This window comes from Cyprinodon tularosa, unplaced genomic scaffold (genome assembly GCF_016077235.1).
Source record: "Cyprinodon tularosa strain WSP-4 unplaced genomic scaffold, ASM1607723v1 ctg24, whole genome shotgun sequence".
Taxonomy (NCBI): Eukaryota; Metazoa; Chordata; class Actinopteri; order Cyprinodontiformes; family Cyprinodontidae; genus Cyprinodon; species Cyprinodon tularosa.
This window is the reverse complement of record NW_024038896.1, coordinates 65,737-201,818: the sequence shown is the minus strand read 5'-3', so window position 1 is coordinate 201,818 and position 136,082 is coordinate 65,737. Positions and strand designations below refer to the sequence as shown.

Below are 136,082 nucleotides of genomic sequence, written 5' to 3'. Positions count from 1 at the left end.
TAACATTTGCATTTACTTTTCTAAATGTTTCCCTAGTGAGAGAAAAAAAAACAAAGGAAGCAATGATGGGAATGCAAGGACAGCAGAAAAACCTTGCCACAGCAAAACACCACCAGGCTTGTTCCTTTCCACACCACAGTTAAAAGAGCCATTTTATCAGACATGTTTTCCTTGGTCAGAAGGACAATCCCAGATCCTAATCATTTATAACAAGCATGTCTTCACTATTTTCACTATTAATTACCAGGCGTGTCAGGAATCCAAAGCACTGCAAACAGTGGGTGTGTTATTTCACGTATCACCAGTGAGTGAGTTGGTAAGCCACTCTGCACATAAAAGAAGGAAGAAGTTTCTAGTTTGCTGAATAATGGAGAAATTCTTGCCTTTATCACAAAAAGCAGTTCAGTAAAATATGCTGTGCTCACTAACGGACAGCAGGGGGCGGTGTTGAGCGCGCTGGATTCATACAAGTTAACAAAAAATGAAAACACAACCTCAGCATAGATGGAGTTCAGCCCCACTAGTTTTTATTGTTGCTTTTTTTTTTGTTTTTTCTTTTTTGCTGAAAAGCTATATTGATTTTTAATTATGTGCCAGGAATATTCATTATGACATCACCTTTATAGGTTTTCCGTTACCTCATAAGGTTGTTTTTTTCTGATTTAAATATATTTGCAACCTTTGGTTAAATGCAACATTTGGACATTAGAGATTTTGAAGATAACAATATCCAAATTATTTAAGATACATATTAAAACATGAGGTAGAAAATAGGTAAGTTAGTTGGAGAATATTTAGCATTTATTAGTATTTTTAAATTCATATATATAGTAATATACAACATGTTTAAAGTAGAGGTTGGTTTGTTCACTTAGATCATTTTTGGACAGATTTACCGATGGTTATTTGTGGTTTACCACTAAATTCTCTGATATTTTAACCAATAATCCATTAGTTTTGTTATGTTATTCATATCTAATACCCATTCATGATCTGCTGTGTGCAAGTGTTTGGGATAATGCTTAAAAAAATAAGAAAAAATAAGAGTTATAAATGGGTCAAACAACTTGTTTCCAAACAACAAAATTATAATGAAATATTATGCCCTAAATGCTTCTTTTTTGAATGACTCAGAACTGGCAAAGCACAGTTAATGTTCTTTCAAACTTTAACATAGATTTTGTTTGAGATCTAATAGAGCTAGTATGAACTTAAAGTTACATGCACGGTGTGTTTATTCCTTTAGAACATCTGTTTTAGGGGGCTATGAAGCGATCTGCAAGTACACTATAAAGATTGAGGGGGAATAATGGTCTGGAATATCTGTGTTAAAGCAACACATGTATTCGTTGTACTAAACTTCTCTTAGGTATGGCTGTGTCTGTATTTTCAAGGTCAGGGAACCGTATCTCTAGCCCAATGATTGCTAGAGATAAACATTGACCCTCCCATGACCCTGTAAGGATGAGTAGTTAGAGACAATGGATGAATGGATTGACTGATCACTGTTACTGTTTTATAGCTTTTGTCCCAGTTTAATCTGGATTTTAGTTCTACGTGTCAGCTGTTGTTTGTAGCATTAAAAAGAAGTTTGATTTAGCTTTTTATGTTAAAAGGGGGTGAAAGAAGTTTTTCTGAAAACCTTCTGAAGAAAATAATAAGAAATAGACAATAATAAAAGGAGCGCTACTACAGGTCATACATCCTGTAGGTCATACAAAACAACAATACAACGCCAATAACATGTGCAATGTATAATGTGCAGTTTGCCATTTGACACCCAGTGCAACAACTATATATATAAAACTATATAAATATCCACCCTGTGCAATAAGCCGGTATAATGATCCTACTACAGAAGAAAAAAAAGAAGCTGTCATATGTGGATGCACTGTATATACTGTATATATCCCATGCACCCTTTTCTTCCTTTGGCACATTCTCCTTTTTTTGACTATTTGAGCCGATGTAACAATTAAATTCTCCAAAATCTCAAAATCGCCCCACTGTGACGTCAATAAAGTCAATAAATCAATAATATCATTATAGTTATTATTATTATTCATGTTATTTTACAATGGTTAATAGAATGCTAATCAAAAATAAACACCATAGCCTCTTATGATATAAAGATGAAAATACAGATACTTGTGTTAAAATGTATGAGTACAAGTCAAAAGTAGGAAGAAAAATAAGTAATGGAGTAAAGTATAGATCCCTAAAAAGTGTACTCAAGTACAGTAACAAAGTATTTGTACTTTGTTACTTAACACCTCTGCTCAGTTTCTATAACTGTTAAAGTAAACTGGTCCAAAGAAACAGTAAATTTCCCTTCTGTCAGCTCAGTGGCGTAGCGACACAAAAGGCCCGTAAGCAGCATTATCTGGGTGGCCCCCATGTGAAGTACAACATATGATAAAGGTTCAGGATACGGCGACAGTTCTAGAGTAGTATATGATCACACATCACACACGGAAAAATAGTGACTGCACACTTTGAATGGAACCATTGGTGACAGCGCACCACTACGTTACAGAATTCCATGTTCCAAAAACTCATTTCAGGGAGTTCTTCCAGCGGCTCTTCTTTGCTTTTTCTTTTCTGGAATCCGCTTAAGTACCTTTTTTGGGTATTCATCTTTGCTAACACATTGTACGTAACATTTATGGTTTTAATGTACACTCTGGATTACCCATAATTCCAAGTCATAGTGTAAAAAAAATAAAATATTCAAATACATTGTTCTTTAAAGATCTTTATTGCGGTTTGAAACATAATATATGAGTGTATTTTTTACCAACCGTCTAGTTATTAACATAGTAATTAAAAGTACCACTGTTTTCACTATTGGTGTCGCGTTTAAACGGCTCACCATCATGTTGAAATCTGGCATGTGTTGGGGTATAAATAAGGTCCGGTGCGATTAGATACTTCAGTATTAGATGAGTTAAATAGGAATTTTTTGCACCATGTCATCTGCAAAGAGACTCCCTAGTCTACAATTGCGTTGGGGCGACAGTGGCGTTGGATGTAGGAGTTTGCCCTGAAATCGAAGGGTTGACTTTGACTTTCATTGTCGTTGTGTCCTTGGGCAAGACACTTCACCTGCATTGTCTACTGATGGTGGTCAGAGGGCCCGCAGGCGCCAGTGTACGGCAGCCCCGCTTCTGTCTGTAGCTTGCCACCATCAGTGTGTGAGTGTGTGTGTGAATGGGTGAATGAATGTAGTGTAAAGCGCTTTGGTCAAGTCTCCTAACTTGAATAAAGGCGCTATATAAGTACATGCCATTTACCATTTACCATTTAGGGGCCCCTAAAAGGCCAGGGGCCCTTCTGTCTCTGTTTACCAATATTGACGCCATTGTGTCAGCTTATATAATAAGAACTTGATGTAGTATTATATTTTGATTAAAGGGGCTACAACCCATGGGCATAGGTTTGCATAGAGACCATAGGGACATTTCCCTACCAAAATTTTGGACTGACCTACTTGTCCCTACCAACAATTAGATGTGAATAACAAGTTTATAATTTACAATACAGCGTTGTTGCAGCAGTAGAGGGGATGGAGAATATTGACAGACGAAAACATTTTTTTATCTAAAATGCAAATGCTTTTATATATATATATATATATTTTTTTTTACAATTTTGGTATAATTCCTTCTCTAAGTGGGACGCACTGTGAGTTAAAGACGAATGATTTAGAGTCTCTGTACTCCAGTTAACGATTAATCGATTACTAAATTTGTTGTCAATATTTCAATAATAGATTAATCTGATGAATTGTTTCAGCCCTAAATAAAATACACGAAATGGGTTAAACAGAGTAAATATAGCCTAGATGTACAACTTTTAGAGTGAATGTTCTAAATGCACAGTGTTAGTTCTTCTTCTAGTTCCCGTGCTCATGTAAATAAAATGAAATCATTTGGCGTCCCTTGAATCTATCATTTTGCTTTGTTTCATGATACAAAGAGAACATTTAAAAGATAAGAGTGGGTTTTGCCTCTGTTTACCATTATCAGTGTAGCTGTCTGTTTATATATCTTCAAAAAAACTTTTCAAAGGAGAAAATAGTCCTAATTCCATAATCATTAGAGCCAGTGATGCTTCAAACATTGACAAACAGCATCTAGTGTGTGTAGTCTTGCATTAAGAAATGTTGCTTTTGTCTTTAAATTAAATACGCCCCATTTTTACGTCAAGCATAAAAAAATTAGCATGCATATTTTTGCATAGGACCAATGACATCAGACCAATAGTGTCCATACCAAAGTTGAAATCAAACCTACGCCCTTGCTATAACCAGTTCTACAGGGGTACTGGCCCCTGTTAGCCCCTGTCTAGAAACGCCTTGTCGTTTCCACAGCAACAATGTTTTTGAGTTTCCTTTCTTTCCGTCAGATTCGTCGCCCTCCCTTCCGCTCCGCTTCTGAGGAAATCCGCTCCGGTCTTTCGTGTGAGCCGCTGACTCCGCAGGTAAACAGTCCCGCTCCGGATCCTACAGGTGGCCCAAGTATTCTCCGGGTTTTAGTTGAGACCTTTCCCCACTTTTCCTTGCTGTTTTTTTTTTCGTCCTCCAGCTTTGCACAGCGTCTGGCTGGATTTGAATAGACTTTGAGAGGCAACGTCTCCGGTACACAGCAGCAGGACAAAGTGCCATGCTTTGAAAAAAAAAAAAGTAAATATGGCGGGATTGAGGGATTTTACAGCCATGGGAATAATTCTTCCCCCCTTCATTTAGTTTTTATTTGTTTTAAAGCGTTTTTAATTCCTCCATATGCAGTTTTTCTGTCTCGCGGAGGTTATTGCTATGATTTGAATATGCCCTTTCATCAGAGGACCGTAGAGCCGCGCCGCGTGAGTCGCTTATCGGCCTGGAAACCGAGGGAAGGGAACGGGAGACGCAAACTCAGAAGACCTGTTTTATACTCTTCCCTGGATGAGGTCGGCTGTCACACGCTGACCAGCATTATCCAGCAGCTCTCGGACCTTTCCCGGCATGCCTGCGACATCTTCCTGGGGATCGAGGTGGAGGCTGGGACGGTGTTCAGGAGGTCCTGCAGGATTCAGGGGCGCGTGCTCAACCTGCAGAACCAGGTCCTCAAGCTGGACCCCAAGAAAGTTAAAATCCGTAAGTTCTGCCAAGTTACTTAAGGTTGTTCTTTAACGTTTAGAGCTATTAAGATGGAATCTATCAAGCAGGTGTTTCTATTCTCTTAGAATATCAGAGTCTGGTCCAAGGTGACTGTCAGACAAATAGGACTGACCTGTGGCCCCCACACACATGGCCCCCTTTGTCCCCTTCAGATTTATGCTGGTGGGGTCCCAGTGAAATGACTGATGTCCTCTCAGCTTATTGACTATCTGTGTTTAGGTCTTTTTAAAGACATGAGAGCAGAGAGAAGATCGCAAACAGTCCTTCCTCTGCTTCCTAATGCAGTTTAAAGGATGTAAACAAAGTTGGTCAACAGGAGGATAAATGGAAAATCAATTTCCTGACTCTTAGATTTGAATTTGTTTTGCTTGTCACCTTAAAGCTACTTGTTGTCACACACAGTGATTATATATTAACTCAGACATTGACTCATGATTGTGGTGCCTGAACCCTTCTATGGAGTGCCAACAGTGCCACACTGCAGACAAGAATACATTCTTTTAATATATATATATGACATAAAAAAATGCTAATGTAAATGTATATATTATTTATATGTGTTAATTATTGATTATTTAGATAAAAAGAAAAATTGACTATTTCTCAGTTCCTGACCTTAAAGTTAATTAACACATTCTTTTTTTGTTAACACTTTGTTGGCAACAGTCAAAACAACTGAATCGCCGAGCGGCTGATTAGGGGAATCCTTGTTTACACGCTCAAAAGTTCAGTCCAAGATGCAGTTCAGATCCTTTTGTTTTATTGATCTTCAAAACATGCATGCAGCATACAAGAAAAAAACGAATCCACAAGTTCGAGCCGTGATCAAGCGCAAAAAAATATCCAAAGCTTAAAGCAGTCAGCAACAAGTAGATGTCCCACATTACCCGCTCACTGAAACGCACCAGGTGAGCTAAACAGGCAATCTTACTAATCACTGCTGACACCATGTGATCAAAACTAGGCCTATTCACCACACCCTTCATAGTTACCGTTTCTGATCACTTGCAAAAAACTGCAAAAAAACCCCCTTACAAATGGAGTCCACCCCCGTCCCTCAGTGAGGTCTAGAAGCACAAGATCTATGTCCAGCCATTCAGTAAAGACACTGCTACATGGCTGTACATCTTATTTTATTGACCAATTAGATGAGCCCTTGTATGATATATTACCTACCGTAAATTAAGTTGGAAAAAAAGTTAACAAGTCAAGAAAAAAGGTAAAAAGCTGATTGAAACGTTTAAAAGTAAAGTTCAAAAGTTAATAAGCCTCGTTAAAAATTATATTTAGGTTAACAAACTAAAAAAATTTAAGTGCCAGTATCAGCATTAATGCATCTAAGGTTATGTTGAACCAAAAAAGAGTGTTTTTTTTAACTCTCAGAGTGTTTTTTTCATGAATTTCTTACAAAAGCACTTTTTTTATTTTTCTTAATATATTCTAACAAGTTGGGGTTTCTTGTTATTACATTGACATTCATTCTTGCCATCAAAATATACATTTTTTTCATGTTACAAAGGTAATAAGGTCTTGTCCAGGATTCCAATAACAGTATTGGCATGAAATTTTTATTAACCCTGAGTGACCTATATAGGGTTTAAAATAAATTCAAATCAGTAAACTGATCATTAGTTATTCATATGACAATTCAACAGGTCTATTTATATATTACCGTAACAATTTCTATAGAGTATCAAAAGTGCAAACATTTAAGTGGTTTATTATTAAAAGAAATATCAATTTGATTTGTTAATATAAAAAGATAAATACATAAAATAAAAACATGTTTTACAATTTATTGAAAATGTTTATTATTTGAAATGCTTTGAACATGATTACTCATTAAAATAAATGTAGAAATGAATTATTTAAATATTGATATATTAAGCTAGTGTGTTAGGTCATGTATAATTATTTTAACAGAGAACAATGCGACTTCTGGATTCATCAATCTGCAGAGCAAATCAAAATGGAGTGCCAAGTGGGCCACAATGTTATTTGAATCTTTAATCTTCTTAAAACAAATTCGGGAAACTAATAGAAGGTATTAAATTACTTGTAAATTCCAATATTACCATCTGTGTTTTTTTTACAATGTAAAACATATCTAATATGTTAGTACTTAACTATTACAGGGGCACTATGGTACGATGCAACCCAAACCACCTAAGATAAACTGTATTAATGTGAGGTTAAAGTAAACCTGTAATGATTTCACGGCTGTTTATTTGTGTTACCTTCAACATTCCATACTGAGCAACATCAAGAAGCTCTGATCTAGATCTGCTTTGTGTCTCTGGCTTTTATCTTAACCCTCTGTCATTCTCTAACTTTCATAAACCCAGTGGTTACATGATCATTTTACCTACTGATTTCCGGTTTGGCTCCTTTGTGTGTCTAATTTGCCTCTAAAACTATGTTGTAAAGTAGGGTTCAAAGGACCAGCCCAGATTCCTCTAAGCACCAGTTCTAGATCTGAATGGTTTCAGTTCTGACTCACAGGTTTTTTGTTTTCCTTGTGATAATGGTTGGTTCATCCCTTCTTGGGTCAGACCGTGACTCACTGTCAGAGAGTGTATTAGTTGTGGGAAATATGATGGATCTCAGACATAAGCGAGAGTGTTGCATGATGAGCAATGCGTGATCAGGGAGTAAACTCCTCATGCAAAACACACCGTGATTCCTCTGTTATCTGCACCTCTTGAGGTTTTTATACTCAACCCATTGAGACTCCTCTATGCTCCTTCATTGCAGCTGGAGATAAGCTGATGAAGCTCAGGGAGGGATGCAGTGTGTTGAGAATCTGCTATCTGCACATACCAGAGTGCACAGAAGCTCTGATTTCCAGTGTATTACAGCAAATATAGAAAGAATGAACAAAGCTCCGCCTCCAGCATTACTCCAGGAAACGACCCCAATTAAATATGTCTGATCCGCTGGGGATGTTTTCAATGAAAGTTGCTCCTAACTTTGTTTGACTTCATGATCTAAAGGCAGGTGGTGGGATTTCTATGATTAATTCATTAATTCATAATGAACTAAGCTTAAGTTGTTGTTCTTTTCATTGTAAAGCTTGATAAGATTTAAATTAGCTGATATATCTTCAAGTTTGCGTGTAAATATTTACCATTGGCAAGTCTCTCTGCAGGTCTCTATTGGTTTTACCTCAGTTCAGAGGTGGATCATATTACTGGTGAGGGGCCTCTTTATACTGGTAGGCCACTGTTTGGAGTTGGAGTGGTGTAGGGGGGGTGGCAGTAGGAGGCAATATTTAGGTTTGGTCTTTTTGCAGCGCCTAAATCAAAACGGCTGAACTGCTTTCGTAGAGAATGAGCTTCATATTCTATACATATGTGTAGAAGCAGACCGTGGCTCAAGAAGTGAGGTTTTACACCTGTGACCTAAAGTAATCATGCTTGGATTGGATAGATCAGATTGGATATCTGCTCTGGTGCAATTTGCCGTCATTGATCCATTAGTGCTGAAACGGATTGCCATCAGGGCAGAGTTCGGAGGTCGTTCTGTCGAAGCCTCAGTGGGGGCGACACCTGACTCACAGAGACAAAAGTTAGAGAAAGCTGGATGTCTGGCCAGAAGCGCCAAGTCATGTGTGGTTAGATAAACAGCCTTTCCTGTTGAGCCCTTATGAAATGAGGTGATTATTTTGTTTAGGAACTAAATGTAGCTTGAGATGTCTGCATGGGCGTAGGTTTGCATAGGGACCATAGGGACATGTCCCTACCAAAATTTTGGAACAACCTACTTATCCCTACCAACAATTCCATGTCAATAACATGTTTATAATTTACAATACAGCGTTGTTGCAGCAGTAGAGGGGATGGAGAATATTGACAGATGAAAACATTTTTGTTTATATGTTTTTTTTGCAATGGTATTGTAATGGAATTGGTATAATTCCTACTCCAAGTGGGTCGCTCTGTGAGCTAAAGACATGTTTCAGAGTCTCTATTATAAACCAGTTAACGATTAATCGATTACTAAATTTGTTGAAATTTCAATAATCAATTATTCCGATGAATTGTTTCAGCCCAAGATAAAATACATGATATGGGTTAAATAGAGTAACTATTTGAATCTATTATTTTGCTTTGTTTCATGATACAGAGAGAATATTTAAAAGATAAGAGTGGCTTTTACCTCTGCACAATTGTATATCTTCTAAAGAAAAAACAGGATAAATCCACATATAACAGACATATTTAGACTATATTTTGTTAAATAGGCACAAATTTACTTTCTTTGACGCTGGTAATTTCAAATGCAAACCTTTTCAAAGTGGAAAAAAGTCATAATTCCTCATTCATTAGAGCCGATGATGCTTTAAACATTGATAAACAGCATCTAGCTTATACATTTTTTTTTACAAATGTAGCAAGAAATGCTTTTCCCTTTAAACAAAATATGCCCTCATTTTCACGTCAGCATAAAAAACAGAGCATGCATAATTTTGCATACAACCAATGACATCAGACCAATATTGTCCCTACCAAAGTTGAATTTAAACCTACGCCCTCGGATTTCTGGGGTGATATCTAAGGTTAGAAGAGATGCAGGGTATAAGGCGCTTCAGTGATATTTATAACAGAATGTTTTACACCCTAATTCCTCACCTAATTGAAGTAAGGGTATTTAATTTTTAATGATGAAGCTAGGTCAAACTGCTGAAGGTTAATGGGGAAGGATGAATCTCAGGGCTTTCCTGTCAGATGTCTTAATGCCCACCAGCTGCATCTTAGAAAACACACTCACACACTCACTCAGGGATAAAAAGAGGGAGTTGTTTCCAGCTGACCCACTAATACCAGTAGTTCATCTGGTCGTTCCCTCACACTCTGACACACTAAGCACTGAACATTCCTCCTTTATCCCTCAGATATTTATAGACGCATGTCTTTGCCTGATCTTTCATCTGCTCAAAGCTGTCATGCTGAGGGTGTGTTGCTATGTCCAAGTGTTTCTCTGAGATCCCTGTGTGTCTGTGGGAACTTCCACTAGTGTGTGTTGATGGACAGTTGTTACTCAGGCTGGGACCGCTCTGCTCGAGTTGCTTAAACTTGCTGGACTGAGATCCATGTTTGTTTCTCTTTTAAATCACTTTCATGCCTGGATGAACTAACTTGTTTTTCTTCATTTCTTTTCCGTTTTTGCCAGGAAAAAACGTTCATGCCAGCTGGGTTTATTCAATTCTCCTTGCTCACTGTTCACTCTGTCTCACCCGTGGTCCCCCGGGCCTTTCATCGATGGAAGAGAGCTGCAGTCATTACGCTGATAGAATCCACAAGTCAGTTCTCACAGAACTAGCCTCAGAGAGGGGAGATCGACCTGGTTCTAGGGGTCGACCCGCTCCCATGGGGAACAAAAGATTCGGGTCCAGTTGAACAGAGGAATCGAGGGGGGGCATTGGGGGGAATTACTGGGAAAGAGCTGCAGCATTAGGAGAATCAGGGCTGAGCTGCATCTGAAGGGACTGAATGACTGGATTCCTCTGCAGCCTGGAACTATGTTAGTGTTTTCCAGGTCGATAATTATGGAAACAATTACAGAAATATGGACACATGTCAAAGTCTATGTCCTTCCTTCCTTCCTTCCTTCCTTCCTTCCTTCCTTCCTTCCTTCCTTCCTTCCTTCCTTCCTTCCTTCCTTCCTTCCTTCCTTCCTTCCTTCCTTCCTTCCTTCCTTCCTTCCTTCCTTCCTTCCTTCCTTCCTTCCTTCCTTCCTTCCTTTAATTACAGAAATAACGACATATGTCAAACTCTATGTCCTTCCTTCCTTCCTTCCTTCCTTCCTTCCTTCCTTCCTTCCTTCCTTCCTTCCTTCCTTCCTTCCTTCCTTCCTTCCTTCCTTCCTTCCTTCCTTCCTTCCTTCCTTCCTTTAATTACAGAAATAACGACATATGTCAAACTCTATGTCCTTCCTTCCTTCCTTCCTTCCTTCCTTCCTTCCTTCCTTCCTTCCTTCCTTCCTTCCTTCCTTCCTTCCTTCCTTCCTTCCTTCCTTCCTTCCTTCCTTCCTTCCTTCCTTCCTTCCTTCCTTCCTTCCTTTAATTACAGAAATATCGACATATGTCCAACTCTATGTCCTTCCTTCCTTCCTTCCTTCCTTCCTTCCTTCCTTCCTTCCTTCCTTCCTTCCTTCCTTCCTTCCTTCCTTCCTTCCTTCCTTCCTTCCTTCCTTCCTTCCTTCCTTTAATTACAGAAATATCGAAATATGTCAAATTCTGTATCCTTCCTTCCTTCCTTCCTTCCTTCCTTGAACTGTTGTCTCTTACATGTTAAAGTATCTCTATAGGACTCAAAACGTTGCGTGGAGACGGATGTTTTACAGTAAAACTGTTTAGGAGTCCTGGTATAATTCCTGTTTCTGGATATGAAGTTCACAGTAGCCCTCTTTTAATGCTTCTGTTCAGACTTCCTTAAATTCGGATAGACTCCTGTAAAAGGCTCAGAGGAATCCTGGTACGACATGCTTATTTGTCCGATGTTCTGTCTACTTTAGATGCAAAACAAACTTAATGATGCTTTGATGAACCTCATGTTATAAAATGTCTCTATCAGTTCAGACTGGTCTCACTGCGACACTGACTTATATTATTGACTTCTACATGTCTGTAGTTTCCTCTGCACATTCACAGAGCCACATGTGGGACTTGCGTGCTAGCTAGATGGTAGTTGAGGTTATTGTGGGGCAATAAGCAGCCAATAAGGCAACGGCTGAAATCCCACTGTGGTGATGGTTTTCCTGGAGAGTCCACAGCTATACTGGATCTGGCTTGTTTTGCGGTTCTTCTTTAAATCTCAGCTTCCATTTTTTCATCGATTTACATGCATACAGTAGATTTGTACAGTTAGCAGTACCTTGGTCCAAGATGCTCAGTATAGGTAATCCTCACAGTCTGAAAACAGATTTACTGCTCTTTAAAGGCAAATTTCAGGCTCTTTTCAAATTTATTCCAGAAGAGCAAAAAATAATCAAATAAATAGATAGAAATGGGTTTCTTGAACCCCTTTATAACTAATACATCAGACCAGCATTCTGCTCAGTTGAAGTCTTCTAAGGTTTGCATCAAATAATAACCTTTAGTTTGTTATTTCCTGTTAGGCATAGGCCTATATTATAATGCATCATGTTGTTATGCATCTGGTGTAGGTTTTATACTCTAGCAGGGGCTTGACAGGCTAATATTTGCAGGTTAATTAGTCAAAAAGTGATGAACTGAGAGGTTGGTATTTGTCTGAAAACTAAGTTTAATAAAAGTAGCTCTTCTTATTTCATTTCTTAGTTATTTATTGTATCGTTGTTACACTTTTTTTCTTTATATATGCATTCCTTGCCTACTTCCTTGAGTCTCCTTTTTTCTTTTCTTCCTTCCTATTGGGGTATCTTCTTTCCATCTTAACTATTTTCTTTGGTTCCTTCCTGCCTTTCTTTGTGCATTTCCTTCCCTCTGTCTGTCATTTTATTCCATGTAAAGCTTTGAATTGTGCTTTCTTCGTCCCTCCTACATTCTGTCCCTCCTAGCATCCTCCCTCTCTCATTTGTTATGCCTGTCTCTCTTATTTTGCAGGTTCTGAATGAATTGAGAAAGTATTGTTGAAAACTGGCATCTCAAAAGTCTGGGATTTTTAAATAAAAATGTGTCTTAAAGAGGCTTCTGCTCGTTCTAGTAGCTCTCGCTCAACAAGTTATTATTTTTTAAAACTTTTTTCACCTAACGTGGAGTCACGATTGGTGTCTGAATTGAGCTGGATGGCGTTCGTTTCCTCCATCTTGAATATAACGGTTTGGTTGTTTGCTAGGTCGGACCCATTTAACATGGACGCACTTGATGTCACATCCACAGGAACCTCCGACCCTGAAATACATTCAGGGTAAATAGGCTACAGGCTTCTAGATGCATCATCAGCTCTGATCTACTGAGGTTTCAGTCTGCTCATCAAACAATGTTTTGTCAAATAAAAATAGTATTTTAAAGATATTTTTCAGTAAAAACTAAATATCTCTCTAGCATCAATCTGCTGAACATAACTACCATTTCCAATAGTAGGAAGTGCAGTAAATGAAGCATATTGTGAGCATTGTAAGATAAAGAGTTAATTCCTTGTATTTGCAAACAAAGCAGATTCTGATTGAAATAAAAATGATTAGGAAAGTTTGTGGTTTTATAGAGCTCAACAAGAATGCTAACAAAAAACAAAACAACAAAAAAAACCCCACCAGATTTTGATCAAGTTTTATCATATATTCTCTAACTTAGTGTAACTAGTTGGGATCATAGGCGTCTGGTACCAGATTGCTTTGTTGTTACATGTATTCCAAACAATAATTGAGGTTTTGGATGAATTTGCACTGCAAAAGATTTCATTTAGATTTCAGCTGAAGAGCTCAAGATTGAGGTCAGGCTGCAGATTTTTTACACAGCTATTGTTGTGGAGAAGTATCACACACAACCAGATGTTTGGGTCGAAATGTGTTTCCTCGAGAGACAAACGGGAGCGGAGCTGCCAGGAAATCTCTGGTGAAAACTTCTCATGACAGATGAGGCTGCTTGATACCCCCCCACCCCCAGCTCCCACATGGCAAATTAAAGGCAAGACATTTTGCCCAGGAGACTGAAATGGGACTGGAGACGTTAGTTAACCCTTTAAAACCAATTGTATCATATTTGATACATGAGCTTTTGAGGACTTTGCATCATCAGTTTGATGTTGCTTATCTTAAAAACGCTGACTTACACAATCAGACACATTTAATGAACATTAAACGTCTATAATATTCTACAGAAATGCCTAATGTATCAAAATTGATTCAAATAAATGATCTAATTTAACTTATACTATATATATATTCTTTTCTTTCATTTTTCAGAGAGTTCAATGACAACTCTAAATAAAACTAGAAAATTTCTTAGCAAAAATCGTATGAGTTATTCAAAAAATTTCTTCACCGTGAGCGTCAGCGATCCTTCGACTCCAACTATGCCAACTTTGGTGTATGTGTGTCATTCAGAAAAATATTTATGACGAGTTTAAAACACATAATGTCATTCGTTTTTCTCCCCTCTTCTGCTCCAAAACCAATGGAAAAATGCTCTGATTTTGATCGACTTTAGGTCGGTCTGGAGAGTTTTTAAGGAAAAGTATTAATCCTACCGTAATTCCGAAGACATTGTGTGGGTCCAGAGGTTTCAGCCTACAAACTGACCAAAAATGGTGACTGTAGCTCCAAATATGTGGCCGTGAGGCAAGAACAAAATGTTTTATCTTAAAAAAACGACAGCCTGCTTCACTGCAGCAGGCTGCTGCAGAAGCTAACTGTCAGCTAGCTTCCAGGTTCTTACCCTCCAAACAAACGACTGCTGAGCAAAAACCATAAAAGGTATCTGAAAAATTCTTTCAGTGAAAGCAACATCTATCCTTTGTCTCAGACTGGGGTAACTTTCATGTCTGTAGGTCTTTCACAACCCAAAACGAAGCACAAACAAAATGGCTAATCCCACCTGCTCCTCCCTTTGTTTTAACTGCAGCACCACACTCTCACTCACCTTTAAGCTGCTAAAGCACCCCTCCGAACAAACGACTGCTGAGTAAAAACCGTAAAAGGTATCTGAAAAATTATTTTTATCTAAGCTACAGCTATATCTTGTCTTCAATTGGAGTAACTTTCATGGCTGTAGGTCATCTACAACCTGAATGGGAAGAGAAAGAAAAAGAAAAAACGTTTTCTCACACCTGATCTTTTAATTGGGCTAGCTGCAGCAGGTCCCTCTCACCCAGCTTTCTGGTGCTTAAAATGTCCTCCGAACAAACGACTGCTGAGCAAAAACCGTATGAGTTATTCAAAAAATTCTTTCACCGTGAGCGTCAGCCATCCTTCGACTCCAACTATGCCAACTTTGGTGTATGTGTGTCTTTCAGAAAAATATTTATGACGAGTTGAAAACACATAATGTCATTCGTTTTTCTCCCCACTGCTGCTCCAAAACCAATGAAAAACGGCTCTGATTTTGATCGACTTTAGGTCGGTCTGGAGGCTTTTTAAGGAAAAGTATTAATCCTACCGTAATTCTGAAGACATTGTGTGGGTCCAGAGATTTCAGTCTACAAACTGACCAAAAATGGTGACTCTAGCTATAAATATGTGGCCGTGAGGGCGAGTTTAAAATGTTTTTTGGTCTTAAAAAAACGGCTGCCTCACACTCTAGCTTTTCAGTCTCTCCATCTAGGATTTATCTACAAACTGAGCTTTAAACTGTTTTTCTACGTGAATGTATGCCGACACAGTGAAGCGCTGTTTTTTATGCTTTTTTTTCCTCTCCCCATTCATTTCCTATGGGATTTTTTTTGCGACGTTTTCGCTAATAATTCGCGAACCTTCGGACTAATGAGAAAGTTTTATACAAGCACGCATCGCACCATTGGTCCCGACGCGTGTGCCAACTTTGGGCCCGATCCGACGAATGGTGCGTGACTAGTTACGCGCCGAAGTTTTTGGTGGCGAGGAGAACTATAAGCTATAATAATAACTAGAAAATTTCTAAAGAAATTTTGAGGGGGGCCACCTACTGCCCGTCTGGGTAACTGGGCCAATACGGCCCTGGCAAGTGACGTCGGGGCTCCCCAGACCAACTGCTTACGCCTTTGAGGGCTGCTGAGGGAAGGAAAGAGGGCTAGGTCATGGGCAAAGAGAGCTGTGTGCCACTTGTGCTGAAATCTGGGAAATAGACGTGCACAGCATATGATGCACAAGGGTAATATGGTTTGTCCATATTGAACCGCAGTGGGTAAAGCGCAGTTGGCGGGCTCCGCCCGCCTGCTAGGAGCCCTTGCAGCGATGAAAAAAATCACCAATGGCGGGCTCCGCCCGCCTGCTAAGAGCCATTGCAGTGATGAAATCACCATTGGCGGGCTTCGCCCGCCTTCTAAGAGCCATTGCAGTGATGAAATCACCAATGGCGGGCTCCGCCCGCATGCTCAGAGCCATTGCAGTGATGAAATTACAAATGGCTATGAGCAATATGCCAGAATGTATGAGTGTGTATAAGGAAGAGGCTTTTATTCTGTAGAGTCCCTGTAGTCTTATTTTGAAAGTCTATCATGGATGTGCATCAAAAGATGGGTCATGCCCAGCAGTGATATAGAATCCATTTCCAAATGTTAAATCACTGGTTTTCCATGTTATTAGGTGAATAGCTGCTGTATTACAGAGTAAATGGGAGACTTTTATTGTGAAATTTGCTCTGGGGTGTGTTTTGAAAAGGTCACTAGAGTCTAATAAAAACAACCTGGAAGAGTTTGGGTCATAATGTTGAGCCATTTGCATCAATTATTGCATTAGTATAATCTAGAGGCTTTTATTTTGTAGGGTCCCTGGAGTCTTATTTTGAAAGTCCAACAGAGTTGTGTTTAGAGAAAATGTTCAGACCCAGCAATCATAGTTGATGACTTTCCAATCGTTAAATCACTCTTTTTCCATGTTATTAGGGCAGTAGATGAAGCGGAAATGGGAGGCTTTTATTTTGAAATTTGCCATAGGGTGTGTTTTAAACAGTCTCCTAGAGTCTATTCTCTAAAATGGGGTTGAGTTTGGGTCATAATGTTGAGCCATATAGGGCAATAAATATATGTAAAAAATATAGAGGCTTTTATTTTGTAGGGTCCCTGGAGTCTTATTTTGAAAGTCTATCAGTGTTGAGTGGCAAGGGAAGTGTCATGGACAGCAGTCATATAGTGTCCATTTTCCAATGTTAAATCAGTGCTTTCACCCTCCATTGGATTAATATGTGCTGTTTAAAACAGCAGAGGTAAAATCTCTTTGAAGCACGGTTACCTTGACAACGCTTAACGAGCCTGTCAGTGACAGAGAGAAAAGCGCAGCACTATCGTTCCTTAGCTCTCAGGCTTTTTTGAATGGGAGGAACAGCTGCTGAACAAACGACTGCTGAGCAAAAACCGTAAAAGGTATTTGAAAAATTCTTTCAGTGAAAGAAACATCTATCCTTTGTCTCAGACTGGGGTAACTTTCATGTCTGTAGGTCTTTCACAACCCAAAACGAAGCACAAACAAAATGGTTGATCCCACCTGCTCCTCCCTTTGTTTTAACTGCAGGACCTCACTCTCACTAACCTTTAAGCTGCTAAAGCACCCCTCCGAACAAACGACTGCTGAGTAAAAACCGTAAAAGGTATCTGAAAAATTATTTTTATCTAAGCGACAGCTATATCTTGTCTTCAATTGGAGTAACTTTCATGGCTGTAGGTCATCTACAACCTGAATGGGAAGAGAAAGAATAAGAAAAAACGGATCCTCAGTCCTTAGATTCTAACTGCTAGCTGCAGCAGCTCACTGTCCCCTAGCTTTAAGGTGCTTAGAACACCCTCCGAACAAACGACTGCTGAGCAAAAACCGTATGAGTTATTCAAAAAAAATTTTCACCGTGAGCGTCAGCCATCCTTCGACTCCAACTGTGCCAACTTTGGTGTATGTGTGTCTTTCAGAACAATATTTATGACGATTTGAAAACACATAGTGTTGTTCGTTTTTCTCCCCTCTTCTGCTCCAAAACCAATGAAAAACGGCTCTGATTTTCATCGACTTTAGGTCGGTCTGGAGGGTTTTTAAGGAAAAGTATTAATCCTACCGTAATTCCGAAGACATTGTGTGGGTCCAGACGTTTCAGCCTACAAACTGACCAAAAATGGTGACTGTAGCTCCAAATATGTGGCCGTGAGGCAAGAACAAAATGTTTTATCTTAAAAAAACGGCCGCCTCACACTAAGATGTCAGCAGCTGCACTGAGGCAGGCTGCTGCAGAAGCTAACTGTCAGCTAGCTTCCAGGTGCTTAGCCTCCGAACAAACGACTGCTGAGCAAAAACCGTAAAAGGTATTTGAAAAATTCTTTCAGTGAAAGAAACATCTATCCTTTGTCTCAGACTGGGGTAACTTTCATGTCTGTAGGTCTTTCACAACCCAAAACGAAGCACAAACAAAATGGTTGATCCCACCTGCTCCTCCCTTTGTTTTAACTGCAGGACCTCACTCTCACTAACCTTTAAGCTGCTAAAGCACCCCTCCGAACAAACGACTGCTGAGTAAAAACCGTAAAAGGTATCTGAAAAATTATTTTTATCTAAGCGACAGCTATATCTTGTCTTCAATTGGAGTAACTTTCATGGCTGTAGGTCATCTACAACCTGAATGGGAAGAGAAAGAATAAGAAAAAACGGATCCTCAGTCCTTAGATTCTAACTGCTAGCTGCAGCAGCTCACTGTCCCCTAGCTTTAAGGTGCTTAGAACACCCTCCGAACAAACGACTGCTGAGCAAAAACCGTATGAGTTATTCAAAAAAATTTTTCACCGTGAGCGTCAGCCATCCTTCGACTCCAACTGTGCCAACTTTGGTGTATGTGTGTCTTTCAGAACAATATTTATGACGATTTGAAAACACATAGTGTTGTTCGTTTTTCTCCCCTCTTCTGCTCCAAAACCAATGAAAAACGGCTCTGATTTTCATCGACTTTAGGTCGGTCTGGAGGGTTTTTAAGGAAAAGTATTAATCCTACCGTAATTCCGAAGACATTGTGTGGGTCCAGAGGTTTCAGTCTACAAACTGACCAAAAATGGTGACTCTAGCTATAAAAATGTGGCCGTGAGGGCGAGTTTAAAATGTTTTTGGGTCTTAAAAAAACGGCTGCCTCACACTCTAAATTTTCAGTTGCTCCACTCTAGGAGGCTGGATTTTGCTAAAACTTTGTGGCGCTTGAGGTCTGATTATACAAAAACCGTAGCAGTTATCAACATACCGTCTTCAGTTTTAAATAGACGAAGGATTTATCTACAAACTGAGCTTTAAACTGTTTTTCTACATGAATGTATGCCGACACAGTGAAGTGCTGTTTTTTATGCTTTTTTTTCCTCTCCCCATTCATTTCCTATGGGATTTTTTTTGCGACGTTTTCGCTAATAATTCGCGAACCTTCGGACTAATGAGAAAGTTTTATACAAGCACGCATCGCACCATTGGTCCCGACGCGTGTGCCAACTTTGGACCCGATCCGACGAATGGTGCGTGACTAGTTACGCGCCGAAGTTTTTGGTGGCGAGGAGAACTATAAGCTATAATAAAAATAATACGCGGAATAAATATGTGAGATAGTAGTAGGTGGGCCATGCCTTCGGCATGTGGCCCCCCTAACTAGAAAATTTCTAAAGAAATTTTGAGGGGGGCCACCTACTGCCCGTCTGGGTAACTGGGCCAATACGGCCCTGGCAAGTGACATTGGGGCTCCCCAGACCAACTGCTTACGCCTTTGAGGGCTGCTGAGGGAAGGAAAGAGGGCTAGGTCATGGGCAAAGAGAGCTGTGTGCCACTTGTGCTGAAATCTGGGAAATAGACGTGCACAGCATATGATGCACAAGGGTAATATGGGTTGTCCATATTGAACCGCAGTGGGTAAAGCGCAGTTGGCGGGCGCTGCCCGCCTGCTAGGAGCCCTTGCAGCGATGAAAAGAAGCACCAATGGCGGGCTACGCCCGCCTGCTAAGAGCCATTGCAGTGATGAAATCACCATTGGCGGGCTTCGCCCGCCTTCTAAGAGCCATTGCAGTGATGAAATTACAAATGGCTATGAGCAATATGCCAGAATGTATGAGTGTGTATAAGGAAGAGGCTTTTATTCTGTAGAGTCCCTGTAGTGTTATTTTGAAAGTCTATCATGGATGTGCATCAAAAGATGGGTCATGCCCAGCAGTGATATAGAATCCATTTCCAAATGTTAAATCACTGGTTTTTCATGTTATTAGGTGAATAGCTGCTGTATTACAGAGTAAATGGGAGACTTTTATTGTGAAATTTGCTCTGGGGTGTGTTTTGAAAAGGTCACTAGAGTCTAATAAAAACAACCTGGAAGAGTTTGGTTGGTAATGTTGAGCCATTTGCATCAATTATTGCATTAGTATAATCTAGAGGCTTTTATTTTGTAGGGTCCCTGGAGTCTTATTTTGAAAGTCCAACAGAGTTGTGTTTAGAGAAAATGTTCAGACCCAGCAATGATAGTTGATGACTTTCCAATCGTTAAATCACTCTTTTTTCCATGTTATTAGGGCAGTAGATGAAGATGAAATGGGAGGCTTTTATTTTGAAATTTGCCATAGGGTGTGTTTTAAACAGTCTCCTAGAGTCTATTCTCTAAAATGGGGTTGAGTTTGGGTCATAATGTTGAGCCATATAGGGCAATAAATATATGTAAAAAATATAGAGGCTTTTATTTTGTAGGGTCCCTGGAGTCTTATTTTGAAAGTCTATCAGTGTTGAGTGGCAAGGGAAGTGTCATGGACAGCAGTCATATAGTATCCATTTCCCAACGTTAAATCAGTGCTTTCACCCTCCATTAGATTAATATGTGCTGTTTAAAACAGCAGAGGTAAAATCTGTTTGAAGCACGGTTACCTTGACAACGCTTAACGAGCCTGTCTGTGACAGAGAGAAAAGCGCAGCACTATGGTTCCTTCGCTCTCAGGCTTTTTTGAATGTGAGGAACAGCTCCGAACAAACGACTGCTTAGCAAAAACCGTATGAGTTATTCAAAAAATTTCTTCACCGTGAGCATCAGCAATACTTCGACTCCAACTATGCCAACTTTGGTGTATGTGTGTCATTCAGAACAATATTTATGACGAGTTAAATACACATAATGTCATTCGTTTTTCTCCCCAATGCTGCTCCAAAACCAATGGAAAAATGCTCTGATTGTCATCGACTTTAGGTCGGTCTGGAGGGTTTTTAAGGAAAAGTATTAATGGTGACTCTAGCTATAAAAATGTGGCCGTGAGGGCGAGTTTAAAATGTTTTTGGGTCTTAAAAAAACGGCTGCCTCACACTCTAAATTTTCAGTTGCTCCACTCTAGGAGGCTGGATTTTGCTAAAACTTTGTGGCGCTTGAGGTCTGATTATACAAAAACCGTAGCAGTTATCAACATACCGTCTTCAGTTTTAAATAGACGAAGGATTTATCTACAAACTGAGCTTTAAACTGTTTTTCTACGTGAATGTATGCCAACACAGTGAAGCGCTGTTTTTTATGCTGTTTTTTTCCTCTCCCCATTCATTTCCTATGGGAATTTTTTGCGACGTTTTCGCTAATAATTCGCAAACCTTCGGACTAATGAGAAAGTTTTATACAAGCACGCATCGCCCCATTGGTCTCTACGCGTGTGCCAACTTTGGGCCCGATCCGACGAATGGTGCGTGACTAGTTACGCGCCGAAGTTTTTGGTGGCGAGGAGAACTATAAGCTATAATAAAAATAATACGCGGAATAAATATGTGAGATAGTAGTAGGTGGGCCATGCCTTCGGCATGTGGCCCCCCTAATAATACGCGGAATAAATATGTGCAATAGTAATAGGTGGGCCATGCCTTCGGCATGTGGCCCCCCTAATAAATATGTGCAATAGTAATAGGTGGGCCATGCCTTCGGCATATGGCCCCCCTAATTAAGTGACCTCAGCTAATTAATGTTTGCATCAGTAACCATCTTTCACAATCAGTCATTACTTAAACTGAAATTATAAGGGACAAAATGAATTAAGTATGATGATAATCAGTAACAGTGGTTTGAGAGTCTTGGTATCTCTAACTGGTTAATATTAGAAAACATTACCAGATATTTAATCTGTTGTATGAAATATTTTAAAACAAATTCTAACTAAACAGATGTCCGTTTAGCAGATTAGGAAGCATAGATTTAGTCTATTCTGATTTTTAATAGAAGTTTCTCTTTCTCACTTTCTCACATTCTTTTGCTAAAAAGGTGGATTACACTTGATTTAGTTAAAACATAGATTTATTAAATTACTCTAAAATTATGGCATTGGACAAAACTCTGATATGTATATCTAAATTTTGGGTGACTTTTGAAAGAAACCAAATATTACCTTATTAGCAATATTTAACTAAGAAGAGACTCAAATCCTTTCAAAGTCATTTATTTGACTTTAATTCTAATTTCAAAGTTTTTATCAACACCTAGGATTTGATGGCAGTGATGCACTAGATTGCATTTTCCGCTTACAGTTCAGTGGAATAACTAGAAATATACGAACTGATACGAACAGAGAGAAAATAGGACCAATTGATAACGACGTGTGACTTTTTCCACTACAATGTTTTTGGGATGCGAAAATATCACTCTTTTGGACACATAATGTTTTGGGAAGAGAAAAGTTTTATTTCGCTGGCTCTAAAAACCTGTCGGACTACTTTCGGCTTGACCAAAACTGGACGATAACTCTGCTCACAGGACGTTGCCAGGGGTAAGTCAGTGTGATTGCATGCCGCTGGTGATCGGGATGCCATACAGATTCATGTCAAAAATACCGAACTATCCCTTTAAATCGATGTCAGGCTCCAGCATCAGATTCACACTGGAAAATCCACAACTCAGGAAGGCCAAGATTCACCAGATTGGAAAAAACATTTTCAGCAGAGAAACCCAGAGTTTTCTGGTACATGATGTTTTTTATCGTCCAACAATTTTCAATGAATCAGATTTGACACAACTAGAAAGTCAAGTTTTAAATCAGCGTTTGATTCCAGTGCAGCTTCCACTGGTTTTGATGCTCTATATCAATCAAAATACTGGCCAGTCAACAGATCAGACAGGGATTTGTTATCTAATCCCTCATTCAAGGAATCAAACCCTTCAATAACAAGAAAACATGTGGCTTTTATTGTGTTGTGTAGCATGACCACTGTTTATGTCAATGGAAAATGCTTACAAGTCATAGAAAATTGTAAGAATTCATTTTTGTCTATATTTAACTTTTAAGGACGAAAGAAAATTTCCAAAATTGTTAAATGTAACTTATAAAATTTGAAATTCATAAGGCCATTGATATAGATTCAGCAAAGTTGTCACGGTTTGTTTGGGTGTTTTTATGAGGACCCAAATGCAGAGGCTGACAGGCAGGGGTGAGTTCTTAAAAGGTTTAATGGAGATCATGCAGCAAAAACAGGAATCTAAAAATCCAACTTAAAAATGTTAAACAAAAACAGGAATCCAAAAAATTCTACATAAAAATCAAAAACAAACCAGAACCATGGAGACATCAGGGGAAAACCATCAAGGGGCCAGGGTCAGAAAAGGTAAGACGCAGAACCAGCAAAGAGGGACTGCAGAGGGAGTGTATTTATGGCTGACTGAACAAAGGTAGGACTAATGAGCTGATAGGGAGCAGGTGTGACTAGAGCTGACGAGGAAGCCAAGGGAAAAAGAACACAAGGGGGCAACAGAGGACAGACAGAAAAACCTAAGGAACTTAAAGCTACAGTGTGTAATAATTACAGGGATATACAGTCAGAAATGTAATATATTATACATAACTATGTTATTTATCATCATCTACGAGCTCAGCCTCTTAACCCTAATATTTGCGTTGCCTTAGAATTCGTTATTTATAATTACATAGGAGCGGGTCTCGCAGCCATGGAGGCAGACATCTTTGCGTTACGGCAGCGCAGAAGCAACAAACTAGCAATTGCGAGATCGCCCATTACAATAACATGCTGCGTGATGATGCTGTTACTCTTCAGTATACTTATTCAGCAACGTCCCTGACGTTTCACAGGTAATGATTCAGTAATTTTCTGTAAAATAATTTTCTGGATATATACCTCGGTTACTTCTCTCCGGCTCCTTTGGAGATCTTCAAGCCTTTCCTCCTCTGCTCTAGTCACCCCGCTGGCACCTCTCCCTCTCCTGGCCCTGGCTGCACGCCCACCCCGGCCTCTCTGCCCTCTTCCTCGCCCTCTTCCTCTCCCTCTTCCTCGCCTTGTAACCCCCGTGCCACAAACAAGATTTGGACTCTGTAAACAGGGAATATATATTCTTCCAGCGAACACAATCTCTGACTACAATTACTTCGTCTGTTTATATCACCATGCAAAGCAGCTCACCAAAACGTCACAACGATGTAGAAAAAATAACGGGTATATTTATTATCTTAAGTCTACATGAAATCTATACCCTACACAGACTAATGAAATACTATCTGTAAAATTATCTATGTAAACAAACCTCATCACTTGAGAAGGTAGGTGATGCGGACGTCGTGGAAGACATTTTGTCCCGTAACGCGGGGGGGAGATGTTCATCTTGCTGCGGTCTGCAGTCTGGACGTTAGATGTCGCTGAAAATTACACACTGTAGCTTTAAATGAAACCAGACACACCAATAAAGCTAGAAAACCAGGAAAAACCTTTTCATTCTGTATTTAAAAAAAAGTTAAAAAACAGTCCAATGAACTTTTTGTTTCCAAGGTTGAAGATGTTTCGCTTCCCATCCAGGAAGCTTTTTCAATTTTAAATGTCAGGAATAGCGTTTAGTTCGAGGATTTATACAGTAGCTCATCAAAACCTTGGTTTTTGTTTTGAAAACAAAATTGCAAATTAACACTGACGAATGGGTCCACCCCTTTGGAATGGGGGTTGTCTCCTCAGTGTGAGCGGCCATCTGCAGAGTCAGATGTGACTAAAGAACCATAACTACAGAGATAGTTCAGGGTAACTTGAGCCACCATAACTAACTATAAGCTTTATCAAAATGGAAAGTTGTAAGCCTAACTTTAAAAGTAGATTTAGAGATGCAAATCTTTAAGCAGCTTTAAGAGCTGACACACTAACAAATATTTACAGGGATGCACTTATATGTTAGATTATTCTGGGGCTTTTACTGACCCAGCTGAATAGTATTTATTTTCTATTGGTGATGTGATTACACAACATTGAATTTAGATTTTTTTACTGTTTCTCTAATACTCAGTCTCATAAAGGCTGAATATATAAATTTACCCTTTAATTTTTAGCAAATATTTTTAAGTAGTTACAGAAAAACCTCACTCTGTGTGTTTGCATCAAAGATTTCCAGGCTTCAGCACCCGACACCTCAGATTATCAAAATGGGAGTCTCCTTTGTTTCGATTGTGAGAGCTGTTTCTGTCAATCTCCCTCCTATCCCAAATAGATATATTTTCTTTCTTGATCTCTTCTTGCACAATTATTGTTGTTGAAGTCATCTCCACATGTGCTGCCTTTGTGTCTTTTAACCTCGTGTTGTGAAAGTTGGATGAGGTGAATGAATAAAACATGCAGGCTGTGCTGCTGTAGAGTCAGCCACATCATGCAGATATAACGCAATGCTGTAATGCCTTCAATTATTCACCAGCTGGATCCCTGACAAAGACCCTGCGACTCCACAGGAAAGATTCCTCACTGTCTGGGTAAACAGGAAATACCCCAGTACCTGCAGTCTCCCCAGTATGCAGTGCCATGTTAGGAAAATATCCATTCAGAAAAAAAAGAAACATGTTTTGCCAAAGAGTAAATTCATTCACAAAAAATTGTGTGGGACTTTAACATAGTGTTGGATTAAATGCAGCATACAGAGATAACAAGAGTTTAACTTTTAATGATTTGATCCTGTTTTCCAGTGACTCTTAGAATTGAAAATGCTCTTTTAAACTTTATCTCAATTATTTTAAAAACCAGTCGCTTTTTTTAACAGCAACAGGCTAATATCAATAAAGTCAAACTCACTTCCACTTAAAAACATAACACATGGAGTATAAAATGCTTCAAATGATATGTCTGCAATATTCAAAATGTCTCAATTTTGCTCAGAACATAGATGGGTAAAGTAAAACCAGCCTTTAGTTGACCTATGAACAAAAGTCAAGTCAGCAGCATTCCTCATGTAGCAGCCATAACACAACACAACCAAATAGTTTTCCAAGTTTTCCTGTTTTTTAATGGAATTATTTATTATTAAAATTGACATTTTAAAATAATCCATAATAAGTTAAATAATAGGATCAATGCTTTTATTATTCAGTTTTTTTTTTTCAATCTATGTTAGTTAGATTTTTTTCCAGAATGCCAGGTTTTGTTACACCTGCTCCACTGCTTTGACCCACACACCTGGGATTCATCATCAGCTGCAGCAATTCAAGGATGGATCGGTGTCCGATTGTTGTCTAACTCCAGTGGCAACATATTCAGTTCATTTGCTTAATCTGACCAAGTCAGGCAGAATCTAACCTGCTTGTTTTCCCTCTTTTTGTCCAGTTATTCTACCTTCCTGAACCTGTCCCCCAGCCTTAGATTCCCTGGCTTTGACCTAATGCTTGTCTGACCCCGATTATCTGGATTGTCCCATCTATTGTGCTCTGGTCCAACCTCTGTCTGGTAGTCCTGGAAAAACCCCAAATTAAACCCTCCAAGCTTTTCCAAGTGCTCAGCCCTGATCTCAATCTGTACCTGAAGCATGAGAGCTTTAATCTCAGAATAGATATCTCACTATAGTACACTATTTAATGTATAATTTTCATTTATTTTGAATTTCATTACATTTATTTATAAGTAGATATTTTTGTAGGGTCACTATGTGATGCATTTATTGAATCATTTATCTCTTTATCATCTGGGTATGTTGTTGTTTTTAATTGGCAGATCGTGTTGATAGTGTTGAAAATTTGTTAGTTGTTTAATCTTTCACTAAACATTAACATATTGCTTGTTCTTAAACTAACCGTTTCTTGGCAAAATATGTACAGCTCACTAAAAAAAGAAAGGTGGAAAAGAAAAGTGATCTTCAAGTATTTTTGAAAGTCAGGCTTTACCATGCTGGGAACACAGTGTGACATCATCAGGGAGGATCCTGCCGGTCCACTTTCGAACCCTCAAAGGACTCAAAACACTTCTGTCATTCTGATGTTCAGCTCAGACTCAAGGTCTTCATCACTCAGCCGTAAAAGTTTCAGGAAAGGAAGCAGAATAAAACATTAAAAACCCTCCTGGCTCACCTGAAAGTCGATAAGTAAAGAATAGCAGAGGTAAAATCTGGAAAAACCCTGAGAAACACTGGAAACACATTTTACATCCGGCTGGTTATAAGAAAAAAAATTCAGAAACATTTTCCACAAAAAAATAAAAAAGTAAATATTGTTGTATTTTCATTGAATACAAAATACAATTAAAGTTGCCAGTGAAAACATATGTTTTTGTTGGATGATTCTTGAAAAAAACATGGCAGCAGAAGATATGAACACATGAGATACTTCCAGACTGGCCATGGCTCTAATGAGCACCATCATGCTCAAAGTAATTCTTTGTTCTCGGCCCGTTGCGAAGCATTTAGGTTCAGTTGCAGATCACATAACAGGTGTAATGCGTGTAAGAATTTCAATATGATCAAAAAAACCATCAAATGTGATTTTTTTTTCTTGAAGATCCTGTGTGTTTCTATTTAGCAAATCTATGTTTGGAATTTGACTTTGTGCATTTCAAAGTTAAATGGAAACACATCTACAGATAATTTTTTTGGATCAGAGCCGCTGCAGCAGGTTTCCTGGGAGCAGTTTGCTCCATACTACGCTGAGCAAGATAAGCAAGAAGCTGAAGAGAGAAAGTTGGTCCAAACAATTGCTCAGAACTAAAGACTGTCATTATTCTGGCCTTTGTGGACTTTTTGGTTCTTCTTAAGTTTCTTTTTGAGTTTTCAGTTACAATTTGATTAATGTTATTCCGTATTTTCCTGGTCATTGGTTTATTTTCCATTTATACTTACGTATTGTACTGCAGTGTTGTATTTTTTGATGGTGACTTAAAAACAGTCCACTGGACTTTATTTGCAAGTTTGAAGACGTTTCCCTTCCCATCCAGGAAGGGACATTTTGAATTGAAAAAGCTTCCCGGATGGGAAGTAAAACGTCTTGAAACTTTGAAACTAAGTCCAATGGATTGTTTTTTTTAAACTTTTTTTGGAATGTATTTTTTGAGTTTCCCTCTGTTGCCTCCTTGTACCAGTCTCCTTTCCAGTAGCTCCCTTCTAGTTGCCTCTATCCACCACTGCTACCTATCAGCTGATTAGCGCATCCTTTGTTCTGTCTTATATATACACACCTCCTGTGCAGTTCCTCATTGCTGGATTATCTTCATTACGTCACTATATATATGCTTCTTCCTGCCGTCTCCTAGTTTTGCTTATGTGTTCATTATTTCTGGATTTGTGCTTCTGTTAATTGCATTTGGGTCCCCAACTCCAAATAAACCTGATGAAGGCAAAGCATCTAGCCACTTCCACCAACCTGCTCCCTGCAAACACTTTGTATTGTATTGTTCCACTGACCTACTCTATCAGCCCATCATCTTCTCGCTAAATATTTTAACACATAAGTGTTCTTGACTTTTTGTAGACTAGTTACAATATAGAATCTGTCCAAATACATAAATTTGTAGCTCATATCTTCTGTTCTATCAATTTCTTGCCTTTAGGCTGTGCTGATTCTGGACAGCCTTCCACCAATCAATCAATCCTGATTGATTCATTTATTTGACTTCTTTTTTTACTGCTGTTGGCCTAGCAAAGGGTGCTTAGTTGCATTTATTTTGCTTTACATAATTTAAATCAGGGGGGGCTAAAACTAAATCCACCTGAGAAACATATTCACAAAGATAGTTTTTCCGTAAAAATTCAAAAAATATCCACTGGACTTGGTTTTCAAGATTTGAAGACGTTTCGCCACCTCTCCAGGAAGCTTTCTCAATTCAAAAGATAGTTCAAACTTAGATCAAGAATTTATATATTCTTTGTGCAGTTTTGGCTTAATTCCTCCTCTAAGTAGGTTATTCTTGATGCAAATGACATGTCTTAGAGTCTATATTCTCCAGTTAATGATTTGATACAATTTATAGTTTAAAAATATCCTAATAATCGATTAATCACGATTGATCCAATTAATCTTTTCAGCCCTTTCTGAGCCTTGTCACTGTCTTTAAATCAGGTCTTAAGGAGCCAGAGGTAAGTAAATCACCTGATTGGGCCGGGGGTCCTTTGCTAACCCATGGATCATTGTAATATGAGGCGGAACATTTACTACAATAAAAAACAAAACAAAACACTGCCCAGATAATTTCTAATTCTCTGATTCAACTTTGTTATATAAAACCACTTCCACCCAGAAAATATGAAACAAGTTTAGAAATATTATAACTTTTTACAGCTTAGGAAAATGGCCTCTCGCTAAATGATTTCATAGCTTTAGTTTAGGGAATACTGGATAATGTCTACATTGAAAGAGAACAATAACCCGCTACCTTCTGAAAACAAGCAATTAAGATAACCAGGGAAAACAAACTAAGAAAACAGCTATAACTTTGCTCATATGCTTTTTCTCTCTCCCTTTCTTATGTGTTTGGTTGCTATAAGCAAGTTTAAAGAGATTATTCTGTTCCAACAAATGGAAAAGGTATAGGATTTAATAAGGTTTACTTCTGCCTTAACCTTTTTGGTCATTGTCCATAATTAAAAATGGCCTGCAATCTACTGCTGAGACATGTTTTTTTATTTGTTTTGAGGACTAAAATAAAATGGAACTGAAATGCATCCTTAGCTTAGCAGAAGGGTCACTACTTTAGCTTGAACTCTGTTTAGCAGTTATCCCTTAAATTAGATATAGTTACAGCCGACCTTCAAACCAATGACATCATAGTTTCTTGATCTTTAGTTTTACAGAAAACACTGTTAAGACTTAAAACCAATTTTGAGGTTCAAACACATAAAACATTGGGACAGATCCAGGTTGTCTCTTTCACAGCATATAAATATAACCATATAGCTTCTTGTTTACTGGGTGTGCGAGCACAAACAAATACATTTTCATTTGCTATTAATACAATCTATACCAACTGTCTTGGACAGAAAAAACATAAACAGCCTTTCCTTTTTACACTGTGGGAAAGAATCCCTCAGAATCTATTGTATTATAGCACTGAAATGCACAAAATAATTAAATTCCTAAAGTCTCTTATTATATTGTAAGGACAGAAAATTTTTATTTTTTCTACTGTATATTCAATAAAATTATAACTCTATCCTAAGAAAACACTGCCCTGACTCTGTTCCTGTTTACTTCACAGGCTGAAGGTCTCTAGTTTATCTCTGCATAACTCAGCCAGTGTGGAAAATTGCACACAATAAATCAAATGCAATCCATTGATTCAAGTATTGATCAGAATGTCATTAATTATCAATTTGTGATTGCAATGCAGCATTGACTTAACCACAGCTATGAAAAGCTTTTGTTATCCGATTATGTTTAAATTAGCATTCTAGAGTTCAAAGAGAGCAACAAGACATAACTTCAAGGACATGATTAACAAGTATGAAGAGAGCAGAATCTGCTGCAGTAAATGCTAAAAAAAGAAAGCACCAGCAGGAGGATTGATTTCTATGAGAAGCTATAAGAAGCAGCTCGGACTCTGAATCCCATCTGTCCCTGGGAGGTGATTCGGAGCAGTCGTGACTCACCAGATCGTCCTGTGCAGCAGGATCTGCAGACAGCCAGAGTCAAATTATTGCTTTTTCAATTACAGAACTGTTCAGCCGTTTTTCATCCAGATAATTAGTCAAATCCACCGACCGGCAGCGTTTAAGTAGAAATACTAAAGGCCAACCAAACGACAAATCAATCTATTTTAAGATTTCTCTGTTCTGTTCTTCTGGGTAAATCCTATTACTGCACTGATGAAGATAACTTTTTTCCTGAAAGACAGAGACCTGATTCAGCTTTTTCATTGTATCTAATTTGGTTTTCTAAATCCTCATTTGAAATCTGCCTAATAAATATTTGGATGTATTTGCATATTAAACAAAAGAATATCATTACATTGATTTAAAAAAAAAATCCTAAATAATAATTCAAAATGGCAGATATCAAACTATAGGAAGAAAACACCTGGAAACTATGCATAACAGGTTTTAATGGGTGTAAGTTGTGAATGTTTAGTGCTCATGTACTACTGTAGTTTGCGGTAGGCAACTTTAAGCTGCCCGTGAGCTGCCTTTGTAGAAAAGAAGAAGTGGAAGATGCAGAGCAGGAGCGATGATTAGCAGACTATATGAGAGATTGTCATTCTTCTGACGAAGTAACTGGTTTGTTTGAAACCAGCTCTGCTCCTGCCACCATTATCAATCATTATTCCCACCTGTGCAGCTCCTCCCTTTCCAAACAGTGCTCCTGCTTACCACCTGCTCTCCAGCCTATTTAACCAGCCCTCATACCAATTACTGTTGCCAGATTATGTGTTTGTTTATTCATTCATTCGTATGTTTACTCCTTTGTTTGGTCATTCCTTCATTCATTTGTTTGTTCCTTCCTTCCCTTAGTTCGTTCATTCCTTTGTTCATTCATTAGTTCGTTCCTTGCTTCCTTAGTTTGTTTACTCCTTAGCTCATTCATTCCTTTGTTCGTTCCTTTGTTCCTTAGTTCGTTCCTTCATTCGTTCTTTCCTTAGTTTGTTCCTTTGTTCGTTCCTTCTTTGTTCCTTCCTTCCTTAGTTCGTTCATTCCTTTGTTCATTCATTCGTTTGTTCCTTGCTTCTTAGTTTGTTTACTCCTTAGCTCGTTCATTCCTTTGTTCGTTAGTTCGTTCCTTCGTTCGTTCTTTCCTTAGTTCGTTTCTTCGTTCGTTCTTTCCTTAGTTCGTTTCTTCGTTCGTTCTTTCCTTAGTTCGTTCCTTTGTTCTTTCCTTCTTTGTTGCTTCCTTCCTTAGTTTGTTCATTCCTTAGTTTGTTCCTTCCTTCGTTTGTTCATTCCTTCCTTGGTTTTTTCATTCCTTAGTTCGTTCCTTAGTTCGTCCCTTCGTTGGTTTGTTCGTTCCTTTGTTTTTTCTTTCCTTAGTTTGTTCATTCCTTAGTTTGTTGTTTAATTTGTCCCTTCGTTCGTTTGTTCGTTCCTGACTACGTTCCTTAGTTTGTCCCTTCGTTCCTTCATTCGTTCCTTCGTTCGTTCCTTCCTTCCTTAGTTTGTTCATTCCTTAGTTCGTTCCTTAGTTCATCCCTTCATTCTTTGTTCATTCCTTAGTTCGTTCGTTCCTTTGTTCCTTAGTTCTTTCCTTCCTTTGTTCATTCCCTCTTTCCTCAGTTAGTTCATTTCTTAGTTTGTTCATTCCTTAGTTTGTTGTTTAAGTTGTCCCTTCGTACGTTTGTTCGTTCCTTTGTTCGTTCCTTCCTTAGTTTGTTCATTCCTTAGTTTGTTGTTTAATTTGTCCCTTCGTTCGTTTGTTTGTTCCTTAGTTTGTTCGTTCCTGACTACGTTCCTTAGTTTGTCCCTTCGTTCCTTTGTTCCTTCATTCGTTCCTTCATTCGTTCCTTCATTCGTTCCTTCGTTCGTTCCTTCCTTCCTTAGTTCGTTCCTTAGTTCATCCCTTCATTCTTTGTTCATTCCTTAGTTCGTTCGTTCCTTTGTTCCTTAGTTCGTTCCTTCCTTTGTTCATTCCCTCTTTCCTCAGTTTGTTCATTCCTTAGTTTGTCCCTTCGTTCATTTGTTCGTTCCTTCCTTTGTTCCTTCCTTAGTTCGTTCCTTTATTCCTTAGTTGTGCGTTCCTTTGTTTGTTCGTTCGTTCGTTCCTTTGTTCGTTCGTTCCTTCCTTCCTTCCTGTGCCTGCTATTTGATCACAACCTCTTTTCTGACAAGCAGTCACTACAGTCATAATGCAATCACAAAAAGGAAGCTTTAATGATACGCATTAATAGATGGACTGGTTGACATTAAAATTATAATTAATTTATCAATTAAAGCTTGTTTTATGATCTTGCAGACTGACCACTGTCAGGCATGAAAATGACAAAAAGAAGCAAATTTAACATAAAATGGGACACTATGGCAGAAAACTGTTGAAACCTCCTGCCATAATGCTTACCCCGCCAAAGAAAGGGGCCTAATTACATCCACAAAACAGATTGGAGCTTTTACACTCTGATAGTTTTATTTCCTCTCAGTGGGGAGGCACATTTGAAATGAGTTACACTTTCATTAGATTTAACTATTACAGTCTGCTTGTTTTCTGCAGCAATGGAGATGTTGGATGATGATGATGTGTCTGGGAGTTCTGAGGGTCACAGATTTAACGGCCTTTTTTTCTCATTAAATAAACAAAAAGGCGCAGCGCTGCTACAGATGTTTACATCAGAGCGCGCACTCACGTGAACGTGCCTTTAAAGCCTTGGTGAGCGCGCCTCCATACATCTGTCTTCGCTGACGCACCGTTTTTTGTTCTCGCTCTCTCTCTCTTGTTCCCGCAGCTATCAAGGTGTGCGCGTGTTGCGGGCGCACGCACGTCACGTCGGAGCCGGTGCTGATGAAGGCTGGTCTCCGCCACCTCATCTTCATCAGTTTCACTATCGAGCTCCTTCAGGCAGCATCTCCGCTCTGCATCCTCCGATCTCCCCTCCTCCTCGGTTCCTCTGCAGGTGGATGGAGGCTGGCAGCCCGGGAGACGCGCACCATGGACGGACTCGGCAGCTGGTGGGGTTCGGTGATTTCTCTGTTCGTGTTGCTTTGTGTGCTGTGGGAAGGGATGGGTGGAGAAGGCTGGATGGAAACTGGAGGGTTTATTTTGATTTCTTTACAGGGTTCAGATGAGCTTCATATCAGATGTTTAAGTAAACAGCGGTGATTGATAGGCGTATTTCCCAGATGTGGAAGCTCTGAGTTCTTGGAGTTTATCGCAGCTTTTACGACAACCAGGGCGTGTTTTACGCACAGCTCGGATCTGATTGCTGCTGGCTGCAGATTCCGATGCTTTCTGAAATCGCTGTTTGTTCTCTATCATCCCTCCTTTTCCTCATCACTCCTCCATCCTTCTCTCTTCCAGGCTCATCGCTGAGGACCTCCCCGCTCCTTGGAGACCTCATCCCGGAATGACCCGCGGCTAAACACAGGGTGTGTGGTCCGGATCATGGCATGCTGCCCACACCGGCCCTCCAGCACTGACCATGGGGCTCCGGTCCAGGACCGTCGCTAGCGGCTCTGAGGAGCAGAAGAAGACCTCCGGCGCTCCTCCTTCTGGAGACTTACTGGACCAAAGCGGCGCTGGAGGAGTGGACAAGGATGGGGCCCTGCTGCTTATGGGCCGGGAGGACTTCAAGCGGGGCACTCAGGGCATCACCATCGGGCTGCTGGCCAAAACCCCCCTGAACTACACCCGGCCCGTGAAGAGGAATAACATCCGCAAGAGGAAGATCCAGAACCTGATCTACGATACGCTGGAGAGGCCGAGAGGATGGGCGCTGCTCTACCACGCGTTCGTGTGAGTACCAGCTGCAGGTTCCTGCAACATGTGCGCAGCAGCAGCAGCGAGGCCTCCCGGGGCGCTGCTGGAATCCAGTTAGGCTGTAACCCAATACTGCTGCTGGAAAATGAATTGTTGCCTACGCAACTGCACAGCTCGCAGGTGTTTGCTGAAATTTCTCTCATCTGCTGGGGAGAAGTGAAGCTGTGCATCCTTGAAGAGGTCTCGCGTGGATTCTGTAAAACTTCTGAGCCACTTTAAACCAACTAACCAGTCTGAGTTTATTCCTGAAGTCTGATGATTTGAACAGTTGTATCATCTCTGATTAAAATATTTAGGGGTTTAGGAGTCAGAAAAAAAGGTTGGATATGAGGAAAGGATGCGTATTATAGGAAAGCATGAAAGTAGGATGTTGATGTTGGTTATATCGCCATAGAAACTGTACTTTGCATCATCTTTCCAGGCTTCACCTCTCCACTTTAGCTTCAGCATCACATTAGTTTCTGTAAAGGCCTGTCAGATGTATCAGCAGCAGCTACAGTTTAAATGCTGGCAGCTTGACATATAAATATATTGGATCCAAGCAAATATTTTCAACTTAAATACTGTAAAGGCTGAAACTAAAATGATTGCAAAACATGATATGATGAGCTTTTGTTTTATAATTGACACAAATTTGTTTTGCTGCAAAGGAACATGTTTATTTTTGATGACGCTGACACTAACAATCTTTTAATCATTTGCCAGGTCAGTTTTTTAGGTAATGTTTCCCAGATTTCCATTCAAAAGCATAAACCCTCTACCTCTCAGTGATGAGCTGCGTCGGTCCATCCCATATAATCATAATGACAAGCACTGAAGTTTAGTTGATGAATGAATTATTTAGCAAGGATCTGAAACAGTTGTTGATGTTACAAGAAATCCTATAGAGCTTTTTTTTTCACATTGTTTTATTTGCTTTAAAAGTCGTGAATTATTTATTTTGTAAATGAATAATGGAGCATAATCCTGAAGGTTCAGTAGTGAAGGTCTCTGTGTTGAATCCAATCTGCACCTGATCATCTGTGGGATTGCATTTGACCCAACCATCCATCTGTCTGAGGTTGTCAGTGATTAATATTCTCAGAGCTGTTGACCTTTGACTCCTTTTGGAGCTTGTTGGACTGGCTTTTGGACTCTGATCTCAAACGCAGTGATATTTATATATGTTTGTCTATGGTGGGAAAGGCAGTTATTTTCATTTATTTGGTCGTCTTGCTCACTCGTTTTTATTTGATCTCTTATCTGTGTGTGATAGAGCTGGAAAGTAATCAGCTGAAACCAGAACTAACAGAACCTGCAAATTATCTTGGCATCATCAACATTTGGCCCCTGGAACAGACAGGAATGTCATTAAAGATTTAATTTCAGCTTTATTTTAAAGAAACTGCCCAGTAATCTGTGAGAAACACAAATTTAGTTTTTGTTCTCATAAACTGAACTTCATAAAGGAATGCGTTCCTCCCTACTGAACCGTTTGTTTGTGCATTAGCCAAATAATCATCTTCTTTTTATTCATTCTTTTGCCCATACAGATTTTTGTCATGACTATTTTGGCTCCTGCTAACCTTGAGTGCAAACATTGTGCATGTGCTCTGTTATTCACGTGCCTTTCTCCTGCTTAACGAAAAACGCAGCAGCCAGTTTTTCCTTCTGCTGATGGCAGGTCAGAGCTCTCATGAAAGTGACCTCATGTGTTGGCTCTGGTGTGAAATCTTTTCGTCTCCACAGGAGGTAACAGCTGCATGCCTCCATGTTTCCTCTGTGACTTAATCAGCGACATGTGGAGGACACTTCTTTTTTTTTGTTAACAGAAAAACAAAAATGCTTCCAAATAAGCAAGTAAGGTATTTACTAAGTTTGTTTCCCCGTTTGCACATTAAAGCATTAAAAAAGGAAATGACTCAGAAGGGAGTCGACACATTGTCCCTTTTCCATCCTGCTGGGATTCCAGCTCCATCTGCACCATCATGGTGGATTTGCTTGATTGGGGATTACTCGGACTCCTTGTGGGTGGAGATGTCGTCAGAAAGCTCCTCCAGGTCCAGTCGGACACGGTTATTTACCATTCTGAGGCTTACCGGCTGTAGCTGTATGGAGGCATAAAGCTTAGTGAGCTCAGGCGATGTCTGTGAAAGGATTTAAAGCTTCCATGTGTTACAATAAGCAAACTCAGATTAGGCTAAAATTATCTGCAGAAAATTTAACCTGTAGATCAAAATAAACCTCTTTGGTGTTCTATGTTTGCATTTTTAAGACTGGCCTTTATTTAAAGTTGTGTTAAAGATTATGACTGATTTTAAGATTAAAGTTTACAGCAACACCAATTAATAAAGCTGCAGAGAAAAGTGTCTTCAGTTGACAGCAGGCAGGTATTTTAAGCGGGTAGATGTCAGCTCATCAGGCTGTAGGTTTATTCTTTTTTAGAATATTGTCTTGTTTTACTGGAACTTTGTGTACTTAAACTTTGGCAGCCCTGTACTGCAGCCATGTCAGCAAAGCAAATTGTGCTGAAAAGTGTTTTAAAGTGCATCTGGATGCTGGAAGCTTTCAGCAGAAGACAAACAACTAAATATTTATCTCGTAAATGTGTAGAGACTTCAATTACAGCAGGCTCATGGTTTTTCACTCCAAAAGAGAGCGTTCATTTTTTAGAGGTTGCAGAGTCAATGCCGTGTGAGTAGGCACAGAAAGACAAGAAAAACACCCAACTCTGAATCGGTTCTCTAACCTGGCATAAGCCAGATTGATACATGTAGTCCATTTTGAATTCAACACAGTATCCATCTGAAAAAGGCTGCTGTGGAAAGAGTTTACAATTTTATAAATGATATAGATTAAATGTCCTGACGATCTCAAAGAGCAATAGCTTAAGTTCATGTATTTGTATCTTATTCTTTTGGCATGTGATAAAAGTAAAGATGTCACGGATTCCTCACAAACGTTGGCTTTCATTCAGGGATTAGGTGAAAATATAGAAAGTATGCAGGGACTGGCCAGACTTGTTACACAACAACAAAAGTGAGCATATGTTTGTGGCAATAAGTGGGATAAAATGTACAGAGTATCTGGCATGGCAGGAAGGAAAGCAGTAGTTTCTTACAAGGTTGCCCAATGCGGCAGTAAGGTGGCAAAATACAACCGCATTCTTCAGCAAAAGAACTGTGGTGCCAAATGAACTGGTTTTAAGGATGTAGTGCTAGAAGTTATTGCAATTATAAAATTGTGCTCTCACACTGATGGTGCAGGGCCCTTCTGGAGGAGATTGGTAGAGAATATAAATATGTGCTTTACATCCAAGATAAGGTGTTCCTCGTCATCATGTAGCTTCTACCAAACAAGAACAGTGACAGTCAAGTCTGTTCAGATGACTAATGGATATCTTTCGGGACTTTATGGTGGACATTACTGACCTTTTCAACATCCTGAGTACTTAGCTTCAAGGGAAGGAACAGATCATCACTCAGCTGCTTGACCACATAAAAGCCTTCAGGTCAAAGTGACAGCCATTCTGTCAACATCTGCCTGCAGGTTGGTTAGTACACACCTGCAAACACACATACATGTAATATCCTACCCACATGTATGAAGTGAGACCATGTGGCGACAGTAACCCTGAACCTAACCAGTACCAGTTCCTTCCTAGTCCTAACTATAGGCTAAGCTCAATTCAAACCTCTGTCCTAAATCTAAAAGTAAGCAAAGAAGGAAAGAAGGACCAACAAGATGTCCTAACTCTGGTACATGTGGTCCTCTATGATAGTGAAATCCAAAAAAATGTCCCATGATGCAAACGTAAGCACACAGACGGCAAGTGAGTTAACCATGGTGGTTTATGTGCCTTGTTTTACAGAATTACCAAGCACAGCACTGTCCATGGTACTGAAACTTAATTGTTACCAGTTGAGCAGTTTAAATATTTAGGTCTTTGGCGTGACTCCTCGCTACTCTTATACTCATTCTGTTATGATTAAAATGATGTATCATTTGAAACTAATTTATCAGTCAGTTATTTGTTTCGCTCTCTCTCAGTAAGGAAAATAATTATTACCTCTTCTTGATTATTTATCAAACTGATAAACACTTATGAATCTGATAAATAGAAAAATACTATGTCTTCTAATCTCCAACCACTTCATGCTGTATATAACTGTCTGTGTGGGTTTATTCTCCATTGTCCTGTCAGACCTCACCATTGTCTGCTGTACCAGCAGCTGTCTTGGTTCACTCCATCTTCCAGATGACAATTTCACAGGTTATTATTTATGCTTAAGTATATCAGTCTTAGTTGCCCTGAATATAAAAAAAAATTATTAAAAAAATTATTTAAATGTTTACTCAACATATAGTCATGGCATTCTATTTAAATTTTTTTGTTGTTTCACGATTCAGCAAGGAAAATTCTGTGTAAAATATAAAAAGCACCCTTTGACTGGAACAACCTCCCATCCTCACTCCGCTCCATAACCTCTGTTTATTTGAGGTTTGTTTTAAAATACCCCTTTCCATCATTTACAAAGTATATGTAATTGTGCTGATGAAGATTCTCAGTCATCCAGATCATAGTAATTCCTTAAAAAAACAGGCTAACAATGGAACCAAACGACCTGTTTGGTTCCATTGTTAGCTTGCATGTTTCCAAGCAATACAAGGCCTTGTCTATATAAAGACTCAAACCCACTGCAGATCCAGACATTTGAATTGAGAAAGCTTCCTGGAGAGGTAGCGAAACGTCTTCAAATCTTGGAAACCAAGTCCAGTGGATTTTTTAAACTTTTACGGAATATATGTAATTGTTTTTTGACTCCTCATTGTTTTTTTTTTAAATTAATATTACCCTAAGCTTAACTGTTGCAGTATGAGACTTGTGTCTATTAGAAAGTGTTGGTGATCCTTTGAAATATTCCATGAATTTTTCATCACGCGTAACCCAAGCGGGGTTGCTAGGGGTGCTGGTGCCTACCTCCAGCTGTCTATGGGAGAGAGGCGGGGTACACCCTGGACAGGTCACCAGTCTATCACGGGGCAACACAGAGAAAAACAACCATTGACACACACACTCACACTCACAAGGACAATTAGAGAAGCCAATTAACCTATAATAATAATTAGATGATATTCACACTTTTTCTCTTTATTCTTGCCACTTCCTGTAGTAGAAATTATGTTTATGATTCAATCAAGGAATAGAAACAAAAGCTGACAGCTTGTACAACATCATAAATGTGCAGTAATTGAGTTCTGATTTGTGGAATATGCTTATAGTAAGTGCATAAGTTGAACTACTTCAACGATGGTTGGTAGTTTAATTGTGTTGCTGTGGTTTAGGGTATATTGCTAGGAAAAGGAAAACTCTTTCAAGGACATCAAAATAATATTTTAAATCCAATATTTGTTTTACATTTTGTGGTGTTGCTTTAAGTCCTTGCAAACTTTCTTAGTTTGGGAGAAATCAAATTGTAGAAGCAGAAACTCCCTGATTGTGCAGCACTTCTCCAGGACCTGGAAGAGCTCGAAGACTTTTTGAAGAGTTGCAGGTGACATGGAACTGCTTTCCCAGCTCTTCAACATAAGTGTTGACTCACATCCAGAGGGAACTAATTGAGTTTCAACGTGACTCTGAGCTGAGGAAAAAAAAAAAAATGTCATTACATCTTAAAGATTTCCACACACAATTCCTATTGTAGGTACACATGCATTAAGAAACATGCATGGGTTTTGTTATCTGTGTTTGGCAGCACTTAGAGTGTAATGAATCTTAACAAGTCCAGGCTCAGAAGCACTCTGACTGACCCCCACCTACAGGACATACTCACCCTCTCAGTGAGTCAGCTGCAGCCTGATAATGAGAGACTTATAAAAGCCAAAGACCAGCTTCATTGTTCGCCTAGTGCTGTTTGTTCAGCTGTATTATTGTTGGAAATGTTGTTTGATATTTGATTGCTATGTAATTGTAGTGATATATTGAGATATTTGTTTTAAAATCCCTGTTTAACTTATTTGTTATATGTTCTAGAATGATATTTGCACTAGAAGTTTAAATTGTATCAGGATCTGAATCAGAATCCTGCAACCGTGAAATAATATAGTTTTTTTCTACCCATAGATGTACGTTTTATATGGGTACATGACCCGGTGCAGGACTCTGGGTTGAATTATGGTTTGGTTCATCTTTTAAGCCTCTGTGTGTCTGTTAGTCATGTCTTCCCATATTCTGATATTTTTGCCCTTTAGGGTTTGCCATATTAGTCCTGTTTACTTACTTTTCCAGTATGTTTTTATTAGTTAGTTTTTAATTTCTTGTTTAGGTCTTAATATATTAGTACATTTTTGATGACTCTCTGTCATTCTCTCTGTAATTTTTGTTGCACATTTTTAGTGTGATTGTTCCAAAAATTTACTACAGCCAGACTCATCTCACCTGACATAAGCCAGGTCGATCTGTTTAGTTCAGTTTGAATCCTACACAGTATCCATCTAGGATGCCTCCTGTAAAGTGTTTGCAAAAGGGAGGGGCATGCAGAACAATTCTTTAAGCTGATTAGTTATCTGCTTACCATCAAATCATGTCTTTTCGCACAGTTTTCAAAAAGAAATAGTGGGTATTCCAGTTGAAACTGACGCAGCCATATTTGTTTTGCTTCAGTTTTTCACCTCTGGTTGAAGGATTGACTTCATACACCTCACAGCATTTCATCAGCCTAAAACATTTCTGTATCGAGGTGTTAATTGTTAATCTGCTCTGGTTTGTCTGTTTTCATAATAACTAAAACAAGTTATGGATTGATTTTAAAGAATTTTTTATCAGAGGTTCGCCCGAATGTGTAAAATTTTAGTAATGATCCAGATCATGATCTGGATATGGGAATTTTTAAAAAGATTGTCTATCATTGTGAGATAGGGATATCCGGTGAAACAAGCAGTTCCCCACTAAACAGCCTCAGCGTCAGATTTTAAAAAAGACTGAAGACAAAAACACAAAAAAGGGAAAGTTGTTGATTTGTCAGCAGGATTATTTAAAAACTAATAAATCAATTTATAGCAAATTTTTTTTTCTTTTTTTTTTTTTTGTAACCAAAGTCCAGATGATGTGCTAGTTTTACCTATTGGTGTAAATCACAATTTCTGGCAAAGATTGCTGCTTGGTGGAGCTCTGCGGTCTCTGAGTGCTTTTCTAGTTTCCTGCTGTTGGCCCCTGTTTTAGCTCTCTTCTTAAGCCTTCAGTTTATTATCATTTGTTTTTAGATTCTCTGTCTAGTTTCACCTCTCCATCATTATGGTTTCAATTGTTATTTTATTTAACCATTAAAAACTCTCCAAGTGGTCTCCCAAGTCTCCCAAATTCCTGGTTGCATTTCCGGAATTCTAGATTCTAACAAACAAAAGCTTGAAGTTTAGGAAGCATTTCATTTGTTGGGTGTATTATTGCTTTTAGCCTCCTAGAATTAAATTTAGACCCTCTAAGGAAAAAAATGGACACCCTTGTTCGAGAAGATCATCAGCCCAATCTAAAATAAATTAAGACTACCTTTTAAAAACCTCATAAATGTTCTTTTTTCCAGATCTTTATTAATTTTTATTATGTTTTTACACCAAGAGCATAATAAAAATAACTGTTTTTTCAATATATAGTTGTCAAATGAGAACAATTATGGGCTCTAAATAGTTTTAATGTCTGCCATAACTGCATTGCTGTTAAGCAGAGCTACTCTAATTACTATTGTAGCACTGTGTGCAGGTCTGTTCTTGCTGAGGCACTTTTTTTCCCGTCACTTGGCTTTACAATAGTAAACGTTTAATTTATATGGAGGAAAATAACATAAAATACTAATTTCTAGAAGTATATTTTTTATTGTGGAACTCTGTTTTTTCAGTCTAAAATAACAAAATCAGGGATGCGTGGTTAAAAACAAAACCTATTTATCTGATACGCTGAGTCAGAACATGATTTACTACACCACAGTAAATGATTATGACAAAAAATGTTACTGACAGAAATTGTTACAGAATTTGCAGGTTTAAACTGCTGCTCACTGAATGACTTGCCCAAGGGCACTTCAGTTGCTCATTTTTGACAGCAGAAGAAAACATTACTCACTCCCAGCACCCACAGATTTTGATGCACACGCAGCACTTTAACATGACGTGTATAAAAATCGAGAGCGAGGTGGGATGAAGATTAAAGAGAAAGGGTTCAATGAGCTGCGATAAGGAAAGTCGACACGAAACATGAGGAGGTGGATGGAAAACGAATGTGTTTCACTTCAGTTTGAAAAAAAAAAAATTAATGACCAAAATCCAACAAAACATTCTGCTTATTTACTCATAGGTTGTTTTTATTTCATTATTTTATTTTTATTTTATATGATCAATAGAGACCAGAACTCTTTGGGATATTAAGCTAGTCTGTAAATACCTGTAACTAAACATTATCCAGTGCATGCTAAAATTTAGGCCTTGGAGAAAAACCAAGTGTTAGCACACTAGTATTAGCATTGTAGCATTGTAATATGAAAAAGAATTATACTAACAAGTAGGGTGGCCAACTCCCTGTAAAAAAGGGAGACCTCATGTACACGATGATTGATTGTGTGTGAAATTATTGTTCTAGCTATTTTACTCAAATCTGCATTGAATTAGATAGATAGATAGATAGATAGATAGATAGATGATAGATAGATAGATAGATAGATAGATTCTTCATTTTCCATTAGCTTTTTACTGACTATTTATTTACTCTCACAGTAATACGGAACAAAGTGCTTTCCTTTTACACTAAACACGGGACAGGTGCCTTGAGATGAAAACAGTAAGCATGTTGTGTCATGCTCAAATGACATAATATTAGCTTTAACGTCACTTCACGTCACCTGAATCTTCCACATCACGCACAAAGGAAAAGTCTTATAAGCCAGATAAAAATAATAAAGTAGTTCTTAAACAAATTTCATGTGTGAATCTTTGAAAATACGTTAGTCTTAAACCAGGTTCTAGTCCATTTAAAATGAACCAAATTTGGACCAGTTTTTAACTGGGTCAGGATTTTCTTTCAGGGCAATGTGTCGGTGTAAAGAAGAGGTTCTGTTTAAGAATACTAAAGAACTTTATTGTCATTCCACTGTCACAAGTTAGGGTTGTCAAAAGTATCGATACTCAAAAAAGTATCGATACTGAAATGTTGTATCCGGATACAATACTCGTTTTAAAAAGTATCGATACAGTGCCACCACCAGTGGCACCTACGCAGTCATTCATCTAAAGGGCAGAATAGAGGACAATGCACTTTCAGAACACTGTGTGATTGAATAATTCTACGCACTTTTCAGTTTCAGACTTTTTTTTTTGTAAGAGGTGCAGCTGCTGAGAATTATTTTTGTTTCTTAACCGGTTTGGCTAGTGTCATTATTATGTGTGCAAAGCATAGCCAAGGAAGGAAAACTTAATTTTATATGTTTTTTATCAAGTTTGCTTAATATTGTGCACAGCATACAACCTCAAAATATTGTTCTTATTGTTTATTGTATTTATTGTATTTTATTTATTAATGAAAATATTTTTGTAGAATTTTGGAGTCTTTGTTTTTATCCTTGTGGTATCGAAAATGGTATCGAGTATCGAATATTTTCCTTAGTATCGGTATTGAGTTGAAAAGTTTAGTATCGTGACAACCCTACCACAAGTACAGAGCAACGAAATGAATTCTCTGCATTTAACCCATCCCCTTGGGGAGCAGTGGTCTGCCATTGTTTGGCACCCAGGGAGCAGTGTGGAGTTAAGGGTTTTGAACAGGGACCCAGCGTGGCAGTCTGTGGGAGTGGGGGATTGAACTCACAACCTCAAGATTCAAACCTATGCTTTGACACCTGGGCCGCCAATTTAAACACAAATTTCTACTTTCTTGTGTTATTTTCTTGCAACTTTTTATAACATGTTATCTTTAAAGTCTGTGCTTATCTGCATTGATTTAGGTCAGGCTTAAAAGCTAGATTTAATTTTTCAACAGCAGCGTGATGCAAAGAAGCTGCAGGAGGCAAAACTACGAGGGTATTTCAGGTCAGAGTATAACTCTTGACTGTGGTACCCAAATACTGGTTTCCATGGCAACGCAGCGATGAGAGAGCAGAATCGAAACAGTAAGGAGGCTGAGAGTCGGGTAGAGCGAGCATGTGTGAAAGCTGAGGAAGCGACGGAGTGAGTGATGGGGAAGCTGAAGATCTGGGGCGTCAGCAGTTTCGGTGGCAGATCGCTGCTGATCTTTGGCCTCCTCCAGTCATCCAGACACAAGGCTGACAGCAGAGCCACTTCCCAGAATAAAACACTAGATAAATCACATCCCTGCCTCTTAGATAACCGTCCACAGCAGAGCTGCTTAACTCGACCCCGGTGCTTTTTCTTTACTCAGAAAACATACTTCTTACTGTACATCAGCAATTATGTGAAGAGTCCGGACTGTTGAGATAAAACAAACTTAAAGTTTCACTCTTCCGCAGTTTAGTCCTGTGTAAAGAATAGATTAATAAAAAAAAGAATCTGTTGAATCTGTTTACATGGAAATAATCTGTCTTTCTTTATGGGAAGGAACGTGTTTAGAAATGGACTTGCAGTCCTTCCCAGGCTGATGCTAAGCTCATTGCTGATGTCTTTCTGACTTGGCAATGATTTAATTAACACACCTGTATGCTCTGGAGAATGAAAGCTGGAATTAAGTTTTAAATAAAGACTGAATCTAGTTCATATTCGACCACATTGGTCGTTTTCTAGACAAACTCAGTCTGCGTGATGAAAATGGAGCATCAGGAAATTGTGTGTAGCTCGTTAGCGGTTAAACAGCAGGCGTAGAGAGCTCTGTCAGCTTCAGCTACATGACGGGACAGACGAAGGCTGACACATTTCAGAGGAAAAAAAATCTCCTGCTCTCATTATGTAAATGCTGATTCAGTAGAATGGTTTCATTTCACGATGAACTGAAAGTTTGTTTTGCATCAGCTGAAGAGTTTGATCCTGAAGCTGCAGACAAAGCAGGCTGTTCTCTATGTAAACATAAGGTTGTGATTCTAAGCAGGCTTCAGAGGCTCCGGTTCCAGCAATGCCGGGAAGCTTTAGTTCAACATCATTTAATCCTTCTTCTGGTTAAATGTATTTCATACTTCTACAAGTGAAACAGGCTCAATTTGTCCAGAAAAGACTTGATTTTCTCCTTTTTACTTATTTACATTCATGAGTTCTTTCTAAGCCGCTTCCTATGTATTTAGCTGCAGTTTTTTAAGTTTAAAAAAAATGAAGACAGAAAAGTGCTACATGTATTTTGAACTGAACTAAAAGTCAAATTTAAAGATTTAAAAAACAAATCTGTGCTGATGGTTTATGCAAAGGGAAGGATCAGGATGATCCAGGCTCTTAGTGACACATTAGAGCTGTTTGATGTTAAACTAATTTATCATGTCAATGTGCTGCAGTGTCATGTTTAACCCAGTTCCAATGGTCAGGTTTTCAAAGTGGTTCTGTTTTGGATCCAGTCTGCCTCTTCAGCTTTGTTAGAGCGTGGATGAGACGGCTGTGGAAGAGTTTGATGATCTGAGCCTGTTTATACTTGCCAGATGTGGGTCAGGTTCAGGACTCCCTAATGGACTCTGTGGTCGTGTCCGTTTAGACTAATCACATTCATCCTCCACAAACATCTCTCCGCTGGGAGACTCGTCTGTTTGAGACAGCAAAAAAATGACATCAGAGAAACGAGTCGCATCTCCTGTGTTAATCAGAGTGACAGATGGAAATGAGCAGATCCTATATTTTGGTACTGATAACTATTTAGGGGAAAATCTCAAAGATTACAGTAGCTCCTTTAAAGTTTATGCTCTTTTTTATCATCTACTGGAATGTCATTGTAAAATAAATACTGACATTTTCTGTTTTTCAAAAGTTCTTGTGTTCTGCTGGGATTTCTTCATGTCCTGATGAGAGGACGGCATATGTAACAAAGCAGGGAGGATCCACTGTCACTTGTTTTTAATCATCACTGCCGTTAGAAGCTCTGATAGGGTGGTGCTATCATCTGGGTGGCTAATCTCAACCAGGTTCTGATCCAATATCAGCAGCTTCAGCTACAGGATCTCTTATTTAAATGTCCGGACCTTTTTGGTCCACGTTGTTGGAGCCTCTGGGACATTTCCTCTGGGAGTCTCTGTGTTTTACTTACCCTGGCTGTGATTACACCAAACAGCAGAGAGAATCCAATTGTCCTGCTCTTATCAGTGGGTGTGGATTCGCTCCTCCCTGTTCTACCAGCCGTTATCTGGTTCCTCGTTTAATCCAGACAGCTGTAGGCTCTTATTCCTCCTCCTCCGAGGCTGTTTCCTCAGGCTGAAGCTACTAAAGCACGATGCCATGCAGGTCAGGATTATATCCGGTTCTACAGAACCTCTCTGTGTTCAGACTGTATGAACTGAAGTGGATTTCATCTGTAAAAGGAGATCTGAGTAGTTTCATGATGAAATCAGATCAATTTCTGCTCCTGCATCTGGAAACCCTGAAGCTTTAAACCCTGCTGTAGCCGAGCGCTGTCCATCCTTCAGAGTTGGTGCTGGTCAGTGTCAAACCATCAGTCTGTCCCAGTTAATATTATGATCTCTGTCCAACCGCCTGCATCAGTTCTGTCCGTCTGATCGAGCTAATCTGCAGCAGCCAGTATGATGCTTAACGGAGACCAATCTAGATTTTTACACTTCTGATCCAATTCCAATACTTGATTTGTGCGTAGGTCCTGATACCTTTCTGATACCCGAACTCTGTTTGCTTTAATTTCATCATCCTTACTGTTGTGTTTTTACTGGGCTATTATAAAATCCAGGGGATGATTCAGATCTATTGTTATAAGGGACCTAAGCATTAACCTCATTACTGTGTTGGATAAACTTCCTGTAAACAGGGAGAATATGCTTTGAATAAGTGAGAACCTAAAGCCATAAGAGGCTGGAACAGGTTTGGTTCTTCATTTGTTCTTCCTGCAGAAGCACAGCTGGACTGTAAAAGGTGGATCATGATGATGATGATGTTTGTTTCTATGCTCACTCGTCTCTGAGGAGATGGACATGGTTTATGACTGCAGTGATGCATGCTGGGTAATGGTAACAGTGGATTTTACCAGCATTACTCAGTTTTATTCTGCTTTGACCTCAGTGGAGGATTTTTATGATGTAATTAACACATAATGGATGAAGGATGAAGGTCTGCTTCTGGCTAAAAACATGACAAACCCCAGTGAAGTTACGTGGGAATACATGAACTCTTTGTACCTAAAGGGTGTTACCTTCACACAGAGATGCATTAAAGCTAAATTAAATGTTTCTCTGCAAGATTTTATGGGAACATTTCTGTTAGGATATCCGACTCTGATAAAGTATGGATGGTGGAGGTTTTAATTCAACTGGTTTTTCATGCATATCCTCCATCTTTCTTTCCTCTCAACCATTTAGTCCATTTTCAGCCATCTTACATCAAGGTTTTTTTTAACTATTAAAGCCTATATCTGCAGAGTGTCGCCTCATCTCATGCTTGAGCTGGTTTCTAGCTCACAGTTGTTTTTGCTGTTAATGGTCATTTTCAGTCTTAATTTGTTTTCCTAGTTAGAAAGGGTTTTTTTTGGGACTGGGGTCGCTTATTTTGTTGTTCATTTTTGAAGGTCATTCATTTTTTTCTTTTTCTTATTCATGATCAGGTCTGGCAGATTTTAGTTGAAAGCAATCTTTTAGATTTTACATGTTTCTTCTCTAAAGGAACAAAAGTTTTGAAACCACCACAGTCCTGATTTGAATGTAATGTAGTCTGTGGAGGCAGCTTTAGGCAGCACTGTGTGAATCTTGACACAAGTGTTTGCTTAATTTGTGATATAATAAATTATTTGTTAGCTTGATATTAAACACTTACTACGTATCAATCCTCTATGAAGACTGCCCTTCCCAAAAATGTGTCTATAACTTTAGATCAGGGGTAACCAATTACCAACAAGTAAAGGTCCGGAGAAATGTTTTATTATAATCTGTTAGTTTAAACAGCATTTAACACTGAAATAAAATACAGGTGCATTTATGCATCCATGTTATACATAGAATTTTTAAATGTATAACATTTTTCAAAATAAATGTAGTAGAGAACAACAGTCTTTCAGTTTGGTATAAGGATTTCATGACTCACTTTTTTTATAGAACACCTGAACTGAACTGCAAGGCTTTAAACCTGGGTTTGAATGGAGACAAAGCCATTCTCAAGCACATATCAAGGTGTTCATTTTGGGTCTGGATCGATATTTATTTTTGATTATGTTCAAGGTGGAGAATCCTGCTTCACAGCACTAGGTTGAGCCAAACATAGTCAAAATGTGCGGGGTCATCTTTGAGCACGCCATTTCACTTTTCTATCACCAGTTCACCGCAGTTCTTGACACGTAGCCTGCTTCCGGACGCTCCGGATGGCTTTACCATGTTAACAGGAGAAGCGGAGCAAGTGACGTTTAGACAATGTTGTCGCACAACATACAGTAATTTTTAAAATCAGGTTGGGTCCGGATTAGCCTACCGGTGGGTCCGGATCCAGACCCCGGTCCACTAATCTGTGACCTCTGCTTTAGAGGGTTGGATTCGCCACTGAATGGGTCATGTGACCCAAAGCACCTCTTAAAGACAGTCTGAGCTTCTCTTAAACACCAGAGCTAGCTTATTTAAAGTTGTTGGAGAACAACACAGGCATTTCACTCACCTGATTTGACATATTTTGTGTTGTTTTATGTAGGATTTAATCTAGAGGGATGAAGGTTTCCTTTATCTTTACAATAACTCCTGGTGTTACACTTTAAGATTAGGGTGATGGGAAGGAGGTCTTCCAACCTCAGGCTCTAAAGTAAAGTTGCCAGATTTTCAGCTGTAATATGCAGTGAAAGTCTAGAAACCATAATAATAAAAGATCTCATTGCAACATCAAAATAAGGATATTTTTTTCATTGATTATTGGGAGATTTTTTAAAGTGTATTATCATTTTTTTAGTTTAAAAAAGAAACTTTTTGTAAAAGTGTTTTGTTTCTTAGATCAATCTTCTTCTATATTTATGTTTCAGAAGAGACTTTATGGTTGAATGTTTATCATTTTAAATCTGAATCGTCAAAGTTTATAGATATTTTTGTCATCAAGGACAAACTAACTTATTTCTTTACCTACTGCTATATTTTGATATTTCTTTCTTTTTTTAGAGTAAATATATTTTAAACTCTGTCATTTTAGACCCTTTGCTGCCGTTTTCCTTCATTAAAGAGTGTTGTGTATTAAAAAGCTATAATAGTAGAGTCTAACTGGTGTAACTGAGAAGATCTACTGTAGATTTTTAAAAGTGTTTCAGCATTTCTGGGTCAGTCCTGAAAGCTTATGGCTGCAGGCTGGTTATCCAGATCCATGGATCGATGGGTCAAGTTGGAGGAGCTGGACCCTGAGGAGGATGCTCTTACCAGGAGGGGAAACCAGATCGGGCCTGTGTAAAGGGAAACCCCCCTTTCTCCAATCCCACAATCCCTTTTTATTCCCCACTGCGGCGACTAAACTGCCAACCTCTGCAGGGCTCTGATCCTGCACATGTGTGTGTATCTGTAAAGGGTCCTCATGGTGTGGGGGTCTGTTGGTGAGGGGGTGGAGTTACCTCCCGGCAGCAAAATCATTAGGGTCTGTAATTTCAGTCTCACCTGAATCTGCCGTGTTAGTGATTTTCTAAACACGCCATCACTTTGCATCCTGTAAAAACATGCTGACATTCATTCTGGTTTATGTGATCAGTCCGAGAAATTTCATTTAGTTTTCCGATTGATGAAAGCAATGATTCTGTTCGTTTCAAAACCAGTTACATTATATTTTCAGCAAATGTCTGGCAGGTTTTTAAGGAGATTGAGAAAATTCTGTATTTATCTCCTTTGATGGTTTCATTTAGATCTGTTTTAAGCAAGATATTCCTAGACGGTCTTTCCTTGTTGGCATTTTTTGTTTCACATTTCCAGAAGCCTTACATCTGAGAGTTGTGTTTGCGTGGGGGCTTGGGCCATGTCGCAGGTTGGTGGGAGCCTGCCTGAGGGCTTTAAGGCTCTTTGATGTGTGAGGCCATATTCGGCCCTCGTGGAATAAAGCTGGGCACTGTATTTGGCCCTTCCTGTCCCACTAGGCCATGGCACTGTGTCCTCCATCCATCAGTCCATCTGAGCTGTATCTGCTACCACAGGGCTCTGGGAGGTGGTTGATTTCTCCTCCATGTGCAGACTCCTGGTACCTGGGATGACTGGTGGGAGGGGGGGATTTTTGTCTCTCCCTATCACTTATGGAGCCTGAAGACTGCAGCTCTAGTGACTGGTTGTCGATCTTCCTCTGTGTTGGGCTTTTCTGCGGCGGTGCTTATGCTCTCCTTATTCTTGTTGTGGGGAGTAATCCTGAGGTTCTGAGTTCAAGCCCCACTCCCACAGACTGCCACTCTGGCCCACAATGGCAGCCCACTGCTCCCCAAGGGGATAGGTTAAATGCTGAGGTAAATTTCTCCAATGTTAGATCAATAAAGTTCAATTGTTACAACTGTTTACCTGCAGGTTAGAAAACCAGGTACAAACCAGGTACAAACTGTAATATTAATGCACGGCTGAGATAATCTGTGCAACTAAACTCTGAACTTATAACATTTAAAGCAAATGTATTTATTGAAGCTGTTCAAACACACATAAAAGCTGTAAAGAAAGAAAAAAAATTCAATGTGTGAATGTATCCGATCCACCACTGTCTCATAAGAAAATGTGTTACCCTCGCATTACTGCTACTATTTTTTTAATCAGGACTTCCTTTTCCTGTTTCTGTTATTGGGGTTCCAGTGGCAGTCCAAAGGGCCTCTTATGAGGCAGGTCTTTTTTGGTAAACTGTCTGACGGCTGCAGAGGGCTGAGTCAGATAGCTGCTGCTGATTTAACTCTCTCTGTTTACATCCTCACCACAAATCAGCTGTCAGCTTTTAAAACACCAGAACCAGCAGGGCAGAGAGGACAGGTTTGGACCGATATCAGCAAATTATTTATTGGGGCTGCTGCTACTGTAGATTAATTACCATTTCTATGGGTAATAAATCAACTTAATGATTCTCATTTATTTGGCTACAGTAAGTAAGTAGTAGCAGTTTGAGGTCTCAGTGCTGGACTTGAACAAAGTTGTTATGGTTGGAGATAAAACCTCTAAGGTTTGTTCCAGTGCCACTGTTTCATGTTTAATATTAACCTGATTCATGTTTGGTTCTGCTCAGGTCTGCTCAGGTCAGACAACCCAGCAGTAAAAATCGAACTTATTACCTCATTAAAGTCAGTCTGGTGTAGCTCTGGATTAGATCATCGCCCTTTTTAAACGTCTGAGTCATGTCTGTACAGACTGGAACGGGAACTGTCCTGATTTTGCAGCCATTGGATGTGGATTTTATCCAATCAGGACGCTTGCAGCATTACCCCAGCCTTAATGAGCTGCTGAGGGGGCTGTAAGGAAGGAAGCTTGCTTTGTTTGTGTGGGCGCCTCTGATACAGTCTGTGTGCTAACAATGAATTTGCACTTAATTATGTGGTGTAGCTGTTTTCTCCGATTGCAAGGCTTGTGTGTGTTGGTGCACATTAGTGGAGTAATTTCCCAGTTATGTTGGGAGGTGAGTGTGGTGAGGGGGGGGATGGGGGGTGTTGGAGGGGATCTTTATCTGCTGCTATTAATTAAACATACATAATTGTCCTTCTAACAAAAAAAATGATGTCATGCAGCTCTGCTGGTTAATCTATTGCATTGTTGTTTTGGTGTTGATGGTTGTAGTGAACTGTATTTTTTTGTTATACCCCTCTGGAATAATACACATTTTCTGATTTAATAGTAAAGAAACAGGGTATTTATCAGGCAGTATTGATGGCACAAAATACCCAAACTTTTTCCCTTCAACACAGATTTTTGTCTTTTTTTTTTTTCATGGGAGCTTCCTCCTGGCCTGCTTTTCCCCCATAATTTTCTCTGATTCGTTTCCATAGCAGCAGATCGGAGCCCTGAAATCTAACATTGTGCACAGATAATGTTTATTGTCTCCTGAAAGCAGTCTGGTCAAACAAATGGGACAGATTTATATCAACACATCAGCAGAACCTCTCAGTTAGCAGCTAGTTTAAGAACCGACCATCTGGATACCCAGAGCTGGTATAGAACATCCTTTATCAGGGTACAAGAAGACGTCTGATGCAAATGTCGTGAAACTCATGTGATATTCCTGATGGACATTTTATGATGTCACTATAAAGATCCAGTTCCATGACCATTGAAAGGACTAAGCATTGATGAAACTGTCTGTGACATTATATGGAGATTGGGTACAAATATAGCCTGGACTGAACCTGTTATAATAAACAAAAAGATAAATAAAATGCACCGACCAATCATACCTGAACTGGATAATTGTACAATTTCAGATTAGTCCAATTTGTATACTATTTTTTTTGTGTTAGGGTGTTAAGACCAGTGGGGGCTGGCTAAAAAGGGGTGCTAGGGTGTCACCCCACCCACCCAATGACCTTGATTAAGACAAAAAAAAAAATTAAAATAAAATTCTAAAATTGAAATAGTTAGAAATTTAATTTTTTGGATGTGCAAGATAAATATTCAATATTTAATGATGAGTAAATCTGTTTTCATTTTTTGTAGGATAGGTGATGTATCTCCACCCTGAGGCGCAAAAATGTTTGCCCACTGACTCTCGTTAAAAGCTTTACATGCGCAGTAGCTCCTCTGCAATACAGAAGTATAGGAGAGGTGCGCTCTGAGTTGGCAGGAGCTGTCGTTACAGTTGTAGTGCAGCTGATTGACAGGTCTTGTTGTGGAAGTAAAACCCCTTAGAGCAAACTTACCAAGGGAGGCTGGGGGTGAAACTGTTTGTACCTGATTCATCAAAATGAATCAGCAGTCCAAAGCATAGATGGAGATGGTACACTGTCTTTTTCCAGGACTTGGTTTAGCAAGAAGGCTTGGCTAACTGCATGCAGCGAGGATAACGTTTTATTCTGCTTTCCCTGACTGCTTTTTTAAACGTCAGGATCTGACCCAGCATGGATAAAGACAAGTAGGACTGATTAAAAGAACAAACAATCTGGGATTCACATGGAAAATAATATAATTTAGTTTACTTTTTCTAGATGTTTGTTAGTTTGCATAGTTGCTCTTAAATAAACTCATTCTCATAAAATTAGTTTTACATATTAAAAGAATATAAAGTTGACTAATAGCTTCTCCATTATTAAACTGGTACATTTGTTTTTCTTGGTTTGTGACACCATGTTGGACCATGCGAAACACAGATTTGCCTTCACAAAGCCTCAGAAGGACAACATTTATGTACAAAAAGTAAACCTGTACATGGAATCATGTTTTGTTTCTATAAAGTGTATACCGGTTTGATAACTTAGTATACCTTTGAATGTTTTTTGGTATACGTCTATTTTGAATCCATAGCCCCCTGCAGAAATCTCCAGCAGCCGCCACTGTTTAGGACTACATTGGGTCAAGACCAGCTTCAAAACCTGTACATGTAGAGATGAGTTAAACTGGTTCATTTATAACCCAACCTAGAAGCACCCAGGGTTCGAAATTAACACTTGCCAAATGCAATAAAATTTTTCCATTTTGCAAGCTGATGCCAGAGCACCATACGCTGCAAAGAGAGTAAATGTTTGGAACACATTTGTGCTTCAGGTACTTTCTTTTCATCTTTTGTTTTGGCAAGTCTCCCCTCCAACACCCTGTCTGTTAAAAACAACAACTGAAAATACAAACCAGCACAGGGTCTGCTACAAAAGGAGGTTATATATTTGCAAATTGTTTTGTTGTTGGTTTCCACAATCAAAGAGTACAGATATTCAGAAGTTTTATGCCATACCTGCTGCCACTGCCAATATCGTTAAGAGCAGAGTCCTACAGTAGATGACCCTGGTTAAAAGCTATAAAACAAGGCAAGTTAAAAGAATCGATTATCCAACATGCTCTTGTATGCAAAGAACATTTCTTACCAGGTAATTTAAGGTAAATAAAATATTGGTATGGATTAGGTTTGCTTAAGTAACATTGCTTACCCATTTCTGTTAATGTAGTTTGTTGTCAATATATAGCTGTTTTTTCTGTTTACAATGACCAAAGCCAGTTAAACTAACTTTTTTTGGCTTTGGCACTGCTAGGTAGGACTGTGGACTGCCCTCTGTTTTACAGTTGGCTAGATGTAGATGTCTTGCTGCTCAGCCAGAGGTAAAAAAATACATACGAAACAATACAATTAGATTTTATACAGCTGCATTTTTTTCTTTTTTTTTTTTTAAAAGCAGATAAAACTTGCTAGTTGAGGTGGCTTTTCTCCTTCAGGTTGAAAGAGAGTTCCTGCCTCCAGTGGAGGAGTTCAAGTACATTGAAGTCCTGTTCATGAGTGAGGGAAGAGTAGATTGTGAGTCAGATAGACGGAGCGGACCGGCTCCTGCTATAATGCAGACACTGCACTGGTCTGTTGTGGTAAAGACAGAGCTGAGTGGCAAAGCTCTGGATTTACCAATCGCTCTACGTTCCCACATCCAGATACAAGCGGACATTCCAACCTCCTCTTGTGTCTTGAATGAGATACCCAAGCTACAAAGGTCTGAAATTAGCTTTCTCCGTAGGGTGGCTGACTCCCTTAAGTCCTGCATACACTGAGTGATTTTTTTAATCATTGCAAGCAGCTACAGCGCAAACTGTACAACCAAACCGCAGTGTTTAAAAGTTCGCAGCCCATGATGCATGTTCTCACACTGTTTGGCCCGACACTGATGCGTTTTTACAACAGCCGACTCAATTTCAAACATGTTTGATTTTCTCCTGACCATACGATTCATGATCGGGAGGTTGTTGTGTGAAGGTAATCACCCCTCCTTACCCACCTGTCTACTACACGACACAAGATGAGGCTGAAACACAATCAGATCGAAAAATTCTTGCAAGACTGGAGAATCGGCTCGAAAAGGGCAAAAAATCATACAGTGTATGCCTGGCTTTAGAGGTAGGGTGAGGAGCTTTGTCATTTGGGAGAGGGCCGGAGTAGAGCTGCTTCTCCTCCACATTAAGAGGAGTCAACTGAGGTAGTGCAGACATCTTTTTCAGATGCTCCCCTGTGAGGAAGCCCAAGGGACGAACCAGGAGGGACTATGTCTCTTGGCTGGCCTTGGAGGAGGGGTCTGCATAGAGGGAAATCTGTGAGTCTCTGCTGATACTGCTGCCCATGCGACCCGGTCTTGGATGAAGCAGAAGATGATGACAACTTGCTAGTTGCTAGTGGCACCCATGGAAGTACTTCATAATGATTAGCAAACGAAAAAGGGTCTATAGTGTTGGAACAACATAGTTTTCTAGAAGACAACATGCTACCGAGGATTAGGGAGAGCAAGGATCTTACCCCTCAAGGGCGAAGAGAAAGTTTGAAAATCTTTCTAACTTATGAAACTGATGCTACGTTAAGAGCTGCTCTATGTGCAAAACAATGGCAAAAGAAAAGGGACGCAACTCATTAGATATTAATAAACCATGTATTTGCTGTTTTTGAGAAAGTTGAAGTAGAGAAGCGATACAAGGACTGTCATCTGTCTTTCATTATACCAATATATGATACTATTAAATATTAGTTAACAGCCATTAGAAAGATATTAATATTGCATATTGTCCCAGATTTTTGTATTAATTTATCCCTGGCAACAACACTATCTAGCTGCGTTCTGTGTTGCCTTTTCCTATAATTAAAGTCGCTGAATATAAAACATTAAAACTGGACTACATGTCTGTTGTCCTCTGCTACAGTTTAGTGTTTCTTTGAGCTAACTCTTGGTTCAGGCACTTATTTTTCAGTTTAGTTAGCAGCAGCGAGTGTTTGTGGCTGCAGCATCGGATTGCAGAGCTTGTCCACAGCTCTCCCCCCTGCAGCGGACAGAGCACTTAGCTTCACTATGAACTCTGCTCTCATAATTTATTAATGCAAGATTTAGCACCAGGAACCATTAGTTCTACCCTTTCTCCTCCACACTCCGGACCCTCTTCTTTCTATGTGCCATAATGGAACATCACTTCCAATCCACCAGAGACCGGTCTTTGGAGGTGTCTTTCTTTATGATGCTGCTTGTTCCCTTAATGTCAACGATTGAGCCCTGGATGATTGACAGTGCCAGAGAGCCCGTTTCTTTTTCCTCTTTCATTTTTCTGGAAGTTTTATTTCTGGGAAAAACCCAACAGAGAGAAGCTTTTTCTGTGTGGAGAGGCTTATATTGTTTTTCACAGAGGCTTTGGAAAGATTGGAGTCCACAGAAGGAGCTTCTATTCTTTGTCTGAGCTAAGAAGGAAAACAGAGACTGATGCAGTTTCGTAACATTAACAAAAAACAGACACAGAATCAGCTATTTTACCTTTGGAGGTATAGGAATCAAACAAGCCGCTGTTCTCTCTGTAAATAGTGACTAACATTTGTATTGACATTAGATTCATGATTTTTTCTGTTTTTAAATAATATTTTAAAGAAAAGTAGTAAACTTCAGGTTTAAAAGGATTAACTAAGCAATTTCTATTGAATAAATGCCAAAAGATACATTTTTAAAGGGAATATTTTGTTAGTTTCTGAATTCAGTTCAGAAACTGACAAATGCTTTCAGTTTCTGAATGCATTAGGTAACATTTTCAATCATTTTGGCCCAGTCCACATACACCAGAACTGCTGTTACAGGGTCTTGTTTGTTCCCTGTCATGGACCTGCTCTGCACTGACCACAAATTTCAAAAAAGATCATTTTTCATTTTTCCAACTCCAGAACTCTGACTTTGGAGTCGCTACAACCAAGAACTAACTCTGTTGTCCTTAAACATTCTTGAAACACCAATATATGATTGGTTTCATTGTCCATCTAGACCCATCTTTAACTTCCTTACTTCCTGAGAAGTTGATTCAATCATTCTGCACAATATTTGTTCCACCTGCTCCTATTTGCAGCAGTACACCCACACATGCTGCCGCCGACACCGTACTCCACAGTTGGGACAGTCTTTTCAGGCTAACAAGCTTCTACCTTTTATCCTTAAATATAGTAATGCACATCAAGGCCAGACTACAGGATGTGTCTCCTCTGATAGCAGCTGAATCTGTTTGATGCTGTTTTTTTTTTTACATTCTTACTCTTGTGGACCTGAGTACGGCCTTCGACACAATTTCACACTCCATCCTTCTCGATAGACTATCTTCAATCAGCATTACTCACACAGCATCAAATGATTCCATTTCTACCTCTCTAGCTGCACTCAGTTATTCAAAATCCAGTCCTTCAGCTTTGTCACAAATGGTGTGCCTCAAGGCGTTGCCCTGAGCCTCCTACATTTTATCATCTACCTTTTGTCCCTTGGTAACTTTGGAAAATGTTATATCCATGTTCATTGTTGTGTGGATGACTCCCATCTCTACTTATCTGGTAAAGCTAACTCTAAACTTCTGCCATCGTCCTTTACCTTGTGCCTTGCTGAGATAAAAGCCTGGCTAACCCCTTAGCTACTTCAAGCAGTTTCAGTTTCTCTCTTCCAATTGACATTATTGACATCAATGAAACATTCATCGTCTTTGTCCTTCTCTTTCCCTCCGCTGTGCTTCTGTTGTTGTCAGTAGCCACGTCACCATTGATGAGTACAATTTTCTTCTTTTTGGTCTCCCACAGAAATCTTTTTTCCCGATTTAATCTAACACCCATACCTGGGCTGAGCGTAACGGCCAATGTCGGATACCAATTCAAGTGTTGAAAGAATGAACCATATATCTTGCTCTGTGAGTCAAGGCTTTAGCCTTAGAATAGGCTAGAATAGAATAGAATAGAATAGAGTAGAAAATCAATTTATTGTCCTACAATGGGGAAATTCTGGTGTTTACAGCAGCAAAAAAATTATAGAAAAAATCGTCACGCAAATATGGACCTTAGAAAAATGTATAAGCCTCGATATAAACATTGGTTAAAAAACAGGTAACAAAATAACACAGATATGTGTACTTTATATTATTTATTGACAAATAAGTTTCATGTAAAGTGTGCTGGATTATATATCCAATATCAAACTGCCAATATCTGATCCAACTAATAAATCAATATTGGAGACGATATCCGATCCAGGTATCGGATCGGTGCATCTCTTTTAATTACAGAAACCCCCTCATTCCATCACAACACCTCAGTCCTACAGGAGCTTCTCTGGCTCACTGTCATCTTCAATATTCAGATCAAAATCCTGCAGGCCAGGAAAGAAACACCGGGCAACTGCTGCTGTAACCTGCATTTTTTTCTTCCAGTTTTGGAGTAATTGCATCTTCCTCTCTGAGATGTCTTTTAGTTCTTTGCACGATTTAGACGGAATCGTCCAACCAGCTTTTATCCATTGTCTTCACAACATCTCTTGCTTTAGTTCTGCTAGTGATTTCTCACCTCAAACCTGTTAATCTCTGAAGCATATAACCTGTTTCCTTCCTGCTGGGTTCACTGGCTGAACATCCTCATGCTTTGATATAATAATTTTTTTAACAATTGGATCTAAAACTTTAAGGCATCTGGAAGTGGTATCCAGTGAAAAACCTTTTTATGTTTTTTGCATATTTTCTGTAACCACCACGACTTGTTACGTGGGGGAGGGAATATGAAGGGTGATGATGTGTTTATATTAGCTTTTATTTGGCCTTTTTCATTATATTTGCAATAATTCGTAAGGATTGTGAAACATTTACAGCCTAAAGTATTTCACTGCAAACTAGTTACTGTTAAACATCTAATTATAAGAAGGAAATTTGCGGTAAGATTAATTTTCCTGCAACAGAAGGACGTTAAATAAATGTCTGTTGCCTCTGTTTGGAGTTGGAGCTTCTTGGTGTAAAAATCCACACTGATGCGTTCAGATGTCCCTGTAAACTGGATCGTTTTAACAGCTGAATGCTTGCCTATAAATGCTGATTAAATAGATTTTTGTGGCTTTTCTGACTCTGCCGCCTCATTATAGTTTCACTGATGTGTGTCTTGGCAGCAGTTTAAATACCAGGAGCTTATTAGGGCCATTGGACTTTTTCTGGGAAAGGTTAAAAAACCCCACTAATTACTTTAATGACTCTTCAGTTTCCGAAAGAGAAGGTTAAGATCACTTTTTAAACTTATCATCTGTTGTATATCAACTCAGTTTATATCTAAAGTCACCTATAATGTTGCCAAAGACCTTATATTCAACTTCTTTAGGAGTCATATCATCTAAATCTCTTAATAACAAAGAACAAAACTGACAAATCTGGGGGTGACGGTTCATTTTTTGTCCAGAGATTATCAGCTTTAAGGAATTTAGTGTCTCTCTAACCGTGAAGGTGAGTTGTTGGCTTAGCCGGGCTGAGGTTCAGAAGGTGGTCTGATATTATAGCTAGGTAATAATAGGATCAGCAGATGCAGAGATGGTACATCCGGTAATATTCCCCTCAAACTGAAACCAAATCAGTTGCAGAGATTCAGATCCATACGTGGTGTTTAAAGGACGGGGAAGGACACAGCTGGAGACCAAGCCGCAGATGTTAGAGGAAGCTGATTTGACCAAGTGGCTTTTTCCTCTTCATAAAGGACGGGAGAAACTCTCAAGAGAAAAGCATTCAATTATATTGTCTAGGTTTGTAGAAAAAACTTTTCTCTAGAACAAACATCAAATGAAGGTTTCATACTTGAAAGTTTGGGCCTCGCCCTGTTTGAGAGTTTATCAACACAAGCTTCGCATCATCATTTATCCAAACATCCTCATACTGATTCATAAGAGCTGATCTTTGATCTGATCACCAGCAGCAGTGACTTAAACTCATTTACAGTCTGACATATTAATGCTTCATGTAGATATTATAATTGTTACTGATGCTATAGTGGAAAATATCAGCTTACACTGAAACAGTCTCAAAACTCAATAATGAAACTGGCTCTGATAAAACCAAATAAAGAACCTCCAGCATGATGGTCATAATGTTTTGACAGTTCCAGATGGGAGGGGTTTCATGCTCTGCTTTATTTCCACGTATGTGTGGTGTTGAGATACACCCGGATCGCATCAGAAGTTGAACCAGTAAAAGGTCTGAGGTTATGGCGGAATTAGAGTCTTGATATGTTGTTTGGTGATTAGACGGAGCAGCAGATGGAGGGGTGGGTAAGAGCTCAGTCTGCCCTGTAGAGTGTATAGAGGTGACCAGTAATTCCATTTACCTGAGCGACCTTTTAGCAAATGTGGAAAACTTTAAGAGTTGTCCTAATTTTTAATTTAGCAAAATCCTTATAAAGCATTACTACTGTTGACGAAAGTTTTTGCATTTTCTGTCCACCTCTGCAACTAGTGAAGCAGCTGAGCTTGAAGCTCAAGCTCAGTTTAATCTCTAACTAAAAGATATAGTGGAGGATTTTCGCACATTTTTTAAGAGACCTGACCTCTGAACTTTAAAAAGAATGCCAGTTCTAGATTATGCACGAGGAGAAATACAAGCTTACTGTGTCCAAACATTCACTCTAACCCCTAAATCCCTAAATCACTAGAAAGGGGACTTTCATTGTGGACTTTATAGCAAACTCAGTTAACTTAAAGTTCAAACGACAGCGGGCCACTGTGACAGCAAATCCCATAATGCTTTGCACAAAGCATTCCGGGATATATCTTCATCTTCTGATGCCTTTCTTTTCTTCTCATACACTTTTTCTCTTACGATCCTCTGCCCTTTTCAAAGAAGTGCAGTGAGAAAGGTGAGCTTCAATGACTAAAACCGTAGCTCACCACAGATATACGCCCTGAAAGTGCGCATGCGCAGAAAAAGATAGCTAACTGAATGAGCACATAGGACAGCCTTACGTAAACATATCACCAGATTGAATGACAATTAGGAGGACCTCTTATTTAGATGATCCACCCGGAAATAAAAGATTGTCCTCTATACCTTTAGTGTCATTATGGACTAAAATAGAAAGTTTTCCTTACAGAGGAATGAAAGGATCTTCCTTCCTGCAGCTGGAGGTGCTTACTGTTAGAAGACAGCTAAGTTGGTTTGGGAGTTTGATCCGGATTCCTGTAAGCTTCCATTTAGAGGTTCCTCTGGTGTATCCAACTAGAAGGTGACCCGCATCTGACTGGGGAATGCTGTGGTTTCCCGCAGGATGAGTTGTGAAATGTTGCAAGTGAGAGTGAATGACTGGATCTCCCTCCTGGACTCATCTCCTTTGCAACCTGATCTCAGGTCAGCTAAACATCATGGGTGAGTATTTGGCAGTCCCTCTTGTTTGGCTGCGAAATAAATAATCTTTCCATTGGACTACTTTGTAGTACTATATTGTTTCCAAAAGAAGGTAAGCTCATCTCTAAATAAGGATCTTAAATACATCCCGAGACTTGAAATCAATCTTCCCTTTGATGAAAATAAATGTGATTTAACAGCAAGGTTTCCTTTTAAAAGGAAAAAAATAAACATAATTAAAAGAAAACCCATCAGCAAGGGTAACTCCTACCTCCTCTGGACCTCCTTCCTCCTCCTGATGGATTCTGATGTTCACTACCATAAGAGATGATGGATGAGCAGCTCTGAAAAGATGAGGCTGATAACTCCTGCTGCGCTGCGAGCCTTAAAGGGATTATTTAAAGCCTAATTAGATCTGGAAAACATTACGGGTTCTGGAACGTGCAGATGTTTTTCTTAGTCACATATTGGACCCTGCAGCACAGCATTAAGAAACGCATAAAAAGAGGACCACACCCATACAAAGACCTCCTGTGGGATAGGGGATTTGGACAGATAGTGGAAATGTTTCGTTTCTTAGCAGTAAAACAACTTTCTTTAGTTTTCAGTAATGAAGTTAAGTGCTCTAAAATCATCCAGGCACTAATTGAATAAGGCAAAATTACATCTACAGACATATTTAGCTTGAGGATAAAAAATAATTAAATGCTTTTAGGATGTAATGACCAAAGCAATAATGGTTAGAGTTTCATTTATTTTCAAGTTTACCCACATTTGTCATGTTCTTGTGTTCAGGACAAAATGAGACCTTCATTTTGTCCTGATTTATAAAACCTTGTGCATGCACCACACCAAGCCGTTTTCCTTTATAAATCACTATTAAGCCCACTTCATGCCCACATTCAACCATAAATGGTCCATGAAATGCACAACTTGGATGTCATTGTTTATTTAAATGAGCCAGCCAATCAATGGTGTTCAATTATCATATCAACCGTAGGCAGGAACCACAGAGTGGTTAAACAGAAAAAAAATATATATATATAAACAAAAAGTATTGCCGCTATGGATAAGATTTAATAAGGGCAGAAATGTGGCAAAAATGTGGCTACATTATCTGATTTTATTTTGAGGCTTCCTAATTTTTCTGTGATTAATTTGGAACTTCAATAAACTGATTGTTACATTAAGGCCTTATTCATTGTTTACCAAAATTAACTATGTCAAATATTTACAACTATTATGTATGTATTTTGAATTCTACATGTATTATGGATTATTTATTCGATCCTGCACCCAGCTACCCTTTTTTCTACATTGGAATACTGACCTCTCTTTGTTTAATGCCTCAAAAGAAGATGAAGTGGGAATGGTGGGTCTTGTAGGTCATTCTGTCCAATACCGGACTTTGTTCATCATATATATCAAAGAGCAATGCTCTGAGGAGTTTGATGAGCTGATAAACCAGCGGTGATCCCTAAAAAAGGCTTTTACTCCTAATTGTCCCATTTACAAAGTGTGCAGCATATTTACCGCATCCATTGCTTACCTTTACACACGATTTGGCGATAATTAAATGTTTACAGTGATTATAGTTGTTGTGTTCTCATCAACAAAATAGACGGGGAAAGCAGCGTGCCATTTAGGGAACTTTTTAATGGCTACTTGAAAAGATTCACAACTGATACAGCCTTCATTCCTAACTATACATTGTATCAATACGCGCAGTGCGCGACTAATTACTGCCGTATTACTACACAGAAAATAGTTCCTTTTAAACACAACAACTCCTCCCTTCTAGCTTTGAAGTACACTAGAAAAGCTATAATCTATGCTACATATTCTTTTTCTGTGTTCCTCTTTACTTAATAAAACTAAGTTTCAAATTACAGTCTCTTTGAGATAACTCTAAATCAACACTATCAATTAACTCACTTATCCTTCAAGTACTTAACCTAAGCTGTATCTTTTCAACTATCTAAACTAGGCTATGACTCTAATCTCTGTGGAGGATGTCGCTCTCGTTCAGGATATCGCCTTTCTGGTACATCCGGAACAGGTCTAGAAGAAGCAGCTGGGCTATCCGTTGCTGGAGCAGTCTCTGCATTCGGTTCATCTGGTGGTTCTTCCAGGGGTTCGTCCGGTGGGTCACCAGGTGTGAAGTCCTCAGAACTGTCTGCACAGTCTGCATCACGGCATTGATCATTACTGGTGGAGTGACGGGTTCTAGCGTCCAGTAACTGATCCACATGTCTGCGCCAGATCAGTCCAGGTGGTACTCTCACCGTGTAAGTAAGTGGGCCCGTTTTGGAAACTATCTCACCAGTTTGCCACTTCTGATTCCCATGACGATAATCTCTGGCAAGCACAGGCTGGCCCTCATGGAAGGTTCTCAAGGGAAATTGCTTTTTCATCAGACTGCTTTGTTTCTTTGACACGTCCCGGTGCAGGTCTGGCTTTAGGAGGTCCAGACGGGATCTTAAGGATCTTCCCATGAACAGCACAGACGGTGTCTGACCTGTGGTGGAATGTTCTGTGTTGCGGTACGACAACAGGAAGTTGGCCAGTTTCTCGGATATGGACAATTTGGTGTTCGCCATGGCTTTCATGGATTGTTTGAAGGTCTGGACGAATCTCTCTGCAAGTCCATTTGTTGCAGGGTGAAATGGCACGGTGGTAATGTGCTTAATTCCATTTCCCTTCATGAACATCTGAAATTCCTCTGAAGTAAACTGGCTACCGTTGTCACTAACTAGCTGCTGTGGCAGTCCAGCACGAGCAAACAGAGTCCGAAGAGCTTCAATCGTCACTGCTGATGTGGCATTCTTCACAGGGAACACTTCAGGCCATTTAGAGTATGCATCGACGACCACTAGAAACATTCTGTCCAGAAAGGGGCCTGCGTAGTCGATGTGAACTCTCTGCCACACAGTTGAAGGCCACTCCCAGGTGTGTGGTGGAGCTACCTGCGGTTGACGCTGAGTTTGCAGGCATCCCGAGCATGACTTTGTGATGTCTTCAATCTCGTGGTCAATGCCAGGCCACCAGACATGGCTTCTGGCCAGGCTTTTCATTTTAACCACACCTTGATGTCCATCGTGAAGAGACTCTAGCACTCTGTTTCGAAGCTTTGGTGGTATGATAACTCTGGTGCCCCACATCACACAGCCTTGGCATACGGACAACTGTTCACGTCGGTTTGCGTACTCAGGTAGGTTGGCATTACCCTTCCGGGGCCACCCCTTCACCGTCAAGTCGTAAACTCTCACCATTGTAGGGTCACGACCCGTTTCCCTCTTCACCTCCAGAAAAGTGACAGGTAAATTGTCCATCTGCGTCGTGTGAAAAAGGTCAGCTGGATCTGAAAACACAGACGTGCCACCTGACTCGAGGGGAAGACGAGAAAGGCCATCTGCATTTCCATGAAGCTTGGTGCCTTTGAACTCAATCGTGTAATCATGAGCTCCTAGAAACAATGACCATCTCTGCAGACGTGCCGCCATCATAATAGGAACGGACTTGCTGGGATTGAAAATAGCCACTAGAGGCTGATGGTCAGTGATCAGTGTGAAGTGTTTACCATACAGGTATTGGTTAAACTTCTTAACCCCCCAGACTAAGCTCAAACCCTCACGGTCAATTTGGGCATAGTTCTGCTCAGCTTTGTTCAAAGACCTGGAGGCGAAGGCAATAGGCCGTTCAGAGCCGTCCTTCATCTTGTGGGAAAGCACAGCGCCAATCCCGTATGGTGATGCGTCACAGGCTAAACGCAGTGGCAAATTAGGGTTGTAGTGCGTCAGCACTTTCTCTGACGTTATCAGTTGCTTTGCTGCCATGAACGCCTGTTCGCAGGACTTCGACCATCTCCATACAGTTTTCACTTGTAACAGACTGTTCAATGGATGTAACACCGTCGCGATGTTTGGCAAAAATTTGCCGTAATAATTGACAAGGCCCAAAAAGGAGCGTAACTGACTAACATTCTCGGGCCTGGGTGCCTTCAAGACTGCATCCACCTTATCTTGTGCCTTGTGAAGACCATCTTTGTCGATCTTGTGACCGCAGTACTCAATTGAGTCCTTGAAAAACTCACATTTTTCTTTGTTCACTCTGAGTCCAAAGTCTGATAGCCTCTTTAAGACTGTCTCAAGGTTGGTCAGATGTGTGTTTTCATCACTGCCTGTCACAAGAATATCGTCTAAATAGCACTGAGTGCCAGGGATGTCTTGAAGAACTTGGTCTATAGCTCTTTGCCATACAGCAGGGGCTGACGCTATCCCAAAAACCAGACGGTTATATTGAAACAACCCCTTATGGGTGTTAATGGTTAGATATTTCTTTGATGAGTCTTCCAACTCCATTTGGAGGTAGGCCTGCGCTAAGTCAATCTTAGAGAAATGCTGGCCACCGGCCAATGAGGCAAAGATATCCTCTATCCGGGGGTAGCGGATACTGGTCTGCTTGGAGCACTGGATTTATGCTGACTTTAAAGTCGCCACAGATGCGTAAAGCACCACTCTTCTTTACGACCGGCACAATGGGTGTGGCCCACTCTGACCACTCCACCTTTGACAAGATACCTTGGTCCTCAAGGCGCTTGAGCTCTGCTTCCACCTTTGGGCGTAATGCATAAGGCAGGTTACGGGCTTTGTGGAATTTTGGTTGAGCATTTTCAGTTAAAACTATTTTGGCTTTGATCTGTGCCAGCGTTCCAATTCCATCTTGAAAAACTGGGGCGTAGCGATCCAGTACGTTCCTCAGTCGTTCTGGGGTAGACTGAGTGCTTTCGCTGGACATCTCCATCACTTTGATTGATTTCCAGTTAAGCTGGATGCTACGCAGCCACTCTCGTCCAAATAATGGCACATTGTCACTTTGCACCACATACAGATCCAGTACTCGCTTTGTTTTCTCATATTTGACTTTCACCTTTAATTTCCCCATTGGGGAGACTTTTTCTCCTGTATAAGTCTTCAGTGTGACTGGGGTATGTTTCAGTTTCAATTTGCCAAATTTGTTCTTGTAATCTTTGTAGGATATGATTGACAAGGCTGACCCAGTGTCTAACTCCATTTTGAGTTTCTGTCCCTCAATTTCAGGTGTCACCCAAAAAACATTTTGTCTGTTTCCTTTTACTGAGTGAAGCTCGAGGCAAGCCAATTCCTGCTCATACTCATCTGAATTAGACTCATTCAATTCATTGACACTTTTATTTCTCCATTTTACATTTGTTTTTCTCTCTTTTTGTTTCGTTTTGCACACTTTTTGGATATGCCCCCTTCTGTTGCACTGGTTACAGTCTTTGTCTTTGAACCAACATTCATCGGGGCTGTGAGATTTCTTTCCACATCGGAAACAAGCTGTCATCTTTTCAGCACGTTTTGTTGTTATTTTGTTTACTGTACATTCGCTAGACGAAGCTGTCTTCTTTTGTAATTCAACTGCATCCTTAGCAGCGGTCTCCACTGAGATGGCTATCTCCAGAGCGCGCGCAAGCGTCAGATCCTTCTCCGTAAGGAGCCGCTTCTGTGTGCCCTCGTGCACGAGACCACACACCAAACGATCACGCAGCGCGTCTGACAGTCCCTCCTTGAACTCGCAATGCTCTGATAGCCTGCGTAATTCAGCCATATGTAGTCCGTGACTGACTCATTTTTCTTTTGATTTCTATTGTGAAATCTAAATCTTTCTGCAATGATCAGCGGTTTGGGGTTTAAATGCTCTTGCAGCACTTTCACAATTTCTTCGTATGATTTACTTGCTGGCTTATTTGATGACATCAAATTCCGAAGTAAATTGTAGGTCTTTGGACCCATTACGCTGAGAAGCACGGCCACTTTCCGATCATTTTCGATTTTATTAGCCACAATGTACTGTTCCACTCTTTCAATGTATGTAGCCCAATCTTCCACTGTACTATCAAACGCACCAATCTGTCCCACAAATCCGGCCATTTTCTTTGAATCCTGACGGTTTCACTAGTTAACACAGTCCTCTTTTATTTCGTGTAAAGTTACTTCCGTTTTTTTTTCAGGTTACTCACGACCTCGGATCCTTTTGTTGTCCTCCTCCCTTCTTTGCGAGCTGGACGCTGTTTCTTTTTTTTTCCTTGCGTCGCTTGGGGGTAGGCAAAAACAGCCGTGGAAGGTTGAAAGGAGACAATTTTCACTTCCAGTTAACATCCACTTCACGTTAGGTTCGAGACTCGTCGCCAATTGTTGTGTTCTCATCAACAAAATAGACGGGGAAAGCAGCGTGCCATTTAGGGAACTTTTTAATGGCTACTTGAAAAGATTCACAACTGATACAGCCTTCATTCCTAACTATACATTGTATCAATACGCGCAGTGCGCGACTAATTACTGCCGTATTACTACACAGAAAATAGTTCCTTTTAAACACAACAATAGTAAATTCCAATATGTGTTTGGCAGGTTAAATATAGAAAAATCCCATTTCATTTTTAATCCAATTCATCAAATATAAAATGTCCTTCCTAGTTTTCTTCCTGATACAAGTTGGGAAATCAGTACAGTTATGCAACTGACTTGCTAAGGTACCAGGCTAACTACTGTGAGCAACTTTTAGCTATGCTTTTTATGTATTACAATCTGATTTGACAATTCAGATCTTCTTTCTTAGGATTATATCACATAAATACTAATTTATTTCATTTTTTTAAAAAGTTTTATAATAACAGTGGCAAACATTTGGTAGGGCGCTCACGCTGATTGTATAGTAGCCTGGCTTTTATCAATCTGCCTGAGTGCAGCTGTGGCTGCAGGGTAGCCTATGTATTAATCTTTGTGTGAATGTTTGAATGGAGCATAAAGCACCTTTATGGTCCCCCACACTTGACAGAGGGCTGTATAACTTCTATTTTACATTTCCGACAGGACACTCTGAAATTAAAACACTTCCACACACCATTGTGTAGATTAGAGATTAAATTAGACAATAAGTAGTGCATTTAAAGATTGTAAGACAACAATTCGCCCCACTATGCCCCAGTAATAAACAGGTATTGACATTCAGAAGAAGCTAACATTCTCTAGTATGAATGTTGCTGAAGGTTTTCTCCAGGACAGAGAGAACAGAGGCCTTCTTCCTTTCAGTCTGGAGAAACTGCAGACTGTGTGTTCAGTGATGTGGCACGAAGAAGCAGAGCAAGCTGACATTTTCCAGCCGGCCCCGGCTTCTGAATTATTGATCACAGGCTTCACATCTCTGTCTGTGTTTGTCCTGCTCAAACGCTCCATCGGTTGTCCACCCAGCTGCTCCTGCAAGCCTGCCAATCATCCTCTGCTCTCCTTTTATGTGAATCTACAGAAATACCAAGTGTAGAGTCCTCCACTTTCAAACCATGTGTACTATTTGGATTTAAGGGTGAAGTTGTTTTCTATAACGGTTTCAAATAAAGGCCTTTGTTATTGTTGGTGTTCTCGAGAACCAGCGTTTGAACTATTTTCTCAGGTAGTGGTCGGCTCTCTGCTGCTTTATCAGCTCACCCTCCGCTCCCTGCCACCAGCTGTCAGTTATTTCGGCTTCTCAGTTCCTTTCTCGTCTTCTCCTCCTTTTATTTCCGCCTTTCTCCCCACTTCTGTTTGTTTATTCTCATCCAGAGCTGCCACCTCACCCACGTCTACTGCTGGTAGCTTTTTTCCGACTGTAAAAAAAAGAGTCTCACTTATTTCTTTTATCTATTCTTTAGATGATGCTATAGGCTAAGTTTACTTGCTACAGAAAAAGTATATGACAAACTTTAACCAAAGTCCAACATCTTTTTTTTTTCCTTTTAAACTTCATTAACAATGAACTTTAGCATTAACAATAAACATAATTTCCAACTGAGCACCTTTTCCAGAATAACTTGCTTCCTGTTTTTTTGGTTTAGTTTGTCATATTTATAATTAATTAACAGTTGAATTCTTGCAACTTTTCTTGCAAGCGGCTTCACCTAAAGTATGTTAAATGATTTTGACCATTTGGCTTAACAAATAGAACGCTAAAGTGTCAACATGACTGAAAATTCAAAACGCTTCAGTATCTTTTATGTGTAGAGCCCTGTTCAGTCAACAACTGTGCTCTGTGAGGAAGGGAAGCAGCTTTATAAAGGTCATGGTTGGAATGCTCTCATAAGTTTGCCAATCATTTTTGGCTCAACTTCTTGTGACCACAAACGGGGATCTGAAGAGAGCCCCAGCAGAGGAAGAACAGCTCAGACAGCCCTTTAGATCCTATCCTTTTTTTAGGTGGGTGGAAGATTACTTACCTTGCAAGGAAGATGGATTGTTGTGACATTTCCGAATTCACATACTCCCTGAAATACACCTTACCATAAGCCTCCAGATGCATTTGCCTCGATATAGAAATGATTTGGACCAATGAAATGCTGTGATGTGTGTGACGTCAACACATCAACCAGAGGCTGAAAACTGAAGCAAAACAAACATTGCTGCGCCCTTTTAGATAGAATACCTTCTAATTCATTTTTGTTTTTGCCTTTGTGGATAGGAAAGGTGTTTGCATGTTCCTCCTGCCCAGATTTGGTAAGAGTTTGATTTGTCACTCAACTGCGCTGGTTGTAAAACAAATGAAGGGTGTGATATGGAAAAACTGCTACTGCCGCCGTGATTGGCTAAAAGCTTGACAGGAGGCATGTGTCACCATGTGTGCCTCTTGATTTACCCAATCAGCTTCAGGAATTGTACTGAATGTCCCTCCCTTTTGCGGAAACTTTCAACAGGAGGCTTCCCATATGGATATGTGTACTTCAATTTGAACTCTAATGGTCTCCATGTAGATTATGACAGGTTAGAAGATTACAGATCATTCAAAGGTTGTTTAGACAAAACTAATTTACATTAAAAAGCTACAAACCTCCTTTAAAGGTACAGTGGAGGACCTTTGCAAATTTTTAAAAGAAACGCACTCTGAACTTTTAAAAAAATCCATTCCAGAGAGGGAATGCCTATTAACCGCGTGCACAAGCCCATTTCTCCTCGTGCACGCTCTGTTTAAAAGTTGCCGTTTTCATCACTCATACAAGCTTTCTTTACAAAAGAAGATTTGCAAATTTTTTACTATGTCAGACTCACCACCGGTAAGTGAAAATGGGGCCAAGCACATAGGAGTGCCTTATATAAACATAAAACCAGAATGATTGAAAATTAGGAGGACCACTTATTTTGATGATCCACCCAGAAAAAGAACGTCCTCCACTATAGCTTTAAGTGGAATAGAGTTGTTGCTTGGCGAGAGGCCCACCTCTGGTAAAAAGTCATTAAAATCTGTTTCTAACTTTTTAGAATCAATCCTGACAGGCAAACATACACAACTAACACATAACCTCCTTGGCAGAGGAAAGAAAACCAAGTCAATAGACAGTGATTGTGTTTTTAGTCTCCTCCTCCCAGAGCAGAAGCGCCTGTGAACGCCTGATAAGGCCATCTCCATCCTCAGGAACCTTTCCTGCCCTGCTGTTTCACCATCCATCCTACTGTTAGCTGATGTGACTCATTTCACCCTAATATTGGTGATGTTTGGTCTGCAGAGCGATCAAACCACCTTGTTTCTTTAAACAGTAAAAGTGAAGAATCAGCAACGGGCTCAAACAATAAACAGAACCTGTGACCCGTTGTTTTCCCCTCATGTTTTCCCGTGACACCGGTTTGCTGACTGCATCAATGCCTGCCTATATTTAGCCGGTCGGTGGGAGTGAGGGCTCTGATCGAGATGTGTGTGTTTGTCTGTAATGAGTGTGTTTTGTGCTTCGGCAACAACAAGATGACACAGCCGTGTTTAACAAAGAGTCCCAGTTCCTAGGCAACCCTAGCTAAAAACACTGGGTAACGTGTGCTGGAGTGCTGCAGACGATCACTTTAAATCCTGACAGCAGGTCCTCACAATCACAGCTCTGAAAACATGTGAGTTCCACTCTCATATTATCCTAATATCTATTCGTCAGGTTGCGATTTAATTACCCAGCATGACTCTGCAGATTCACCGCAGAGGGAATTCTTCATCTTAGAAAACACCACCTGTTCTCATGGGAAAACTCCTCCAGTACAAAGAAGCAAATGAACCTGAGGCAGAAATTCAGAGAAGGAAATTAGACATAAAGCATTTAAAGATCTAAATGGTGAAAATATAGTTTCTTTTAATGACATGATACCTGTGCTATGAAACATCTTGAGTCATAAAAACGAGCAAAAACGGCAAAATCAAACCATGGTTATTGAGCAAAAATGGAGGCACTAAGAGGAGGGAGCTAACATCTGTAGCAGTCTGATCTGCCGTCGAGCATTTAGCCAATCAGCTTTTACAATAAAACACCAAAAGCTACTGTGTGAACTCTCTGTTTTAGCACTAGGATTTAGCAAACATTCATCTCTGTTGTAGATCTGCTGCTGTGTTTTGACCAAGGTGCAAAGTTTTGAATTCTAAATGCTTGGTTTACAAAGAAAATTGACCTCAAATTAATGAATGGATTGTTACCAGGCAAACCTAATGCTGTTCTGGGAAGATAATTAATCATTTGCAGGCCAGTGTATCTTGAGGACTGGAGTTGCAGATCCTCTAAACCTTTAATTATCCTTTAACATTTTAGAGTTTTATTATGGGAACTTCTAATCTAAGGCCTTTCTGTGTAATACATTGGAATGTGACAGATTTAAACACAGTTTTCAGTTTTTTATCGTTGCTTATCATTATTATCGTCTGAAAAAATTTGACATTAAGACATTTTTTAGAAGTTTTCCCAGTAAAGTTTTCCCACTATGGAATCTAAGCTCGGCTGCTTAGATTGTGCATTTTTAAGCATTATTAAAGCTTCATCATAATAGATTATTTTTCTCTCTCCTGTGTGGTGTCCCTCTGAGTTAACATTGCCCCTCGATGACCCGCCGAGGTCAGTGGCAGCATTTCAAGTCGATCTTTGACCCTGAAAACCTTCCAGATTTCCTCTGCACTGCGGCTGAAGCCCTGCTGAGTAATTAGTTGGAAGCCAACAACCTTGGTTAATTAAAAGCAGCTCAGAAAGTCTCTGTCCACAACTTTAGAGAGCTGATGTGGCGTCAGAACACGATAAAAATGGCTCCGAGCAGGACTTTGATCATCGTCTAAATATTGACTAGTCACTGATTTACATTTTAAAGAGGCTTTAAAGATGCAAAGGACACATTAATGGTCCGACCCCAGTTGAAAAAGTTAAAACCTGATCAAATCATTGTTTTAGATAAAAGCAGGTAGTGAATGAGATGTTAGAAAAGTGTCTCAAAGTCAGCATGTGAAACAGAACCGACTTTGAAAGGAAAAAGGCGTACAGGATTTCCAGGAGAGCAGGACTTCTGGCGAGGAGACGAGGACTGTGAGCCAGCAGAAGGATCTCTGGATTAATTAAAACTCAGGCGGAATCAGAGCCAGAGCTTCTGGTTCTGGAACTCAGCTGTTTGATCCAAATATTGAGTCGCTTTTGGCTACTTTTGCTGCCCACTCGCCTGCTTGTAGAGTAAAGTGGCTTTTCAACAAAAGGACTAAAAAAGCTGTGCAAGGATCAAATAAAAGGAAATAAACCACCTTTGGTGTTTTCCTAAACCCTAACACAGCATTAAATGTAACTTTCTGGTTTTCCAGAACACATTTCCGAAGCATTTGAATATTCTGATTTCTGGAGTTTTATAAAATTCTAAATTATTTAATTAAAAACTAGTATTTATGGGGTAATGTTTATTTTTGTATAACAAATCATGAAATGACTTAGGAAGGACAGTTATATTTGGTAGAGACGACCGTGATAGAGAGGAGGTTGCTTCACAGGCTTCAGTCCATCTCGGACAATGTCTCACACCCTCTGTACGACACGCTGGCCCAGCAGAGGAGTTACTTTGGCAGAAGACTCCTCTTACCCTGATGCACCACAGAGCACAACAGGAAATAATTCCTGACTGACTGTGGACATCAATTTCTACACCGCCTCCCTCAGAAAGTCATACATCCCTCCTCTGTAATTCGGACTCAGATTATCGAAATATTGACAATTACTGATATTTATCATTTCATTCTTTAACTCTTTTTTGCACATTGCTATTATAACTTCATTTAAGATCTGTAAATCTATCATTCTGTCTATCAAAAAAGAAAAAAATAATAATATATATATATATTTATATATATATATATATATATATATATATATATATATATATATATATATATATATATATATATATATATATATATAGTTACATTTGTATAAATATTTCTATTTTTAGTGTGGAAAGTTGTATTTCTTTGTGTTGAATTGTTTTTCTTTAGATGATGAATGTTTATAATATATTGTTTGCATACCTGGAGCATGTAACGAAGATAATTTTCCCCTGGAATCATTAAAGTATTTCAGATTTTGATACTGGTTTTCCTTTTTAATTGCAGATCAATTATTGGTTTCATGCTGCTTCTTGTTTATCTACTGTACTTCAGTTGCTCTGGTTCAAATATGCCAATTTCAAATTTTACTTGATTAATGAATAAAAATAACTAAATAATTATTAAAGATTACAACATTTTTTACTTTCTCAGTTTATTCAGGCAGATCAGTTAAAAAGCTGGATTATTTTGTTATAAAAACAGGAGCTCCCTCAGGCACCAACTTTGGTTTCCAATCCCCAGAACTCCCTCCCTGTCTCCCCTCCTGCTCCGCCTCAGAGCCGCCTGGACCAGCTCAGCATGTCGCATCGATAACTGCGGAAGCACTTTCCCTGGATGGAAGAAAAAGCAGCAGAAGCTGCCGGTGGCGTCACGCTGACTGTCCCTCTGAGGCGTCAAGCTGCCAAAATCAGGCCCAAATAATGAGCGTTTTTTATCCCAAACTGTTCTGAAACCTTGGCTTTAAGCAGCTAATAAAATGTGAAGAGTGAGCCGGAAACCTTAAAACAAACCAGGAAGAGACATAAAAAAACATTTATATGCAGAAGTTTGGAGCAGAAAACAGTTTTATCTCTAAAACAACAATGCTCATACTCTGTCTTAAACTTTTCATAGAAATACACTGATAATGTTTCTGTTTTCGGAGTAGCTCAGCACTGAGTGTTATTAAAGTGATTACTGTTTACAGGCACATCTTCATCAGACCTCCTCTAACGTTTTGATCTGCAGCTGTGTTTACCTGCAGAGACAAAATATATCTATAGGGATTAAATTACATTTATTTTGTTATTAAACCTGGAAAACACAAATCAAAAATAGGATATGTGTTTTTTTTTTATATTTGCTTTTCATATTCGAAACATGGTTCTGATTTAGGAGCATCATTAGCTCAAGAGTCGATAACCGTAAAACTTGCATCTGGTACTGGTGCCTGGTGATTTAGACCCAGTCCAATTATTTCATATTTTTGGCTGTCCAGGTTATAAAACAAGTTAAACCTGTTCAGCCGTTGAGGTTAACATTTTTTTGGGTTTAAAGAGATCAGTTGATAGTTGATTTTTTGTTTTTTGGATTTTTAAGCTTTATGCTTGTCAAATATATTTTGGTTCATTTTCAGTTTCTTCAGGAGTTTATCAGCTTCCTATGCATCCTGAATGAACCAGAATTCAGTCCTCCATCTCTGCAGAGGTCTAGTGTCAAGCCATTGTTTTTAATCAGGATGTTGGTAGGTGTGAAGGAATTACCAAAAATCTAAATTGTGTTTATTTTCAGGCATGATTGCAATTGTGTGTTTATTTTATTTTCGATTTTCCTCATCAGCTGGTCATGAAGATTTTTTACTCTGGGGTTTTAGTTTTTTCATTACCTTAAAAGCTTTTTTGTCCAGAGTCCATAGTTGCAGGACTTTATTGTAACCTTTGTGTGAAATATTGTTTACTTTGACTTGCATACATGAATCTGTGTGACGGCAACAACTCTTTCTTCCATTCTGTGTGAGATCCACTTTAAGCATCCTACCATTACCTAAAGCTCTGGAAGGAAAAATTTGTGTCTTACCCCTTTTAAACATAATGTGATCAACATTTATGGCATTGGTATTTTGAAAATAGATTTTTGTTTAAGAGCAATTATATGAAAATGCATCAATTCCCCTAGCTGTTGGAGAACAGATGCATCTAATATAGTAGCTCTTCAGGAGCGGACCAGGCCTCCCCCAGACACTTTAAAAAAAAAGCATGTCCTGTCTGCTTCTCTCGCCTTCAGACAGACAGTTTTCTGGGTCAGACCCAAACAGAGCAGCGTGCTGCTAGAACATTGCTCATTAACTATGATATGCTTCCATCTGGAGAAAAACATGAACTGAATTAGTAGAATAACAGTTGCTACAAAAATACAGCATGAATGGAGAAAAATTTAAATATCTCAAAAACAACTGAAAAAACAGAGTCAGCTGAAGGAAACTTGATGATATGAGATAAAACAAAAGATGAACTGTAGATTGAAATGTTTTAATAGAAAAACTTGATAGATGACCTTTACCAAAGTAAAAACTCTTTAACTTGAAAGTTTGTGAGACCCAGTAGATATTAAAAGACTGGATCATTTGTAAATAGTCAAAAACCTTGACACCCATCTACTGTTTGTATGGTGGGGCTATCAGTCATTTATGAAAAAAGTAATAATAAGATCAGCATCCTAATAGTGATTGTTTTTGAGGGTTTTAACCCAACAATGGCTCTAATATGGGTCTGAAAGCTAACATCCCTTTTACTGCTTTAGAACTGAAGAGCACCCTCAGGTGGAAGGAAGGCGGCTGTCTAAGGCAGATCAGTCAGTTGCAGCAGAAATGAAGCAAAGTGGGTTAAAATCCCCCAAAGAGGCGCCACCTCACGCAGTATGAGCTCTATGATCTCAGCACCAAGGCCAGAGACACTCATTGGGCTCCAACCTGGAGATCCGACCAACAGCATCAGCTGGAGGCGATCAATTCAGGTGACAGGAAGTCAATTTAACAAGCTCCACTGCTAAGACCTCCGTCTGCTCCGCTGCGGCTCATTTACAACAGAAATAATGATCCAGCATTGCTGTGTGTAGAAATCTAGAGGTTGGATCTCTGGGCCATAATGAGTTCCACTGCTGTAGCCTCCACTGTACTGCAGACGCAATAATGTCAGCTTACTGTGTGAAATACCGCCTGCAGCAGAAGGTAGAAGAACAGCAGCACCTTAAATAGTTCAATGATTCAGTCTGTGACAGGTTTAAAAGCTTTCAGATGTGACGACGAGTTCCAGGCTGCTTCACAGTGAATGTTCAGTCTGACCTGGGAACAGAAACACAGTGCTGCTGAGAGGTTTCTGTCTCTGCAGGTACAGTATGTAAGAGCAGCTGCTCTGAGGATCCAAGCGTTCAGAGGACTCATGAAGGTGGAAAAAGGAAAACCAAAATCCTGCTGCTTTTTCCACTTTTATTTTGCATATAAGAGAAATTTCAAATCTCCAAAAATAAAAATAAAAAATACATTTTAAATCTCTGATAATTAACATCTTATTCAACATAAACAAGTTCATTTTCAAGCATTAAGTGCTGTGTCTGTGTTGCCTCTGATCATAGACCTTACATAATAGTTTTCGCTAGAAATGATAAAGATCTAGCTCATAGTTTTACATAGAGTACAGTATAAATATTTACAAAAATACTTTTTTATGTAATCTTTCAAACATAACATCTTAAAGAATAAGATATAATCATCCTCTTTATGCAAAAGTGCAGTTAGTCTTTTTTTTGGAAGCCTAAAAATTGTAGCTACAAAGAGACAAATCTTTAAAAAATAAGACATCCACAGAAGGCCTGGGGTGTTGCAGCTAGTATATAGATCCATGCATGTAAGTTTACTATGCAACAGTAAAGTCCTATGAGAACCTTTAGGAGAAACAAAACCATGGAGCCAAACATGATTATGTTTGTTGGTCAATGCAGAGAAAAGTAGAAATAAAATCTCAAACAAAAATAAAGCACACTTTTGATTCTTCGTAAAATAACAAAGCCCTCTTGTATCTAGAAGTGCAAATATGGGTCAAACATGTTGTTGTTTTTAAGGCTTTGAAATCCCTCAAAGATTGATTGTGTGTTTGATTATTGTTGTGAGAGTAGAAAATGTGGTCAGTGCTGGTAAAAAACAGGAAGTCATGCACCTATGAGTTGCCACGTAGCAACAATTCTACATTACTTTCTTTTGATCTGCACTTTCAGTCACTTTTTTGATCCTGGTTAGAACCTGGCAGCTCTTTTCTGGTGGTGGGGTAAGGATTTTCATCCCTCTAGACTTACAGTGATCTATTCAGATTTGGATTCCTTCATCAAAGTAAATAAATCCACTGATCACAGGAATCATCCATCTTTAACTTTGACCAGCTAAAGCAACAAGTTTGAATTTAAAATGGGCCACAGCAGGCCAGCAGTGTCTGTATGTGGGTGGTTATCAGATCAGACAGAAAAATAGAACCCTGAAGCCGAATCAGTCCAATCAAAAACACAGAAATAAGCCGTTTGCTGCAGCTTTCAGTCCATGAGCTTCACCTTTGGAATGGACGTAGAAGTGTGTTCTACTGTCCCCTTTATGCCCTTGATGCATTTGCCATTTTTGCCAGTGGAGAAAGGGAAGCTTTTCATCAGTCCAGGTCAGCTAAGATCTCAGTATCCAGATTTAGTGGCTGTGCACCTTGAGGTCTAAAAGGCCTAACAGCCGTAACCTGAATCAGATGTGGTTTCTCGGGAGGATTCATGGTCATAAACCGGTGCAGACATTTGGGCAAAAGCTGCTGCCTGCCTGCTTCCAGTTCCCTGATTACAATATTTACTCCCTGCATGGTGAGCAGATCCAAAAATGACTATATGGCAGGAGGGAGGATGACTAAAAGGTTTTCCAGTTGCCATGGAAACTAAAATGCCAAACGCAGCGGTGCTTCGCTTTGAGGGCAACGCAAACACATGAGGAATGGAGAGAAAAAAAATGGATAAGATGTTTGATGATGCAGACTCAGAGTCATGTGTCAGCAAAATGGCAACACAGTAGTGTTAAATGGCATCTTTAGGGAGGTTTTAGTTAGGATGCAGAAAGTTATCAAGCTAAAGGCTGAGTAACAGGTGAACACAATGAGAGCGAGGGAAGAAACGGTCCTGTGTTCCTCCAGCAATGGAGGCATGATGGTTCTGAGGAGAAACATCAAGTGAAAAGATGATAATGGACAACTTTAAGTAGAGAACTGATTTGATTTCAGCATAGTAGTTCACATTGACGTATAGGTCCCCAGCAAATCCACATAAAAGGATAAATAAGTCAGTTTGAGGAGTAATTCATATTTTACTGTGAACCAGGCTTGGATCCAGTTAAAGGACGGACCAACATATATTCTAACATAGGGAGAGGAGTTTGTGGCCATCTCCATGACAGCAGGACATGGAGGGCCAAGGTCTAGCCTAGTCCCACATCATTAGCCCTCCTCCACCATGTTTCACTGCTGCTTTGTATTTTTTACATTTATATGCTGTTTGTTTTTGCCTAATGAACCATAATTTGGTATGGTTGCTGTCATCATCCTCTTTTTTCCTCTTTTAGATGGCCTCTTTAGATTTATTGTTACTCTAAGTATTGCACGTTCTGACATTTAGTTAAATTAGCTAGACCTCCCTGTTCAGAAGAGACAGGAAGCTTCCCCATGCACTGAAAAAATTTAATTCATTCATCTTTTGCATCTGCTTAATCATATTTAGTTACTTTAACACAATGACTTCATGTTATCAGGGAAGGACATGTAAGACTCGTATTAAATTACCTAAATAGGCTTGAATTAATTCAAAAGATGCATGAATTATTTTTTTTATTTATGAATAACCATTCTCCCTGTAGAATGATGAACTTCAGCTCTAAGTTTAGTCTAGAAATGTCCTCCCTTCCCAGATTGGTTGGCAGTTGCTTTGCTAAGGCGTTTGCTGTTTCTACCCTTGCATCTTTATTTTACACATACCTGCATGTTTTAGAGCTGCTAACTGTCAAAAACCTGCTTTTAACGAATTATTGGAGACCGTGGGGATTATTTATTTAGAATAAATCAGTGAGGACATTAAATCCAAAGAGACATCATATCCATAAGTGCTGTCAAAGTATTGCTGGAGTCTTCCTGTTGATCGATCATATAACCTAGGGACCTCCTAACAATCCTATCTGCTACTTATGAGCAATACCGTTTCCCACAATCCTTTGAATTTCAGGACACATAGGCACAACATACCTAATAGAGTTTGACAAAAATGCATTACTTATTCTGTGTGCCAATCATAAATACTAGTAGCTGATTTACCTCTCCGCTCTGTAAAAAAATGGATCTTGTTCACCTGCTCCATCTGCTATATGTAAGGTTCAGCCCAGCTACCGGGGCCAGATCGTTATTCGTTTGTATTCGTGTTACTAATTTGTGTATTCTTAGTTAATTCGTGTTATGTTTTCATGTCAGTTATTCATGTTTGTTTCATTAGTTTTAGTGAAGTCCCTGGTTCACGTTTCCACCCCCTGAGGCCAATTGATTTAGAGGGTTTACTGTTTGTCTCCTGTCTTCTTATCGTGTCCCGGCTCTTCCCTGCTGAGCCCTCAGGGTTTTTGGCTTGCTGTGCAGAGGAGCTCGGGTTCTGGCCCTTCTCCACACAGCCCTCAGGGTTTTGGCTCGGAACCCGAGGGATGTCAGTTTAAGTCCCGTAAGCCTGGCTCCTAGTAGGAGACCAGTTTAAAGTTTGGCATTTATCCTGGAACCATGTCTTGTCCATGTTCCTCTTTACAACTGGGCCTGCCTTTGTCCATGCACAGCAAAATGTCCATCCTGTCTGGACATTTTGCTGTAAAATGTCCATCCTGTCTGGACATTTTGCTGTACTCAGAACTCTAAACCTGCCTGGACGCTCTGAGGATTCCTGGATCGTCTATAACAAATGGAGAGCTTCCTCCTTTAGCTACATTTGTGTAACTTTAGTTTTTTGTAGTTTTTTTCAGGAAAGTTGTAGTACCCATTTGACAATCATCATTCACATGTGTCTCCAGCACTTTATTTTCTTTTAAACAAGGAAAATCCTGAAAGAGTAAATGTCAGTTAGAGATAAAATTTGTTTTAAGATCTTCATCTAGTTGTAAATAGATTAAAAGCTGGAGGTGTAAGAACATCTGAGCAGCATGCAGATGATCCACATGACAAACTTTGAGAATATAATATTCACCTTTAGCTCATCTTATGTTTCCATACTCATTGTCTGCTGTGGTTCTGCATATATGTAACAGGTTAAAGATTCAGTTCCTCTCTTGAGAATACCCTATTATGACAGGGAACACAACCAAATGGTACCTCTTTCATTTAAGGGACAAAAAATAGGATGGATGGATGGATGGATGGATGGATGGATGGATGGATGGATGGATGGATGGATGGATGGATGGATGGATGGATGGATGGATGGATGGATGGATGTCAGTTTTTAACTGTCTCTGTTGTTTCTCAGGTTCTCCTTAGTTTATTCTAACTGCCTCAGTTTTTTGGTCTTCTGTTATTTGTTTATTGCTCTTCTTCACCTCTAACTTGAAAACATCCGGACAGTATCCTCTTTCTTTCCACCTGGGATCTCGCTTCACAGCAGAAAATAAATCTAACAAGGAGGAGTAGGAGGTGATGAATTGCTTCAGCTGCTGAAGCAGAACGAGTAGCCGCTGCAGACACCTGCTGGGACCTGCTGATTCCCACACACAGGTCATTCAGCGTTTAGAAAAATGCTCATTAATCTTGATTAAACTTATGAATATCTAAATATTATATAAATTGGGCTGTCCGGCTGGACAGGGATCCCAAACACACATCCCCATAGGTTGTTGAAACAATAGATTAGATCTACCTGTAGCTTAAAAAACACTCCAATCTTATCCAAACTGGAAAATATATAAATGTATAAACTATACTTCAGAGACCATTTCAGGGAACCCAATATTTTCATTAAATACTGGTGGCTAGTTGAGCAGGCTGGAAAGGTGGTTGACGGCCAAAAGAGGAGTGAAAGAAGCCATCTTTGTTAAAATAGAAAAGATTGCTATTTCATCCTCCATGAGTGAACAATTAGGTCCTGGAACTAAATAAATTACATACACACACTACTCATGATTCAGATACCCAGATTAGCCTGTTCTGTGGCTGCCACAACCGAGGATTTAACTTAACTGTTGTGACATCATCTGTCCATATAAGTTAACAGTGTCAATTTTAAAGACCTGCTTGGCTCCAAATTCAGCAGCTGTTTTAAGGATTCATCTGCTTTTGAAATGAGTTTTCAGCTTGACCGTGAACAATTTAACTCAAGTTATAGATTTTAAGTAAGCAGAGAATAAAAAAAAAATGTTTAAAAGTATATTTTAGGACTGATGTAGGTGAGAAATTCTTTTGCTTTATAAAAATCAGAACCCACCCCATAACATTCAGCTGAGGAGGTGTTAGGTGTCACAGCAGTCAACATGTGTTATTACTTGGTTTGTTCCATCCTCCTACTCTTATTGTGTGCTGCTTTATAAAAGCCAAGCGTGTAAATCTTTAAACCCCCGGATGTTCTTTAAGAGAACAGAGAGATGCCAGCCGAGCTGAGATTAGTCATCTTGACTCTGCAGACTGTTGCTTTGTTTTTTCACAGCAGAGCAGGGAGAAGATCTCAAATTTAATTTGACTTCTCTGTTTTCATTTCTCTGCACTGTCGCTTTGTCATCATGTGAAGCCTTGGAGGTGCATGTGCTGACGTCACCGCTGGCAATCCCCGTGGAGAACAAGACTCCTGCATTAGGAAGCCAAGCTCACTCAGATGTGTCTGATCCGAGATAACGGCTCTGGGAGCTGCGTCGTTAATGGACCACATGACTAATCTTTATACTTTGCAGCAGATATAAGCCTCATTTTAAAGAACGCAAAGGGATCTAAGTAGATAAGTGATGGAAAAGCTCTCAGATATGGAGTGTTTGGAGTCAGCTGAAACATCACCTCAGTCTGTTGAAAAAGTGCTTTGTGAATAATTAAGCAAAATAATAGAATTTTCAACACTGTAGCTCAAAGTTGTAAACAAGCACAGTCAAGGATGAAGATCTCATACAGTTCAGGTAAAGGTCAAGATTAGCCTTGTGAAGATGTTTGTCGGCCGGCAAGGCTGACCTTTCAGAAGACATACACGGGAAAAGCCTTTTAGGAAAGTTTAGTAACCCTTGTTGGCATAAAAGCCTGTTCAAAGTCATCATGTGGTCATTCAGAAGAGGGAAATCAAGCTGCTATTAAAAGAGGCTCTTAGGTTCTATTCATTCAGAAAAGTACATTAAAGGAACCAAGACCCATGATCTATGGAACATCCTGGCTCAAAAGCTTCTGGATCTATGGGTTAATTAAATAAATAATTCATTCTTTTGTTCTGCTGAGTCAACAGGTCATCTCTATGTCAGGTACTTATTCTACCCAGCAACTAAAGCAGGTGAGTCCTATCTGCAAAGGGAATTAACCTGTGCAGATCTGACTCACCTGGTTCAATAGCTGGGCAGAACAAATACCTGACATAGAGATGACTTTTTCTCTGTCTGGCATCCCACAACCTCCATCCGTCTCCCCTTTTTGTTTTTTGTTTTTCTCACAGTCTTCTCTTGCCTTATTTTTTATTTTTTTATTGTAGTCTTTAAATATTGTTTTTTTTATTTTATTTTTTGGTTTGTTTGTCCTAGTTACTTTAGTTTGTTAGTTAATGATTTTTGTGTTTTTGGTCTTGCCTGTAATTTTTTTAGTTAATGTCATATAAAATTTTCTACAATATTTTGCTCTAGATTAATAATATAATGTTATTTTTCTTTTCTCATCTGGCATAATCAGCCAGATATTCTGACTTTGCTAATGCCGCCACTTAATCATGTAGTTCAGTTCACCTTCTACCAGGTTCTCATTTTCCCTTCTATGACTTACTGTACAAACCTAACAGTGTTCTTTTAGAGTTCAAGGGTAAATACTGGTTCATTGCTCAGCAGTCTCTGCTATGCCTGTGTTTTCCACCTCTAGATGCACATTAATTAATTTGAACAAATACCTCAAGTCGCCCTTCTGCCTCAGTCTGCCTGTCTGCAGTTCATCAGTTGGCCTTAACATCATCCCATTTAACAGTGGGGGTGGAGAGCTTTTGCATGTGGTCCTTCTTTCAGAGCAGACCCACCTGAAGTTTTTGTTTATAAAACGCTCAGTCTCATCTAACTAAAGCTTCTAGTTCTAGTTACAATCTGACAAGAGTTTAACATATCCACATGTTTACAATTGTGATAGATGGAGTGAGGCTTTTGCCCAATGTGACTCCTAAACAACCAGTCGGCAAGGCCATGTGGTATTTGTTTAGTCATGTAACGATGATATTCAGGACTAAAATATGGATGTTTACCTAAAGCAGAGGTTTGTTTGATATTGGAAAATATAAAAAGCATATATGTATGATGTCGTAGTGATTGGTCATTACAAAAACACTGATTTGATTTAATTCACATGTCATTTTAAGATATTTTACAGAGACAATTCAACCAGATCTTACAGACACACTGTTTCTAAGTTTCTATCAAGGAAAAACAGCTGATTGCATCAAGTCTCTAAATCGCAAATCTTGCTTCTTTTGGATGAGCTTGTAGTTACAGTGTTTGTTTGCCTTGTGTCATTGACTTTTTAGCGAACCCTTACACAGAGCATGCATGCAGCAACAGTGGAGAGGAAAAACTAAACAGGAAAAAACCTCCAGCAGAACCAGGCTCAGTGTGTGGCCATCTGCCGAGGCCGACTGGGGTTCAAAAAGACAGAAGCAGACATACAGAAAGAAGCAAAAAGAAGCTGTCAACCAGCTCCACAATTGGTTCTGTCCAGGAAAGAAACAAACAAGCAGAAAAGGTCTGAGCCAGTTTTCATGTCATGGGAGGAAAGAGAGAACATACAGTATTTCATAGTTGAAGCTGAGCCCATAGCTAAGTCTAGGAGAGGAACAGGATTATACACTGAAAAACAGGCATAGCTCTATCATCTGTATTCAAACGTGTTTTTGGCAGCAGCACAGCTGATATATCTATTTAGGATGATATTAAAGCCAAACAGGAACAGACCAGATGAATATACTAGGTATAAACACATAGCAACATGAAAATAGAAAATAGCTCAGGATAACCTTAAATCAGATATTTGCCAAAATTAGTATATGAGAGCATCGCTTGTATAAAGGTTTCTATGGAGACCCTACGATGCTGCTCTCTGCTATTTTTCTCCAACAGTGAGCTTTAGAGACTCTTGAACCTTTCTGACTATCCTACTCAGAGGGCCTGGGGCAAATCTAAACCTCATTTGTTGGTTTCAGTTGTTAAAATCTTTATACGTTTCTGTGAAAAATTATAATAGGGTTTTCAATTACTTGAATTCTCTTTCTCAGATGTGACAGCCTGTTTCTTTTATAATCAAGACGAGTCCTTCCAACATCCCATTTTCCTCACATAAAGTCATAGCAGGTTATTTCATTTTTTAAAAATTAATTTTCAGTGTTTTTTAAAACACAGTGAGGTGAACATGATTCTGACTGGTTAAACTGGATCGGAATCAGTCAATGACAATGCAAAAGAGAAAAAAATAAAATCAATGTGGAAAAACGGGGAAATTTTCCAGCAGTGCTGATGTTGTTTTCTGCAGGTTCTAACTAGCTAGGCTCGGCCAGCCTTCCCCGCACCTGGAAGATTTTATTTGGACTACATTCTGTTTTCTAACTGCTCTGGTAAATGTTTTTCTTTGTTGTTTTTGTGGTCGAACACATTGAAACTGCACATGTTTGTTGTCTTTAGGAAATCGAAGGCTTGTGTTTGTTAGCTATCACAAAGTCAGTTATCACAAAGTCATGTGAAGGAGAAGACTAATTTCAGACCTGGATTATAAAACTTCCTTTGCTGCTGATGCAGCACTTTGTTGCATATTTTATTTTATATTTATTGCTACTGTTTTACTTTAGTATCTTGCTTTTTTCTGTTCACCATCTAAACATCCCTCAGCTTGAACCTTGTTGTTAGTATTTGCAGCTTAGCCACCCGCATAAAGTAATGTGCTTGTGATAAAGTTGTGAATGACAACTATAATATCTTGAAAGGAAAAATCATGTGTGGCTTGACATTGGGAATGGAGCAACTCTTCTCAACCCCTCAATGCCCTACCCTTTCTGGGGTCATTCTAGAACTGTAGCCCCTGAAGTTGGGGCTGGAACCCACTTTGGATTGCAAAAATGCAAGTCTTGCCTCTTGAGGTCCCCTACAGAAACCAGCCTAGATATGACAAATAAAAAAAAAATACCCACAAATTTAAATGTTTATTTATATTTATAAATGTCATTAAAGTCAGGACCAGAAATAAAAAAAATAGCTAACATGACTGATATATTGGTTGTTGATGATCATTGTGTTGCCATTGTAACACTTTTAACTGACTAAGGAAAAATCCTTTTATGCTCAACCAAGAGTCCCCTATGTCATACAGCTTTACCTCTAAAGCCACAGCTTTAGAGGTATGATCCCCTGCCCTGTTCAGAGTTTACTTTGCATTTTTCACACTATTACCCCATTTACACTACCCTTTTGAAACAGTGTAGTTAAAGGTTGGAGCCCATTAACAAAGATAACTGTTGAGTGTATATGGAACGCAACTGAACTGGATCACGCCAGACACAACCGAACCTCAATAAATCTAGTACTAGTTTAATAGTAGGGCCGGTTCAGCTCAGTTGTGGCTTGATTCTCAGATAACAAAGAGCGCATGAGCAGCGTCTCTTCATCTCTTCACAAACAACAAACTTATTGTCAGCCTATTAACAATAAATGGCATCATAAGAGCGTGGTGCGAGCTAGGATGATGTCGCGACCGAGAAGGATGCCTTCTCCGCCTGACATTCGGCAAATTACAAAATATCACAAATATAGACAAGCAAAAGTTCCTGTATACTATGGGCACTGACATTTTTGTGTGGGTAAATCCCGCCTTGAGAGCTGTAGTATTGTGGACCAACGATAAGAGGCGAGGAACCGTGTTAGCGTGATGTGTAAATGGTCATAAGAACCAAGCTCAACTGATAACTGATCCAAGCTGAGCTTTATGTCGATGACAATGATGAAGGACCATCTAAGAGGACCACAGAGAACCAAAGCTGCTCCCACTGACCTCTGATGGAGACATTGGGCACTTTTTATAGCCATGTGGAAGATCTACCTTTTGGCCCTAGAGGAATGGGCTGTCTGATTGGTTCCTCTGCTGACAAGCAAAACATGAGGTGGTTATGTTGAGATGGACATTGCTGATTCTCATTATTATGACAAGATTAAAGATGTCATTTTTGGTAAATATTAAATCACTCCTGACACCTATGGCAGGAATTTTCAGTCCCTGGAAATTCATCAGGGTGAAGCACCGAAAGAATTATGTTCGTCTCAAGGACATGTCTCACAAGTGGGTGAAACCAAACAGTCTGCTGTTAAGGACATTGCTGAACTGATAATCATGGAGCAGTTTCTGAGGGTGGTGAACTCTGACTTGAGGTATGGATCAGTGAACGGGCCCTAGAGTCTGGAGAAACAGCTAAATGTTTAGCAGAAACCTTCTTAGAAGTGTGGACTGGGACCAAAGGAACCAACTTGGGACTCTTTTTAGAAGTAAGTCTGATGGGGGTGAAAGAGGTGGCGGAGTAAGTCAGACTATAAATTACTCCGGTAATAAATATTTTTGTGTTGGTAAAATCAATCCCGCCAAAATAGTATATTAATCTTGAAAAAACAGGATTTTAGATTTGATTAATATAGTAGGATACATCATATGCAGTACACATGTCCTATTACTATACAGCTTAAACCCTCCTATCCAATGCTCATGAACCTGCCTGAACAGTTCCTGTGTTGGCAAATGGTCAGCATGAAATGGCTGTATTGGGCAATGGTAGCTTCAAGTTTGTAGCTCTGTCCACCTCGATTCCTAGAGAGCTGTGCAGTGAACTGAAGGATCCTGTACCTGAGTTTTAATGACTATAGGAGGCCAAGCAGTTTTGTTAGCAATGGCATAAGGTCCTTGGCTACCCTATGCTGTTACTTATTAAGGATGGCTCCACTTCAAGTGAGAACACAGATAATAATAGGAATAGGTCGCATGATGGCAGGCAAAGAAACTCTTTCTCCCCCGGTTTGGTCACTGCTGGGGCACAGGAAATACAGCACCAACTTGAAGAGTTACTTATCTAAGATGTAGAACTAGAAGCTCTAGAAGAAGGTCTAGTAAAGACCTGCTTCTAGTAAAGCCAATTAAATCTAAAAAGAGAAGGAACAAGTTTTTGGCTTGTTGGTGAAGATTCTCAATCATCCAGGTCATAGCTATTACAGAAAAGTAAAAAAAAAACAATCCACTGGACATTGTTTCCCAGTTTGAAGACGTTTTCCTTCACATCTAGGAAGTTTTTTCGATGCAAAATGTCAAAAATAGCATTGAATTTGAAGCTTTGTAGAATGGACCAAAAACAAAGCCTTGTTTTGGCTTAGAAAACATGCAATTTGAATGTGACAAACGGGTCCTTTGGAATGGGGGTTTGTAGCTTCTGCCAAGAAAGAGATGGAATTTAAAATGGAACCCTTCCCTTCATTAGAACTTGTTATTCCCTCAGATGTCTCTTTATTTCAGAGGTCACCACCAACTTGGTTTCACAAGGTTACTGAGGTTAAGGGAATGAAGCATGGAAAAATATGTTTTGGAAGATGCAACTTACTTTTTTTTTATGGAATGTTATCATTTATCAGACTAATGGTAAAATTTCGCCACAGCATTTGAAACAGAAATCAACGAAAGTAGTTCATTCAAATATCTCTCCAAAGAATAGAGGTATGTTATTAAAGCCCATCTACAGCTATTATCTATCATAGAAACACTGTTAGACAAATTACATTGGATAGATCTGATGTAGAGCTCCTCTGGTAACAGCTCAATTTAGGCTTTCTATGACTAGTAGATACTCTGTAGTAGGGCTGAAACGATTCATCGAGTAACTCGAGTAACTCGATTACAAAAAATCCTCGAGGAAATGTATGTGCCTCGAAGCTTTGCTAAATTTATTGTATTGTAATAAGCAATGCTGTTAAATACGCAGCACACTGGTCTAGCCGGAGGGTTTTTGTGTTGCACAATGCTACCACTTCCGTTAGCGCCTGGAGCGCTTGTGCTAAGTTTGTAGCTATGGAGGGAACCGGAGAATGCTCAGAAGGAGAACCCCGAAAGCGACAAAAAATGTCAAAAGTTTGGGAACATTTTAGGCTAAACAGAAAGGACAAAACAGCGCAATGCATCCACTGCAAAGCAGAATTGGCGTACCACAACAGCACGACATCAATGTTGCAGCATCTGAAGAGAAAACACCCGCTACATGCATCCAACTCGTACACGGTTGCCAACAGGTAACGTTTATGTTCTCTTTGCTAACTACGTTGTGTGATAATCTGCCATGTTATAGATGTAAATTGAGGCACATTATTTTGCTAACGTTACATCTAAACATAGCGGTTACTTAACCGGGTGTAGTGTAAATTGTATGTGAGGGTGGAACTGAGAGAAATTATGCAGGACTTAATGTAAGTTTGTTAATAAAAATACGCAGCAACAGATTACAGGCATAAGCTGAAAAGCATTTATTTATTGGTGTCTTTCCATCCTGAAAAGTTACAGTCTTTTCTTCTCGCTACTGTTATGTATGAATTAGAAATTTTTGATTAATATTTTTTGTAGTAATTCTATATTTGTTTATACCTAAGCAATCAAGAATAAATAATAGCATCGTTTTAATAAAAAGAGCAACATTTTTGCATTTTATCATGACTAGTTAAGGCTGCAGAACTCTGTACAAACTCTGCATTTTATAAATTTTTTTTATCCGATTACTCGATTAATCGTAAGAATAATCGATAGATTAGTCGATTACTAAAATATTCGTTTACAACAGCCCTACTCTGTAGTCTTTTTGCAATCAGTGAAGGATAAACAAATAGCTAGGTTTTACCACAGCTTTCCTCGCAAGTAGGCATTCCTAAAGAGGTCCTAACGGACTCTGACTTCCTCCCACAGCAGTCTCTACATCTCCCTTAAGCATACGTGGGCATGGTTGTTTTTCTGTCCTGTCTTTGTCTGTGATGGATTGGCCTCCTGTCAACAAGGGACCCCTGCCTCCTGTTGAATGACTGCTGAAGATTGAATCCAGAACATAATTCTCTCTCAGGGTCACTATATCTGACAAGACATTAAAATTCACCTTTACTGCTCTCTTTACGGGGGATTTCTGTGAACCTTATCATCCACAGAAGGATGTCTCATGAAACAGGACTGTTCCTCCAACTAGATTTTCATATTTCCTGTGATGCATGGAGGTTTGCATCATGTGTGAGGATACAGCAATTGGTGCAAATCTGACAGAAATGCTGCATTTGAACATGCTGTAGTCAGGCTAAGGATAATGTAGAGGCAAGGGTGTATTTTTTGTCTAGTCTCTAAGGGTAGGGTGCATGTGTTAGAGGTATGTATGGGCATGTGTGCGTGGAGCCGTAACTGGCTGTTGGCATGTGTTTGGAGCTGAATGATTGTTTAATGAATATTACCTGCTCTGGGTCTGTTTGTTTGATTCAGAGAAAGGCTAAGGCAGGGTGCCAATATTTCTGTTGACCGCAAGTTTAAAGCTAAATAAGTCTGCAAGTCTACCTATTGTACAATGCTTCACAGAAAAAGGGTATGATAAACATCCCTAACTGCAGTAAAAGCTTTACGTTTCCTCCTTGGATTCAGCACGTCGAACAGATCCCTGCTCTCCTCTCCGTGACAAATTTTTGGATGATAGCTGATGAAGGTTCTCAGTCATCCAGGTCATAGTCATTCCGTAAAAATTCAAAAAATATCCACTGGACTTGGTTTCCAAGATTTGAAGACGAAGACGGAGAGGTGGTGAAACGTCTTCAAATCTTGGAAACCAAGTCCAGTGGATATTTTTTGAATTTTTACGGAATTTTGGATGATAGTCACTTACAGATACATTAACAATTAAATAGGAGATGCATTTATCCTACAGATAAAATCATACTTTCATAAAACAGCATGTAAGGTATCGACTCTGTTTGACAAACAACTCTCTCGCACTAGTCCGACTTGGCCATTTTAATAATACCTGCAAATCATCATTATAGGCAAACTGCAGCCTTTGAAGGCTGGATTTTCTTATATGTAGACCACAAGTGAACAGTGTAGAAAGTTACAAAATGGCTTAAATAGTTCCACCTTCACTTCATCAGTACATGCACCACACTTAAGGCTGATTTATACTTAGAAACAGTTAACGCAGATATGCCCCCGCAGACAATCTGGTGCACCCCTCTGAAATTGTAGGCAGACATGGGCAATGTGGAGTCAACAAGTCATCTCCATGTCATGTATTTAATCTACCCAGCCAATTAACCAGGTGAGTCCAATCTGCACAGGTTAATTCACGGTGAAGATTGGACTCACCTGCTTCAGTGGCTGGGTAGAACAAATACATGACATGGAGATGACTTGTTGACTCCACATTGCCCATGTCTGATTGTAGGTGACATCTGCTCTACTCTATGCGTATTTCCTGTTTGATACCTTTGTGTTGTTTGTATGATCGCCATTGTGGAAAACAGCTTGTGAAGATGGACCAGTTGCAGGAGCATGGTGCGCGAGAATGCTGGGACCCTTTTTCCACCTGGATCCCCGCTCTTTTTCACCCTCATGTCCCTCCTACATTGTCTAACAAATTCTCTGTGATAATTTGCCCAAGATACTTTTCTTTTGGAGCACCCAGCACATTATTTGACAGCCGAAAAGCTGGAAACTCAATAGACTTATCCTCTTTACTCCTACAGATCATAACAACACTTTTAGATGGATTGTATTAAAAAAAACAGTTTGTTAAGATACTCAGTTTCATTTGCAAGGCACTCATATGGGGTGTGGACATTTATCTGACATTTTGTGTCAGATGAATTGCTTTGCACGAGTCTACTTCAAGGATCCAGCCTCTTATGCCATAATATTGCCACCGGGAATACATCTTCATGTAATTTTATCACCAAAATCACCACTGGTCTCCAAAAGCCTTGTGGAAAAGTTCATTTACAGAGTTCATAATTTCTAAATCCTGCGTTGTCAGAACAGTCTTGTAGACACAGAACATCACATTGACTCAGAAGTTTGCCTACAACAACATGGCAAGCTTTGTCCTCTGCACTATGGCCCATGTACAGGCCTGCCACAATTATATGAGAGAACTTTAAAAGCCATTTGGTCAGATTTATTAGGCCACGGCCACAGGCCTCTCTCATCTGCATAATCGGAGGAACAGCACCGCTCATACTCACAGCTCCAGCCCTATGTGGCTCATAAAAATGCCACCCATAATCTCCCACTGGCCAGAGATCAGGAATGTACATCTCTGCCACATCATTACATTCAGATGAGAGTTTGAAAGAGGCAAGCCTGTTATTGACGACCCAGTTGGCCTTGAAGATAGCCAGTTAATGTCTTTACATCCAGGTCAGGTGATAATTTAGAAGCGAAAACACTCCCCCGTTTTGTTGCCACTGTTTTTTATGTTTCCTACGGCCCCTTTGCCCATAATAGCCATACTTTTAGCAGGCTTTGTCACTCCAGGTGTAGAACAGCGTAATCCCCTATATCACATTTTCTCTTCTCACAACAGCAATGCACATTTGGGATTAAAGCAGATACGTAGTTGGACCAGATATCTTGCCATCGCCGGGGTGGCTTCTACACACAGTATGTTCGCCAAATCCATGTCCCTCCTCCCAACATCTACTGCAGACCCAGCAACCTTAGTAACTGACAGTTTCACAGTGTTTTCTTCTGAGGTTTTCGTGGCATCTACGGTCACCATCCTCTGTCACCTCCGCGTTCACAGGGACAGATCCACACCAGTACTGCCCCTCAGCTACCGGATTCTGCACACCCCAGGCAGCACACCTGTCCATTCACGTCAGTTATGATCACACAAAGGTTTTCCCTTTGGTCCACCTGAAGTTTCAATGCGGACTTCATGGCTCCCACCTCAGCGTGCAGTTGCACCAATTTCCTGAACAGACTGCAGATATCCATGTTTAATAAACAGGAGGCAAATTTCCAAATAATGTGAAACAAAACATGGCACATTTTCCTTACCTTCAATTTAGACATTTAGAAAGCTTTTTATGTCATGTCTTTTTGAGCTCATTCATGCAATATATTTTAGCTGGGTAGTAGTGCACAGTTCAAGCACTATCTTGGAGCCCTCTATAGACTCATCCTTCACAATTATTTTGCCATCCACACACCTGTCAATCTCAGATTTATGTCTAGATCAGCATGAAGCAGGGATAGTAGAAGTACACGCTCTCCGAAAACACTTTCAGGTCAGCTGTATCTAGTATGGAGACACACCATCTTCATTAAGTTAAAAAACTATTTGAGTGTTTACAAACTAAAATGATGTAGATCTGGATATTGACTTTGATAAAGAGACCAAAGCAATATAAAATAAATCCTTGAGTTTTATTGCTTTTTTACATAATGGATTAACGTTGTTTATAGAGTAACATTAGTGTATCAATGTTTTTATATTCACAATATATTTTATTGAATTTTCCTCTTTTAAGGTACAATAAACTTACAAACAAACTTAACATTGCAGACATGAACTTCTGCACACTGGCATTCACTTATGCACTCACCATTCAAACCTGCATTTGTTCTAAAATATACAAAACTCTTTAGATTATGACACAGAAAAATAACAAGACAATATGGAAATAAAAACTGTATTCAAGACATCCATTTAATAAACTCCGCCTTCAGTCTCTATGATCCTCATATATGGCTCCCAGAGGTTCTCAAAGTCTTGCTGTTTACCCTTGGCGATATATGTTAATCTTTCCAGTCTGAGCCAATTTGCAATTTATTTTTTCCAGAGTCCCAGGGAGGGGGCGTCCATGCTCCTCCAGCTTAATGCAATACTGTAGATCTTCTGGCTTGAAGAAGTCCATAATCTATCAATTTGGTTTTAGTCTGTGATTGTTTAAATTCCACTGGGTATATTCCTAGAACACAGATTTTAACCTCTAATGGGACTTTAACCTTAAACACTTCAGATAGACACCTAATAACCTCCCTCCAAAACTTCTGAGTGTATCAATGGTTGATCATTTTATAAAAAAGTTGTAGGATAAAATATGTTTGGAGCTTTATCTATTTCCTACACCATTATTCTTTACATATTCATAGTTATAACTCTTTCTATACAACAAAATTTCACTTTCTGATTCATAGAGATAAAGATGGCTTCTTTCAGACAGCCTGACTGGCAGTGCACAGCAAAAGATGGAGAAGGGGCAACATTCTTACTGTTCTTCAAATAGCGTTCCTTTCTCATTTATTTAAATCTTTGGTTTATGATCTGTAGCGCTGCTAAATGTACCGCAGGCCTTATTTTAACTCTGAAAATGATCAGCAGTTTATCTATGATGTAGCTTAAACTAGAGAAACATGTTTAAAATCCAATAAAGACTTTTCAAGTCTAATGTAACCCTCCCGACTGTATACTAAAACCCCTTCTTTAGGTGTAGATTGTTTGGAAATGTGTGATTTTTAATGCAACCTATTGATGTGGTATTCTGTGGAACCACTCAAAGTGTATTATTAAGTTTCCCAGTTTCTGTCTGGTCCTCCTGATACTCCACCTTCCAAGCTTTGTCATTTTGACCATTCAAACCTCAGACCTTAATGTTTGGTCAGGATTAAGACGAGGGTTTCAAAGGATGCATCATTACAGAAATGGAAGGCAAGGTCTGAAATCTGTCATTGCTTTGAATGCAGCCCCCTTTACTTAGATCGGCCTGAATAAAATCCAACGCAGCTAACCTGAGACAGCTCCTATTTTTTTTTTTTTGGTAGTTTCCTGTTTTTCCTGACAAAGTATGGACTTCTATTGGTCTCCTACCATTGAAATGCAATCTTTATGTCAATAATTGCTTTGAAAGATTTCCAGACCAGCAGTAGCGAAGCCGGTAATGAACCACTGTAGGGATGTTTCATGTATGTATTGATATGTATTAATATCAGTTTGCTTTTATTTAATATTTTAATCTTTGGGTTCATCATTTTCCTTCTAATAACTGTTCAGTATCAAGTCGCCATGAAGCAGCTGCAGCATGACCTTATCTGATCAGATGGCCCGATGCTCATGCTGCTTCTGTCTGGGAGGATTTCTGTTTACTCGCTCTAAAAGGCGGCCACACTGATATCAACCAATCACGTCCCGCTGCTCACCATACGATTCATCTGCTGAGCTCTCATCGCCATGGAAACATTCACAGTAGAGGTATAACCGGTGTTCCCTGTCAGCAGGGAGGGAGGGGAGAAGGTGTCACCATGGTGATGGAGGAAAAAGGGATGCTTCAGTGAGCGGCTGTTGCCATGGAGACCCACAAAGCATCTCCTGGAGGGGAATAGAGGAGAGGACGGAGTAACAGGAAGTCAATAACCAGTGAAAGAGAACAGGAACCCGAGAAAAGCTGACATGATGTTTGACCTGGAAGAATTGTAGATCTTTTAGAGACAACACACTCCCACATCAATGCTTTTTTTTTTCCTTTTTCCTTTTTTGAATACATTTGCTGAGCATAGAGTTGTTTTCCCCATCATACCTACAATGAGCTTTTAAACCCACAGCATGTGGCGCTGTTAACAAACCTTAACAATGATTTCAGAATATTAAAGGTTTGTTGTGAAGTTGCTAATTAGCAACATGTTACCATTAGAGATGTCCTGAGGTGTTAAACATAATCACCTTCTAGAGAGCTTAAACTGTTTGGTTGCTCCTGTTGGTTTTAACCATTAAAAACATTTGTTTTTATTACTGCAGCTATAAGACAAGAATTATTTGTTCCACATGGCTAATAAAGAAAAAGAACACTGATTCTCATCTGCTGCTAATTGCAGGTTCCTGGAAATTAAACGCCTCTGTCTGTTTAAACTGTTATAACTCAGGCAAACCTTCTTTCTTCATATCCAGCGCTGTGTATTGTTAAGGTGCAGTGGGTTTAATGTCTACTGACCCTAAAGTTGATCTATTTCTGTTCCCTGCCACACCTACATGCAGGTATTGTGATCAGCTTGTTAGTCTGCATCAAGACAAGTCATTCTAACCTTTAGGTTGCCATAGTCGAGCTACAGGCTTTAAGTAACTGCGTTCTGGAAAGGCTGTGAGAGTTTGTTGGAAACACAGACTAGATCCCCGAGAAAAACCTTTGGCCCCAGTGTTCTGTAGTAAGCTGCTTAATGGGGGAGTTACATGCAGTGAACAGATGTTATTACAGCATGCAATTTTAATGATGAATACACTTCTTTTCCCCAAATATTGCATAAACACGTATACAGATACAAATTATTCTCATAGTAGTTTGTAACCTGTATTAATCCATTGATATTATGTAAGAATCTTGTAGGTATCTTTAATTACCATTTAGGAAATCTTTCACCTCTGAATGTTCTTGTCTGTTATCTGTAAAATATCAACTGTCTCCAATACATGCATCCTTGGTTTCTCACAAACAACCCCAATGGTTACCTTTAATTGCACCAAAAGCTCTCTGCAGTTAACTCCAGCTTTTATATATATATATATATATATATATATATATATACACTATATTGCCAAAAGTATTTGCTCACCTGCCTTGACTCACATATGAGCTTAAGTGACATCCCGTTCCTAATCCATAGGGTTCAATATGACGTCGGTCCACCCTTTGCAGCTAGAACAGCTTCAACTCTTCTGGGAAGGCTGTCCACAAGGTTTAGGAGTGTGTTTATGGGAATTTTTGACCATTCTTCCAGAAGCGCATTTGTGAGGTCGCACACTGATGTTGGACGAGAAGGCCTGGCTCTCAGTCTCCGCTCTAATTCATCCCAAAGGTGTTCTATCGGGTTGAGGTCAGGACTCTGTGCAGGCCAGTCAAGTTCATCCACACCAGACTCTGTCATCCATGTCTTTATGGACCTTGCTTTGTGCACTGGTGCACAGTCATGTTGGAAGAGGAAGGGGCCAGCTCCAAACTGTTCCCACAAAGTTGGGAGCATGGAATTGTCCAAAATGTCTTGGTATGCTGAAGCATTCAGAGTTCCTTTCACTGGAACTAAGGGGCCAAGCCCAGCTCCTGAAAAACAACCTCACACCATAATCCCCCCTCCACCAAACTTTACACTTGGCACAATGCAGTCAGACAAGTACCGTTCTCCTGGCAACCGCCAAACCCAGACCCGTCCATCAGATTGCCAGATGGAGAAGCGCGATTCGTCACTCCAGAGAACGCGTCTCCACTGCTCTAGAGTCCAGTGGCGGCGTGCTTTACACCACCGCATCCGACGCTTTGCATTGCACTTGGTGATGTATGGCTTGGATGCAGCTGCTCGACCATGGAAACCCATTCCATGAAGCTCTCTGCGCACTGTTCTTGAGCTAATCTGAAGGCCACATGAAGTTTGGAGGTCTGTAGTGATTGACTCTGCAGAAAGTTGGCGACCTCTTCGCACTATGCGCGTCAGCATCCGCTGACCCCGCTCCGTCAGTTTACGTGGCCTACCACTTCGTGGCTGAGTTGCTGTCGTTCCCAAACACTTCCATTTTCTTATAATACAGCTGACAGTTGACCGTGGAATATTTAGGAGCGAGGAAATTTCACGACTGGATTTGTTGCACAGGTGGCATCCTATCACAGTTCCACGCTGGAATTCACTGAGCTCCTGAGAGCGACCCATTCTTTCACAAATGTTTGTAAAAACAGTCTGCATGCCTAGGTGCTTGAATTTATACACCTGTGGCCATGGAAGTGATTGGAACACCTGATTCCAATAATTTGGATGGGTGAGCAAATACTTTTGGCAATATAGTGTATATATATATATATATATATATATATATATATATATATATATATATATATATATATATATATATATATATACACTATATTGCCAAAAGTATTTGCTCACCTGCCTTGACTCACATATGAGCTTAAGTGACATCCCGTTCCTAATCCATAGGGTTCAATATGACGTCGGTCCACCCTTTGCAGCTAGAACAGCTTCAACTCTTCTGGGAAGGCTGTCCACAAGGTTTAGGAGTGTGTTTATGGGAATTTTTGACCATTCTTCCAGAAGCGCATTTGTGAGGTCGCACACTGATGTTGGACGAGAAGGCCTGGCTCTCAGTCTCCGCTCTAATTCATCCCAAAGGTGTTCTATCGGGTTGAGGTCAGGACTCTGTGCAGGCCAGTCAAGTTCATCCACACCAGACTCTGTCATCCATGTCTTTATGGACCTTGCTTTGTGCACTGGTGCACAGTCATGTTGGAAGAGGAAGGGGCCAGCTCCAAACTGTTCCCACAAAGTTGGGAGCATGGAATTGTCCAAAATGTCTTGGTATGCTGAAGCATTCAGAGTTCCTTTCACTGGAACTAAGGGGCCAAGCCCAGCTCCTGAAAAACAACCTCACACCATAATCCCCCCTCCACCAAACTTTACACTTGGCACAATGCAGTCAGACAAGTACCGTTCTCCTGGCAACCGCCAAACCCAGACCCGTCCATCAGATTGCCAGATGGAGAAGCGCGATTCGTCACTCCAGAGAACGCGTCTCCACTGCTCTAGAGTCCAGTGGCGGCGTGCTTTACACCACCGCATCCGACGCTTTGCATTGCACTTGGTGATGTATGGCTTGGATGCAGCTGCTCGACCATGGAAACCCATTCCATGAAGCTCTCTGCGCACTGTTCTTGAGCTAATCTGAAGGCCACATGAAGTTTGGAGGTCTGTAGTGATTGACTCTGCAGAAAGTTGGCGACCTCTTCGCACTATGCGCGTCAGCATCCGCTGACCCCGCTCCGTCAGTTTACGTGGCCTACCACTTCGTGGCTGAGTTGCTGTCGTTCCCAAACACTTCCATTTTCTTATAATACAGCTGACAGTTGACTGTGGAATATTTAGGAGCGAGGAAATTTCACGACTGGATTTGTTGCACAGGTGGCATCCTATCACAGTTCCACGCTGGAATTCACTGAGCTCCTGAGAGCGACCCATTCTTTCACAAATGTTTGTAAAAACAGTCTGCATGCCTAGGTGCTTGAATTTATACACCTGTGGCCATGGAAGTGATTGGAACACCTGATTCCAATAATTTGGATGGGTGAGCAAATACTTTTGGCAATATAGTGTATATATACCATATTAGCAAACCCTAAAGTCCCTGGTAGACTTCAGGCAGATATTTTTCAGTCAGATTCCATTTCTGCATGTTTTGGTGAAGGGCAAGGCAGTTGAACCCAAGTTGACCCGCACCAGTCTGTGATTTGGTAAAGCAGTGTATGAACACTGAGTGCAGCGAGGTATGATCAGAGAGGTGATTTAAATCAGTAAAGTTACCATTTAACGATGTTACAGCCTGTATGGTGATATTAACCATATCACCATACAGGCTGATCCTGTCAGGTACCCTGTAAAAGCCTTTAACCAGGTAGCCTCCATGTCAATTTAAGCACCCTGCCTTCTGTATAACTGCCTGCAGAATGTATTTAGTTCTTCATTTACAGATTTAATTGCATTTCCAAATTTTATTTCACAGCATGCAGTAAAAGAGACATACTACTGTATGGTGAAGAGGCTAAAGGTGGAAATTGCTTCTTAATTGCTAATGCTAAAGGACAAGATAGGAGTAAGGATGCAGACCTGCAGCACATCTGTCCATCCAGGAGTCCCATCGTTTCATGTTGACCATTTAGTCTTTTTGGGAGTAACTGAACATTGCAGTTACAGACTAAATGAGCTGCTAAATGTGACAGAAGGAAAACCCTTCCATCAGTCCAGACCAGAGGGACAAGGCGACAGACATCAGAGTCAGTGAGGCGAGAGGAGTATTTGTGCTAATGAACAGCTCTGCTGGACGCCTGACACTGATTGCTGACACCTCCTCCTGCCAAGGCAGTAATGGCTGCCCCAGCCTCGAGGGCACTCAGGTGACAATTCCCAGCCTTTTCAGGCAATGCCATCGGAAACTCAGTCCGGACGAGAGTTTGGTGATGAATTACCCAGCTGTGAACTGTTGAGGGTACAAACTGTATGTGTGCTCTCATCTAAATATAAGGCAAAAGATTAGATTCAAATAGAATACAAATATATTTATTGACGATAAGCAGAAAAAATGCAGGTTCAAAGCAGCAAAGGCAAGCTGAAGCATACAGATTAATACAAGAGCAACACACACACACACACACACACATATATATATATATATATATATATATATATATATATATGATTGAGAGTAAGAGAAAACACAGAAGGAATTTACAAAGAAAGTAATCTGCAGGTATTAAAACACAATATTCAAGGTAAAAGGCGTTTAACTGATTAGAGAAGTTCATTATGGGTATAACTTTTTGAATAAAACTGAATTTATTGATAGAAGTGATAATCAACAAACTAACACATTCTGGGAGGGAGGCTCTGCAGTAACACTTTATGCAACAGCTTCATGGATGGGATAGGAGACATTTACCAACAATGGAGTTGGAAACACTGTCCAACAGGGCATTGCAAGAGTTTTTTCAAAAGAGGGGTGGAAGACAATGTCCAGTGGGTGAGAGATATTATCCAACAAGGAGATATTTTTGCACTGTAGGATGGGGGACTTGGTCCCAACAGTGGTGTGGGAAACATTTTTGCACAGTGGAGATGGAGACACCGGTGAGTGGGAGATAATAATCCAACTGTGGTATGAAAGCTGTTTTTACACAGTGGAAAGGGGAAACATTGTTCAACAGTGGTGTGAGAGATACTTTTGCAGAGTCAGGTTGGAGACTTTGTCCAACATTGTTGTGGAGATCATTGTCCAGTAGGGAAATGGGACGCACTTATCCAACAGTGGAGTGAGACATCGTCTGGCGGTTTATGCACTGAAGCCTGTTTTCTTAGAAGTCATTCAATATTTCCCACTTTTCTTGACAGGCCCTTGGCTGGTCCCTTACAATTCCTTTTTGAACATCAATATTTGTACTAAAATATTCTTTCTGTAATGATTTGTGGACATTAACATCTAAAGAAAACAACTATCTCCTGGTCAGATCCTGTAATTCAGTGAAATGGTGGAGTCAGAGTTAGAATTATGCACGTCACGAGGGGGTCACTCCAGTGGCTGAAAGTTGGGGGGGATTCTGCTGGGAGTTGGAGGGAAAGGGGCTGCCATTCGGCTGGCGTTTGACTGGGAAGGGCCATTTTGAATGGCTGCTACTGTAAATTGAAACGCAAATGTTTTTCTCTGTAATCTCACCAGGCATGAGCTTCTGGTGTCATTCAATGTCTGAGGTTGAAGCATCACATCTATTTTCATTTTCACTATTACTATCAGGCAGGGTGTTGCAGTGTTGCTCTCACTATCTCTACAGTCACTACGACACTCCTTGAAAATCGGGTCAACGCCTCTGATTCAATCTCTGCTATAAACGCAGACAGAGGCTCGTTAAAGGACAAGCCAGAGATAGATCCTCCTCTCCATCGCCTCTTATGAGACTTTTACCCAGTGTGATTTTTCATCATCGCACGTTTGGTTCTGTTAATAACTTCACAGTGAGACAGGCGCTGATTGATAAATGAGCTCAGAGTCAGAGGAACGCTGTTGATTGATGAGCCAGGGATGCCCTTTAGGAACGATTGATCGGCCCGAACGGCCTCAATAACAAGTTAAACTTTATTTCTGGTCTGTTGGTTAAATTTTCCTTGATTTCTTGGCAGTATCACTGTCACTAACATGCATGAACAATTACCTATTTAATGTTTATAAGAAAACCTTAAATGTATGGTTGGGAATCAGAAATTCAGCCTCTCCATTGTTTCCTTCAGCAGAGAAGCAAGAGGTGGTGTGTTATTTAACACTGTTGATGGAAATGCAGGGGTTCCTCCAAATACCTGGTTTGATAGAATAAACTGTTGTTGGGGGAGTATTAAAAAAGCTTTTGAGACCTGCTGTTTCTGTGCCGTTCAGTGGTTAATGGACTGTTTCCGCCGTATTAAGACACAACAGCAGGAAACGTATTCCAGATGTTAGGACTAAAAACTCCAGACATTAAGTTTTAAAAAGTAACTATACAAAAAACACAAAAGACCTATACAGTTTTGTGCCCCTAAAGAGTTCTGGGATCAGGGGTGGGCAACTCCAGTCCTGGAGGGTCTGTATCCTGGAACTTTTAGATATTTTCTTGACTTAACACACCTGAATCAAGTAAACAGATAATTGAAAGGACTCTGGAGGAATTAATTGCATATAGAGGAGGTAATTAAACCATGTGATTCAGGTGTGTTTGACCAAGGATGAATCTAAATGTTGCAGGAAACCGGCCCTCAAGGACTGGAGTTGCCCACCCCTGTTCTAGATGTTATTTCCATTTTTAAAAAAGTAGCATGTCTGTGTGATTTAGCCAAAATTCAAATCTTCAATTATGTTATATGAATCCCATTTGCTAATACATACTTTGCACCTTGGTTTTAACGTTTTCATAACCTCGAATGCTCTCTTGTTCATAGTCCATAAGGGCTTTACTTGCTTGCATGGATCTGCATACTAGCTCTGACTCTCTCCCTTCATGTGTTTGCAGAAACTAGACAAGGTGACAAGTAAATATGAAATAACTTTGTCATTCTTTTCTTCTCTAAACAGTTTTTGAACAAAGATTATTGAAATGCCTCAGTGAAAGATAAGATATATATTTTTTTGTCTTTCTTTATTTGGACTTTTCACAACCTGTTCTTGTGGAGTTTTCTGTCGTCTTGTTTATCTGAAAAATAGTTTTTGGAATCTTACTTCATATCCTACAATATAGAGTGGCTGAGGACTTGGTTTTCAGTTAATAAAGCAACAACATATTTAGTTAACATGTTTTTGCACATTATAATAGTCTGGACACCTCAATAAGTTGAGACTACCATAAATTTACAGCATTTTAGAAAATTAGTTAATCAAACTGAACTCAAAGTGCAACAACACTGCCTCTTTTGTTCTGGAAAGGCAGAAATGTGTTGAATCCTTTTTAGCTTTAATCTTTTGTTATGGTCTGATGTAATATAATGGTGTCGTAATTGTGCTGTGCATCTTCAACACAGCTTAAGTTACTGATTCATGATGCCATAATGATAAATCAACAGTGGACGATGTGATGTAGCTTAGACCTCAGAGTAATAAAAAAGACACCCTATGATCAAACACACTACTAAAAGCTTTGCTAATAACCAAAACAGAACAAAATACAGATATATGCTGCTACAGCCGAGTTTTAATCACCTCTACTGTCTTCTACTGCAATTTTCCAGAAATCATGGGCTCAGGTCTGCAACTCTGGTAACTGACGGTAAACAGGAAAACCCTCAGCTTTTATTGGTTAATCACTTGGTCAAAGTTAAAGACCAGTAGCACAGAGAGTTGCTAGATATCAATGACCTAAAAGGTAAATGTCTAAAGGGTCTGTTTACAAGATGTGTATGGTCTGTAGATATGTTAACGGCTCTTTTTCTGACAGTTGTGGACAAGACTGAATATCAGGGGTGTAGAAGTTCATCAGCAGCTCCTGTGGAAGGTTGCTTTGAGGGACTTTACCACAGGAACTCAAAACGTGTTCCCAGCCTCACTCAGTGCTCGCGGTCAGTAAGCTGGTGATCCACTGATTGGTGGAGGCTGGCACAGTGAGGGGGCTGATCTTCTGGTCGAGGATGTTTGGGTTGATGTTGTTGAAGCCTGAACTGAAGTCTGGGTGGTTGAGATGGTGCAGCAGGAAATGTAGTCCCAGTTTAACTGCAGGCAGCCCAACAAGGAGCCTGTCATGACCTTCAGATGCTCCAACACCAGAAATCAACGATCTCATGACTACAGATAGCAAGTCTTTAGTGATTGATTTTCTGTTTCCCTTATCAACTTTAGATCAGGGTTTAAATAGACTCGAACCAAACTAAAATTAAGAATGATCAAAGGTTAGAATGGAATAAAACAAATTTAAGATAGAAAATACATTTCCAATCAGCTGTGACAAATAAATGGAAATAAATGCCTATTTTTCCCAACCATTTAACACAGATGGAAATTAATAATTTCAGTATATCATCAAATAGGGTTAAGTTGATTAGTTATTAAACCTTTAATATGTTCTGCATCTGGAATGCAATAAGTCAGAGTAACTGAGATTTAGGCATAAACATTTAGCATTTCATACCAAATGTTGTTAATGTTGGTTTTCAGTTTTAAGTCTTCTAATTTCTGACTCAGCAGCAGTTTGCTCCCATCATTATTCAACATCAGGAAAGCCAACAGCTGCCCTGTTCGACAGACTAATGAACAGAATATAATAGAAAAGAAAAGTCGTTTATGGCAGGAAAAATGTACAGCAAAAAATACCTTAAAACACACAAAAGGGATTTGTTAACCATGTAAAAAATGAAATAAATTTCATAAAAATTATATTTTTGTATTTAGACTCTCCACTGAACTCTGACAAAACCAAATGGAGGAGAAGCAAATGATCTGTCATCGGGGGGTTCCAGATCACTGGGTAGTTGTGTTTTAGTTATGGGTAAGGTTGGGGAACCGATTATCATGCTGATTGATCTGTAATCAGGCATAGTTGGGTTTTGTTTCACAGTGAGAATATTGTACCTGGATAAAAGGTTTAAAGGAACAACAGATTCAATAAGAAATCTATAAACCATGCGATCCATGTTAAAACTTCTTGCTTGATTTTAAAGAATCACATTTTTTTCAGCATATAAAGACATTGTTTTTGCTTTTTTCAAACAAATGGTCTTTGTGCACCATAACAAAAACAGCTCAATGACACTTTCTGTCCACAGGTATCTCCACCTGCAGGCCATAGAATCATGCATTGACATCACTTCCAGAAGTTGGCTAAAACTGTCCTGCAGGGTCAGCAAATCCAAGCCTAGAGTGCTAATATTCCTCTCTCCGCTCCCACCACTGAACTGTCACTGGAAGACGAGGTGCATCCTCACTAATAAACGTCTCCGGTTGGCATCATTTCAAAGGGCTGCAAATCTAAACTGTTGTCAGGGTTGAACTCTTAAAGCAACCTGACCCGGCTGCAGCCTGAACTCTGTCCAGCATGAAACCAAGCAAGAAATAATAAATCACCAGAGAGCAAAATGAGAGTAAAGCCCACAGAGATGATTCTGCTGTAACAACCCCCTTCAAACAGACCACTAGGGGACATCTTCTTGCACAGGTTGAATTCTAAGAACACATTTGAAGAATAATCACTTCTTAATACACTGAAAATATATCAAAAACCTATTAAATGTACTCAGACTGGGCTGTAATCCAAATGTATTTATATTAAGGAGTAAATCAGGACTAATATGACTACCGTACTCCAACCTGGAGTTTAGTCTTTACTATTGCATAAATTTGGAGAAAAAATGTATAAATAAAAAAAGATTTCAGTGAGATATGAGCATGTAAACTTGCTGATGAAGCACAATGATATCCTTATCCTGGTGTGCTTCATTCCAGCATGTCATAGCAGTTATAAAAACCTCCTCTGGGATCCTGGCTTTAATAAAGGACACACTCTTATCTTGTCCCTCTGTCTGAAGTCATTACCACCGCGCTGCTACCGCCCTTCCTCACCGCTATTTGCATAAAACTGAGTGATTTAACTGTCAGAAATGCAGCGTCTGCACTCACTTTATTGAATCTCGTCCATAAATTGGTTGTTAGGAATCCTCCAGGGGCGTATCAGCACCAGGGAGCCCCATCAGGGCCGGACCTCCTCCGGGCTAAAGGATATAGAAGGAATTAAAGAGGATGGTTGATCATTAATGCCACTTGACTTTGAAAAGCAGTTAAAGCATATGAAGCTTTTGGATTTGGAATAGTTTTAAACATCTTAGTATGTTTCAGTATTTACTGGGACGTCAGTGTATCCTAAAGCAGATATTTTCGCTGTATTTGAAGGTGTTATTGACCCATATGATGAGTGAAGTGAAACTCTTTGACCTTTTGCTGTGATTAAAAAACAAAAAAACAAGGAAAAACAATTCCTCCACCTCTCTGTCCTCTGTGTGTCCCCTGCTTGGATAAAAAGCTTCATTACTTCGACCTCCTCCATCCGAGACTCCGGGTTTGGTCTAACACTGTCGGCAGCAGGCCTTGCCTCACCTTGCCCTTGCACAGGAGAATAGATGGAGAGAGAGTTCTCCTTTGATGTCCTGCTGGCTTTTTCTCTACAGGAAAATCTTGATTGCCAATCACAACACAGATGGGATTCTGTGCTCCATTTATTTGTCCAACAGGCAGGTAATGGAGTACCACAGAGAGTCTCAGCGTTCATCCACACTTTTAGTTCATCTAATAATATTAACAGTTCAAGGTATAAATAAAGCCACAAGATAACTCGTTCAGTTTAGCATTTTATTGTGTGTATTTTTATATCTTTCAATCTAATTTAAACATTTTTGTTTCAGTTTAAACTGACATTAGTTTGTTTGTTTAATAATTTGTTTGAGCTGATTTCTTTGATATTATCCAAGTAAAACTAGTTTTGTTCCATAAATAATTCTCAGGAAGTCTCCTCTTTTGTTGCACTCTACGTTTGTTCCTTTTAGTTTGTTTTTGCAAATCATTAGACAATATAAACTTCTTGTTCAGGCTAAAAACAGAACACATAAAGTATAACATCCTGATTAATGATTTAAGATATTCCTGCTTTCAGTACCCTCCATGTGCTGCATTTAATGGGCATCCTCCTTGCTCTCTGTTTAGAACAAACCCATAAATGCTGAACAGATGGTAGATCTATATCTGCAAATCATATTGAGCAAAGATCAATGCTCTTTTGCTTGCAACAGGACTAAAACCAACCTTAGAGGAAAAACAGCTTTAAGCTGAGAGAGCTGAAAAGTATTACCTCTCCAAAGAAGTTTCAGGAAAATCCCTGATTGGCATCAATCTTTCAATTAAATCTTCTTTTAATTAATCTCATCTACTTCAATTTGTGATCCCATCTTGCGGCACCAAGATTGTTCTTCATTGTAAAGAGTGAAAATCCAAAGCAATTTATAAATGTTGATTTTGTCGTTTAAATTGGGGTAGTATCTACAAATGTAAGGATAAGATGTGATTTCACTTTACCAGTATGTCTCAAAGTTTACACTCCCAGCCATGAATATGCCACAAGGGTACACGCACAAAGACTGGCGTAATCATGCCTCCCACGCCCCCATTTGTGGGTCCCACAGATAATTTGTAACGTGGCACGGACCTCGCTTGTGTCCCTTATTCAAGATAGGGGGATTCAAAGGAGCTTCGACGAACAAGTTCTTCTACTGACAATCTCTGTATTCATAATTTGCAGAGTAAAACAAGTGGAAACTGATGTATGTCAGCCTTAGTTATAAACTGAGCATTAAGCTTTTTAAGCCAAAATAGCTTTTTTGTTGGAAGTACAGGTTGGTAGTATTTATTTGTGTTTCTAGTTTTAACACTAGGGGGGCAGTAGTGGTCATGGTCCATTAAACACGTGCCTGACTTATTCTAGGTTTACACTAAAAAAACAAAACATTCATAGTTTGTTTGTTTAAGAAATAAGTGAGACATGAAAGCAGGAGACACATTTAGACCACATTTCCTAAAGCCCAGAATAAATGGGTTATAAAGTCACCCCAACCGTTTATGTTTCTTAATTGCCAAATATCTGCCTGTGAACATCCAGCATACTAGTCCAATGTCCATTATTATTTAATAAAGGCACTGAGCAAAATCAGAAAATAACTGGGCTAAGCTCACTGGTCATAGATATGTAGCCTCATTTTAAAGGAAGACATCGCCCTCTAGTGGTAGCGACAAAACAAACCTTTTTTTTCTCCAAAATTGTTGCTCTATTTTAACAGATGTAGCTCATAAATATGACACTGTTATATGTTTTCTAAAAATGCAATCACTGCATGGGTGCTTCAGCTCTGAACTGTTTTTTTTTTTTTTTCCTTTCTGCAGATTTCTAATTGTTCTGGGATGCTTGATCCTGGCCATACTGACCACATTCAGGGAACATGAGAAGGATTCGGCACACTGGCTGGTTATACTGGTGAGAACGACTCAGTCCCTCAGCAGCCGATGTAACTGAAAACTCCTAACACACAAAAAACACACATGCAGCCAGTTGAACATGTTGTTTCTGCAGGAAACGTTTGCCATCTTCATATTCGGAGCAGAGTTTGCACTGAGAATCTGGGCAGCAGGTTGTTGCTGTCGCTACAAAGGATGGAGGGGGAGGCTGAAGTTTGCTCGTAAACCACTGTGCATTTTGGGTAAGGAGGTGGAATCCTAAGTATGTTACGTAATTAGATTGATTAAGTCTTTTTCTTTTTATTTAAACCAATAATTAAATACAGAGTGCTGAAAATATGCTATGGTTAGATTTGGTGGGTTTAAAAGTAAAGGGAAAAAAAATATATATAGATGAGAAAAATTCCAAGTTGTTTTTATTTTCTGTCCTGAAAGTCAAGTAAGTTTATTTATACCCTTAAAGGGCAGATTTTTTTTTTTAAGAATTGTCCTTTTCTTTTGTTCTCTCACTTACCTTTCAGGGCTTCCATAGAAAGCACAAAATAAACCACAAAAATGTTAAACTATCTGGGCAGAACGATTGATACTACCAGAATCTCTTTTAGCATTGCACTGAACAATTCAGCAGCTGTCAGCTCCTGTCATTTAGTTTCTGTGAACATCAGGACATCTACAATCTCCCTCGAGCACCAGAAACCCTCAGTTTGTCCAGAATTAGAACAGCTTCAGCCGTTTAAACTCCAACCAAAGATCTATGGAAGCCTAAATCCAACCTTACAGACCCTGCAGCTCTTAGCTGCGACCAGGCTGCAGAAACATCAGCCCAATAATGATCACAGGTTTCTCCTTTGCTGACTGATGTGGGTGTGATTGATTATTATGTTTGTTTAGATCACACACAAAAGTACATAAAAATGATGTGATGGGAGTTATTGGATGGCACATGTAAAACTTCCCTGTAGTTCCACCACATGGTCCAATACCCCCTGTGGCTAAGAAATGCCAGTTATTACAAACATAAAATATTGAATACATCCCTATCCAATGGTACGGACAAATTAGAAATATATGGAATGGGAAAACTGCAAAATATCAATCAGAAATAAAGCTTTGTTAGATGTATTTCTAATACATTTTGTCTATTGCAGCTTTCTTTAAAGCTATATCCAAATAGTAATGAAAGCTTGTTGTTGGGATATAGCAGGCCTTTGGATGTTTTGTAGCAGCTTTGCCTCATAAATGGTAAATGGCATGTACTTATATAGCGCCTTTATTCAAGTCAGCAGACTTGACCAAAGCGCTTTACACTTCATTCATTCACCCATTCACGCACACACTCACACACTGATGGTGGCAAGCTACATTGTAGCCACAGCTGCCCTGGGGCTCACTGACAGAAGCGGGACTGCAGGTGAAGTGTCTTGCCCAAGGACACGACACTGAAAGTCGGAGTCGGGGCTTGAACCGTCAATCCTTCGATTTCAGGGCAAACTCCTACATCCAACTCTACTAAGCAAAGCCACAAGAAACTTTTACTAACCTATCCTTCCTGCCACCATAGAAGCTTTAGAATTATGTTTTTTTTCATTGAACATTGAGTAAAAGCCTCTGTGGACATCTGCATCCTATATCTCTTGAAAAACTTTGAGTAGTAGATTTCTTTTCAATCTTAAAAAAATGTATTGTTCTTCTACTAAGACTCCTTAATTTATCAATCTTCCTCTTACAACTTTTCCTGGCTCTTTTCTAGACATCTTCGTGCTTATTGCCTCGGTGCCAGTGGTGGCGGTGCGAAACCAAGGTAATGTGTTGGCCACGTCCCTGCGCAGCCTGCGCTTCTTGCAGATACTGCGGATGTTACGCATGGACCGGAGAGGGGGGACGTGGAAACTCCTTGGCTCTGCAATCTACGCACACAGTAAGGTACGGCTGAAGGAACTCTAGAGAGAAACGAATGCATGTAAAAATACGGAAAGTTAATCCCATCAATGATTCAAGTTGCTTCTAAGATTTAGAAAAACAGCTAAAATGACCAATTCTCTTATTTTTATATTAATCTTTTGCAAATGTGTGAATAAAAGCTCAAAAAGCCTTTGAGACACAGATGACTTCTGGAAGTTGTCATGTAGTTTCAAAGGTGATGCTTTAAGACGGAGAGTTCATCACTGTTATTGAGTTATTGATCTACATGTTACTCTCTGCAGACTTAAAGCCTCTTCTGCTGCGGTATCATTTAGTTCTTAGAGATGTTTTCAGATTTACTTGTCACTCAAAGAAGAATCAATCAATTCTCTCAGGGGCGAGGCGATCAATAGAAGGGAGATTGCATTTGTCTTGATACACCTGAAAAGTATAGCGTCATATAAACAGCATAGGCTTTGCCACTGGGAGGTTTTAACATTGTGGGTGTTGGTGTGTCTGCAGGAGCTGATCACAGCCTGGTACATTGGCTTCTTGTCTCTGATCCTGGCATCTTTCCTGGTGTACCTGGTAGAAAAAGATGATGGTTCTGGCAATGTTTCTGACCAGGAAAACCCCACGGCGCAGACTCAGCAGCAGGACTTTGACACATATGCCGATGCGCTGTGGTGGGGGCTGGTACGTACAGTATGGTGCTAGACAATGCAATGCCGTCATAACTATAAGGTATTTGCTAAAATAACCTTTGGACTGTAGTGTTGTTCAGTGAATACATGCCCATCTGGTTGTGTCTGGAGAAAAAATGAAAGTGTGATAAAAACTCAAATCATAGTCAGGCCATTCACTCTACGCACATAGTGTCTGACATTGCTGTCAGCATAAGACTTTAAAAGTTTTTGAAACATTTACATGTGAGTTGTATTGCATAACATAAAGGTCAGTGTTAAATACAAAAAAGTGCTCAGAAGGCTTCCAGTAAAGTCCAAAAAAATAATAAAGAGTTGTTACAATATCGTGATTCCTTTATCTATACTGCTTTATTTATAAGTTAAGTTGAGGGTGAACAGTCAGTTATATTATTAAAGTTTTTTCTTAGGGAGATTGTAAGCTGGAGTATTTTATTTTCCAATTAAGCCCTCAGAAATGCCATGATACAGCCACACCATAAAACGGGTGGCACCCACTAAGAAACTCATCTTCCTTTGAAGACAAGTGTCTGGGTTGGAAGAAAACTGCTTTATTTCATAACAAATGATAACAACTGTTGACTTTGAAAGGCTTAATACAACAGAATATAAGTTTTTTAAAATTTGTCTTTTGGGTCCAGCAATCTGGGGAAGAACTGTGAAATAGAATGAAAGCAGCTTTATATAATGCTTTAGTTTCAGCAAACATAGCTACATTGTGTATATAATCTTCACCCCAGTTTTAACAGTTAAAGGCCAAGAGTCCTTTTCCATATAAAGAAGTATTTGTGTACAAAGGACAGTCCAACATACACGCTAAGAACAACCATCCGCTGTAACCAATGTTTCTGGTTCTAAAGTAGGAAGATCACCTGTCACAGCATCTTTTATAAAGGTAATGTTGTGCCTTTGCAGCAGATCGACAGAGATCATGTGATTCAGATATCTCTTCATTATCTCCGTTCTACAGATCACACTGACCACCATTGGTTATGGGGACAAAACCCCAAAGACTTGGGCTGGGAGACTGTTAGCTGGCACTTTTGCTCTGATCGGAGTTTCCTTCTTTGCTCTACCTGCCGTGAGTACATTGTTTAATGTAATGGCCGTACGCTGATAAGATACGTTGTTATGGATAATGAGGTTCATATTAACAAAAGGTGAATCCTAAAAAGATGTCTTAGGTGTTGTCTGATAGGTTCTAGAGCAAATTTCTTCTCACCAGTTAAAAATGAATAATTAAAAGAGAGAAAGAAATGAGAAAGGTAATACTTTACATCCCATCTCATGATTATTAGGCAAATCCAATAGAAAGTAATAATATTATGTTTTTAATTAGAATGGATTGAAATTGAATTACATTCAGTGATGCTATTTATAGTGGATGCATTAGAAAAGTGGTTGGAAAACTGCATCTAACTGCACTAATTCCTTTATTGTAATGCTGCATCCACGGCCACAGAGGTGGCCACAGCTAAGATGATGTTTGACAAAAACAAACATTTCCCTACACTAAAACTGAAAACTTCCCATGCAGTGCTGAATACGCCCTATGCCATACATCAGCTGATTTAGTTGAAATGAAACAACGGTTTATTTTGAAGTGTTTGCAGTGTAACAAGTGAGAAGCACAAAATAAAGTTATTCCGTACAAAAAAAACAAAATCCTGATTATTGATGATTTTACTTCTTAAAATCAAATCTAAAATGTGAGTTTTGAAGTTTTTGTCCAAACAAAAATATGAAACAACAAAGTTATTTGCTGTGTTCTTTTGTAAATAATTTAATGTGGGGCAAACCTGAAGTTGACATGCTTAACATTTCATGTTCAAGCATGCTTAGTGTGAGGGATTGCATTTGAGTCAATGAGTCAATGCAATCAACTGGTTTTCCTTAGATAGAAAACGTTGAATTAATTTGACTATGATCTGGTAAACTGTAAAGTGCCTTGAGATGACGTGTCTTGTGAATTGGTGCTATATAAATAAACTGAATTGAATTGAATGTCCAGGATGCGTTGGGTCTAGACCTGTCCAGGATGTACCCCGCCTCTCGACAGTAGTAGCTGGAGATAGACACCAGCACCCCTTATGACCTCGCTTCGGATAAGCGTGACGGAAAATGGATGGATGGATGAATGTGTGGGGTCTGCAGAGATCTAAGCTTCTCTTTTCCTGAGCCTAGGCCGTTACAAGTTCTGAATGGAGAGAAGACAAGGCCTTAGGATGCTTACTGCAAATATTATTGCCCCTTGCGCTCTGGACCTGTCCCCTTTTGTGGATAGGCAGGCCACACAGTGATCAAGAAACGGGACAAACCGAATAGAGGAACTTCTAACAGCTGCAGAGACCTGAATCGAATGGTCTCTGAAGAATTCATGAAGGGGGAATAAAGTCAAATTTCTCAAAGGCCACAAGGTAGTAGCTATCTTGGAGTTGGCTCGGGCAGATCAGAAGCACAGTGGTTATATCAACTGGTTGCCTTGTTAAAGAATAAAAAATGTGAATAGATCAAAGCAGCTTTAAAGAGTTTTTTAGGTTAATTGGTCGGTCCAATATTAAGGTTCAGTGTAACTTAGAATCAGCAGACCACACTGTTGATTTGGTTTTGATTGCAGGGGATTCTCGGTTCTGGCTTGGCTCTGAAGGTCCAGGAGCAGCACAGACAGAAGCACTTTGAGAAGCGCCGACACCCGGCAGCCGGGCTTATACAGGTGAGACACGAGACCTTAAAGAAGACGGATACTTTTCTGACAAGATCAGACTCATTCTCTTCATGCCTGGTGGACATACGTATATGGATGTACAGTCACATTTCTGTTCTGTTCTTTCTTTTTTGTTTTTTTCTTTATCCAGTCTGCCTGGCGGTATTATTCCACCAATCCAATCAGGGACGATCTTATTGCCACATGGAGATTTTATGAAACCATCATCTCTCTTCCCTGCTTTAGGTAAGTGGTTTAGTTTCTCATCTATATGTCGAACACATAAATACATTTTAGCTGACTTTATGTCCTTTCTCTCTGTATGAAAGGAAGGACACCCTGGAGGCCATGGTCAGGTAGGTCACCGAGCTCCTGCAGAGATGCTGTAAATTACAGAGCTGTGCCCACAGTAAAGACTCTCTGATGAAGCTTTAATTAGTTCTACAAACTGCAGACGGATAATAATGAAAATTTCCTAAAATACTCCACCCAATGTGTCATTAAATAGCTTTATATATTAAGATATTAAACCATAACTCGGATAAATGACTTATTGAAGATCTTGAATATGACCGCCCACTCACTCTGCAGTCTCTCACACTAACATTAACACCGTTTAATCTGAGGATATTTTTTGATTACTTATTAGAGAGTCCATTAGCTCTGGCTAAATTATGACTGACAGTTTAGGTCCATTAATTAGAGCCGGAAACGAGGAGACTAAGGGGTCTGAGGGAAGATGGATTTCCACTTTATCACTCAGCTCAGTGACAGTAACAAGTTTCTGCAGTTCATCAAACTCTGAGATTTCACTGGAAATATTTGATTTATTGATAAAATATGACCACTTCTGCTCTACTGAAGTCATTATGGGTGTACAGCCCCCACCCTATTTATTGGCACCCCTGGTAAAGACGTGTTTTACTGCAGTCCAGCTGACCAAGGTTGTGTAGTATAAAACCTACACTAAAAGAAAAGCACAGCTCAGACAAGAAAAGGTCAAACACAAGAAAGAACCTCTAAAAAATCATAAGCATTTGCATCAGCAGCTTAAAGCATGCATAAAGAAAAAAATAAACTAATCTAATTTTCAGGTATTCGGCTGTAGATCAACTAAAGTGGTTGGGGGTCATCATCCTGTGGATGGTTCAGTTGGGGCTGAGATCTGGAGGTTTTTTTCCCCTGCAGTTGTTAAAAAAGAGGCCACTTTATTAGACACACCCTGCTTTTAACAAAGACTGTCTTTGGGCTTTAAATTATCCACGTTTTAGAGTTGTAAAGTGTGCAATCTTAAGATCCCACACACCATAACACTACCACAAACAACAACACAACAGCAGCTGTAGCACAAGATCCAAGTCGGGACAGATCATTTTAAAGAGACATTTTGTACTAGAAAATTATCTTTAAAATAGCCTTAGTATTTAACCCTTTATGACCCTTGATGAGCAGACTGCCACCTCAGTAGTTCGGCACCAGAGATGGCAAAAGTACTCACTTTCCGTACTTGAGTAAAAGTACAGATACTTGTGTTAAAAAATACTCTGGTAAAAGTGGAAGTACTGATTAAACTTCTTTACTCAAGTAAAAGTAACAAAGTACAGGCTTGTAAATTTACTTAAAGTATAAAAGTAAAAGTAGAAACCACTTTTTTCATGCCGTTGCCTACATTTTAAATGGATGTCTGCCAATAGGACTAGATCTCCGTTGTGTTCATTTTCAATCATCTCGTCGTCCATGCTACTATGCTAACGCCACCGCCACCAAGCTGCAATGATTTGCCGCCAATGAATACCGCCGAATCTGTCGATTCATCTTGTAGTGGTGCGTCAAATGCAATGTAGATTCCCATCCAATTAGATTGAATTTGGTATTGATGACGTGAAAAATAATAACGGTAACTCCATTGAAATGATTCAAAACTAAAGTAACGAGACAATTTATTAAAATGTAAGGAGTAAGAAAGTACAGATATTTGTGTAAAAATGTAAGGAGTAGAAGTAAAAAGTCGCCATAAAAATAAGTAGTAAAGTAAAGTAAAAATATCAGAAAAATCTACTTGAGTACAGTAACGAAGTATTTGTACTTTGTTACTTCCCATCTCTGTTCGGCACAGATGCATCTATAAGACTGTAGCCTTGTTTTCCTGAATAAACTTCAGGTCGGAGGTTCTACGGATGTGATGTCAAGCGCATTCATGTTAAATGGCTATAACCTAAGAACAATCAATGAGTTAGAAGCGACCAGCATCCAGCTCAACTCAGACACCAATGGAAAATCCACTTAAGGTAAAAAAAAAATAAGATACAAATAGTCAAGTATGAACTACACACTAAGAACTACGCCCATTAGATCCTATTTCCTCATGTTGTGCAGAAGACAATGGTTTTTGCAGTAGACCAATTTTTTAGATTGTTCACTGTATACAAGATCAGCTGCATCACATTCAGTTGCTTAAATCTCCCTTTCCTGTTCTGATACTCCGTTTAAACTTCAGCAGTTTATCAAGTGTGACTAAATGCTTTGACTTTCTGTATGTGTTAACAGTAATTGAACAGTATATGACCACCAAATTTTAGTTTGAAAGTGTCTCTTGGCTCAGTTTGTCAGCTTTAAGTTTCACATTTCCTCAGTAGCTGTAATGATTTATTACCACCATCAGCATTTGGCTCTCCTTATTGTATTCATTATCTCGGCTCCTTTCTCAAGAATTAGTGTTCTTTTTTGTGTCTACGGAGCTATCTTTATCATTTTCTCCCTGTGAAATCCTGCTAGCATTTATATTCCCTTCATAACACAGAAATAAGAAGATGTCAGATATTAAATGAGGCAGTGAGACAAGGACACAGAAAGGAATCTCATCCTATAGGATCAGCAGCTGGGACAAATGAGTTGGACATTATCTGTTTGCTTTGACGGAAGAGGTGGACCTCATCCAATAACTAGAACAGCTTTAACAGAAGCCTAATGAGCTATGTTCTATGTGCTTGGGGAAATTAGAGCTTTCATCAACAGTTTCATGGCTAATCTTTTCCCGAACAGAATATGATCCTCCATCTGAGGTAATTTACAGATGGATGAGTGTTTTGTTGATGCTGCCAGGAGACCCTTTCAGATCTTCTTTTCCCAGTTTATTGTTATTCCCTTTATCTCTACAAAGTTTCATTTTTTCAATAGAAATAAAAAGATTTTCAGTGTAAAGACGAAGCTCCTTGAATAACTAATTTGTGTAGCTACAGTGAGCTGAAAACATTGGGTCCTCTGAGCTGTTACAGATAAGATGTTACTTTATTTTCCTCCTGTTGTGTCCCCTCGTTTAGAAAGATCCGAGGGATAATCACATCTCATTTTCTGCCCTTTATTCGCCGAGGAGCGTTCAAAAAGAATAGTCCCTCCTTCTTTAAAGCGCTCCCTTTCTACCCCCTCTCAGCGCCGTAATCTGCCGTGCCTTTTCTGCCCTGAAGTCACATAGAGGCTCATATTGTGTCGTCTGTGGGAGCAAAGTCCCTGAGAATGCTCCACATTTTAGAGGCCTTGTTTAGGCCGATGTCGGGTCCGATTACTCCCCCCACCTCCATGCCTCTTCCGAGGGACACAGGAGTCTTATTTTACCAAGCGAGCTGCGTCTTTGTCCAGCCAAATATTGTCACAAGACCAATCTCCTTGGGCTCTTTGGTGCTTCCTCCTGCCTGATGGACATCTCCGATTTGTAAAACCAGCAAAACACAAAGAAATCTCTGGATAGTTGAGGAAATAACCTCTAGATAGGAAAGGCGGTCGACATTATGTGTGTAAGCAATAATTCAAAACAAACAATCAAATGAAATATTAATGGCTCAGCAGATACAAGTCAACCCTCTGCCGTGGCCGTCTCTGAACACAGAGGTTATTCTTGTAGATAATCTGTGTGACAAACCACAAACCATCAGGAATGTGAACAAACTGGAAACATGAATGAATGATCTGAGACCACTTTGTTTTATCACACTCTGGGAAATAATATTAAAGAAAATCAAATGCTTCCCTGCAAACAAGTTGCTGTCAAACATATTAACATAAGTTGTTCTATTGAGGGGAAGGTTTACTATGCTGAAACTGTTTTGTCAGGAAAGCTGTAACAAAAAGTTCAACTAAAACCCAAATTGCTTTTTGTTTGCTAATAAACTATATATAGGGATTTCAGATTCTGCTTTCTATGTGTCTCAAGCATTAATATGACATTGATATACTCAACATTTCTCTCAGGTTGGAATGTAGAGTTATGGTCTAAAACTGATACGATATGTTGGAGCTTTCGATTTTTTAGGTTAGGGTTAGCAATTTCATAAGCTTAGCATTCAGTAAGTTTATTTAGCATGTATTCATTCACCTGGTTCCTTGATGCCACGGGGGCGGAGTGGCGTAGAGTCACCCCCACTGGTAGCTTCAGACATCTCTGACATCCGGTGGCTCCAACCTGATTGGCTCAGGTGTACTGGCGTCCTTCACAGTACATTTATTCCCCCCCTGTCATTTTCTCCAGTAGACACTCCATGTCGTACGACCACACTGTTGCGAAACTATCATCACTACATCATCTCTATGTTTGTGTCGTCATCACTGTAAGTTTCATTGCTGGTGTCAATTACATCCAAGATCCTGGCCACCCTAATCCCCCTACCTCCCAACCCTCGCCTAGCACTGACACTTTAGACTACTTTATTAGGGGCAACAGTGGCATTGGATGTAGGAGTTTGCCCTGAAATTGAAGGATTGACGGTTCAAGCCCCGACTCCGACTTTCAGTGTCGTTGTGTCCTTGGGCAAGACACTTCACCTGCATTGTCTACTGATGGTGGCCAGAGGGCCCGGTGGCGCCAGTGTACGGCAGCCCTGCTTCTGTCAGTGAGCCCCAGGACAGCTGTGGCTACAATGTAGCTTGCCACCATCAGTGTGTGAGTGTGTGCGTGAATGGGTGAATGAATGTAGTGTAAAGTACATGCAATTTACCATTTACCATTACATGCTAGATGTAGGCAGTAAACTCTGGTATTATGTTAGTTGTACTTTAAATCAGTGTTTCCCGACCTTTTTTGACTTGTGTAGCCCTTTGGGCATTTTGTCTTACCAGGAATACCCCTTTAAGCCAAAAGTATTAATGACTGCCCAAAAGTGGAACATAAAATAAAAAAAATTTCACTTGATTCTTATGCATTTTATGCTTTCCATCTCAAATAATAAGAAAAAAACATAAATATGTTCCCTGGAAGTTTGTAAGGAATCGAAATGAATACAAAATAAAATCCTATTGTAAACCTTTATTTATAAAACTGGACTGTCACAGTTGAGTGGAGGTTATTGAGGACCCAAATGCAGAGATGATGAAGAACTGATCCCAGCCCTATTTTATTTTATTACCTAAGAAATATTTTCTTGTACCCCTTGCAATGCTCTTATGGACCAGTGCGTTTACACATACCCAATCAATTGGTGTAGTGTCCCTTTAGACACAAATAGACAAAAATAAAAATAAAAGATGAAGTACAGCAGTTACCTCTCCATCACTTTGAGTTTGCATTACAGTATGTTGCTTTAATAGTGGAAGGAAGTAAAATTTATGTGCTGTGAGGTTTAATGGTTGCATTGTTCCACTTGAATGTAACAGAAAATCTGAGACAAGATTCTTTCATGTGTGTTTATCACATGCATTTATTTTGCTGGAGAAATTTGGTTTCATCTTATTTTCAACACTGCAATTAATGAAACGGTTCTTATTAATGTCAAAATAAGACGTTTTAATTATAACATTTGCTGTTAGAACTAAGTTGGAGGGCTGTCTCTATACTCCAGTTAATGATTAATCGATTACTAAATTAGATTAGGATTATTTCAATAATCGATTAATCTCGATTAATCCTATTAATTGTTTCAGCCCTGCTTAGTTGATTTCTTTCCTGAATCTCCTGCTCTTTTCCACTTTAGCCAGAAAGTAAGTTTGCTGGAGCGCGTTCGCCAATCCAACGCAAGACCTTCTGTGGCTATGGTCAGGAAACCAGTGATTAATGCTGATACCATTGAGGAGAGTCCCTCCAAGGAGCCCAAACCCGCCGGCTTCAGTAACCGTGAGCGCTTCCGCACCGCCTTCCGCATGAAGGCCTACACCCTGCGCCAGAGCTCTGAAGGTAAGAGACTAAAGCCCAAGGCTCTATCACCCCTCTGTCGGTCATTGTACAGTGGTTCAGTTTATTTTCTGCTGTTTGTCTTTCAGACACTGGAGCTCTTGCAGACCCAGTCCTAGAGGACCGGGGCTTTCCCCCAGAGATCCTCCTAGAAGAGATGATCCCAACACTGAAACTGGTCATCAGGGCAGTCAGGTCAGAAACTGCTGAATCAGAACTATATAGTTAGGCATCAGCTCTTACACTTTAGACAGATTTTTAATTATTGGTTTGAAATCAGTAAGAAATCAGCCAAAGTCCAAAGAACCTCTTTGCAAACCTGAAGCCAATGGTCCACCCATTCATGTTAACAATTTCTTGTCCTTGGGGATGGGATGTGGGGATATTGTTTAAAAGGTGGTGTACCAGCTGCAAATGTCATTTGTCCATGGCAAAGCAACCAAGAGACACAGGAGTGACAACAAGGCTAAATCCCAAGGACAGTTAGACAAAAAAATACTTAAAGGCTTATGGCCGAGTACCTGGAGAGAACCAACACATGCATGGTGAGAACATGCTAACTCCACAAAGAGATCGAAGACCAAGATACAAACAGAGTTATTTGAGTGTTTAGAAACTGAAATCTTACTCTCTAAGAAGCTTTAACCACCAACATTTTCAGACTCATTAAAGCTACAGGGTCTTTAAAGTTTATACAAAAAACATGTGGCTAAAGAACCATTGAGTCCTGAATTATTACCCATTTATTTCTGAAAACTACCAAAGTTTGTTAATTGCATTTTTTTAAAGAAAGAAGCTTGTTTTATGTCAAACTTTCTGTATAAAAATCCATTTGTTGTTTGTTTTGCACTGCATTAGCAACAGAGGATTTTATTGTTTTTGACCACACTATGTTACCAGTGCTACCTAGGGCTGGGAGATTGATAGTTTTTATCGATTCAAATTTTCTGTTTAAGAAAACTTAATTTTTGAAAAATTAAGATTTCTTTTCACCAATGGTCTTCCTGGCTTTCCATATCTGAGACTGAACTCAGTTCATCACTTTTTATTCTTAGATGTCTCCTCATAACTGAAAAACTGTGTTATACCACTCACTGAAAACATTTACTATGTCGTATTTACATTTGTGAAACTTGATTGTTTCACAGCATTTTTAACAGCTTAAATTTCGTTGCCTTTTAAAATTAAGGTCACCTCCATGTGGGCATGATTGAAATAAAAGTTTTTGAAAGCAGAATTTGTAAATATTCATTCTATTATAAGAGTTAAGTGGGAAAACATAATTGATAAATTAGATTTGATAAGCAAAAAAAATGTGATTATTTTTTTTTATCATATCGCTCAGCTCTATAACTAAGGGAACTCAGCTCCATAAATAGCAAAGTAATTGGTCTATAGGTTCAAGCCTGTGTGCTCTGCATGACCTTTCTTTTCAGCAGGACAAAGCTAAATGTGTCGATAGCAGTAAAGTTAACCAGAGCTCACACATGTTAACAGTATGCTGATAATCTATAGGACACAGAGCTGACATAATGCAGAAATTGAATCTGGCGTGAAGAGCTGTGAGATGAGTGATTAACCCTGTGAAAGCACTTCTTCCTTCCATCCCATTATTCTCGGGCTGAATAGCATCCTGAAAGGGAAACTCAGGCATGAAGGGTTTTGATTTCAGGACCCCCAAGACATTCTGCTAAACACCGGAGCTCCTGCAGCAACCGCAGACTCTGGGAAGAGCTGACGATAACAGCTTAGTGGGTGGCAAAAAGGTCTCAAGGACAAGAGCATTTCAAAGAGCTGATGGATGACAGGATCAAACTCAAGTATGCAAAGCGTTAACACCAAAGGAGTTGTTGTTATGCAGTTTCACTGTAAAGAACGGGTAGAATAAGGAGCCCCTGTCATGTGACTCTGCTCAGTACAAATAATTTCACAGGACATGGGTCAAAGCTTAAATAAAACATGAGTGCCCATGTTTATATGGCAGTCGAACACTGAGCTCTTTACCAAGCAGTCTTGAGAGAACTCTATCAGCTCCTGATCACTAATCTCCAACTAAATGACAGTAAAACCAAGCAAAGACCTGACTTGGAAGATTCAAATATTACCTGTAGTGTTTGCACTCTTTCTCTATCCACTCTAGTCCAGTAGGAGACTAAAATATTTAATATTTTTGTTTAGTACAGTTTTTTTTTAAGGATTTTTAAAGTCTAAATCCCATGTAGGTGGTTAGATATCTTATTGGGATGCTTTATCAGACACTCTTTGGTTTTGGGTCATGTCCAACAAGGAGGAGACCCTAGGGATGACTTTGAATTTGTTGGAGATAACTTAAAGCCCTTCTTAGTAAGGAACTCTTTTTGATCCCCTGGGAGAATCTAGCAAAGGTTGCCAGAAAGAAAGGTATCTGGCATTTCCCCCTCAACCTCTTATCTTGTCGCCATCTGTCTGATATCTGAAGGGCTGCACATCGGAACAAGTGGTAGTACTGTTGGCTTTTAAATGTAAAGGAAAGCTCAGTGTTTACAGCTTGAAGCTTGTGTGGATTCAAAAAATTTTCTTCTGTTTCCTCCCTCCATAAATAAATCAATATTAGATTTCAGGGTCTGTACATTGCCCGTAAGAGTATCTGTGTGCATTTATAGTTGCATTAATGGATGCCGTACTGGTCCAGGGTGAACCTGCTGTTCCCCTATTGAGATAACCATAATACCTACTCTAAACCTACAGTACAACTGATCTGTCCAGGATGTACTCGTCCTCTTGCCTAACAACCGCAAGATATAGGCACTAGACCTCCCGAGGTCCTGCAATGATATGATAGTAAAAACAATGGATGTATGGATAGTGTAAATGACTGGCTGAATTAAATGTTCCTTTCTAGGTTTAGAATGATCCTTCCACCATTTTGGGAGAATAGTTAGTTCAACTCTAAGATAAGTGTAATTCTTTACCCAGTAGAGCTATTTTCCAACCTGAAATCCTGATCCTGGACTTTGCTTCACAGGATCATGCAATTTCTCTTGAACAAGAAGAGATTCAAGGAAACTCTGAGGCCTTACGATGTCAAAGATGTGATTGAGCAGTACTCTGCTGGACATCTGGACATGCTCTGCAGAATTAAATACCTCCAGACAAGGTGAGCAGAGAAATAAAAGTTTTGAAGGGGTGAATTAATTAAAATGTCTCATATTTGCCATAATCAACTTGTTTCTTCTGTAAAGGATCGACATGATTCTTGCCCCTGGACCTCCCCTCACCCCTAAAAGCAAGAAGCCCCAGAAACCACCCTTTAACTACCCATCCAATCAGTCACCCAGGTACAGTACACCATTCTACAGTACATCCCCAGCATTGCATAGCAAAGCCTCTACTATGGCTGGACAGTTTTCACTTCATTCCTCTTTGTTTCAGGCATGAGTCCTACTTAGCCAAAGCCACGTCAATGCCAGATACCGAAGACCAAAGCATGATGGGTAGATTTGTCAGGGTGGAGAGACAGGTGAGGGTTATTACAGCTCATATACTTGTTATACACTTCTGTTTGGTTTAAATGTCGGGTCGATATAAAAGTAAAATGTTTTGAACTATGGAAAACATTGAAACCAGAAAAATGCATGTTAGATTTTAGTCTGTCTTTCAGATATCCTAAATAATTGACTTTTATTTTTTTTTCAACCCCTAAACTTTAGACCGGTTCTCTTTTTTTAAAGGAAAATTCCGGTTTTTAACACTTTTAGTCCATTTTCTGTAGTGTCGAGGATGAAATCGAATGATCGACACCAAAATTTTGACAATTGGTCCTGTCTCTGCTATTTGGCTCATGCAGAATCCCCCCCTGGCTGCTTCAGAATGGCTTCCATAGTGCATGTCCGATAATTTACTTAAAACAACCTTAAACGTTCTTTTTTTAAAATATGCTACTCACCGGGTCATCAGCGCTGTTCAATGACGTTCCAAAAAAAGTTTCGTAAAGAAAAAACGTTCCTGTAGTGTTTTATTTAGCATTTTGTAAATCCCATTGAGTTCTGTTGGAATAGTCAATATCCCTCCGCCACCAGAAACGGAAACGGGGCCTGTTTACGCTTAGTTGTAGTCTTTTCGCAAGGCCCAAGTGTTTCTGCTCCACCCTGTGTACTCCGACGTTGAGGTGCTAACGTCTCTGTTAAACACTTTAAAAAACTCTGAAAATAGAATACGAAAGGTGGATTCTTGAGGAGGACATATTGGACTTTGAGTTTGACGGTAGAGGATACCGTCGCCAACTAGTGGTCTGGAGTATGCAACGCTTCAGATTCGAACGGGAAGCGGAAGTTTATAAGCGGTTGTGATGTATCGGAAAAATTTTTTCTGGTATTTACAAAATGCTAAATAAAACAAGACAGGAACGGTTTTTCTTCACGAAACTTTTTTTGGAACGTCATTGAACAGCGCTGACGACCCGGTGAGTAGCATATTTTAAAAAAAGAACGTTTAAGGTTGTTTTAAGGACATTATCGGACATGCACTATGGAAGCCATTCTGAAGCAGCCACGGGGGGATTCTGCATGAGCCAAATAGCAGAGACAGGACCAATCGTCAAAATTTTGGTGTCGATCATTCGATTTCATCCTGGACACTACAGAAAATGGGCTAAAAGTGTTAAAAACCGGAATTTTCCTTTAACTTACAGCTGTGGCAGCTGATGCAGTCTTCCTCTGGTGTAGTTCACCAGCTTCAATGTTGAATGTGTTGTCCATTTAGAGATGGTTGTAGTAAGGGATTATTTGGGCGTCTTTAGGATTATTCTCTGTATATATGAGAAATGCATGTGGGTTAATTTAACAGGTTAATAAATACTCAAATCAGCCTCTCTTGCATAAACAACATTACTAAAATCTAATTTCTTCGACTTATTGATGCCCATTTTAACTTGAGCAGTTATATTTACTATGTTAACATACCACAAGCCATTAAGCTACTACCATGTGATCTGCTAATTCTCTGTTTTCCAATTTGAGAGCAGTAGGACAGTTTTAGCTAACAAAGTGGGAGGCTGGTCCTGATGCATTATGTCTGGACAACGCCTTAAAAATGTATCAGGTTGCTGGCTGCACTTCACATAGAATTAATGTGCGAACTGTAAAATTCAGAAGCATTAATTCCATTTATATTTTACACTACTTCTGTGTGTGGACACAGGTGGAAAACAACTTCCTGTTGTGATTATTATATAATTTATGGCTAAAGTTGAATCCTTCATGGTTCTAAAAGCCAAGTTTTGATGATGGATTCCTTTTCCTGAGCTCATGGGGCAGATTAAATGTGTCTCTGTCTCAGGTGGAGGACATGGAGAAGAAGCTGGACTTCCTTGTGGACATGCACATCCAACACACGGAGCACCTGCAGGTGGACTCAGCAGGCGATGCTCGTATGACCTTGGAAGCCTGTGACCAGACCGCTAACGGTGAGATCAGGCGGGTTTTTCTCAACTACTCCGAGGTGTTTCCACAGATGTCTTACCAGGTGCCTGTTAGCAAAGTGAATCAGACCTACAGCAGAGGACGAGGAAGCAGGCATGGGGTCGGGTCGGTGGTAGGGAACCTTGCAGCACCAGCAGCCATCCCTACGTACACAGAACGTCCGACCGTGTTGCCCATCAGCTCCCTGCAGGACTTGTCTGTGGGGCCGGGCAGGACCACAGGGGGGCGGGGGGGTGACTCGCCGCTCTCTCTCCTCTCTGTTAACCACGAAGAGCTGGAACGCTCGCCCAGTGGGTTCAGCATTTCCGTGGAGAGGGAGGGTGATGTAGGGATGGATGCGTCAATGGGGGCTGCTGTGGCGACGGGGGAGGCCAGCTGGACAAGACCCAGGCCGAGCTACCTGGCTGAAGGGGAGACAGACACTGACACCGACCCCTTCACGCCTAGCGGGGGGGCACTACCTCTCTCCTCCACTGGGGAGGGGTTTGGGGATGCTGAGTGGAACACGCCGCCCTGAAACAAATTGGTCACCGCGACTCTGAGACCTTAAATCCAACCCATGCCTCTATGCTCAAAACCACTGGGTCAAAGCCACTCCTTTGAGCTGAATCTTCGGGAAGAGGATGGGTCTCAACCGCCTCGATGCTGCACGTTCTAAACGAACCGTTATCGACCTACAGTGACCACAAAAGTCCAGGTAGAGCCATGGCAACGGGTCTGACCCGACAAAGAAAAAAAAGGGAAAGAAGACCTTTTGTAAAAAAAACTCTGTACAGTGCACTCATCACAGAACAATTTAGCGAAAAAAAAGAACATTATACATTACTATATACACCCAAAAGCTTTACTGCTGCAAAGCCAACCGCACTGCATGTAACGCATGCGATTTTTAGTGTAGACACTGCAAATTTCAGGATATATCAGGAAAAAGAACAGAGATTGAATGGAAACTTATACCTGCTATGCCATTTTGTAAAACTTATTTTTTATACGAAAACATATTTGTTTTTGCATGGTTTGCATGATGCTGCACCATTCTAGGGATGATAATTAAGAGGGTGATACTGGAACCAAAAGTCTCCTGTCTGTTTTACTTGTTTCTCACCAACCATCTCTGTGGGATCTTGTTGATATCACTGACTTTTTTGTATTTATTTTTTACAGTTCTTTTCCTTTTGTCTGTCTTCTATTTTTGCAGGAAGTCATCTAACAGATTTACCAAACAATACAGTTAGAAAATATACGAAACACTAAAGTTCTGAGCTGGCACATGAATCCAGGGATATAAACTGCCTGCATGTCTGTCATTCATAAAACAATGGGATATTTCTCAAGGATGAGCATTGGCTTATATTATTAAAAAAACAAAAAAAAACACTGTCTATTAGAAGGCATTAACCCCCTCCCAATGTTTTCCATTTGTTTAGATGTTATATGGTGTAAAAATCATTTAAGAAAAGCTTTCTTCAATATAAAAATCCATTCAAAATGGCCCTAAATAATATATATAAAATATGTATTCATCCTTCTTGTGAATTCATGATAAAATTTTATGTTTTATCTTAATAGGTACATAAGTTTTCACACTTCTTGCTAAAGCTTTGAGGTTCTGACATGAATCCACCTTTAATAAATTCAGTTGGTTGAACATGACTTGGAGTGGAGCAAACCTGTCCCTACAAGCTCTCCCAGTTTAGTCTGCAGATTGTGATTTTAAACCAAGTCCTCAAGTTAAAAGGACTGTATAAAGAGCTATAAAGAACTATGTCAAATCACAAAACCTGTTGATGGATACAAACCCTTTGTTTTTTAGTACTGAGCATCTAAAACCCTTCACAGGGCCCTTCCTAAATACACCAGTGTACCACCCAAAAAGTGAGGCTTTGGTAATGAGCCAATAAAGCCTTCATGGTAGACTGATCACATTAAAGCCAATCATATCTTAAAAACATATGGAGGCTGAACTGTATTTTCTTAAAAATTCACCTGAGAGATCATCAGACCAGAAGAGACTGAACTATCTAGTCTGGTAAAACGAAAGCAGAAGATTAAACTCCAGTTTTCAATGTCTGGAGAAAAAAAGTGCTTTGTGTAAATCAAAGCTATTGCCACCATATTATTAGCTGTGGCAGTAACAGGGTGAATCGCACCCACAGCCATGATCGAATGCCGAGAACCTCAAGGATGCGTCCCTCAAGATGTTCCCAGCAAATCTGACTGCATGAGTTTTTGTTATGTCAGGCTAAATAAGCCTTTCTTGTTGACGGCAAAATGTATTTAGAGATGCTTGGTAAGAAATGAACAAAAATCTTTGGAATTCCACAATTTGTTCTTGTACCCAATAATACACTGGAAAAAATCCAGAACTAGATATGTCATTTTTTTATTATTGAAATAACTGCATTTCTTCTTGAATTGAGGAGGTAAAAGAGAATTTTACCAATGGAACAAGACAATTTACATTTAAAATAAGAAAAACACAAATGCATTGTTTTATTTCAAGTGCATTTTATCTAATTATCTTATTTTAAGAGTAAAAATACTCATTACATTGGCAAATCATCTCATTTACCTACTCAAATTAAGGGTAAATACAATTAATTTAAGACATTTTTACTTATTTCTAGATCGTTTTTACACTGTAGATCCGGTTAAGGATTGTTTCTTAGAGCAGTCTTTGATACTAGACTAAAGCTCAACTGTAAACATCTGTGGAAAGATACAAAAAATGGTGCTGCCAATCTAACCTGACTAAGCTAAGAAGCATTTGGAGACACACCCTGACAGATTTGAGGCAGTTATCACTGCCAAACATGCTTCAGAGTGTTGAGCAAAAGCTGTGAATACTTATGAAACCTATTATAACAAGCCTTTGGTGGTCAAAAAATCTCTATAACTTTCCTAAAACCTGATTTTACCTTAAAATTATGGGACTGTGTAGATCTCAGAGAAGAAATTGCTACTACAGTTTCAGACACTTCAGTGGCATAAAATGTTAAAGTTTTAATAATGTTAAAAATAAATTTGTATTGAAGACAAGATCCACACCTAAGACCTGCACTTTGCTATTTTGATGTAGTGGAGAATATTTATAAATTTATAAAAAAATATATGTGACAGAGCAAAGCTGAAAAATATTTATTTGCCATTTTCAATCATCTGAAGACGTGAAAAATTTTGGGTTACCTGAAACAGCCAATTTTACTACGGTCCTTCACTCCTGGGATGTTTTTCTTTCATGTTAAAAGGTACATTTAAATTTATAAATATTAATGCATCCCTTTAAATTTAGAAAACTTTCTCACAGCTACTGACTTTATTGTATTTTACTGGGATTTTATGGTGAAACTACACAAAGTAGCGTATGGAAGTAAGGTGGAAGTAAAGCAAACCTTGGTTTTCATTGTTTTCAACTAATCTTAACGTTGACTCAAGCTGCATTGTTCAAGACAGTTTAGTCTGATGGCCCTGAATAAAATCCAGTTTAACCATTTTGGTAATATGCTAGGTAATAATCAGTGTTCACCTGCGTATGACGTAATCTGAGTACATGGTAATAAATGCAGCTGTTCTGTGACAATATGAAGTTTGTTGGTGAACATCAAGAAACAAACAGCATCATGAAGACTATTAAACACAGTAGGCGTCTCAGAGGGGAATTTGGTCAGGGTTAGTTTCTGAAACAATATCCTGAACTTTGAACTCATCTGCCAGAGCTTTGCTCAATCCATCATGGTGAGGGGGTGGACCATGTGCTGACCTGCCAAGACATTTAGGTCTACCTGAAGCCCGTGTCACACCATGACGATTTAACCAGTGTTTGCCTGATGTACAAGAAATGTGGCCAAAACTCTGACATACAACTTAATGCTCAGTTATGAGTTATGAGCACGCTGGTACACGTCGACATACAGCAAGTACGTTGAGAAATTTTGAATATGCTTACTTATCAACTTATATCCAACGCACATCAACGTATTTGACCTTACAGACGACCGCTTAAGGTGTTTCTAACTTACAGCTCCCGTATAATGGTGTATTGATGGCAGCTACCTAAGGTGGAAGAGTAGTGCCACACAACATCTTGAAACACCAACCTCATGGTGAAACATGGGGGTGGCAGCATCATGATCTTTATTGGAAAGCTAAATACAGTTCAACACTTAATGAAAAAAAATCGAGGTCTTAACAAATATTTTGTAATGGGTGGAAGTTCACATTTTCTGCATGAAAATAACCCTAACTTTTTAGTTTCAATGAACGTTGAAGCGGGGCAGTGCGGTTTTGCTGACTTTTCTGCTATTTACCACTAAGTGTTTCAGAGCAAAGGACCTTTATGCGTGGGACTCTATTCACACAAGGATTGTGTCCTCTCGTGATAGTAGTGTACTTGTAGTCCTTGAATAGAACATTAAAGTGGTTATTTGGCCAATGCTACTCACGTCCCACATGCCTGCTCTTAATCTAATCAGCTAGCTTGTTTTCTTTGGATCTAACATGGGGAAGGGAGCTTGAATCTTTAGCTTTACAGTTATTTTTTTTAATTCATTGCACATATTTATTATCACTGTTGATTAGCCATTTGAACAGAATTAGTAATTAACATAAACTTTCAAAAAACTGTATTTGAGTTCTGCCAATGTAGGCTTTCACTTGTAAACTTGATCCATTTTACTTTTCATCAACCGACTTCCTGCCTGAAAGATCTGCTCTGCTCGAGTATTTTAGCAGAGCCGAGAGTGCCCATGCATCTGGGACTCTACATAAATGCAACTGTCTGAACGACTAGAGTTCATGCAAAGGTGCAGAGCAGCCGCACCACTTAAGCAGACCAAAAATGCATAAACTCGAATAACATCCCAGTAAAATACTTTGACACAGTTCATCATAAAAAGATCAAGCTGTATGCATTTTTCAGCAAAGCTCTGCCAAACTAAATTGGAACAACATTGATCATTAATGCTGTACATTGTATTTATAAATCAGTGAATTGTTAGCTGGTGCATGTTTAGAAATTTAAATGCCTTAATTTCCCTTTCTATAACTGAAATTAATTAACCAGTTCATCATAAAATGATCCCTACCCAAGTATACTTTCTCTTAAAAAGAATATATTTATTATACAAGCAAATAAAGGAATATTTAGCTACAGATGTACTCGTTTTATTACCTAATAATATGGACCTTTTTGGATTGCTTGGAATAATGTACAGATATTCTTTCTTTTTAAAGCCACCAGTTAAATATATACTAGGCCTTTAATTACAATCTAGTATAGGATTATACAAAAAAAATCTATATTATTTATCCTACTTTGCAATAAGACATTTGTATAAATTTGATCGTTTTAAATTATATTCATAAAGAGAACTTAGATCTTGTTCAGTGACTCACTTTGTAATTTGAAATCTGGACTTCCTGTTATAAACAGGCTGGGGACAGAAAGCTTAGTGGTCAGTAGTTAAACCTGAGCAACAACTTCATGACCACATTAAGGCCTGAACTGCTTTCATTACTTAGATGTAGAACCACAAAGATTGTGAAATAATATTTTACAAACAACTTTATCTAAATACTTGAATTATCACTTATCGCATGTTAAAGCAGCTATGCTGAAATACTTTCACACCAAGTCTATGCTATGATGATTTCATGAATTTAACAATGAACTATATTTAAAAATCTTACTGTGTTTTATATTTTCTATGAACAGGTGATCTGTTATCCGACTCAGTTAAGTTAGAGGGGAATTAAACATTTCCATAGAGTCCATTATTTAATGAGGCATTATAAGATCTTCTAACCTATATGGGGGTAGTCAGAGTACTCATAAGTGAGCAGTATTTTACCTTCAAGTCATAAGAGCGATCTCTGTTTAAATTAATTCTCAAGCTAGCATCTGTTCATGCTTTTTAATTCCTCTGAAACTGTCAAGGTAATTATTTGGTAAAATAATGGTCACGCTAACTGTGAAAACTAACAGTAATGCCGTCTCCATTATGTAAAGATGGCTTAAAAAACTTTCAAGCTAACAGTTGAGCTAATGCTTCGAGCTGTTTGCTTCAGAAGGGCAAGGATTTCTAAAATTAGGTCGATCTGATCTTAAATTGGTGCCAGATGCAATTTAAAAATCCCACACAAATTATTCTTGAACTTGGTAGGTAGGCTAATAACTACTAGCAATACAAGCTAATAACAGTTTATTTAATTGTATGTTATACATTTAAAGTTTAAAGGAAGAGGTTCGATAATAGATTTTAAAAAACAAGATTTGTAACAGATTTTAACAAGACACGGAGAGACAAAACTGATTAATTGAAAGTTTACAAAGCTTCCTGGTTGCATTATGACCTCTAATATTCTAAATCAATATTTTACATTTGGCCATCCAATCGATATTTATGACTTTATGATTTGGATTTACTTTTGAAAGACAAGTAAAATGTTCTGTATTTTGTACTTTTTAACCAACAGTTCAGCTTATTTTCAAGCTAGCAGGGGCCCCTAATCATTAAGCTGTAAGAAAGATAACTTTCAAGAATAAAACAATGCTAATGGCTGGGTTAATAAAGAATCTGCGTAAGAATCGGCTTACAGTCAAGTCCAATTTATTTGTATCACCTGTTACATACAACAAATGCAGACTCAATGTATTGGGGATAACTTAATAAAACCAACCAGTACAGCACATTAAAACAAGTTAACAGAACTACTGACTTCACTGTTGAATTATAAGGAAGATAACAGCCAAGCTAACTCTTTTTCTTAAGAAAAGCAATCAAATTAACTGCCTTGCTTATTGTTAAGCAAACATTTAGATACATTTAACTGCCCTTAGGATCAAAATAAGCACAGTAACGACTTCTTATAGCTTCCCAGATTAACCCCAGATGTGGGAATCTGTCCCTTTAAAATCCCCATCATTGGTTCAGGGTCAAATACAGTAAATCGTGATTATCTGTTTAATCTCCGGTTCAAAAAATGCATCGTTTTCCTCTAATGTAAAAAAGCAGAATGCTGCTGTAGTATTAGTTGTCACAACACAGATAAAATAATGTAGTGACGTATATCCCTGTAGAAATTCATTCATTGTGCCTCAGCAACATCCAGAATGATTTATTCATTTATGATTTAGTGTTTCAGTGACTTCATTTCACCACATGCCTAAAAACACATCAAACATGATTTATGAATGTGAAATGTCTTCTCCAAAATCTTGCATATGTAGAGTAGGTTTAGATGCTTTCTGTTTTCTTTTTTTTTTTTTTTTTTTTTTTTTTGTGCTTGCTCTAGCTTAAGCTTGAAATCTTCTGTATTGTTTGTTGGAATATTTTTAAACTCTTTGCACAACAGTGTCATCACCTTGCACATCAGCTTTAGTTAAAAAAAATTAAGCATGTTTCTTCCATCTATAATTCAACATATAGCTTCCTTTCAAAATTGACTGACTTACATCTGTAAATGGCTCACAGTTTAAGGAGTGCATTGATGTACATGTACCTATACAGCAAATCACTGTTAAAATTATTATTATTTTAATTAGAGAAAAGTGTCTTCCATGACATGGAAACCAGCTGCAAAAAATAAATCCTACCAGAAGCATTTAATTATCAAATGTTAATTATTTTCAATACATGTTTGTCAGCAACAGTAATCTAGACATTTTCTTAAAAATTCATAACAACCACAATAACAATTCAGTAAAGCGAGTTTTTTAAATGGAAAATGCTAGCATTAATTTCTAAAGTGAAAAACGTTGCTTTAATTTATTTTCGTGTTTTAATACAAATTGTGGGTAAAGTCAAAACCCTTTTCCAATTAGTTGCTTTGTCATTGTATTGGTCACTGTGTGTTTTCTCATATTGTCTGACCTGCTTATTTTAAAACTTTTCACCAAGAGAAGAAAATATAGTTTAATTTTTTTTTAGTAATTTCACATTAAAAGGACCTATTGAGGGTTTTTTTTAAAGGTGAAATAGATTAAAAACTTGAAAAAATTGAATCCACTTCATCTACTTTCTTTTGTTCCTGTAAAATTATGATTTCATCAACAAAACATTTATAACTTGTTCTAAAATGTTAGATGAAGAATCTTTTCAAATTTGTTTTTATTTTGGAATCTAGAAAATCTAAACTAGAAATGAAAGGATTCAAGAAACAATGTAAAAAAGTTTTGATAATTTGCTGTTTATTGTGGGGAAGGCAGGCTCAAGATTCATTTTATTTATCAATCAAATAAAGCCAACATGGCGAAAGATGAAGAGTCAACCTAATACTAGGGGTCAATATAAAAGTCGATTACTGAAGAACATAATTCCCATTGAAGAAGCGTGACTTCAATCAGCCATGTCAACCACTTCAAAATGATCTCAGGTCATTGTTATTGAAGACCTTTCAGTCACCTTGAAGATGTTTTCATGAACTCGTAATATTCAAGCATTTGTCCCAAAATTTACATCTGTATCATAACTTCATATACATTTTCTCCTAAGAACATTTCTTTTATCCAGTGGAAGGTTAACACCTGCAAAACGTTTCACAGAGCTCCTTTGATAAAAGCTTAAATAATACAACCTACTGGTTATTTTAACCAGTACCTTAAACATAATGACAGCAATTAGTCTCTACTATTTGAAACCTGCTATATTACTAAATAATCATATTTTATAGTTATAATACATTTACATTAAACATGTTTTTTTTTGTTTTTTGTTTTTTTTATGATTTTTTTATGAGGGTTTTTTGCCAATGAACTGCTATGTACACATCCTGGTGTACTAAATACATTTTTATTTCCAACATAAAGATTTGTGAACCTAAAAAAAATCTTTAATAACCAACGTGCACATTGCTCCTATTTTTGTGATTAAGGGTCATATTTTGTAATGCTCTCAAAATGCTTGTGTTTGTCACAGCCACAGACTGTACATAAGAATTAAAAAATAATGGCTTCTTTAGTTGGTAATTAATCCAGTATTTCAATATCCACTATTCATTTCTTTATTTATGAATATTTATCAAAGTAATATTAAGGTCTTTTTTGCTGAGACAAAACTGTAAATTAAGCATACCATCACTAAAGTTATTCAAATAAATATTAAAAGGCATGAGAGAGCCAAAGATCAGCTCCTTTGTTTTTGTCGTTGGTCACATTGAAATTGCCAAGCACGACATCCTGAAATATTCTTCCCTGCTGAAAACTTTTGTCTTTTCCAAGAATCTTCTGAGTAACTGGTAAACTCCACCAGTTACAGGTAACTCCTTAGACTGAAGAAGTTTCTCAGTGAGGAGATGAGACGTTTCAACAAAGAACCCCGTCCATAAGTCTTACTTAACTATTTGGGGATGTTTAACTGAATTGTTGAGATGCAACAAGGCATTGCATAAAACTTCTCTCCTAGACTGTGAAAGTCTCAAGATAATAATGGAAAATATGAACTGTATTTGTATTGTAAGCTTTTGTAGTCATTTTAATATGAAATACAGCACATTAATTAGTCTTGCACCGATACCGATACCAGTATCGGATGGGGTCCCGATACTGCAATAAAATGATGGTATTGGTATCGGCGATTACCAACAAATAGGGCACCGATACCATTTTGACAGCCAAGAATGTATTTCCTGCTTCACAAAGGTAGGCAGCAGCTTGACAAAGCCAAGATGGCAATTATTTTACATCCACTTAGTATGCAGTTCTTCATATATACACACACATCAGTTTCAAACAGATGGTATCGGTGTGGTATCGGTATCAGCCAATACTGCACAGCCAGGTATCAGGTATCGGTATCGGGATAAAAAAAAGGCATTGGCGCAGCACTAACATTAATGCTTAAGTTGGAAAATAAAGAAAAAACAGTTCTTAGCAGTATTGTGTTGTTTATGAGTGGTTTGTTTAACCAAACGACTCATTTGTGTCATAAAACAGAATCCGGTCACTTTCATTAACTTATTGGCCCCTCTTTCAGTTCATTTAAAGTCAATGTTCTGTTTGGGAGGAGAACTTTCCCTCTCTGAGACTCACAAAAAGGCTGATACCCCAAGCTATTGGCCAAGGTTAACCACAAAACAGGCTTAAACGGGCATTAGGCATGCTGCTCTTCTGTGTCATCTGAGACACATGGACAGAAATGCCTGCCACAGACATTCTATGAACTTTTTTTTAACATTCTTGCACATTTATTTACAGTTTCATTGCAAGCACCTACCCTAGAATTTAAAATGAGAAGCCATGGTGATATTTTATGTACAGTCTTTGGTTCAAAGCTTGCATAGTTTTTATCTGATGAAACAACCATTGTGACTTTTTCTAACCAGGGTTGTTCAAACAACTTTTTGTGAAACTTAATCACAACTTGTGCCAACAGATGTAACATCTTGCAAGTGACAAACTGCTAAAGGTAAAAGTTTTTGAGACACCTACAGTACAGGTTTCAGATGAACTGGGAGTTATTTCCAAAAAGTACAGCTGTTTTACTCTGGAAGGTTGGATCAATTTTAACACATTAAAGGCAAAAAAAAAAAAATGCAATTAAATCTTCTCAATGTGTTTCATATCCCAATCTGGGGCATGTATCATCTCCAATGCGTGAAAACTCACACTGTGTAATTTGCGTTATGTTAAAATATTCTGAATGAAAAGGAGCACTTTACGGCACCCATGTAGTTAAGAAGGCAATACTGCTAGTAATATTTTTGTTGTTATGAATGGTTGTTTTTCACTCTAACTGCATACCAAGCAATGCACTGATCGGCACATTCTACACACATAATCTGTAATGTTAATGGACATTTTGATTGCTAAAAATTATTTGTGCCTTGGCCTTTTGCAGGTATGTTTGTTTTTCTCTTGCTTTTCTCATTGTGGCTGTCAGACTCTGAACAGTAAACTGTCTGTGGTATCTAGGCTGATGGCACATTTTTATTCCTTGGCCATGGAAGTGAACGGATTGTTGGAAAACTTGCGAGTCTTTCTGCAGATTGAGTAAAAACATGGATTAAGTGAAAGATGTCCTGCTGCAGCCTTTTCTCCATTATTTACAGACAGTTCTATGTTACACTACAGCTTTTTACTTTGACTTTGATCATAAACAGGCATTATTGATTTTAATTTAAGGAATGTTTGGACAATTTTACACTAGTGGCCTTCAGAGCTGTGCATCGTATCATTTTTTCTCATTCCAGTTTGAAAAAAAAAATAACTTGCTGTTTTGACTCTGTTTTAGACAACTTTTGGTATTTTGTTTTTATGATATAAAA

At 39.2% G+C, this 136,082-nt stretch overlaps 1 protein-coding gene across 4 annotated transcripts; it reads left to right on the top strand.

Moving 5' to 3' along the window:
- The first annotated feature begins 33,263 nt into the window (after positions 1 to 33,263).
- kcnq3 (potassium voltage-gated channel, KQT-like subfamily, member 3) lies at positions 33,264 to 127,268 on the top strand. Of its 4 annotated transcripts, none has more exons than XM_038287457.1 (16): positions 33,264 to 33,542; positions 33,892 to 34,326; positions 107,823 to 107,913; positions 108,010 to 108,136; positions 109,645 to 109,817; positions 110,319 to 110,492; positions 111,471 to 111,581; positions 113,118 to 113,213; positions 113,356 to 113,450; positions 113,534 to 113,560; positions 119,165 to 119,364; positions 119,451 to 119,556; positions 122,366 to 122,497; positions 122,583 to 122,678; positions 122,773 to 122,860; positions 124,678 to 125,337. In XM_038287457.1, exons 2-16 carry the CDS (start codon positions 34,013 to 34,015, stop codon positions 125,335 to 125,337), a joined length of 2,490 nt encoding a protein of 829 aa, XP_038143385.1. In that variant the 5' UTR covers positions 33,264 to 33,542; positions 33,892 to 34,012. The 4 variants fall into 4 exon arrangements, with proteins under 4 accessions (XP_038143385.1, XP_038143387.1, XP_038143386.1 ...); XM_038287459.1 differs by having other exon boundaries at positions 33,264 to 33,547; XM_038287458.1 differs by having other exon boundaries at positions 33,264 to 33,552.
- The last annotated feature ends 8,814 nt before the right edge of the window (positions 127,269 to 136,082 follow it).

Coding starts and splice junctions, on each gene's coding strand:
- kcnq3 (XM_038287460.1), top strand. CDS start 34,013: ATGGGGCTCCGGTCCAGGACCGTCGCTAGCGGCTCTGAGGAGCAGAAG. Junction 113,451..113,533: donor ATCTCTCTTCCCTGCTTTAG/GTAAGTGGTTTA, acceptor TCTGTATGAAAG/GAAGGACACCCTGGAGGCCA. Junction 113,561..119,164: donor ACCCTGGAGGCCATGGTCAG/GTAGGTCACCGA, acceptor TTTCCACTTTAG/CCAGAAAGTAAGTTTGCTGG.